At 34.2% G+C, this 144179-nt stretch overlaps 5 protein-coding genes across 6 annotated transcripts in view; all 5 read right to left on the bottom strand.

Moving 5' to 3' along the window:
* The window catches only part of LOC123524132 (uncharacterized), an 8172-nt gene extending 3954 nt beyond the window's left edge, over positions 1-4218 (bottom strand). Inside the window, exon 1 of the mRNA XM_053539189.1 lies at positions 1086-4218. Coding sequence (XP_053395164.1) covers positions 1086-1151 — 66 coding nt within the window. The 5' untranslated portion in view covers positions 1152-4218. The remainder of the gene's footprint in view (positions 1-1085) is intronic.
* Positions 4219-4350: 132 nt separating this feature from the next.
* LOC123524131 (uncharacterized) lies at positions 4351-45931 on the bottom strand. 2 transcript variants are annotated; one of them, XM_053539186.1, is made up of 34 exons: positions 45358-45931; positions 42269-42348; positions 41603-41709; positions 39058-39187; positions 38385-38587; positions 34831-34946; positions 33584-33795; positions 33148-33276; positions 32213-32344; positions 31622-31824; positions 29766-29908; positions 29016-29118; positions 28441-28653; positions 27604-27934; positions 27129-27281; positions 26773-26922; positions 26300-26516; positions 25632-25788; positions 24893-25061; positions 23157-23318; positions 22650-22838; positions 21581-21697; positions 21142-21162; positions 19714-19854; positions 18762-19032; positions 18279-18405; positions 17303-17474; positions 16471-16583; positions 15474-15651; positions 12100-12165; positions 11257-11424; positions 9485-9651; positions 8864-9011; positions 4351-7939 (listed from the first exon to the last, which is right to left on the bottom strand). In XM_053539186.1, the coding sequence occupies exons 1-34, from the start codon at positions 45657-45659 to the stop codon at positions 7824-7826; spliced, it is 5406 nt and encodes a 1801-aa protein (XP_053395161.1). In that variant the 5' UTR covers positions 45660-45931; the 3' UTR covers positions 4351-7823. The 2 variants fall into 2 exon arrangements, with proteins under 2 accessions (XP_053395161.1, XP_053395163.1); XM_053539188.1 differs by lacking the exon at positions 21142-21162 and having other exon boundaries at positions 4352-7939.
* Positions 45932-65138: 19207 nt separating this feature from the next.
* Positions 65139-77206, bottom strand: LOC123525616 (CUB and sushi domain-containing protein 3-like). The gene is made up of 9 exons (XM_053539185.1): positions 76189-77206; positions 75647-75871; positions 75208-75423; positions 72561-72773; positions 71060-71752; positions 70448-70571; positions 66884-66984; positions 66146-66346; positions 65139-65495 (listed from the first exon to the last, which is right to left on the bottom strand). The coding sequence occupies exons 1-9, from the start codon at positions 76304-76306 to the stop codon at positions 65467-65469; spliced, it is 1920 nt and encodes a 639-aa protein (XP_053395160.1). The 5' UTR covers positions 76307-77206; the 3' UTR covers positions 65139-65466.
* Positions 77207-78600: 1394 nt separating this feature from the next.
* LOC123524141 (uncharacterized) lies at positions 78601-138524 on the bottom strand. The gene is made up of 43 exons (XM_053539820.1): positions 138389-138524; positions 133059-133151; positions 126912-127154; positions 125992-126213; positions 122989-123195; positions 120404-121366; positions 119876-120064; positions 119296-119416; positions 118475-118605; positions 118004-118206; positions 117701-117788; positions 117108-117181; positions 116447-116483; positions 116136-116233; positions 115174-115293; positions 114423-114574; positions 113363-113498; positions 112809-112958; positions 112448-112547; positions 111995-112077; positions 111618-111749; positions 111155-111283; positions 110804-110949; positions 110021-110156; positions 109434-109510; positions 92240-93420; positions 91475-91595; positions 90169-90430; positions 89620-89707; positions 89333-89406; positions 89045-89081; positions 88617-88714; positions 85877-85996; positions 85555-85706; positions 85199-85334; positions 84272-84421; positions 83817-83916; positions 82772-82845; positions 82289-82420; positions 81837-81965; positions 81492-81637; positions 80928-81063; positions 78601-80727 (listed from the first exon to the last, which is right to left on the bottom strand). The coding sequence occupies exons 2-43, from the start codon at positions 133147-133149 to the stop codon at positions 80650-80652; spliced, it is 7242 nt and encodes a 2413-aa protein (XP_053395795.1). The 5' UTR covers positions 133150-133151; positions 138389-138524; the 3' UTR covers positions 78601-80649.
* Positions 91093-104185, bottom strand: LOC123523368 (CUB and sushi domain-containing protein 3-like). The gene is made up of 7 exons (XM_053539184.1): positions 103588-104185; positions 102828-103058; positions 98717-98914; positions 98056-98271; positions 95906-96121; positions 92240-93400; positions 91093-91595 (listed from the first exon to the last, which is right to left on the bottom strand). The coding sequence occupies exons 1-7, from the start codon at positions 103673-103675 to the stop codon at positions 91465-91467; spliced, it is 2241 nt and encodes a 746-aa protein (XP_053395159.1). The 5' UTR covers positions 103676-104185; the 3' UTR covers positions 91093-91464.
* Positions 138525-144179: the final 5655 nt, after the last annotated feature.

Below are 144179 nucleotides of genomic sequence, written 5' to 3'. Positions count from 1 at the left end.
TGCTTTGGCCAAACTTAGACTTTCTTCCCACTGTTTGGCAATAGAGCAAGGTAGGCACAGGAACCAGATAAGAAGTGAGCGAAAATGTGCATTATGTGATAAGAACGATATAGAGGACGAATATCATTTTGTGTGTATATGTGACTCATACAAAGAATTGCGAAAATCATACATTCCCGCCTATTACAGAAATCGACCAAATATGTTCAAGTTTGTTGAGCTTTTAAAAAGTAGTAATCATAAACTATTGTATAGACTATCAATTTTTATTATAAAAGCACTTAGAATAAGAAATGACCTGATTAATGTTGATGTTTAAAGTTTATGATATGTGCCTTCTATGTAACCTTAGATATTTTGCCATTTTCATGTGCATGCCATTGTAATATATCTTCATGTATGGACGATAAGCTGTATATGCTTAAGTCAAAATAAATATTCTGTTCTGTTCTGATCTTGTACAGAACTATATTTTACTATATAACATTATTTATAATCTCTGTTCATGTCTCATAAATCAGCAGTGGGTTTAACAAGCCTTTTTAACTAATCCGGACTAGAGAAACTTCACACGCAGTGTGAATTTATAACGCACAGTAAGGTTAGTGTACAATTACGGCAAGGCGCCTAGCTATACAGACGGACCGGTGTGTAGTGTGCCGGTCCGTCTGTATATCTAGGCGCCTTGCCATAATTGGACACAAACCTTACAGTATATAACAGTAGGCAAGTAATCAAGAACGGTCAAATGCCCCGACATAAATTATCGAAATTTGTTTTGCCTTCTATAAAAAGTTCCGTTTTACTTCCACCAGATGAAATAATTTTCCAAATTTCATTCGCTGCTAGTGACTATGTATTTAATACAAATATACTACTCGCGGTAAAATTAAACAAATCGGAGGGACCAGTGGGTTGATAGGGAAAACATCTTATAATCCAATATATATTTTATCAGAAAATAAAATTCGTGCACTATGAAAGTGAGTTAATTGAACTTCTATAATTTACATTTCACCAAACAGCCAAGCAACAGAGAAAATAAACGAGGTGTTATTCTTCGTTTCTGAATAATTTTAACATACCCGTTCGTTGCATGATGTTTTAAGGCTAAAAAGCCACGCAAAACACCCAGAGCTTTCTTTGGCCATTATTATTTCATAATGAAATATCAAAATAACAGCTGATGAAGTCCGTATCTAGATGCGATGTGGCGTTGCTAAAGGACGACGTCAAATGCTTTGGTGACGTCATGGCGTCGCCTGTGTTAGACCAATCAAGTCAGAGCATTTACGTATGTGCCGTACCAGCGGGATTCGTTGTTCTCAAACTGAATCTAGATTATAATTATAAATTATTTACAAACAGTAAAATATTTTTTACTATACTATTAATTGCGATTTTGTTTATTGAAGAAGTGTTTATGTCATCTATTTTTTTTTCTTCAAAATATTACGTCAAAAGAGATTTTGCAAAATAATCCTATATAGTGGTCCCAATTAAGACTGCTTATGACAGGCCCTGGGTCAAAGCTTTTAAAAGTGATGGGTCATTTTAAGTATTACTTATTTTTACTCGTTGAAACAATGAAGTATTTTCAGTTTTAAATTATTGGTTTATAGTCTCCCTACATAACCAGTGAAGAGATAATGTATATATGCATTTTACTATGCTGTTAGAGAACGTCCCTAGATTTCATGAGAAATTTCTAAAGCATTCTTTTTAAAATATATTGTTTCAATTGTATCTAGAAAGTTTTTTATTAAAAAAAAAACGTTTGTTTGTTTGTTTGTTTTGGGTTTAACACCGTTTTTCAACAGTATTTTTGTTATGTAACGGCGAACAGTTAACCTGTTCTTGGAATCTGCGCCAGTACAACCTGTTCTCTGCAAGTAACTGCCAACTTCTTCACATGAATCAGAGGTGGGGGACGAATGATTTCAGACGGAATGTCTTTTATCAAATCGTCAGGGAGAACATACGCTCCGCCCGGGGATCAAACTCACGACCCCGCGATTCGTAGCTCTACGCTTACATAATATAAATTTTCTAATTTTAATATATTTGTAAGACATTGTCCTCAGTTTTAGACAAGTTTATATGACGACCGCGTGTATGTAGTAACGGGCACTCCGCAATACATTCTCCGTATTACAGACGGTTCCTGCAAGAATACTGTCTACATTGTACTAAATAAAAATGATTACCTGTAGAAAGTAAAAGCTGAGAATTATATACAGATTCCATACAATGTATATAGGACCTGGGACTGTTACAGGGCATCGAGACATTGTATTGAAGTATTTTACAAGCCCCTTAAAACTGAGAAAAGAACGGGTCAACCATGCCTTTCTTTTAATATGATGATGATAATAATGATAATACTACTAATAATAAAATAGATAACTTCATTTATAAGAGGAAAAAATACTTGGCTTAAGCAAGCTTAACATACAGTAACATACAGTAGTCTTATATAAAAATGTAAAATGACAAATATGCTTCAGTCACAAATAATACGGACACCGCCCGATTTTTTTCTAACGGCGCCGATTCAAAGATTTTGAGAGTACAAGCTCCGGACGATTTTGAAGCTTTTTGTTCATGCAGTCATAAAACAGGCAGGCACCGGACGGCTTTCCTGCAAGGACATGCCGGGCAGTCAGTTTTCAGATCTGACAGGAATTGGGCAAGGTCCGGGCGGCGCCCGTGCGAAACATATAGGAAACCGGACGGACATCTATCACGTCTGTCGTTGCTGTTAACCGGGCGGTGGCTTGACTATTGTATTTAAAGGTCAGTACGGTCGCTGGACGATTTTGAAGGTAAAATTGTGATTAGAAATTGTACTGACACCGCCGGATTTAGCAAGCTAAACATAAGAAGATTTTGATCACCTGACTTCGGCTATTCCTGTCAATATTCCAGTACAAATAATTTTAGTACAACGGTTAATGGAACGTTTATGGCCAAAGTCTGGCACTCCATTTTGGCTTATATCTTCAAAATAAGAAATTCTTTTTGATTGGACATGCAAATAAAATATAAGATATATGAATTCCACAATAATTAATCGGATTTAGATTTTCATCCACCATCATGCCAAGACGACCCTCAAAGAAGTCTGCTCCTTGGTTAACAGTACACTTTGATGCACTTTTAGAAGAAAAAAGACGTACTTTTGGCATCATAACGTGTGTTACGGACTTTATTTACACTGTCTATAGTAGGAATTAAGTGTGAGGTTTGGTGCACGAGCCTGCATATCAGAGAAACTACCAGAAGACAAAATTTAAAAGCAACCACCATACCCAAGGGTTGATTTAACATTACCCAAAGTTTTAAAAGCGGGAGTATTAGAACCACCCAAGTAGAAATGTTTAAGCTGAAAAATTAAACAGTACCACTTACAAAACATGAATGCCGTGCTGATCGATCTGAAGAGATCGAAATATAACAGCTTTGATTGAAAGTGCCCCATTTGGTTCTGAGATGATCTGTGTATGAAAAGAATTGGAACCACTGCCTTACCCTTGCATGATTGTAAGAGGCGACTAATAGGGTCTTAACACTTGGTTTTGCTGTAACTCTGTGAATCCAGCAGGTATGCAAATTTTGATTCCATACCTAATGTTTTTATTTCGATGTAAATGAGATGTGAAACCAAAATTTGTAGTCCTGTTTGGCGCCATATAACCTATACTGTGTTGGTGCGCCGTAAATCCCAAATATAAATAAAATAAATTGATTGAAAGTACGGGGAGACTTTTTACAACCGCCACACGGCGGTAAAAACGCTGCTGTGATAATAAAATAACAAGAGCATCGCAATATACGCCTGTAGGTATGTCCTTTGACTCCTTAGTGTGACCTTGTATCTAGCCATCCAGAACATGCGCTCTGCACATCGTCTCGATGTAGTGAACATTTGCGGCTAGTTTGTTTGAAATCCTTTGGCTAACTAAGTGTGACATTTACCTTGAAGCAAGACATCCAGAACATGTGCTCTGCAAGTCGTCTTGATGTGGTGAACATTTATGCCAATTTTCTTTATAATCCTTCAAGCACTTCAAGAGTTACAGAGCGGACACGAAGCACACTCATGTGACTATTGGGCCTAAGTGTGACCTTGACCTTGAAGCGAGCCATCCAGAACATGCACTCTGCACGTCGTCTCGATGTTGTGAATATTTGTGTCAAGTTTCTGTGATATCCTTCAAAGAGTTCAAGGGTTACAGAGCGGACACGAAATTGCTAACGGACGGACGGACAGAGGGACACCGGGGATATAATATAAAAAGTCATAGTGAAATGTGGAGAACTTCTATGACTTTAAGATGTCCAATATGAACAAGAGATAAATGATTACCGACTATCAGATATCCTATGTAGAGATAGACTAAGAAAAAAGTATAGAAAAAAAACAGAATTAGTTTGTGTTAAGAAATAAGACAGTAAATTCGGAAGTTCAAAGAGCTGTCACATTTACCGTCCTTCCACGTTCCACGACCTAGAGCAAAGAGGTACCAGACTGTTAATCTGAACATCTGTTAAATATAATATTATCGTGGCTCAAAATACACGAGGGTCGGACGCGGTACCACAGGAATGTAAGTCACTCCGAAATCTCTTGTCTTTAGCTGAATTCTGATGTAAAATAACATCGACTACACGATCCCCGAAAAGAGACACATTTGACAGACTGTGTACATCTATTACAGACTTTGTATTTAACGTATTTTCACTTTTCGTATATAAAAGATATAACCGACTGTGCTCACATAGTTAGTAAAAGTGAAAGTCCCCGGTCCAGCACTGTTACAGAATTATATAGACCAACATTTTATTGTAAGTTTATTGCTACCTTACTTTTGACCGATACATGTTTCTTAAATAGGTTGAGGTGTAATTCAATATTTGAATAATACTTACTTAATAATAAATAATTCAAAATAAGTATAAAACAAGAGCACCGACTATGGGTGCCATCGCTCGTCTGCAAGTGCTGGACAGAATGTAAGAAGAGTTATAGTTCAGATTTTCTAAGTACAAAAAGGGCCATAATTCTGAACAAATGCAGGTTAGAGTTATGGTTCTTGACCTACATTGTTCCCTAATGTTGATAAACAAGAGTGCAAAATTTCAAAGCTTTAGCTCTTATAGTTTTTGAGAAAAGGTGGACCTAAACAAAAAAATTAACCAATAAATCAAATTTTCTAAGTACAAAAAGGACCGTAGTTCTGTCAAAATGCATATAAGAGTTATTGGTCTTGGCATAATTCCCTAATGGTGATAACCAAGTGTGCAGTTTTAAAGCTGTAGCTCTTATAGTTTTTGAGAAAAGATAGACATAAAGAAAATTTTTAATCAAGAATCTCAAATTTTCATAGTACAAAAAGGCCATTATTCGCAAAAAAAAATGCATACCAGTGTTTTGATTTTTTGCCTATATAGTTCCCTAAACATGGTAATGTGGAAAAAGTTTCAAAGCTGTGACTCTTATAATTTTTGAGAACTGTGGACCTAAACACAAAATTTAACCAAGAAAACTCAAATTTTCTAAGTACAAAAAGGGCCATAATTCTAAACAAAATGCATACCAGAGTTATGGTTCTTGGCTAACATAGTCCCCTAATGATGGTTAACAAGTGTGCAAAGTTTAAAAGCTGTACTTTTACAGTGTTTGAGAAAAGGAGGACCTAAACAAAAATTTAAACCAACGCCAACACCGACACCGACGCCGACGATCAAGTGACGACAATACCTCGTAGACATTTTTTTCAAAAATTAGACGAGCTAAAAATGAATAAATAAAACTGATATTTAAATAAGGCCTCACATGAAAACATGGCAATTATCATCAGATTCTCTTATTTTGACAACATACATTTGTGTCAATTCTTTTCTTATCTCTGGTTTCAGTTATGTGCACATGCAGGGACAATAAAGTACTGGAACAGAAAACTAGATATAATAACAAAACCGAAATAAACATGGTTAAAAAGAGCACTTACTGACATTATTCGTTTGAATTTTTAATTTAAAGAAAAATAAGAAAAAAGTAACAAAACACATCACTAAAAAAGATAACAAAAAAAAAAAGGAAAACAAAACATGAGTAATCATTTTAAGCTTGTTTCTCATCAAATGAATTTATTATACTCATCAATGGGTAATACCATTTACTGTTATATGACTTTTATATAATTGACGTTAAAAAATATGGAAAAAAATATTTCTGATGTCAAGAAGTAAAACACATTGAAATGCTTGCTAGTCAATAGTCAAAATGACATACACAAGACGGCTAGGCTGATTCTTTTTTAAATAAGGAAAACAACTTTGTAAGTTATCTATGTAGTGAAATAATAGCTACTGAATAAAACCTCGGTCTTTTGGACTTAAGGAACTATTAACCGGCAAGTCATTCAATAACTGTTTGGAAATAAATTTCAGTTCGTTATTTTCTCAGATTTTAACTTTAGTCCAATAAATCATGGGTAGTGAACATAAAATACGGACTGGTCATTTTTAGGAGGAATCAAGTAATACTGTAACATATGTTAAACGACACAAAATAGAGTTACAATTTTCGTACAATAGAAATTAATATAAACTCAGCTTATCAGTATGCCTAAAATACAACACCGAGAAATTAATGCGATAAAGGTATGTTCAGTATACTAGATTGTTTATATTTTGTATTGAAGACTAAAATAAAAGGTTATGTCAATGTCCGTGTGGAAATCCCAATTTTAACACAATAAGAAAAATGGCAAGAATTTTACAAAATTTAAATTAAAAGGACGGAAGCAAGATGTATATAAATATCAAAAATAGAATAATCTATATAAAATTTATATTAAGCATAATTAAAGGGGAATGCCTCCAGATTAATGTCATTTTGTTAATATTTCTATCCTGTAAGTAATATACTCATTGAAATATTACAACAATAACGATCAATTTTATTTATCTGAGTAGTAGTGAATTGGACGTTTGACGTCATAATTGTCGTCATCATATTATCTTCCCGGTCCGTATATCTATGGTTGTTTATTGCAGAAAATACAACGCTTGACTTCCTTCTGACAAGCTGGACGAATTATGTTATATTCGAGATTTAAACATGATTTTTTCATTATTGAAAACATGTGATTCAATGACATATATATGTTAAGATTTAACGAGCGATTCACGAAGTTAACAAATTAAAGTATTATTCAAATAGAGCAGGAATTTAGATCTAGGTATACTTTAGATGTTATTTGTAGAATATCAGCTTACATTTAACTGACTTATGATTCTAAGTACTGCACCGATATTTTCATGATTTCTGAAAATTATGATATTTTCATAATTTCTTGAAGTTATGATTTTGGCGTTAATCTGAAGGTTTCCCCTTTAAATAAATATCAGTAAAGTTGCATAGTTATCGTGCAGTGATGCTTATAAATTATAAAATACTTTTCTGTTATCACAGAGACATGCTTATGGATTTACCGACACACCGTCCATAAGCGTATGAATCACCTATCAATTATTCCAGAAAAGAACTTTCGAATTATTTTGATAAAAACTTACTGACATAATATTTCTTAAGAATCAATGTAAAAACTGTGGTCTTAATGTTGAAAACGAATTACTACCAAAATCAACATCACTTAATATTTGATACAGCCTTGCATATTTTTTGGTCATGTTCCCTTTTGCATTAATGCAAATGTCAAGCTGTGAGTCTATAATAAGTAATTCACTCAATGGCTTTTATTCGACTTATCTATAATATCTACTAAGCCTTCAAGTATCTTATTCTTCGTTTTCTACACAAAATCATCGTCGTCATCTGAACTGTTTTCTTCCATATCCTTGTCAGGGTCATTTGGGTCAACTTGAAGATCATCTTCTTCAGGAACAAGATCAAGGTAATCTTTTGTACCTGTAAAATGTTGAAAATTAATGAGAGAGAAAAAATGACCGGACACCAGTCAACCCTGCTTCACAGCAGAGTTGGTGGAGTTCAGCTCCTCTGCCTGGAAGGCATGATACAAATTAACTAGAGTTAACCATAGGCCGCGGGCTGAACTCACACAATAATAGAGGAAATACAACCAGTCGCCTGTCAACCTTGCCCCAGAGCAGAGTTGGTAGAGTTCAGCATTTCCGACGGGAAGGCGTAGAAAGTAGTAGCTAGAGCTAACCATAGCCGCTAAGCTGAACTCGCAAAACGATACAAGAAATACACCTGGGCACCAGTCATCCTTGCCTCGGGGAAAATTTGGAAGAGTTCAGCTCTTCTGAATGTACGATAAGTAGCAGCTAGATTTAACCCTAGCCGCTGAGCTGAACTCGCCCAATGCAATAGGAAATACAGTTGGGCACTAGTCAGCCCTGCATCAGAGCTAAGGTGGTACAATTCAGCTCTTCTGCTTGGAAGGTATGATAAGTAGTAACTAGAGTTAACCATAGCTTAACTCGCTCAGTGATAGTGACTGAAGACAGATCTAAAGACGAAGCTATTCTATTCTAAGAAAATGTTTTCAGTGTAACAAGCAAATCATATATATTAATTTCTTGAGGTGCCCTCCGTTTCCAAGTGGCTACGAATTACTTGAAACGCAAGCTGCGCTCGGGGTAGTCGATGTAAAACGTCCAGATTAGAATGCCAGTGGAAACCCAAGCATTTCTCCGTGTCTGATATAATGCACTTGTGAGTATCACAAAAAGTCGCCATAGGACATAACTTAATGACTAAAAATAAACACTAGCCATACTCCTGTATTAATGACCGACTATCAGCTAATTTCTCCTGTTGTTAAGAAAGTTATATTGGCCAATGTTTACATTCTAAAAATACAGTTACCTTGTCCTTTAAACATTTCTGGATAATCATTTTCCTTGACAGTAAAGTCTTGCTTAAAGTGGCTAAACTTCCAAGTTACTATTTCCGCGGGTTTTCCCATGGTTGCTAGAATGAATTTTCTGTCAGCGCTGAATCCAAGGTTTGTAATCTGAAAATAAAAGTACAGGGCCCGCTTAAAAGTCTTGAGCTTCGACGTAGACTCAAGAACGGCAAATAGCCTACTTCTATAAAGTAGTCCTTATAGTTCTTACACAGAGTGGTCATACAAATGTGTTTGAGATTAGTTTTATACAGAATGTATACTATACCACGAATGTTACATACGTTCAGACTTTGAAATCGCAACAGTGCGGTAAGTTACATGCTATGCTGAAGGCAGGTTCCTTGACGAACCGAGAGAAACGGCATCCGTTGGTTTCCGTGTGTACTATCATGTGAAGTCACATGATTCCTGTGACAAACTGAACAAAAAATGTGAGGAAATAGTACATTATGTCAGCTAAACAATTTAATAATGACATGAATAGCTAAGGGGAAGTAAATGTGATAAATTGAAACCACTAAATAGCTGTTTGCTTATCTATCGTGTGGCGGTCAAGATGAGTTTATTTACGAAATTACCGTTTTGTCTAAGGTATAAGATGCCACACAAGAGTAGTCTGATTTGTCCCACAGCCGTAACGACATTTCCTCAGACCAGCTCCCAAAACTGAGAATGTACGGATTTTCCGGTGAATATACAATCTCTGTACAAGTCGAATGACCGAAAAGTCGCTGCAAAATGTTTCCTGTGAAATAAAGCGTAAAGTGCGTAAATTGCAATAACAACAACATAGTTCAAAGCTTTTGAATAGAATAAAAATGTTCCTTGTTAAACTGCGGATGTTTTGTAACATATCGTCATTTCTGTGCAAAATCTTGACAAGTGATTATTTATGTCAATGCAGTTCTCAGGCGACGATTTATATATATTATGATAATAAAATGTGTGTTTTTCCTGCATCTGCAAAAATGTTCCCATTCTCGCATACCAGAGGTCTACCGTGGTTCCCCGGGTGAACCTCTGGCACATTTCGCCGATATTTATGGTTTGGTTACATTACAGGTAAAACGTTTCAGCCAATCAGCGTCGTTTCGCGACAAATCGTAGCGAACCAATCAAAATCGTCCGTGAAAAGCGTGACCGCGTCCTTTCCATATTATCGAGGGAATACCATGTCCATTTACGACGGATATTATTATTTCTTGATGTAAATCTCTTACCGTCGAATTACTGGAATAAATCTTTATTTATCGCAATCATGGAATACAGCCTTTATCCATCGTAAGCAAGTATCTTGTTTACATATTTTTTGAAGTTTCAATTCGGAGTTCCAAATAATGGCGAACAATGATTGGCTGAAACCACTCGCGATAGTAATTACGAGTGCGCATGCTCACCAAGTAAACGATGGAAATAAATCAGAGGTTCGTCTCGGGATTTTGACGAACCTCTGATGGATGAGAATGAAATGTTCCTAGACGGTAACATCAATTATAAATACGCCTCCAGAGAATATTTCATTATTTTGTATCAAAATAATGAATTAAACGAATCATTGCAAGAAATGTCTAGACTGCGGTATCAGTTTTACAAATATATTACGATCGTAAAAACAAAGTCCAGCCAGTACCTATTGGATTTACATAGTAAAAAATATTCCAGACGATCTTTTAAAAGTGTGGTTCACATAATTGTGGAAAACGTTATTACATATTCAATGTATGGAAATTTTTACGGAAACATTTCAAAATTCATTTTTGCTGGAATGTAATAATTATATACAATTATACCATAAATCAAACTAAAATGTTTAGATGTGTTATCGGCACTATTTTAGAATATAGTGTTGTCTTTTGGTGACACTCGCATAAACGCTACACACTTAAACGTTACGATTAATCAATTATCAAATAGTAAAAGCCTTCAAGCGGTTTGTTGCCTGTTTTAATCACGGAACAAAGTTCAGATGCGCAGGAATAAAACTGGTTAAATATCTAAGCACCGTGGTAAATTAGACGATCAACCACAAAAAAGGCAATTGTTGTTTTCGATTTTACAAGCTCAGTTGAACTAGATGATAAAAATATATCATGATCTTCATTTATTCGATTAGTAATAAACCGGACATCATGCGCCAATCCGTAACTACGTCAAACTTGACGTAATATTGTTCTCTTACCGGTCCGCGAGTTTACCGTTAGCTTTATTTTATTCTTTGTTTAACTGGCAATAAAATCGAGCCATTTTAGATTGTAGGGGTTTAAGTAATTGTCCAGTAAAAATCGACCGCACAAATACTAAGTAGTTACTTAATATTGTATTGAATTTGCTTAAAATATTAATTCCTCACCCGATCCAATGTCAAACACCCTGAGGATGAAGTCATCATGCGCAACCAGGACCGTTTTATTGTTCAAAATTTCGAATGTATCCGCAGATGATGAACTTCCGGTTTTCTCTTTCTCCGAGTGGTACTTGTTGTGATACTCAATGTCCAGTAAGTCTGATACTTTCGATCCTGTAACAAATTTAGTACGAATTTTATAATAATTATATATATTGATATGCTGCTATAGTTTTCCATTTGGGGTATGTACATTTCTGACATACCCTAGATAAGGATCGACTGATATTTACATTACCTGTCACTTAATTGTCATTAAATTGCACTTAACATCATTGTAACTGCGACCGGTAACTGTGATTGGTAACTGTGTTCTGGAGCTATTATCATATTCTAGCACAGAGCTGGCAATTGGACAGTAGGGACCGAGAACATACACTCTCATGTGCGCGCTCACATTTAGGATTAAGACAGACGAACGTATCACTTTCAATTATGATCGAAGTGACCCTCCGTGACCGTGTGGTTACGACCACTTTTCCCTAACCAATGTGGTTTGAAATCTCGCTTTAGGTGTAGAAAATTTCTGGCTTATAGAAGATCGTTAGTTCAACTAAGGTGCCCGTCAAAGCCGGAAATAATGCTTAGAGGGGCATCTGGCGTCTTCTTCCACCGTCAAAAGCTTGAAAAGTCCCCAGGTCGATGTAGTTCGAAACACACTAAAACAAAATGTAATAGTCATTTTCATTTAACATGACCTGACAAAGGACTTGAAAAATAGTTGCCATTAGGATTAAAGCTAATTAAGGAAAATATTTAGCACGATATTTTAACCATCAAATTAGTCACCTTTCTGAACGTCCCACACTTCAATATACACCTCTTCTTCACTTTTCCTTGACTTCACAGGTACTCCTATAATAAATTAGGATCGTTCCTTTACAAAACATTAACACTCGTCTTCTTTAATAATTAGGGTACTAACTATATTTGAAGGCGATCGTAAACTAACCTATTTCTCCCAAATACTAACTGTTCTACTTTTATCATACTTTGTATTTCGGCATAATAAACGCACTTTGCAAGGCAAAAACAAGACGTTTACAATACCACTTGCCTCTTCGACTGCAAATTAAAAGTAAAGTACTATCTATCTATCTATCTATCTATTTATACTGCAGCGCTCCTCTCTGCGAGTATTATGTGCAGCTGCGTTTACATGCTGAACAGAAAAAAAAGAGTATTTTTATCATATCAAATACTAACAAGCTGTATGAAAATCATGGTGCTCGTTTTCATTTCCAAGGACCTATTCCTTTGAATGCTCAGAGTCATGTTCTTATAAGTTTAGGGTAATCTTCCAATCGTTGTCGAAGGAATATTAGTGCTTGAAATTATTTTTTGTCCAACTGCATTGCAGTACTTTTCAAATTTTCAGGAAATTTATTTTAGTAAATCAGCATTAACTTGCAGTTGCTTATTAATCAGGTTAGTCATGTGTATAGAAGGGACAAGAGGTGTGTTTTTGATTTTATTCACTCTGACGTCATCTGGAAACAAAAAATAATTTCAAACACTAAGTACATGTAAGTAGGTTAGTGTTTATTAATGTGCATTTACAAAATTTAATCAGCCTCGCGGCTGCGCCGCTCATAGCTGATTAAACTTTGTAAATACACATTAATAAACACTAACCTATACAAATAACTCACTGTTTTCCTCGGTGCCAAGCCTAACAAAGATTATCAACACTAAACAGATGCATACATTTCTGAGTAGTCATAGAAATATGACCATTATGTGTGTTCATTTAAGAACTGAATGCTATTTTTGCATTTATACGGGTATAAACCACACTAGAACGTCATGAAAATCCGTGGATCGCGATCTAGTGATTTTTGGATAATTTGCAAGAAGTCCCAATGTGGTTTATACCCATGTAGCCTAAACGCACAGCAAAATAGCATTCAATTCTTATATTTTCATTTTTACCGTAGCTTACGACAAAAAAGGCGGTTTGTTTTCCATGAGGACATGTACCAGAAAAACGAAATAAATGACAGGCTATCGATCTTTTCAACATCTAAACAGAACAGCCAAAAAGACCTTACCACGTTGAATTGTAATTCGCTTTCCAATAAAAATACAGTTCCTATATAGCTGTGTCGATTCAAGTTTGATTTTTACCCTTTTGGCTACTTAATAATATTCTTTTGTAAATGGCGTCAGATTGCGCGTGCAATCGTTACGTCAATGAGGTTTATACGAAATAAAAGTTTTTGGGTTTTTTTTTCTACAAAAAATACTGAGTGAATGTAAATATATTGAACTAAGTTATTTTAGTGCGTTGAATTACTGACTTTTATTAACTAAGTGCAAAAAGTACACAACAAAAGAGAGCATTCAAGCACTTTATGAAAAAACAACATCATTCTGAAAGTTTGTCATAATTGTAATAATTCATACCATAAAATGATAGTGTTAAATTAAACAAGAAACAAAATACACCTACAGAGGGAGAGAGAGTGGTGGAAAAAAGAAAATAAGCACAGAACTAGCAAAACAGAATAAATATTTTAGGGTTGGAGCATGGCCGTGTCTCATAGTAATTATCAACTGTGATTGGACAATGCTAACTTATGACTGATTAGGTTGACACGCCTCTATTTAAATTTCGTGTATAAGGTGCATGGCCATATGCAAATATTATGAAGATTCGTGTGATTTGTTTGTTTGTTTAACAAATAATCAAGGCCTTCGCGTTGTTTATAGTCTGATTTACCACTGTTCAGAGTTCAGATGCGTAGGAATTGAACCACGAGGGCGTTAGCCCGAGTGGTTAAATACTGAAGCATCTGAACGATGAACCGTGGTAAATTAGACGATAAATCACAAGAAGGCCTTGATTGTTTTCATTCTGACATGCACGTTGATATATTTCAATAAATGTTATGCTGGAATTCATTTACGCGAGGAGTAAAGTATCGGACGTCAGGCGGCTATATGACGTCAAAATTGACGTCATAATGCTCTCTTACCGGTCCGTGCGTCAACCGTTGTTTATCGCAGGATATATTGCGTTTGATTTTCTTCTTTGTTTAACTGGAAATCAATTTGAGCCATGTTAGAATTTGGGTTTAACGCCGTTTTTCAACAGTATTACGGTGTTAAATCCAAAACAAACGAACAATTTATTTTCCAATACTCCCAGTATCTGCAAAAGAAAAGTAATATAAAACCGCAGCAAGTACCACAAGAAGGCAGTCCCACTTGTGTATGAGATTGGTTATATTCTACCACTTGTTTCTTTCTCAATTATATACTGCTTTACACAGATGTGTTGTAAAACTGAAGGCGTGTTAGTTAAGAGAACATATTACGCCTATGTGTTCATAAAAAAGAGCTATGGTTTTAGATATAGCTTCTATCGTTATCTGGCCTTTGAATTAAGTCTGTATTTATTAGCAGGGTATAACTCCTATACAAACTTTGTATAGTTATGCTCCTGTTCTTCTGAAAACACGCGAGGTGATCAGATTAATACTTGTAACAGAGCTAAAAGAGTTAGTTGAGGTAGAAAAAGCGATAAAGAGGATATGTTTAGAACAATTTAAAAAAGATTATACATTCGGTAGCCAGACAAGTTCTTTGCATACAGAACAAGTTATCTAAAATGGTAATAAGTTTTTCAAGATCTAAGGAAATTCTATATGAAAACAATTTCAATGTTTACCTTTGGAGCTTGCTAAAACAGTGTGTAAATTTAGATATAAAAATCATAAAATACCTAATTTTGCGAGAATATCGTTTGAAATTTAAGTCTTTTTTAAACCTCGTACAACAACAACGTCTTGCGTAACCAAGTTCACTATTTTTGTAAGTATTTGTACTTAAACCTAAGTGTCTGTGTAACACATGTGCACTTTAATACTTAACATTTTCAAAATTTATAAATACTATCGATTGATCACAGTCTTGCAAACAACTGTCCATAGTTTTTGAAAATCAATGGCCGATTGTGAGAATTAAAATCAAAAGTATCGTTGTTTATTGTATCTTTATAACATTACTTTAATTTATCATGCCGATTCTTTTGCTTTTTAATCAATACATACCACTGAATCCTTGTTTATAGGTATGATTTGTTTGTTGGTTTATCACCACTGACTTTCTTAAAAGATTTTGAAGACTTTTTTTATAATTTGTTCAGTCTTATATTATACCTTCAACTTTGAATAGCAAGAACTTGCTGTCTGGTGTTAGCATTATCTGGTCTTCATCAAACATGGCCGTCTTTGCTGATTTTATCTTGTGCAATAGTTTTCTCTGCTGCAGGTCGAATACAAACACTTGACTGGTGTTCTCGCACCACGCTGCCAACGACTTCCCATCTCTGCTCACCTGATAAAGTATAGATTTCCTTGTTAAGGGTATTACCTTCTGTTACATATTAACGCTCAGGATTCTCACCTGATAAAAGTACAGTTTTCCTTGTTTAGGGTATTACATTCTGTAACATATTAACGACCAGGAATTGTTCTTTTAACTGTGTCTTAATTATTTTTTGTATGCACTCAGTGAGGCGTTCACTGACAGATACATTTACAAGACTGGCAGTTGTTCCTACCCACCTAACATGTTTGAAATAAGATCCGAAGGGACACCTGCTCTTATTTATTCCCTACAATGTGAACGAGTCGCCTAGCAGTATGGCAAAAATATTCGATTTGTTAGGAATCATTAAGTCTATTTTTGCCATGTTTACAGTGCTTTAAAATAAATATGTTTAGCACTATGATAAACAGAACTCTCTGTAAGTTTACAAAAAGGTGAAGATAATCAAAGGCACATAAATGAAAAATCTGCTTTTTTGATTAAATGTTTATCCACTATACCTAACCGTCGCAATTAGTGAGCGGTAAAAGTAAAGGCACTCACTATTGAAAGTCCCACATGACAAACAGCACAGACAACACGATCTTCAAATCTATTATGTCCATTAACAGATATCTCCCCCTCTTGTACACTCCTATTAAATACTGAGTACCGAAAAAAGAGGGGGGGGGGGAGGGGCTAGCAGTACCTTTTACTACGTTTGAGGTGGTCATTCTTTAGAGGAAAGAGGCGACCGTGCTTTTAAAAGCAAACATGTGCTGACAATAATAGCGCAACAATAGATAAACTTTTTAATTACTGCATAATATATAATCTGCTTCTTACACAAAATCCGTCCAGTTTCGACTGTTGTTTGGTCTCAAGAATAGCTGATGTTTTGCCTGTGTTGCTGTTATAAACTTTCACATTATGGCGTCCGAAGCTGAGACATGCTATTTCTGAAATGATAACATACCAGTTCAAAACCAGCTGAAACTGCTTTAGCAGACACCTGTGCTGAGCAGCAATTTGACTTAACCACCTGCCTTCAGACCGTGTGACTCCCGTGGCTGCCTGCTCAATACAGGTTTCACTGTAGTATATATGTTTGACATGTTTAAATGTGCCACTGAAACAGATGACAAGTTCTACAATATGTAAGTTTAATATCGTCGAAGTCATTTTTTATCACTTTTACGAGAATTATTTTAAAATCACCTCTTAGAAAAATAAACAATCTAAATTCATAAAAAGAGCTTCCAAAACCGTTCGGATGAATTTAAAGCATGATTCTATTAAAACCGAATCCATTTAAGGTGCCAATGATACCTTGCTCAAGAAAAGGTAAAATAAGCCGCGCCATGAGAAAACCAACATAATGATAATGCATTTGCGACCAGCACGGATCTAGACCAGCCTGCGCATCCGCGCAGTCTGGTCAGGATCCATACTGTTCGCTTTCAAAGACTATTGCAATTAGAGAACCCGTTAGCGAACAGCATTGATCCTGACCAGATTGCGTGGATGCGCAGGCTGGTCTGGATCCATGCTGATCGCAAATGCACTATGTTGGTTTTCTCATGGCGCGGCTCAAATATCTTTACAGAAAGATAGTTTTGTCACGCCGTGTTTGTAACAAAACCACCTTCTATGTTATAAATTAATCAAAGTCCCCTACCGCCACGCTTTTCGATACATTTGAAAATCCATTTCCTGCTGGGAAGAAAGCCCTGAAATTCTCTGGTAACTTGTAACGTGTCTAGGTCCACCACTTTCAGTTTCTGGATTACATCATGCACTATCAACAGTTCTTTGTCGTTCAGCACTTCCATATGGAATATTGAGCTATCCTACAGAAATAACAGAATGTACAAAACGAATCGATATAACATCATGGTATGTACCTCGGTGTTAAGTGAAAACCGCCTTACGGAACTTGCGTATAGCGGCTTTCTGTTAAATACGACAATTAATCGGGAAAAAACTCTTAATTTTAAATACATGAGAAATGATCGGAACTAAGCCTTTGATTGCATTCGATGAGTTATGTCCCTTTGACAGCAGTTATTGGATACACTAGTCGTTTAGGAGAAAGTGGCAGATCAGCAGATAAGTATAAACACGTTCATTACTTAATATTAGTGAATTAATTACTTCTGAAAAAAATATTAACATATTTACTAACAGATTATTAACAGTAATGTTTGATCGAAAACAGATAATAAAAGCATGTTTATCTGTCTGTCCAAGGGCCACGTTTTCTTAAATGATTTATATGTGCATACAGGCATCACCGCTTATTCATCATAGAAATGCTTCAAACTGCTACAAATCCAAACATTTCCTTCCTTAACCCTAACCCTGCTGAATTTCTATAATGAATGTGTCCATCTTTCAATTTGGACAGTACCATTAACTGTTAAAAGGGGTGCTTACCAAAATGATATTGACTGAAAGGCGGACAGTGCAGATCTTAATCCGACTGCACAGATGTGCAAGCTGATCATGATCTACACTGGTCGCAAAGGCATAATCAATCGTGTCAAGCATGAGAAGGGTTGAATAGAAATATATATTTATTTTAATCGTTAATAATCTAGCAGTAATTTATGTAATTGTGATGTTGTAAAATAGTCTACAATACATGACGGTACCAGTGATTTTTCTCTGACTGCACAATGTTTGAAAAGGTCATAGACAAACAAAAACTGGCTGTCATTTTCTCTCGTTCTAAATCCAAACCCAACCAGGTACCGTGAATTAGGATGTGTCCGCACCAGTCTGCAAATATATTGTTGATATATGTTTGCAACTGTTATAGTTAAAAACGGTTCACAAGATGATTGTCAAGTGTAAGCAGAAATTTGAATCTGTGTAGTAAATGTAATTAATGTAGTATCAGTATTTACATGTGTACACATTTTTGGAACAGGAATATTATATACAACAATGAAGAAATACACATGTAACATATGGCAAGAAATGTTGCGGGTTTTAATTAACGGCGACAAGAAAATTTCAATCTACGCTTAGACTAACATAGGCTTTCGGTTTATAGGTTGTAAACTGAGTTATATTTTGCGATCATTTCTGCCATTGTTTACAGTTAAGTTCCTAACACTATATTAGTTCTTTACCTTATTCTGTTAGCATTTAAAGCCGGTGTTTGACTTATCTTCTGAACTTGTTTTGTTCTGTCCCACACTCGAACATTTGAGTCTTCCGCTGTGGTAACGATTGTTTTCATATCATTCGTACATACACTGATGACGTCAACGTTGTGTTCCAGCTCTTCACTCGATTTTGATGATATAGTGTCGTAGAAATTAACGTAAGCACCCTTCACAAAGTACAAAGATTTTCCATCTAAGGAACTTTTTAGACTTCGAGTGTAATCGTCCGGATTGCCTGAAAAAATATAATACAGATCAACCTGCCTTAGCAGCCAGTTGTCTTAAGCAGCCTGTCGGCTAACTTCTCAAACTAACATTTTGTTCTTCTATCTTCTTGTAATAAACATTCACCTATGATAAACAGCCAGATTCCATTGCTCTTAAGGAAAGCTGCTTAAGACAGGTCTGATCGTATTTCATCAACACCTCTAATATTCTATTATATCAAGTTATTATTAGCCCTTACCTTGTGAAGATGGTTAAACGCTTGATCCAATGATATAAAACTTACTTTTAAGACCAATATTAGAATGAGACTTTTCCTTTTATTCATTTTCAAAACTGAATATACTATCCAGATTCTGTAGATAAAAATGGTTAGAAAATAAACTTTATATAACCTCATACACCTAGTGCGGTAATCACGGATTCCAAAAATTAAAAATCACCTGTAGACTGTAACTGCTCAAAGTCAGATTCAACGGCTCAAATAATTATGTAGGTTAGTTTAATATTTAAAATACTGTTCAATAAACAAACGCTACATTGGATTCCCTCGCCAAAATATGTATTGATAGACGTTTTATCAGCTCATAGAATCTGAATCATGTACAGTCAGGTTCCTTGAAAACTTACTAAATAACTTTAAATGACTTAATTCAAACAAAAGCTGAACAGTTTCATACACTTTATCTACCTTTGATAATTTTTGTTTTCTTCTTTGCTCTGAAGTCCAGGAAGACAATATCGTTAGAATAGATATTGCTGTAGATCACGTGTTTCTCGTCTGTAGAGACTGTCATTTCATCAATCTCGTACTGACACTCCTCTCCAAGTTCTAAAACAATGGAAACATTAGGTCACTAAAGATGTTGCAATGTCTGCATCATCTTGTTATGGAGAATACTAGTATTTGTGCCATGCTATCTGAATATCAATGTATGCATTAAAGGTTATAGAGCTGAAAAAGACAAATGTGTGGTGACTGATTTCTGCCATTTCTTTCTGGCGTGTTGGTGCGTTACGACAATATGCCAAAACGATAAGTTTAAATTGTATCCAATAAAGATATGAAAACTCACAAAAGCGTTAGTTTCACCACTCTCTGAGAAACGTTAGTTTCGCCACTCACTGAGAAACGTTAGTTTCACCACTCACTGAGAAACGTTAGTTTCGCCACTCACTTTGAAACGTAAGTTTCTCCATTTGCCAAGAAGCGTTAGTTTCACCACTCTCTGAGAAACGTTAGTTTCGCCATTCCACTCACTGTGAAACGTAAGTTTCACCACTCGCTAAAAGCGTTAGTTTTGCCACTCACTCAAAAGCGTTAGTTTCACCACTCACTGAGAAATGTTAGTTTCGCCACTCACTGTGGAACGTTAGTTTCACCACTCACTAAGAAACGTAAGTTCCGCCACTCGCTAAGAAGCGTTAGTTTCACCACTCACTGAGAAATGTTAGTTTCGCCACTCATTGTGAAACGTTAGTTCACCACTCACAGAGAAGCGTAAGTTTCGCCCTCGCTAAGAAGCGTTAGTTTCGCCACTCACTCAAAAGCGTTAGTTTCGCCATTCACTGAAAAACGTTAGTTTCGCCACTCATTGTGAAACTTAAGTTTCACCACTCACAGAGAAACGTAAGTTTCGCCCCTCGTTAAGAAGCGTTAGTTTTGCTACTCACTCAAAAGCTTTAGTTTCGCCACTCACTGAGAAATGTTAGTTTTGCTACTCACTGAGAAACGTTAGTTACATCACTCACTGAGAAACGTTAGTTTCGCCAGTCTCTGAGAAACGTTAGTATTGCTACTCACTGAGAAACGTTAGTTTCATCACTCACTGAGAAACGTTAGTTTCACCACTCACTGAGAAACGTAAGTTTCGCCACTCGCTAAGAGCGTTAGTTTTGCCACTCACTGAGAAGCGTTAGCGCCACCCCTCGCCGAAAAACATTAATTTGCCACTAGCTAATTTAATTAAGATTTGCTTATGAAAGAAACATCTAACAAGCAGTATTATTTTTCAGATCGTTACATATTCTGCGACTAAAACAAATTTCTCTGTAACCTATTATTTCAAGCGACACACAAATATTCACGTTAAAACCTGTAAGAATTGTACCCACGTACCTTTCACACGTAGCCACGTTCCTTTTGCAACATAAAGATACAGCAGGTTAGTACCTAACATGTAAATCTAAGTGGGCTTGCTACAATGTATATTTATGGTTCCAATAAGGTTTACAACTTAGAAAATGTTACTTGAAATTAAGGGAATAAAATGTGGCGGGTTGGTTGAATACTCTCTGGATCCGCCAAAATGTTAGGTACTTCGGAATGCTTAGTTCCAGCAAGTTATGATGCCAACCATTCATTAAAATAAGCTGGGAAGGTTTTCTGAAAAGGTTTGTTTTTGACTGAAATGAGTTGTACCGGAGTTATTCTTAAATCCAACAAGAAAACGGGAGTAACATTTTTGACGGGAATGTTTCAGGCCAAGGCTACTCTTCCGTAATTACAAAAAAAAATCTTGAGGAACAACGAGAATTGATACCACTTCAAAATTTACCTTGGTCCTTGAAGGGCTCAAATCCTCGAAATAACGACGAAAAATCTTTCTTCTTCAGATCCAAAACCGTCAAATATATCTGATCTGATGTTGTAACTGCAGCAAAATTCTTGGAACCTTTATTAAAAGAAACAGAATATATTTTTGATGGAAACCCTCTAGATTTTTGTTGGGCAATTGTATGAAATCTAGCTAAAACCAATGTCGGAAGGGCAAATGAATACAAAATGAAAACAGTCGAGTATAGGCGGAGGCATTCAAAAACCTATAAATTTCATTTAGAGAAGAGTTTCAGATTTCTGTCTTTTTGTACTGAGTTCTTGGTTTAACTTCATTTAAATATCGACCCCGCGATCTGTAAACTTGCGTATTTATTGTGAGCTAAAGCGGATGGACAATGTTACTATATGAGCCGTGCCATGGGAAAACCAACATAGTGGGTGTGCGACCAGCATGGATCCAGACCAGCCTGCGCATCCGCGCAGTCTCGTCAGGATCCATGCTGTTCGCTAACAGTTTCTCCAATTCCAATAGGCTTTAAAAGCGAACAGCATGGAGCCTGACCAGACTGCGCGGATGCGCAGGCTGGTCTGGATCCATGCTGGTCGCACACCCACTATGTTGGTTTTCCCATGGCACGGCTCATATATCTACACATTTTTGAATACAGCGTGTACTTTATTTATGAATATAGAACCCTGTAGTCAACTCCAGACAGAAACGGAAACATATTTAATGGAGGGACTACTCGTTTAAGTTGCGACGTTCCATGCGTCATAAAGGTCATTGTTTCAAACAAATTTTCAGTCATATTTGCTTAATATATTAATCCATTTTGCTGATTTAATAGAGCAGAGAAAGGTATATTTTTAAGGGTCATTAAAGCAGTAACTTCATTTGCAGTCTTGCATGGCCTCTGGTGGATTTTGCCAGACCGAACGACACTTGGCGCATGCGCCTCATATAATCCAGGCCTAGCAAAATCCACTTGAGCAGAATAAAATATTGCATATCAAGGTACTAATACGATATCTTTAACTGATTTAAAAAAAAGTAGTTATTAACTTACCAGAAGCAAATCCTGGAAATTTAAACTCAAATTCTTCTGACAGTAGAACACTGAACTGTTGAACACCGTCCTTTAAGTCGTACACTAAACCAGAGTGTTCCTTGAACACCACAAGAAGGGTTTTGTCGTCCCCACACAAACACGACGGACAATCGTCTGTCACAGAGTTTATGTCGAATATTTTCTCTCCTGTCGAAAACAGAAAAGTGAATAGTTAATTTTAGTATAAAATTGATCGTACATAAAAATAATTATAACTTTCCCATAAAAGATCATTTTATTGTATTACCATAAAAGACATGATTATTTTGAATGGTGTTAAACTATCGAAAACGAACAAAAGTGCTTGTTCGTTAAATCTTTTTGAGAATCCCGCGTAGAGATAAAGCCTGTGTATGAGTAACGTTCAGTTTAATTAACTTGTATTGTCAACGTCAAAATTTAATGGCTTAAATCTATTTCATGTTGCTCGCTGTAGTTGCTAATATATATGAATTTAAATCACACCTGTTTTTGTAGCTCGAATAGTCAGTTTCTTATTCATATCAATGAGTATACATGTATCGTGATAACAGAAACGTGCACGTGAAACTTTGCCGAGTCCGTCATAAACATGAACCTGTTGACCTGATTCCACACTCCATAACCGAATAGAACCATCGTCAGAACCTATGGTTATTATATATATAGTGAAGACATATCGTAAAGGGAAAGAATGCTTATTGAAAAGCTCATTTTATATAAAAGCCTTTGTTAAGTGTTTCATACCAGACAGAAGAGTTTTAAAATCGGACGACAATCGAAAAAGGTATGGCAGTTTGAAAGTAATTTATTTTATTTTGTTGGGTTTAACGTCGCACCGACACAAATAGAGGTCATATGGCGACTTTCCAGCTTTGATGGTGGAGGAAGACCCCGGGGGCCCATCCGTGCATTATTTCATCACGAGTGGGCACCTGGGTAGAACCACCAACCTTCCGTAAGCCAGCTGGATGGCTTCCTCACATGAAGAATTCAACGCCCCGAGTAAGGCACGAACCCACATCGATGAGGGGTAAGTGATTTGAAGTCAGTGACCTTAACCACTCGGCCACGGAGGCACCCTTGAAAGTTAAGAGAACGGCTAACCATTTTAAATAGCGTTATTAGTCATACAGTAAATACATACAATTGAATTACATTTTAGCGAATTATACGTTTTAGCAAATAACCGTTTAAAATATTTTTTATTTATTTTGCTGAGTTTAAGATGTAATGTATGATTATTTCTGTCGAACTAAACGGAACAAAATAGAGAAATATACACTCAGAATTAAAGACAGTTGAAATAAACGTCTAACATAAATTTTATCTTCCATGTTGCAGTGGCAACAAAACGTCTGCAATTTTATCAAAGGTTGATTGCTTTTCTTTTTCTTCCTCATTCTTCGACCGATTTCGAACATTCTTTCATTGCCATAAATGATTTAATATGACATAATAGACATGATTAACATAATAAACGTTGCCGTCCCCTGATCAATAGTACGTCCATGAAACAAAATATTTAAAAAAGTACTTTTGAAACCTAATATGGAATTCGAAAAGTTCTTACTAAATTGCTATATTTCTACAAATATGAAGAAGAAGAAGAAGATTTTATTTCAGATTCAATAGGCCATAGTCCCATGTGGACATATACATGAATTACAATTACATAACAATAGCAAGTCACGTGACAAAAATTGTGTTGATATAAACCAGCTTTAAAAAGTGCATGTATAAACACAACGTTCTGCTCAAAATAAATAGAAACGGGACATTCTTAACTAGCAAAAGTAAGGAAGATTAAGGGTTCAACTGATCGTCAAGTAATTTGTTGTATGCGGAGAAAGTGTCATTTCTTATTTTGTTTTGACTGGCTGAGTATGAGATTATATCAACACAAATGTAAACGCTTGCCTTTATAAGTGTGATTTTTTGTTCGTGACCGTTTGTCGTTTGAACGCCATGCGAAAATAAGATAAAAAGCACTTGCTATGGTTTTCGCAGGAATGAAAAACTACAAGTTAACTCGTACCATTTTCATTCTGTTGTGCTTTGTTATCACAACTATATAATCTTATTGTGTGGATATTTTGTCATCGTGCTTCTCTTTGGCTAGGGGCAGGCAGAAGGAAGGTACAAAAATGACAAAAACATCACAATTCATACGGTAGATAGTTGTTGAACAAATTACTAAATCAGCCCATAAATGCACTTACAAGTGAGAGCCATTTTACTGTCTGTGGTCAAGTCCAGTGACAATACATCTCCTTTGTGTCCAGCCATAGAATGTAACAACTGTCCTCCAGGTTGGGTAAGGATTCTTTTGTCCGGCAGAATGCTTGGCACGGAAAACTGGCGACATTTTTTCAGAAACTCCTCTGTACTCTGCAAGGCGGTACAGTGTAATTAGAAACAAGTTTTGGTATACTAATATGTAGAAAATTTCCTCTCTCATGCAACAATGATCAAAAACAAAACTTGGTACGTATAAACAGACCCAAGAGTTCGCTTTAACTGCAGAAGCTTATTGGTGTTTCCTACAAAAGGTATCTAGCAAAGACGTTGTAATTCTATTCATTCATTAAAATCACACAAACTGAAAGATAATTAGCTCTCTAATGGATAACGCTGTTGGAATAAGATACATTCTTACACAAACAAGCACAGAAGCTATCAGAACAGGGCCACAGTTAAAAAGCACTTTGTACTCATTTTGCTAAAATGTATATCAAATATTTAGCAGTAGTATTTATATACATAGTAATTCATTTCGAATTTTGTTGAGTCTCACTTTCAATAACACATTTGGATGGCTTCTTCTCATGAATAATTTTACACTCAAAGAAACGTTTCGAACCAACTTCGACGAAGGAAAAATTTCGAAGTCAGCGACCTAGACCATTAAGCTACGGAGGCTCCTAATCAGAACATGATGTAAGAAACAAGGACAAAAACCTTATTATTTGGAAGTCTGCCCAGAAACTGTGGCACCATTTGATGTGGATCATACAGCAGTCCTACTTGAGCGAGACGTAGAACGTCGTTTATATTATTGAGCAATTCATCGTTCGGGAAGTACTGCTTGGCCATGTCAAAATCGTCCATCAATGTCCTAAACAGTTTCACAATAATGTGTTATCAGTTTTACTTATGAATCGTGTAATGCACTGGACTTGTAAAATTTATTTTTATTAAACTTTCCAATACATGCGAGAAGGTTTAAATAATGATAGTTTACATAACATATTAGTATTAATAATATCAATCCGACCTGCAATACTTTTGCATACCAAAAGTTAATCCATTAATGCCAGTCCGTCCTCCAACACTTCTGCATTATAAACGCAAGTCCATTAATGTCCATATAGGTTGACAATAGTTTCATATGTTCAAATTATACATGTATAAATGATAACTAAAGTGAAAATTAAAGATATAAATTAAACCGTTTTAAATGGAAGTGGATAAAGAAAGCTGTGTTCTTTTTTATCTATTTCATTGTGTATTTAATTTTCCATGACTTATTCACAACATCACTTTAAAATACATAAGCATAATTATGCATTATGCTTTCGAACGAGCAAACCCAGCCTTACTCTGTTTATTTAAAAAAAACCACTTACCACAAAGTAGTTGCTTTCAGTTTATCTAAAAGAAACTCAAAATTGCACAAAGACTCCTTCTTCAAAAGCTCGCATTGCTTTGCTTTGCATCTGTGGAAAGGTAGGTTATTCAGCTTACGTATATTGTAAGAGTTGCCGAACTTGTTTGGTTGTGACGCAACATGACGATCAGCTGATCCTTTCTCTCCTTTGGGGCTCGTGTATGGCTTTTGTTGGCCTTAAATAAAGCGATTTTTTAGCAAAACTTGTGTGATCTGTGATGACTAGTAACACTACAAAGTGACCATTAAAATAGACAATTTGATATCCTTCATAAACAGCAGTACTTATAATACGTATTAGCAACCTATAAAAGGCAAATATGGTTGCACCACAGAGTTGCGTAGGAACTAAGTCGTATCAATTTTTACCAGAGTTATTTTTTCATTTTGTTTCCAATTTTTTGTTAGAACGAATTAAGTGTAAACAAGTACCATTTGCCCATTTTCCGGAGAAGAAATCGGCAAGCGAAGCATGTAGTTTCTCATTTAATGTGACGTCATTACAATATCTATTCTGAGCAGCTTCTATAAACTGTCTGTGATACCAGTGCATCACACGTACACCGTCAGCACCACGATCAACTATAAAACATGAAAATGCATCATATACAATTAGCTGGAAGTAGTTAAGTACAATATGAAAATCGGAGTATAAAACGATCAATTTGACGGGCGCAAATTAAACAGGAATATTGTGTGTGAAAACAGGTAAGGGAAATATTTTCTATTACTAAATAAACAAGAAGATTGTTTGTGGGAACAAAAAATTCATGTCCAGAAAAACTGACCTAAATACTGATTCAAATCCGAACGTAATCGTACTAGTAACAAAGGCGGAAGGCGTCGAACTGGTGGGGTCCAGTACACGTATACGTCATTCAATACGTCATCATCACATGACAGCACGTTCTCAAGTTCGGTCTCTGTCAGACCAGCTCGTGCTGAAATAAAATTCAAAACCCGTCATATCTTTAAAAGTCAGTGAAATCCATTCAAGGTCGAATGATACAAGTATGCCTTGCTACAAGTATGTAGATTACAATTTTCTTACAGAAAGAATGTTTGACAATTGCATGTATAATAAAAATAATCGACTTAATTGCTTTGGAAGGCATAAAACTTTGACTCATTTCTCAAAATAATTCGTTCTCCCGTTACCGATAACGCTGTAAAATACACTACGACACACGGCGTGATTTCGTCTAAAAAAGTTATGAACAAAGTTATTCTCAAATAAAATGTCAACTTTTTTTAACTTATTACCTAGCGTCAAATACCCTAGAGCACGTGAGACAAATATCTGTCCGTGCATTTTCTCGAGTCGCTGAAACAACCCATCAATGCTCTGTCGTACTGTTGGCTCCAAAACCGTAACATTTTTTGAAACAAAACTGGTCCAAGTACTCGCCTTGTCGAATGCCAGTTTTAAATATAAAGGCAAAGGACACTTTGAACACATTGTTGTTACTATTTTCTTTTGCTCAGGTGTAAGTTGTCTGTGTTTGAGAGACAGCCATTTGTCTATGATTTCACTGAGGTCAGAAACTGTCATAGTTGGCACTTGAATGAAATTTTCCTTTGTTTTTACCGTTGTCTGAAAACATTATGAATATTTCATTAAACTTTAATGGCACTAAAATGAACAAGCAGTAAATAATTGATGCCGCTCCCGATACCATTCGCTTGACCGTCAGTTCAACCTCAAAGCGAGAGAAAATCAATTACTGAGGGTGTACTTGTTGAAAGAGTTTAATGAACTGACCTTGTCGGAAAGTAATAACATATAATGCCCTGTGATTTGATTTGACATTTTCTGCAATTATTTCAGAGAATAATATGCCATTTTTTCTTTATCAAAACTTATTATCATCAGAAACAAACCTAATGCGCACTATTAAAGCATGAAAAATAACCATTTTCCCGCAGCCGATTGGATTTTTTTTTATTTGGTACTGGAAACGAATAAAGCAGATTCATTTCTCTTGCTTTCTATCTAAAAAGGTGCTTCTTACAATTAGCTCACTTCGTGGAGAAATATATAACGTCAGCGGTGGCTGACAGTTCCGTATAATCGAGAATAAAATCAAGACAACTTTTTACCTGTAATACTGGGAAGGACTCAAACTGATTGTCTGGTAGCGTAGAAACCATGATTTTAACGTTTGGCCTTAGCCTTGTTGGAAGCCAGTTTAACTGCCTTGCGTTGTGAGAAGTGTCCATCATATCTAGAGAGTCAAATATAAGCACCAATGGTCTATCCGTGGAAGGCATAAACATCGTTAAGTGGAACTCATCTGTCAAGGTACGTAGGTCCTGAAAATGGTGAAACAACTCGTCAAAGTTTCATCGAAAAAGTATTCGTGTTCTCACAAAAAAGTAGCTAGACTACAGAAAGCGAGTAGTCGCCTATCTGCAAGAAACTATAGTATGTAAAATTTGACAGGGCGTTGGTTCGATCCCCTGGCGGGGTAAATGTTTTCATAATGATTTGACAGAATATTATGTAAGTCATAAATTGTTTTCCAAAAGAGAATCATAATAGAAAGTTGTCGGCAACTTACGATGTATAAGTCAGAACAAGTACATAATCAAAGATCAGAATACTGACAAGTTCAGCTGCTTTCAATGGCATAACTGAAATAACGCTAAAATCCAAGAAGTCTAATTACTTTTACCTTTGACACGGGCATTTCCATGCCATAAGCTTTCCTAATCTGTGACGTAATACTTGTTAACAGACCAATCAGGTTTGTGCTATCAGGTGTTGTTCCGATAAATCTGAATTAAATGAATATACATAAGAAATTTTCTAAGAGGCATACACGAATACAGTACGGAAAGGTCGCCGATAACATGTGTCATGCCAATTAGATACCGCAAGTGCATAAAAATTTAAGGTTAATTTATTAATTTCTACTTCTAAGTAATTGTTTACTAGTATGTCTCCTTTTATCTGAGTAAATAGGAAAGAATAATGTCAACATTAATTGTATGACATATGTACCCTAAAAATGTTTGATAGAAAAATATTTAATAAATAAACGTCATAACTCTAGAACAAATAATCAGACATGAAAGTCCCGATAATTTAGGTACGTTTACCAAGTTCCATTGAAGAAGGACTTGAAAACATGTATAATGTTCTTAATATGTCTTTTTAATATTTCAAAGTCTTAATAAGTACACATTCACTTTACACGTAAGAATTATACATTGCCTTTTATTAAACTGTATCTATCACCTATACGTAATTAGAATATTTAAAACCAAGTAGTTTACGCCAATCATTGAATAAGATTCTAACTTATACCAAATATGAGCTAAAATTTATCAATTACAAAGAGCTCCGGCACTCAATTGAAAATGAGTGTCAACCACGTGATTTTAACATCAATCAATTAATTACCAAGTTCTAGAACACATACCTGAATACCACTGCAGCTTTGTTGTTTGTCCATTCTGCACATTGTTTCGCCGCCATTGCCATAATCGATGTTTTACCGCAACCAGAAGGTCCATACAAAACTAATGGTTCATTGCTCATACCTTTCACGTAGAATTTGATTTGCTGAAAAATAAGTTGGACTCAAGTGGGACAAAGAGGTTGAAAGGTTGAGAATATCTTGACACATTTGTGCACTAATTATTCGTTGAACAAACGTATAAACTGCCAGACCAATCCATATTTTTTTTCTCCAAAAAACTATCTTGGATAAAAAGGAACATACGAACAAATAAACCAACCTTCTTTTTTTTTAGCGCAACTACATTTGTATTCGAAGAATAGGTATTGACTCGCCCATTCGTCGACGTCGCCATCGGCGTTCCGATTGATTTTTTAAAAATATATTTTAAGCTGGAATCTCAGTAATTACATGTGCGAATAAACTGACACTTCACACGATTCTTCACTGCGATGAACGGACTTAAATTGCACAGGATCCAAAACTCTATTTTGCTTTTTCGCAAAATTATGCCCCTTTTACTACAAAACAATTTTATATATAGTTAGGTTTTTGTATGAAAGCTGATATAGCTCAGTATCCCCTGATGGGAATGGATTAAAACTTCACACACTTGTTCACTGTGATAATTGGACATGCAAGACATAGGTTCCATAACAGCTGACTCTGTTTGGCATTTGTAAAAAAATATACCCCTTTTCCGACTTTTTATATTCATCTAATTAACAGGACAGAACAGTCGAGCGTTGCTGTCCTCCGACAGCTCTTGTTTCTTATACAGTACGGAATCTATATATACTTTTTTGCCTGTATTTACTGCTTTTGTAAAGATGAAAACAAGATTTCTGGGGCAAAAGTTTGAGCGGGGAGAAAGGCATATTCCATACTCCTTGGGGACCGGCCCATGCGTATACGCCTATGCAATTCTTCAAATATTTAGCTTCCCAAAAGCCTGGTACCCACACGCCTTATTGAAATATATTACAAAATGTTTCTTCTGCAACATTTCATGTCTGCTTCAAATACATTTACTGTTTTAACTTGGTAATTATTTTTTAAAAAGTGGAAATTTTCTTGGTACTGACTACGGCCAATTACTGTTACCTTGACTTAGGCACAATATTTCTTTCATAATTTAAGTCTGAGCAGACGACCGTTTGAATACGAACGTTCCGAGAAAATAATCTTTCCAGCAGTGCCAAACGTTGGATCAGTTCAATATCAGTTAAGCAGCGGTTCATATTTGTAGAGATCTGGCCTTGGCCAACTAAGAAAGTTAGTTGCATTTGTGAATGTTTTTATCTACAGGTTAAAGTTCTGAACGTATCTTAAGTTATGAACATAAAACATGTTAACTTTTTCTCAAATTCTGTTTCCAGTAATTGTTTTCTCTAATATTTGTCAAAGGTTTTCTTAAATCCTATTTCCGATAATTGTTTTCTCTAATATTTGTCAAAGGTTTTCTTAAATCCTATTTCCAATAATTGTTTTCTCTAATATTTGTCAAAGGTTTTCTTAAATCCTATTTCCAATAATTGTTTTCTCTAATATTTGTCAAAGGTTTTCTCAAATGTTTACCTCCTTTTATGGTTCTAACTGTAAAACTTCATGCACAGTATTAAAAGTTGCGATTTTCTTGCCATATCATTAATTTATGCATAACATCTATTTGGATATTTGAATAGCTGTTTCATCTGTCTTTTACAAAAAATCATGAAATTAAAATGCATTTGAGATGTTAAAATCAGATATGAACCAGTATTTTTACCACCAGGTCATCTCTATGATAAAAAGTGATCCTTGGCACATTTTCATACCTTCAACACATCGTCCCGTCCATGAAAATTTCTGCATTTCTCCTGACAAAACTGTATATGTTGCACTATTTCCTCAATAAGCGGGCCGTCTGCTCTCTTCTTTTCTTGAACAGCCGCGTGGATCATTGAACACATCTTTGCAACGAAATCGTCGCTCAACTTCGATAGATAGTTTCTATGTGCGTCAGAATTTGGATCAAGACCTAGCAGAAAAAAGACGATATATCTTATAGTAAACCAGTTTCAACATTTTCAAACAAATCAAGTAAAAATGTGTGATAATGAACTACACAGAGAACATGTGATATCAGTTCAGAGAATGCACCAATTCATCAAATATATTCAAAACAATTGGTAAAAGCATGCAAAAAAATGAAATAAAAGAAAATGTGTTTGTTTTATATGTACGATCATATCTGTAAATTGTCAACAAAAAATCTGACATTTTAACATTTTTATATGACTCGTAAACATGTTGCGCCTTGGCTTCTTTCGGTGAAAATTCTCCATACCTTATACTGAACCAAACAAATATCCTCACTGACTGAAATACAGTTATTTTAGCAGAATAACAGTAGTGGTATGGCATACCTTTATCTTTATTCCATTTAATACTGTATTTCATAACATTTCCCGAAAGTTTCTTTTCAACCTTGTCCTTTAGCTGGTCAAGCATTGCACGAATTTTCTTCACTTTTTCTTCACTGTTATTATGAGTGCATTCTAAAATAACACAAAAATAAAGTCACATGTAAGTCGCTCTGCACGTTTGATAAACATGAATCATAACGTAACATCATTTACACTCGTCTAGTATAAAAATGCTTGGACCTGACGTGCACATAAATTTTATAAAAACGGCAACATTGTTTTCTTTCTAAATGGATAAAAAATAAAAAATGAAAACAAGACTGGTGCCCCCACTTCCTGTCATTGTTTAAATGTTACTTGTAGACAATGCAATACTATATAAACTTTCATATTACTTTGGGTTGAGAGTGTGAATCCTCAGTGGGGTATGGGGCATGAACATATAAACTTATAAACATCATCAAGAAGCACAAGATAAAAGAAGTCGAAAAAACAATGCATTTCTTTTGGGTAGATTGGTGGCAGTAAACCGGGGGGGGGGGGGGGGAAGAGAACGTGTAAATCCCAAAGCAAAACCTCGTGCAAACTTCACATGCCGATAAAGTTCTTTGACTCCAGATCAAATACCTTTAAAGACACGTGCAACACAAACGCTTAGGCCTTTAATTAATATTTTTGATTTCATCATTGGCCTTAGCTCTGGTCTTGAAGCGTGACATCTCAAACAAACCGCAGGTGCACAACTTCAGTACTCTTTGAGACGCATGCGACACTAACATGCTAAACGGCAGTGCGACGGGGTTTAGACCTGCGGTAGGAACATAGTCCTCCTCGGTCCACATCTTCTGCAGACTTTAATACCCAGTACAATCCCGGGTATTATCCCTATAATGTACCGCTAATGTTCGTCAAAATACAAGGATTACAAAATGTACCTATATATCGTGACAGCTGGTAAGTGCATTCTTGATTTTCAATATCTTCTATCGTCCTTTTCAGCCAGATACTTGTATGAGCAGAGCCTTCAGTTTTAAGGATACCATTGAAAATCTCTGTTTCTGTTACTAAAATTGGAAAATGAACAAATTACAAATGAAGCAGTTGGCTATTTTATGTGGAAAGTCCGTGTTAATATTGAATACCACAGATTATTTGTGAAAATAAAGAATCGGCCTAACAATTTCTGTAAAATAATATCGCCATCAGTTGCAACATAATGGTAGTTAGTTTTATTTCGTTCTTCAACATTATTCCAGAGGACTGTCCACTAGCAATCTGAACAAACTTCAAGTACTTCTATGGTCCCGGCTAAACCGTCTTTTTGCTTTCATCGGTCTATTAGGCAGCTAACTTGAATGATGATTGAGTTACCTGAGCGTATGTATTTTCGAGCTGTTTCAGCATCGAACACTTTTTGTGCCACTTCTTCCAGCGTTGACTGTATGGTCTCGCTTTCGGACCACCACTGGTTCTTCGCCGCAGTTTTCTTCTCCTTGTCGGGATTTACAAAATCTGCTATGTGAAAGCTGATAGGGTGCACAGCATATACAGGCGGTACTGCGTTTGTGTCCTTGGTGTACCATCTGAATGAACAAGGGCGGTAAATATATATACAGGTATGATACAAAATTTGTTTTCTGCAAAAAAGTTCAGTTTAAATTTAATTTTAAACAAGATAAAATTTCGTTTTATAATAATAATATTATGATATGGTCTGAACGAGGTGCATTTAGAAAGACATTGTATTTAACCACAATTATTACAAGACTCTTAACTCGTTTATGATTTGTGCTATTAAGCGGTCTATAGTTTCAGCACAGGTTTACTGGGCTGAAGTTGAAAATTGATGAAAGCCACACTAAAAGTTATTACCGATATCATGTAATAACAAACTTCTTGACTGACTTGCCGGTCTATGGTCAAGAGTGTTAATACTATATCATTCGGACCTCTGCCAAATAGTTTTAACATTTTTGTATTTTGGACCTCGACCAAACAGTTTTGACTATTGACCGGCAATATTAAAATTTAATCCCTACCCGCTAAATTTCTATAAATTATGAACTTGTCCGTCTTTCAATTTGGACAGTACCATTAAAGGTCCATTACTAAGGGAAAGTGAGTTGGCAATTTTTTTTTCATAGCCAGTGCATAGACTTCTGCAAGACACTAAATAATGAAGATTGGCAGGTCAAAATTTACAGAAGGTCTTTGGAACTCAAAGAAATGTATATGTATTATGTTGAAACTTCAATGAATCGACAGAATGACCCTCCAGGTCTTTTTAACTTTCTTCATACTTCATAGAAAAATAATTGTACATATACTGCGATTTATTTCGAATTTCTACTTACCAACTTTCATTTTGCAATAAAATGAAATAGTTTCTGTGCTTTTAAAAAAAAATTAAAATGTTCACTTTCCTTAGTATTGGACCTTTAACTGTTAAATGGGGTGCTTACCAAAAAAGATAGTGTCTGAAATGGTGAACAGTGCAGCTCTTGATCAGACTGCACAGATGTGCAGACTGATCATGATCTACACTGGTCGCAACGGCAGAATCATTCGTGCCCAGCATAATAAGGATTAAATAAGTGTATAATGTTGAATCCACTTACTTGTTGAAAAGATTCAAAGTCTCCTTTGATTCTATATGTTTCAATATCTCCTCATATTCCTTGGCATCGATACATCTCGGGAAATCCGTGTAGCCGTATTTATGGGACATTAGTGACTGAAATGAAAACGTGATCATTTTGGACATATTATTCATTTTGTTCTATTTTATTTGAATATAAGTCACGTGATATATTCAGTTACACCAGTAGAAGCATTCCACCAGAAGACTCACTTTGATAAACGTATATCCCACCCACTTAGCTCAGAAAGGAGAGCGCAGATATACGGATTGTTGGCGGGGTTGTGAGTTCGATCTCCAGGCGGTGCACATGTCTAATGACGATTTGATAAAAGACATTGTGTCTGAAATCATTCGTCCTCCACCTCTTATTCATGTGGGGAAGATGGCAGTTACTTGCGGATAACAGGTTTGTACTGGTACAGAATCCGGGAACACTGGTTAGGCAAGTAAACTGTCCGCCGTACTGTTGTAAAACGGCCATTACCAACTTTTAGTAACATCGATCTACTGGAAAATCGATAAATTTGCCTATATAAACAAAGAAGGAAAAAAATACTTAAACTTAAATAGAAAAAGTCCTATTTGGAAATCAAAAATTCGATACCCCACAAATTAAAGTTTAATTTATTCCGGATATTATGAATATTTTTTTAAAAAATTATTTTAATATTTGGTTGGTCCTTTTTGACTTTAAACAGACCCACCTCAGTTCATATAGACTCTGTAGGAAACGGGTAAAAAGAAACTGACTTTTTCAAATATAACAGATAAAATGAGATATTGTCCGCAAAAAATCAAAAATTCGATACCCCTAAAAATGTAGAAAAATTATTCAATTTTCGTTATGTGTAATTTGTTTTAAATTTTATAATGGTTTGTTTGGTCCTTTTTGCATTTTAGTGTGTACAGTGAACATTTCTTAAAATATTCCGGCTTTTTCCGCCGTCATCCGTAAGTACTCGGAAGCTGTTACGGAAAATATTGTCGTCTGCTAGTCTGACTTTGTCGGTACAAATTGTTATAGCTCAAAGCCTATAAATTGTAAGCAACTTCACATTGACAAAAAAGAAAAGAAATTGTAATAAGACAAAGTTTAAACCCAAAACAAACAAACAAATCGGTGTTAAGAATGTATAAGGAATATATATTAGTTGTGACTATGAATTTATAATTTTAGAGCTTTAAATTTACACAAACGACAAGCATCTGAATAGTACTTGTTTACTTGAATGCACTTCAGTTTAACATCAAAATACAACAACCTCCAATTGCCGGCAGCATAAAACTGAGGAATAAATAAAGGAATAAGGTCAGCAGTTCGGTCGAAAATGTGCTTCCGTGGTGTAATCGAAAGAAGTCCATAGTAAATAGATCCTAATTTTCTCATTTCTACTGAGCGCAAATTCGTGTAGAACGAGTGCTTTAATCACACTTTTTCACTGGTAGCATACATTCTCCATGAAATGAGACGGTTTGTTTTCATGTTTATACACCCCACAGGGCAAGTTTTGCAGATCGAAACCGAAAGTAGAGGTTTATTGTGCGGACAAGAGAAAATATACGCCATTTTTAGGGTAGCAGACCAAAACTGACTGATATTTCACTAGGAACTATTTAACCCCCTATTTTCTTTTCATTTTTTTTCGGTAATTTGTGATAGAACTTTCATGAAAAATAGGTGTAGGAAAAAGTGATGTTCTATAAAGATACGTAAAGACGACCGGAAGTTGTCGTTATTTTATATGAAACAAAGAAGGGTTTGAATTACTGTTCTTCAACCTAAAGTAACGGTTTCATACTTGTACAAGTACGCGCATGCGTAGGAATTTATTCCATACATGGACAAGTGAAAGAAATATTGTTACGCAATACAAGAATAAATTATTTTAACTGTAGCATCACCTAATTATATCTATCAATGATGTATATACAATATTATGAAGTATACAAAATATATAGTTCGGCAAAATGGTTGGATTGCATTTGGATAGCTGAAAGCTTTTAAATGTCAATCAATATAAACACTACTTCTAATATGATGAAAATTCATCAATATTTGAGTTACTTGGGTCCAATATGAGGAAAAAATATGATACTCCTATCAGTTTCTTATTTTTATGTTTATGTAAAGGTATTTTCATTGCCATAAATGCAAGAAAAACTTACAGGCTAGATGAGAAAAGTAACCTTCTATCTTTATCCTTTTAGGGTCGCCTTGAGCTCTGAGCTAAGTTTCTGAGACTTGTGGGCGACACAATGTCTTGTTATGGGCAGCATTTGATACAAGTAATATTAAAATCCATTGATGTATGGAAAAGTTACGGATCGGAAACAAAACATACCCTGTTGACATAAAAATTTTGACCTCCAAGTGGAACAACAATTGAAATAGGATTTAGAGTAACTCATGATAAGTCACATAATGAGCCGCGCCATGAGAAAACCAACATAGTGCATTTGCGACCAGCATGAATTCAGACCAGTTTGCGCATCCGCCCAGTCTGGTCAGGATCCATGCTGTTCGCTTTCAAAGCCTATGGCAATTAGAGAAACGGTTAGCGATAGAACAGCATGGATCCTGACCAGACTGCGCGGATGCGTAGACTGGTCTGGATCCATGCTGGTCGCAAACGCATTATTTTGGTTTTCTCAAGGTGCGGCTCAATTATAAGTCCGTTAATTGATGTGAAGGTTATGGAGCGGACAAAACAGGAACTATAAACCTTTGGCTTCTAAATGCGATCTTAAACATGATAGGCGTCTAGATGTTGCGTTTACACATTGCTTTTGTTATGTTTAATTTTTGTGCTAAATTACCTGAAAACTAATCTTTGTATTGCAGAGAAATATTTGGTCTTGAGTTATGGGTAAAATGCACATGCCATGTTGTCTAATTCTGGGTAATATTTCTGCTAAGTAATATTAAAACCTCTGAACGGATGGCACGAGGGAGTGGGGAGGGGGGGGGGGGGGGGGGGGGCAAGAAACATACCCTGTTAATACCATGTTACCCTATGACCCCGAAATGTGATCTTGGGTTTTAAGCAAGGGGTCTTGATCTTTCGCCTGATACATCAACTCTTGATGGACTCAGTGTCGAATTATGACCGGGCTAGCCTGCTGGCATTTAACCTCTAAGTCTAAAGTTGACCTTTAAGCTAGGGGCCTGAATTTTGCAAAGGGCATCTTTTCATGTTGTTAACATTTGTGGCTTTTAATATAAAACCATCTTGATGGGCCAGATGTACGGACGGACTGTCTGGTAGAACAGCGGAAGAACGAAATGGTGGACTGAAAAGCACAGTCATACTTGTTATTTTAGGACCGGTGAGCGTCTAACAACCACCTAGGATTAAACAACCAGAACGCTGATATTATCATGATTATAACCAAACTGAACCATGTGTATATTCTTGCACCTAGAAGCATGACAGATCAACATCGATAATATCATTAATGAATTACGATGTTATGCCAAAAGTCAGCAGTTGACAGAACTGTTATTTATTGTTGAAAGAAAAAATAACGTACTACAAAGTTTGGTCCAGTTGACACTTTCTTGCACATCTCTAGCTCTTTCAAGCAGATTTCTGTGGTCATGTGATCGTCTGCGGCTTCGTCACGAACTCCCCACCTCATGTCAACCACCTGAAAGTCGTAGCCCAGCTCCTGACAGAAAGCTTTGATCTTCGGGTATGCATTCTCCATTAATTTGTTTCTTTCATGCATGGTGTCTGTGAAAATATGTATGTTGACCATGATTCATTACTGTAGTTTACAACAAATTACATGTACGCACTATTTTTCAACGCGTAAAATCAATTTGCATATTCTGTTTTCAATTTGAAATCATATCTGGCATTTACCTTCTTAAGACGCCAAATTTGTAAAGTTTTAACCCTTAACCTGCTAATTTTCTATAATAAACGTGTCCATCTTTCAATTCGGACAGTACCATTAACTGTTAAATGGGTGCTTACCAAAAAGATACTGATTGACGGGCGAACAGTAGAGTGCAGATCTATATCAGACTGCACGGATGTGCAGGCTGATCATGATCTACACTGGGCGCAAAGGCAGAACCAGCATGAAAACGGCTAAATGTCTTGAAAAAATACACAAAGCTCATAATCTTTTAAAACTAAATGCCTACACTGAATTTAAAAAAGCATGGAAAAGATAATAAAGAAATTGGTTGTTTTACCTGTGAAAGTACTACTGGTAAAGATTCGAACAACTTTAGCTGTAGACGGGCATTCAATAGTAACGTTTCCAAGATAAATTTCATCCAGTTCTGTTCTGGGTCCATCATGTTTTTTGGCACCTGATTGTACCTGATAGTATAAAACTAGACATTAAGGAAGTAAAAATAAGATGTTAGAATTGTAGCTAAGGCCTCTTCTAGGGCCTCTTAATTCTGTCAGATGTTACTACATCAACAAGACAGTAAATAAATAAAAACATAGCCGTCTGACAGATACATAATATAACTAATAATAGAAAATAATCAGTTGGAAGTATTGGATAACATTGTATTTCTCAAAATATGTTAATAAAAACATAAGGAAAACGTTGTATACATGCTACCAACTTTATGCAATTACGGTTTGATTCCCAAGAATGGGATATCCTAACAATACTGAATGGTAAAAACCTGTGTTAATATTACACATATAAATAGATAAAATTGCTTTGATGTGCGACACCTAAATATCATGATAGTAGTTTTAGTGTTATAATATTCATTGTCAGTTGGACAAACAACAGCTGCTCTCTGCTTATAGAAAGTGTTAGCAATTTGAACATTTCACGAAATGCTTTCCTAAACTCCGTGTGTTTACACACATTTTGCAGACTATTCTTCCAACAACAAATTTCAACCCTAAGGCACAATTACAGAATATGCACTGTATACTGAAAGGCTTGACGGTCAATAGTCAAATCTAATGCCCTGTGTCCGAAAGACCAACGGCAAATATATTTTGCTATTGGCCAGCAAGTCATCCAGTAGGTGTTTTATTTCTTCACATCAGAAATAAATTTTGAAGATTTATTTTCTATTTTTTAAGTTGCCTATAAAACCTGTGTTGACCACTAGACTGGTCAATAGCACAAACTATAGACCAACTATTTACATAAAGGGAAATATAATTATAGCTGATTGTTCACATTTTTCAGGTTATAGAAATCATTCCACCCGTTCTTGTTATTTGTTGACAGTAGCAGTGCACTTTTCAAACGAAAATAGTTTCGAACTCGATATAACCTTTAACTGAATTGTACTGCACTCGACTAAGACAATAGCAATCGATTTCTCAAAAGATATAGAAGTGACATAGGACGCAAATAATATTCTTTAAATGAATGCCATTATTTACCTTTTTTATACTTTCAGGAACGTATTGTAATAGAAACTATTTGTTGTTACATAAATAGTTAGCAGTCAGTAGTTGTCAATAGTCAGTTCGTACGCTGTAACAATACTATCGTAGGTCGTATCACTTGTACCGTAGGTCGTATCACTTGCATTAATCCAGAGTTATACTAATAATCTCCCTTGGCCCTTCCCATGATCCTTTGTTATGTCATCCGCCATCTTATCTTATCTTATCTTATCTTATCTTAATATTCTAACCTACCTACCTACCTACCTACCTACTTACCAATTAGTCAAACCCCTGCTGGGGACCTATAGACTTGACGCTGTCAGCCGACAAGACATTAGTAAGATTGGTTAAAAAACTGGTAAAAAACACAGCAGGTATATTATGGAGAGATATGTTCAATCTGGCTAATGGTCAGACTGAATTCAGGGCCACACATGGTGACAACGTCCGGCGGCAATACATTCCAGTGAGCAACGGTTGTAGGATAAAATGAGAATTTATGATAATCTGTTTTGGTCTGAATGTACTGGAATGCTAAGGAATGACATGAATGTGAAGATCTAGAGACAGGGACTAAGTAGTCTGGAAGAGGGTTGGCAACCTGGTTGTTCAGGATGTTACGGAACATGGCCAGGCGTTGGTCAAAACTGTGAAGGTCAAGGCGTCTCCGCTGAAGGGAAGCTAACATGTCTGAAACACTTGCCATTCGGCCGTAGTCGTATTTGACCCAGCGGGCAGCTCTGCACTGTACAGGCCTACGGCCTCCAGTTGGTCTATGAGTGTTCCAGTGTATGGGGCCCAGACTGAGCAGTACTCCAGTTATTGTATGAACACCGTTGACATGTGTGTAATGAACCCTTTGTTATGTCATCCGCCATCATTGTTATTGTATGAACAATAAACATACATTGTCATTTAATATATTATTATATGTATTTACAGCGCCCATCTCATATTAGAACTCACGTGAAACAAACAGCCCGGTGACAACTGGCGCCCAATTATGGATACGAGATCTGGAAAAAATCCTGATATTATTGTGTTTGAATATGTCAACACAGAAGGTTATATATAATGCAGCCAATCAGGTGATAATTGTAAAGATTGGACCAATCAACACAGAGTTGTAAACATAGTAACCAATCACGTATGATAAACATGGTGACGTCGCCGCTCTAGAATTCTAATCTAATGTCTCATTGTAACAGGAGCAATTTTTTTTCAAAATGACTTGTTGGCATTTTTCTTTTCTTAGAAAACATTTTAATTGTAATATATTGAAGTGTATATGGCTCATGGACCCACACTGTATCCTAGGTACGTTACTGTCACCTGTGATTACGCGTACAAGAGTTGACTTACCTTAATTGCAACCTGCTGGAATTTGCCTTTTGGTTGATTCATCTTTAGCCTCGTTTTCTCTTTCTTCAGCTGCATCTTCGTCTTCATCCTGTCCAGGCCAAGTATATCTAGTGAAAAAAGTAGGAAATCACCGTCAACATTATCGAGGTCGATTATTTCAAGGGCAGTCATGACAAAATATAGGGGAACATATGAGCCGCGCCATGGGAAAACCAACATAGTGGGTGTGCGACCAGCATGGATCCAGACCAGCCTGCGCATCCACGCAGTCTGGTCAGGCTCCATGCTGTTCGCTTTTAAAGCCTATTGGAATTGGAGAAACAGTTAGCGAACAGCATGGATCCTGTCCAGACTGCGGGGATGCGCAGGCTGGTCTGGATCCATGCTGGTCGCACACCCACTATGTTGGTTTTCCCATGGCACGGCTCATATAAACATGTATAATGTCACAATAATGTTAATAGAAAGAAAATTCCATTTCAAAATCATCGTCTATAGACCGGTGAGGCTTTTATATAGACGCACTATTTCCCTTGCGGAGGTTTGTCATATCAACATACCAACAAATTACCGCGCAGAGGTACCGATATTTTATCTAATTACCTATAAATACGACACAAGGAATAAAAAAGTCTACTTAAAAGAAATAACAATAGGTGGACGTACTGTCAACATCGTCTTCATCCTCCATTCCCATCTCCATTTTTCGGACAAGGTTCTTGGTGTCATTTCGCCGCAGATGTGCGCTGAAATAAATAATTATTTCTAAATAAATACGAAATCTGAAACACCACGACTGAAAAGAAGGTTGTGTCATTTCGCCACAATTTTGTACAGCTAGGAGGAAAGTGGTCAGATACGCCGACTATCCAATAAACCCCGATGTGTGCCAGTTTTGCGAGATAGGTAAAGCGGCAAATCATATATTTTCGCGGTAAAATATCGGGTAAATATTTGGAAATTTGGATAAATACCAGTAAAGGTAGAAAAGTACTGCAAGAAATATTTTGAAACAGCCACAATAGAAAATCATAGAAAATCACAGGCTTGTATCTATAAAGGATTTCTCTCTATCTGTTCTGGGGGCTTTATCTCACATTGTCCCTCTGGTCAGATCGCTCTGTGTCTGTACTAGTACAGGATGAATTTCACGCCCTGTGTGGTTTTGTTTGCTATATGTAAAGCGCCTTTGAACGTGTTTATCATGAAAAGGGCGCTATATAAATCTGGTATAAAAATGATAATAATATTGTTTTTATTTGTAGGCTCATGTGGCCGGCGTTCGCCGAAACATTGACTTATCAAGACACATGATACATTTTTTTTATTTATAGTCGGGTGTCAACAATTACAACATTAGCTGTAAATAGCTATTGGCCGACTCAATAAACAATAATAAAAAACCGGCAAGATGTTTTTTACTTGCCGCTCATGTGACCGGCTTGTCCGGGTTGAGTGAAACGAGTTGGCCCACTGTTGTAAGAATCAGACTACTGTTGTCAACTACGATGTTTCGTTTGGATCATCGTACCAGATCGGAACACTATAGACTGACGCAAGCACACAATGCAATTACACATGAAAGGGTAATAAAGTATATACAAACTTTCTACTGCATCATCAATGTTCTGTATCATTTCTACTTCACTTACACGACATTATATGAGCCGAACCAACATAGTGCATTTGCGACCGACATGGATCCAGACCAGCCTGAGCATCCGCGCAGTCTGATCAAGATCCATGCTGTTCGCTTTCAAAGCTTATTGAAATTAGAGAAACCGTTAGCGAACAGCATGGATCCTGGATGCGCAGGCTGGTCTGGATCCATGCTTGTCGCAAATGCACTATGTTCGTTTTCTCATGGTACGGCTCATATCATTTCTGACAAGCTTAGGAAAATATGTTGTTAAAAGATGTAAACGACACAATTCATTAATGCAGTAATATTATTTAATTCATTGCACGACCTCTCAATTTTCAAAACTGTCACAAAAATACATTTGAATGGTTTGCATAAAGGCCATTTATAAAGATACATACATGTATATATTTCTTTGGTCAAGTATCAAATCAAATTTTTATTTGGTTCTAAGATATGGCCGGACAGAGAAGTCATTTTGCTTTTGTCTTTGTAGCGAACTTTGCTCGATTTAAATTCTGCGTATTACTGTGACGCTTTAAACTTGATTGAAGTTGTTTTAGGGTACAGAATGATATCATAGCACAAGTTAATTTTGTTTATCTTTTATATGTTATTTCTTAAATATTGTTCTAATCGTGCAGATGTTTTCGCGAATGAAATATTAGTAATATGAAAGAAATTGCCAAAGATATCGATGTTATTTTTTTGTTGGGTTTAACGTGGCACCGACACAGTTATAGGTCATATGGCGACATTCCAGCTTTGATGGTGGAGGAAGACTTCATGTTAAGGTTCATGTAAAGTCTTTTGAAACCACCCTTCTGGTGAATTTTGTTTAAGTTTTTTACGCCACTTAGGCCTTGATCTATCATAAAGAATACACCAAATTGTTCATAATAAGTAGTAGAAACTTTCAAGACAGGTTATTCCCTTTTGAACAGCACATTTTGTCTTATATCACATGTACTTTGACTGTTTATGTTCTATTTTGTAGAAGATATCAAGCTTCTTTTTCAAAAGTATTTTGTCATTATTTTTATAACTATTATGTGTCTAACATATTTGTCCAGGTACTCCGGGAGTTAAAGTGTTACAAACCATGTACATTTAAAAAAAATGCAAAAACTGCAAAATGAAAGTGAAAGTAGAGCTGTCAAATTGACAAAAAAAACTTCAGTATTTCAACAAATATAAAAGTAAACTATTTTTCATTTCCCGGAGTACCTAGGTAAGTATGTAAGACACACAACAAAAACAAACTTAGAGAAAAAATATGTTTGATAAAGAAGTTTGATATTTTGTACCAAATAGAATATGGACAGTTGAAGTACATATTTTGTAAGACAAAATACATATTTCCAAACAAGGTGACCTCTATAGAAAGTATTTTCTACTTCTTCTGAACAACTCCGTATATATATGTTATGAATATTATGGGTCTGTCAGGTATTATTTCCAAAATGAAAATTTACCCAAGGGGTGGTCTCAAACGCTTTACATGAACCTTAAAAGCTCCGTTTAATATTTGATAACATTCTAATATGCTATATTAATTTAAATTTGACAACGTTTATATTCTTCAATTATATGGATTTATTGAATTGTGAAATCGGAGTAAATACTTTTATATCTAAATTAAATACATGTTTTTGTATGTTTATTTCTTTAATTGAAGGCTCATAATATTATGTTGTATCTGTAACTGTATAATCTAAACCTAACGCAAAATAATCAAAATAACACTGAAAGTAGATCTATTTCTGAAACGCTAATTTATGTATAGGTAATCCTTATACTTCTTATATTGTTTAAGTTTAAGATAATCTTAAACTTGTAATAAAAGGAAAATTTAAGTACGCATATATTAGTTAATTATTGTGACAACCCTGTCAATAGAACACTGAAAACACTGGTGAATGTGAATTGAATAGACGGCTATACAAATACGCCGGTGAAATATAAATCGAAAGGAAGTAATTGTAAAGAAATTTAAAAGGGTTGTTGGTTTTTAAAGTTGATAACCTTTTCACATACCTCTCTCATATGCAGGTTCAAAGAGTTGAGGATTTTTTAAATATTCTAATATTTTTTAAAAACCGAGTGAACTGACCTTTTGTTACGGAGGTCCGTCTTTTCTCTCTTAACTCCATTCGTGTCACCCGGTCTATTTTCCTGTGAAGAGTTTGTTGTTTTGTCATTTTTCACAGTAGCAGACGCAGACACTGACACCTTTCTATTACCCTTATTTCCGTTTTCGACTACTTTACTTCCGGCGTGTCTTTGATTTGGGAGTCCTTTTGGCGGAACGGAACTCCCTGGTAAATTCTCATGAGTCCGAGGTTTGGATTTCTCACTGCTCTCATGACTTCCGGTTTTACTTGGAGAACTTGATTTTGATGCGCCCGATCCCATTCTTCAACTTAAATATTGTCTTTAAATAAATTAAACATTATCTTTTAAATTCCACAGCTGTTTAACATTCTCCGTCATTTTATCCTGGTTTTCCAGTTACGTTGTATAATAAATCGGAAAACTTAATTATACCCGTGTGCATTTTAAAATAATCTCAATTTGACTCAAACTGAATTATTTAGTATAAACATACAAGGAAATCGTCGAATATAGTCTCAATCTATTTCAATATCTATAATGATCAATTCATGTCCTATATTTTGTTACACAGTTTAGTCAACCGCTCAACCATTTACCGGTATTGGATTTTTCTTATGCTCTATTTACTATGCGTAAGTTGTAACATACACACAAATCGATCTGTGTTTGTTATGTCCCTTTACCGATATACCCGTCTTTATTGAAAACCGATATAGCAAAAGTTTACATGCATGTGACGTAATCATACTTTGTAACAAACGCTGATCGCGTACAAACGCTATGCGACAAGAGGAGACACGCATTCGCTACGCCTCCTTACATACATGTAAAGGTTTCTTGTGGAATATTATCTTGGCAATAATGCATTTTGCTTTGTTTGATATTCATGTCGCTTTCAGACATGTAGATTATTAAGGTTTAGCAGTATATCACAAAACAACAGATTTTTTTAGTAAATGAACAGCATCTTGACAAACAACTTATCTGTCCAATACATGTTTTACTGTTCTGTCCCACAGAGTTGGATACTTAAAATATTCTTAATGAGTTGTCCCCCTTTAAATAAGAATGCCATTTGTAAGGAAATAAATGTAAACAATTGTCAAAAACGACGTTTTACCTAGTTATGTAAAGTTTAAACACTCGCACGATGTTGCAAATGCATCAAAACGAAGACATGTAACATCTTTTAAAAAATGGTGAGTTTTTAAAGCCGCTGAACTGTCCAGAAGTGTGGCCCCTTCATGCAGTCCCTTTCCGGAATTCAATACATATATCAGTAAATTGACAATGGTTTTGTAGAATAATATAAATGTTTTATACGCTGTTAAATTTTCATGTAAAACAATGCTTTCTTTCTATAATTTGATGACGTTTGAACTTTTTTCTTCGAAACATGGATCTATACCTTAATTTATTATAGATCTACCAGTATTATACCAGACTTATATATCAAGATTTATAGCTGTCTTGATTTTAAGAAATGAAATATTTCTATTCCGTACAATGCATTCAACATTATGGAATAGACTTTAATAGTAAAGATTTACTTCTGGTATTCTGATAATGCTTACATGCTGCATTCACTATTGTGAAGCGCGACAGTGCGATGGCGAAGCACGACACTACGATGGTGAAGCGCGACAGTACGATGGCGAAGCACGACAGTAGAACGGACTGTCACCATCGTACTGTCTCGCTTCGCCATCGCACTGTCGTATTGTCACCATCGTACTGTCGTGCTTCGCCATCGTCGTACCCTCGCGCTTCGCGTTCACAGGGAGCAAGCGCTGGCCCTAACGGAACACCGTACTATTATTATTGAACATTTTGCATTCTGACATCATCATGCTGTACTGTCCAGTACTTCAGTCGTCGTACTTGCTCGGCAGATGTATTCTAATATTGGTTTTTCGTATTTCTGACTTTCAAGTAAGTATAAATGAGTTGAATTATTATATCTCACAAAAATACCAAATGCAAATCCCATTGACTGAACGTGAATAATATATCATATTCCCCGGTGATTAAATAGGCCTACAGGCGGCGAACGATAATAAAAATGGGGCGAAAATGTCAGGCCAGTCAAACAAAGACATTCTCATCCATCAGATGTTCGTCAAAATCCCGGGGAACCACGGTAGACCTCTGGTATGCGAGAATGTAGCTCAGGTGGCTAACCTGTCGGTTTTCAGATGTACTGCAAAAATAGCACGAGTTCGAAACTCGCAAGAGGGGTTTATTTTCTAAGGAAATGTTTTATGTAGCCCAGCTTTTTTTTTATTTCAGTTTGTCTTCTCTTTTTTTATCCTTCTTAATACGTGTATAAGTTTTTTTCTATTTTCTTTTTCTTTTCCTTTTCGAACTGTAACCTGTCGTTTCAAGTTAGCCCAGATCAACTCAACAGCGTTTAATACGGCGCGGTAACCGAATTCAGTCATGTTAATGAATTTTAATTTTAATTTTATTTAATTTTAATTTTAAGTGTTCACGAAAAACTGCTGTATTACCGTTTTAATTTTCAAAGCCATTGGTAAAACCGGTATTGTATATATGCTGAAAAAAAGGTAAAAAAAAAAAAAGTTCATTTCAACCCAGTATCGAACTCCGGACTTCGGGACCTAGCGGCCTAACGCGTTGCGCTAATACAGTACTTTGTTCATCGAGCCTCAGTTTTCAGATACTAATCTATATCGTCTATGCGTGATTTACCTAAACTGGTAAATAATACGGTCGACTGCATTTGTTTACAAATATCAAATTATCGTTCTTAAAATTTGGCAGTAAATTTCGACAATTTCGAAGTCACACAAGAAGATAAGTCGTCTAAATGGTTCGACTATGACTGTAGAGAGGCAAAACGTTTGTATAAACATGCTCTTTCTCAATTCAATATGTCTCATACGGAGTCTAATCGACTGGAATTGGTGCAGTTAAAGAAATCATACAAAGATCTTAAAATGAGCCGTGCCATGGGAAAACCAACATAGTGGCTTTGCGACCAGCATGGATCCAGACCAGCCTGCGCATCCGCGCAGTCTGGTCAGGATCCATGCTGTTCGCTTTCAAAGCCTATTGGAATTAGAGAAACTGTTAGCTGACAGCATGGATCCTGACCAGACTGCGCGGATGCGCAGGCTGGTCTGGATCCTTGCTGGTCGCAAAGCCACTATGTTGGTTTTCCCATGGCACGGCTCTTATAAAGAAAAAACGTAGGTCTTTTAAATGGCAATTAACAAAAAAGTTTGAAAACTTAAAAAGGTACAAACCTCGGGAGTTTTGGCGTTATTTTAAAAGTCAAAAGGGGGCAAATAATAATGGAATAGCATTAGATGATTTTAAACTTTATTTTGAGAATATGTTCTCGGATGTAAATCATGCTTCTAACCAGAGTGCAGAAAATTTTATTAATAGTCACGATTTTGATGATTTTAACCCTGTTTTTTTTTCTGAATTAGATAGAAATATATCCTATCAGGAGGTATGTAAAGCAATTTCGATGCCTAACAGAAATAAAGCAGCTGGTATGGACAACCTGCTAAATGAATACTTTATTGAGGCAAGTGATATTCTTTCAGGTCATATTACTGAATTATATAATAATATTTTAGAATCCGGTATTTTCCCGAAAATATGGACAAAAGGTTGTATAATACCATTACATAAAAAAGGAAATAAAGAAGAGGTACACAATTACAGAGGTTTAACCTTACTAAGTCATCTTGGTAAACTGTTCACTAGTGTATTAAACCAACGAATTACTAAATGCTGTAATGAAAATAATGTGATATCCGATGCATCTTTCGGATTTAAAAAAAGGTTGCTCAACAATAGATGCTGTGTTCATTTTACAATCCCTGATTGAAAAATTTTTGAATGAAAATAAACGATTGCATTGTGCATTTATTGATTTACGCCGGGTTTTGATTCCATATACAGGAATGCACTATGGTATAAATTGTATAATGCTGGTTTAAATGATAAATTGCTAATAATTGTAAGAAATATGTACAACTCAGTAAAATCATGTATAAAGTCATGTGGCAGTTTTTCTGACTTTTTCGATATATCTATAGGTTTACGTCAAGGGGAGATAATTTCGCCTGTAATGTTTTCTTTGTTTATAGGGGATCTAGAACTATGTTTACAAAGTACGGATAATTCTGGTATATGTTTTCAAGATGTTTGTTTGATGATACTTTTGTTCGCAGACGATATGGTTCTTATTGGTGAAAATCCTTTTGATCTGCAATGTTCATTAGATAGATTACTCGAATATTGTAATAAATGAGGTTTGGAGGTAAATGTGGCCAAAGCTAAGATAGTTGTTTTCCGTAAGAGAGGTGGTCTAAAAGCCGATGAAAAGTGGACATACGGAGAAGATGTTATCGAGGTAGTTACGGACTTTAATTATTTAGGGGTTACACTTAATTATACTGGAATTTTTAATTTAACTAATCAAACCATGTATGGTAAAGGTTTAAAAGCTCTTAGTACCCTCATGGCTGATTTAAAGAAATATGATACAAAACCAAAACTGGCGTTACAGCTATTTGATTCCTTTGTGGCATCGATAACTTGAATTATATATGGAAGGGAAATATTGGAGTTTTCTAAGTCGAAAAAATTAGAAAATATTCATATTAGATTTTGTGAAGTTCTTCTTGGTGTAAGACAGTCTAGTTGTAATGTAGCTGTGTACGGTGAAATTGGAAGATATCCGCTATATATAAATAGATACATCCGGATCATTATATATTGGTTAAAAATAACGAATGCAAATAATATTATTATCCAGTGTATAGTTGATTTTGGTTTGAAAGATGCCCGCAAGGGATGCAGTAACTGGTTCACACAAGTACGAAACTTACTTGAAAGATATGACTTTTTAGATGTTTGGTTAAATCCTACAAATGTAAACTAGAGTGAGAGTCAGTTTTTGAGTGTTTTTAAACAGAGATTATTAGACGAGTATATACAAGAATGGAGAGCCAGTATAGATTCGAATAATGTTCTTATATTGTATAGATCTGTTAAAATTAATTTTGGATTGGAATCTTATTTAGAAAATATAGTATCGAGAAAACTAAGAATAGCATTAACAAAAATATGAATCTCAGCATATAGTCTCAGAATACAAACAGGTAGATTTTCACGTGAAAGAGTAAATCGTAACCAAAGGTTTTGTGAAATTTGTAATACAAATGATACTGAAGATGAATTCCATTTTGTTTTTAAGTGTCCAGCATATGAAAGGTTAAGATGATTGTATATTAAAAGTTATTACAGAAATAGACCAAGTATGTTTAAATTCATACAATTATTAAATAGTAGCAGAAAAATGAAATTGAAATGTTATGCAAATTTATTTATGAAGCAGTGGAACTGCGATACCAGAGCATGAATAGTTAGTCCAATAAATGTATTATATGTGGAATTATGTTCATACAAACTGAAGTTAAACAGTTCCGAACTACTTTTAGTGTTCTATAGACTGTAGCCGTTTATCGTTGTTATTAAAGCATAAATGTCATTTATATCGTGTTTCAAACTGCAACAGTTGAAAAATATTTGTACAGGGATCAAATACAGAGCTAGAACAAGAAATGTGAAATAACTTTGACAAAAAGGTTTTGGCGTCTTCCTATACCAAGCAAAGGATTCAGATATATAAAGAGACAACGTTGTTTGCTCCATTTACAACTTCACCAAAGACTTGTCATAAAAATAATCAATAGCTACATAATTAAGTATAATATCATGTACAGTATAACCAGTTGTTCCAGTGATAAGATTCTCGAAGATGTTGCATTCCCAGAGCGCCAACGGTCGTAGGAATCGTCATAGTCCTCTACACAAACAGAGAAAGTAGTTTTGTTAAAATCAGTGTCACCATTCTGCGTTTTGATGAAGTTAATCGAGAACTCGTTGTTTCCCAAGGTGACATTTTTCGATAGTATCCGCATTTCTCCGAATAGAACTTCAACAGCCTCCATTGGTAGGTTTATCTGAAATGAAAAATATGATAAAGTCAATGGATTTTTCGATAAGTTTATCGGCAATGCTGAAGCTGTCGGTATTTTGAAAATCCGTAACTATCTAAAAAGGTCGTTTGTATATAGCTCCCAAACACTAAAAGATAATGGTGTATAAACAACCGGAAATCGTATACTAGTATATTTTATTTTGAGTTGTTTTTATCCTGTGATACTGATGTTCATCAGTACGCTTTGGTGCTGAAATATTAAATATAGACGATGTGTTCTATGCAAATGATGTTCCTTTTACCGTTGATGTGGGACATGCAATATCGCCTGATAAGCCGAACATTTAGATTGAGGTTAGCATGCATCTTACTTACTTATCCTCCCATATTCCACTTGTAGAATATACTAACCATTCTTCAGCGTTTCAGCTGTAAAATATCCATACAAATTACTTTATTCCCTGCGCCCTCGTGGAATTATTACGCCAGACGTATAACCGCCCATCGTGTATAAATAGTGATAAAGCACTGTTTTGCTATAAATTATTTCTTAACTAGTGTAACGCAGCTTAGACGTCGACGACGTTTATAATATTGGAGACGTAGGTCAAATTGACTTGTCTATATAGTAATAGAAAATAGAATATTTGTTGTTTCGAGAGGTAAAGCTAACTTATGATAAAAAGAATATTACATTTGTGACTTTCCACGTTGAATTTATTAAACGAGTTGAATAAAATTAATTAAATGCTCGGCAGAGCCTGGCATTTTATTATTTTATTTAACTCGTTTAATAAATTCAATATGAAAAGGTACTCTTGTAATATCCTCTATACAATACTTATAGAGTAAACACAGAAATTTGGACAACTATATTCTCCCTATATATATATCAAAACTCTAAAAAAAGAACATCAATTTACATTTTTGTAACAGGAGAGAAGATAATGCTTATAATTTGGGAAAAACACAAACCTGGTCGCAGAAAAACGTTTTCAAAAGTATAATTTTCCGAGCAAACTTTAAAATATGTAATGAATTGGGACCTGTAGCAATTTTTCTATATAACTGGGGTCTTTTGGTAGCCTCTCTGTTGTATGTTAATTTATTGACACGGAGCAGTTTTCCGTCTTGGATATATGTTGAGTGTTTGTCTAATGTAGGGCGAAAGATGTACGCTTTCCCTAAAATTTTAATTTTCCAGTTGTACTTCAGACACTTCTGTAGCGTAGGAAGCAAGACCGATGGATCTATTCCGTCTGTTGTCAGTTTCGATAATTGAACTATAAAAGATTTAATTATCTCTCGTTTGTTTTGCACTATTTCATAAAATACTTCTATTATATGTGGTTTTACTCGACGGCAAGGTATTTTCATCCAAAGTGCTGGATTCCTGAGTTCCTCGAGAGTAAGCGCATTTAATGTAGCTACAGACAGTTCGTTTCCTACCGTACTCCACAACTTAAACTGTACATGGAAAGCAGGTATGTGCCATCGGTTTATAAAATATTTGCAACCAGCTGGTGTCATCAACATCCCATCTGGACAGTATATTGGGAGACAGTACTCCTTCTGAAACAAGCAAGGAATATTTTAGGTGCACTTTTCTTGAATTCTATTAGAGCTATTTTTGAAACTTTGTACACTGGCTTATTATTATCGTTATTTTAGTGTATAGGTCAAGAACCGTAACACTTGAATTTTGTCAGAAATATGGGCCCTTTTAACTTAAAAAATCTGTATTTCTTTGTTATTGTTTCTTGGAAACTTACTATTGCTTTAAAATTTGAAACATCTTTGCCATCAATTAAAATGGACATGAAGGCCAAGAACAATTATAATAATGCCTAGCACTTGAGACTAGTGGTGACACCCACAGGCGTTTCTCTTGGTTTTGAACTTAAATGCCGTGAAAGTAGAAGGCGTTCTGCCAAATATTATAATAATATTATGATAAACCTTATAAATAATAGACACAAAACTTCAAATGTTTAATTTTCAAATCATTTTTGTTAGGAAAGCATGATAACGCTTTACCAAAATCATTTTCCGCTTTGCGCCTGCGGGTTTTTTATTATGATTTATTATTAGATTTAAATGCATGAAAACTGTGAAAAAAATTAACGAACTGCCTTTCAAGAGTAATATTGCCGCCGCCTCGAGGGAGCATTCGCAAATGTTCAATAAAGTACGATTTTGAAGTATTGATCAATTATTAATATATTTGCAATTAAAATGACAGGTGGTGGCAGTGCTACAGATTTAAATGAGCAAGTTGTATCATGGATATACCATGGAATATATTCAGTGCTGGAAAATAAGACAGACTATCATTTTGGGTGGTTGATGCCTAGACAGAAGATATGTCTTGAACAGGGACAGCGAAATTTTATTGACTACATAAGGAGATGCTTTAGTGATGGTGTTCAACCAATTACCGTTAATTGTGATGTTTGTTGAATGAAACGATGCTGTTTTGAAATTCAAAGTATGAATGATGTATGAGTATATATTTTAAATTATAAATGAAAGTAAACGGCTTTTTTTTTAACAAAATCTATCTACGAGGGGCGTTCAATATGTAATGTTACTGCGTATGTAGTTCCGTAACCGCTTATCATTTTTAGATGCGGTTTTCGGCACATTATAAAGTAATATATTGGAAAAAAATGCTGTATAAATTATAAAAATTGGCATGTTCATAGTAAAAATATAATCATTTTAGTGAGGTGTGCTCAGGTATACTGGACCATAATTATAATTTAGGTTTGTCCTGGGCATCCAGAGTATCAGAAAAATAGAATAACTTTTGAAACCACAAAATTCTGTCATTTTTCTACGAGGTACAGCAATTTGTGATGAGTTTGCGTTTGTTTTAAACTAGTTATTGCATTTTTAATTTTACAACACAACTAAAAAAATCTAAACTCGAGGTTGATTCCATCTGGAATTGGTGTTGAGAGCGATTAATCAAAGTTGTAAGAACTAGTTTCGCAATCGAGAATTAAGATACTAGTATTAACTTAAAATACAAGAACTTTTTAAACGATGATTATCGCGCCTGACAGAATTGCAGTCTTATTATACTCAGCTTAACATTTTTCGAGTAAAAATATACAAACTCAATTAAAAACTGTTATAAACTTTTTTATTTTAGTTTTTCATATGTTTTTGTGAAGATCATGATTTGTTTTATCTGTTTAAACTGAAAAATGAACTATAGTTCTAGTTGTTGAATAGTAGAATCAAGGAATTGCATATTACAATCTCAATATTTTGAACATAAAATTGTCTAGTATACCCGAGTACACCTCACTCAAATGATTATATTTTTACTATGAATCCACCGAATTTTTTGATTTATATATCATTGTGTTGGCAATAAATTGCTCTATAATGTGCCGAAAACCGCATCTAAAAATGATTAGCGGTTACGGAACTACATGCAGAGTAACATTACATATTGAACGCCCCTCGTACTAGCAAGTAAACATTAAAATCAAGAATTTCTAAGAATTGTAGAATTATCATTTAAATATTACACATTTTGCCAACATGATATCCCATAAATATAACCGTATAGTCTAACCTATAGTTGTTTCAAACGTAAACATATTTTAACCTAATAATCATTCATTCATAAAAACGTAAGCAGTATAAGATCGAACATTATTTTTAAATAAGGACACATACCAAATCCGAGAGTACTGAAACGTCCGTCTGGGAGTCTGGTTTCAAACATCTGTTGATCATTACATTTTTGTGTAACTTTGAAGGTGCTATGACGGAATTATCAAGCAGAACAGTAAATGGTAAAGTAGTGGTCCGTCCAAATTCATTCTTGCATTCTTTTCTTAATCCCTTAAAATTTCCTTGCTCACACAAAACGCAAAAAGGGTTCCTGAAGCGTTGACCAAGATCATGAAGAAATGGCGCCTTTAAGGTGTGACATAATGTGTTCAAGGTTGAATTTGTATTGCATGTTTCCTTAAACTTACCGAAACAACGCTTCATAGACCAATTCTCTTCCTTAGGTGGAATATACACACTCGAGTCACTATGGTCACTATGATTTTCCCATACGGATGGTCCCACTTCTTTATGGGGTGTCAGGATTAAGTAGTTCCATTTTGTTAGGTTATGCACATTGTTACATATGGCGCATTTTTCGTTAACATAGATAGTTTGTGTTTCTTTTGAAGATACTGGTTCAACAAGGTATTTGCCTGTCTCATCATACAGTTCACATGGAATATTTCCGTCGGTTTGAGAACTATTTTCCGTTTCGTAATTGCATGTCTTGATCATCCAATATGCTCCAACAAAAGGAGCGATTTTTATCTTTTGTAATTGGGGTTAATGCATGCGCAATCCTCGTTCTTCTAGACGATATTTGTCCAAGTCATCAAAGCAACGTCGAGTCGTAACCACTTTTTCATCGCATTTGCGGACGAACGCATGGCACCATTCCCTTAGCGTTTAAAAGGGACTTCGATGCAGTTCTGTTGCAGATATCGAATATGGACATATTTATATTTATCTCAGGTAAGTCGAATTGGGATGTCCCAACTTTCAACATCACCGAAATATTATCAGAATATATTGAATCCATATTGACTATTGAAAAAAGGTATCGTTTGGGGGTATAAAAGGGAAGAAAGTTTATCTTTAAATATTTCTATTATAATTATTGGCTAAATTTCCCTTGTGCGCTCTTTATATATTATTAATGTTTTCTTTAAAGTATATTTGTAATGTTTTAGCAATCACTTCTTTAAACGATAAACCTGTTAATAAATATTAATTTCATACGAGTGAACGACAAGTGACAACTTTTAACGGAATAAATGTTATAAATGCAAACAACGTACCATGCATAAGGCGTAACGCGTAATATTGATACATTATTGGTTAGTAGAATCTGTACAGTTAGTTCATCCTGTAATTTCAGATAATTCCCACACGCCCCTTTTTGGCGTTTGGACGTAAGGTTAAGCTGAGTTAATCCGAAATTTATAGGGATATTTTCATATAACTTGGGCCGTAGGGAGCGAACTCAAATTGAGGGGACAGAGACTGTGGGGAGTGGTTGGGTTGGGGTGGGGGTCAGTGGCAGATGGCATTTTTTGGGGGGTGGGGATGAAGGGGGGGGGGGGATCGTAGGGGGGGGGCGGTCATCTAACCTACGCAGACTTTCCCTGAAAATTTTGACAAAAAAAAAATTTTTAAAATGTTCTCTCGTATTGGTTTTTCCCTGAATCTACCGTTATTTCTCCCTTTTGTGCGTTTTAGATTGACTGGAAAGCAATGAAATAAAACAAATTAAACAATTAGATGAATATTTTACGTATGATGAAATAAATAGAGAAATTAAAATTTACATAAAAATGTTTAATAAATATCATGGACGTACATAACTGATCTGTTTGGGTTAGCTGTTTTCAAATATACTTAATAATAGATTCGCCCGGTTTTCGGAGAAATGACTAAAACTGTTAATGGTTATTAACTTCACCTTCAAATTTATAAATGAACTTGTCCATCTTCAAATTTGGGACAGTATTTTTTAAAACTGTTTAAAGGGGTGCTTACAAAAAAGATTGATGAATAGCAAAACAGTACAGACCATGATCAGACTGCACGGATGTGCAGGCTGATCTTGGTCTGCACTGGTCGCAAAGGCAGAATCACTTGCCGCCAGCTGGCTAAGGGTTAAATAACCATAGGGCTAAAGGGTTTATCTGGAAAAAAAATGCTATATTTCTTTTTTAAGAAAGGTTTAAAACTTAATTAATGACAAACTATATGTTACGGAAACACATGAGAATTTGTAGTTTTACTATTTTTTACGAGGGAAAATCGAAAAAGCACTCCAGCAAAACTGTCTGACTATAATATCGATTTTCGAATTCTAATTCTTTAAATTTCCCTCTATAGCGTATTGGTAACGATGAAGGGAAAATGTTTTTTATTGCCGCGGCGTCCCGGGGTTCGATTCCTGACGGGGGCATGCTTCTTTTTCTTGATTTGGAATTTTTTAGAATTTTTAGCATTTTAAGAAACAAACACTCATATTCAATGTTTTAATTGAACAAACTTTTATTTTAAAGAAGATTATTTTTAGCCAAATCTGGAGGTCAGTGCCTTTTAAACCAAGCAAACAAAGTTATATGCTTTATTTGACAATCTTTCAAAGCTTTTGATCACCAGTAAGAGAATATTTATGGTATATTTTAAATAAGTTAGGACTTAGAGTTCCTTTTAAAACATCATGCAGTCTTTGAACCAATCAATGAAATAGGAGTAAAAGTACATTATGAGCCGCGCCATGAGAAACCAACGTAGTGGGTTTGCGGCAGCATTCGCTAACAGTTTCTCTATTTCCAATAGGCTTTGAAAGCGAACAGCATGGTTTCCTGACCAGACTGCGCGGATGCGCAGGTGGTCTTGGATCCATACTGGTCGCAAAACCCAATATGTTGGTTTTCTCATGGCGCGGCTCATTTTGAATAAACTAAGTGACGATTTTTTTTGTATTCTTGGCGTTACAAAGGAATGCTGATCACCTTTTCTATTCTTACTTTGTATTCTGAATGGTATTATACCGATTGTCAACATAATGAATTTATGAAGATTTTACTACATCTCATAATGTTGTCAATGGACATTTCGAAAACAAATATTTTTCGGGGTATTTGTGTAAATTCGTTCTGTTGTGATATCTAAATTTTTCTATATATTTTTTTGCAATTTCCCTTTTACCCCAGTACGTAATGTCTTAAGGTAAAACACGCCTTTTTATTCGCCAAAAATTTTTAAAACAGGGGAAACCATAGGACTTCTTCGTTAATTATTATATTGGACAAAATAACAACAGAAATACCGAAAAGTCCCCCAAAATATGTCCCGTAATAATGGCATCAAAATGTGGCCTTTTTAGCAATAATACAGCTAAAAATAACGGAAAAAAGTTTTTATGGCCATTTGTTATATCAGTAATATTTAAGTAACTTATTTTTTCATAAACGCGGCGTGTATATTTGCAAAATATAAAGTGGCGATGAACGGTTGATTTTCCTTCCGCTATGTTGCAAAAATTTTCTAGTTAACTACATTTTAAGTACATTTTTGTGTGTACATTTTGCAGAACTAAAAGTGAATGAGCCGTGCCTTTGAGAAAACCAACATAGTGGGTTTGCGACCAGCTTGGACCCAGGCCAGCCTGCGCACCCGCGCAGTCTGGTCAGGATCCTTTGCTGTTCGCTTTTAAAGCCTGCTGCAATTAGAGAAACCGTTAGCGAACAGCATGGATCCTGACCAGACTGCGCGGATGCGCAGGTGGTCTGGATCCATGCTGGTCGCAAACCCACTATGTTGGTTTTCTCATGCCGCGGGCTCAAATGTAGTTTGTTCATTCCCATATTTGTTTATTCAATGAAACTTTTTATAGGAATTATTGAGCAGTAACTCCCGACTTCGAACTTAATTTGAAATTTCTACAGTTTTTAGTCTACAGCAATTACAAACTATGCTTACAACATTTTTGTTACCCATTTTACATTTCTTCGGTCTGGTGTGATTTTTTATTTTTATCAAGATACAACATAAAATACATTTTTTTAAATTGTTTTCACCCCAACTCAAAAAGTCGATTAATTATGACATTAAGCCACAGCTTGTACATCCTTAGTTATTTCAATATTATTTCAATAATTTCGCCGGCATCATAGTACCATCTGCGACAATGCAGTATTTTAAAGTAAAAAAAAACACACACAGGAAACGATTTATTGTTCTTTGCAAAAAGGGGACAAAACGATATAGCAAAAGCAGCGGTGCCTTTTGTTGTATTAACAGCAAATCCTTATTTAGGGGAGCAATTACGTGGTGTAAGCAATCTTTTATTCTGTTTCTTTAAAATCGTTATTAATTAACTTGAAGCTTTTTGGCAAGTTTTAAATTTTTAATGGTTATTACACTATTCTGCAGGATTGGCTTGAACATTTATTATTTCCGTTAAGATATGATAAGGATTTATAACAGTACCTTGATCTACAGCGCTGTATTAGGTTCGAATAGATTTTGCTAGGTTTTGGATCCAAAGAGTCAAAATTCTCAAGAACCCGAATGCAGATCAATGCAGATCCAGATATGGTTTAAATAACCTTTTATTTTACATAAGTAGGTATTCAGTCTATGGTAGTCAGCCAAAATGACTGTAATTTTAGAAAAATAAGACCAAAATCTCGTTTGAATCTGTAAACGTTTTCACGCATGGAAGATCGAGACGACCCATTACGTCATTTTCGACCGAATATTTTCCCGTATCCGATACTTGGTTTTGTATTGGTTGTAATACATATTCTTCATTTGGATATCGAAATTTGAATTCGTAGGTACTAAAAAACAATAAAAATGATATATGCATAACGTCATACATGAAAACCAATAATCATTTAAAAATTCATTCGTTGATGTTTTTTATAAACTGGAAGACGTTCAACCTGAAAAACCATATTCAATACAATTGAATATCCTATCTCTAGAAAAACAGTAAATCGATAAAAATGCCCCACAATTGCCCGATGATGTAACCGCAAATGTGGCCGCAATTTTGGCGCAAGGTAAAATAATTTCAATTCTCAGTCAACCAAATTCATCATCATTTCTTATTTGCCCTTTTTATCTGTTGTTTTTAGTCGGATAAGTCACATGATTTGCCGTTATTAGTTACGGTACTGTTAATTACAGTTACTCAGTTATTGTTCGAACTTAGAGCAGTGATGGTCTACACTTCGTTTTTAGGTCATACTTGTTTACACGTTTTAAACCCAAAATTTCTTTACTTGCAAAATGACCTTTCTACTTTTTGATAATGTTTTGCTTTAGCTTGAGCTCCGTGTTTCTTATACAAGATACTCTGAAAATATGGCAACCCTGGTTAAGGTAACAAAACGCCAAACTTTAATGTCAACAAACATTATGTTTACGAAATCGAACTGTAGTGGGAACGACGTCGGGTGCCTCAGCTCAGACTTTAAGAGTGGGTTTTGTTTGTTATAGCCTCTTATGAAATTGAATAAATGTTGTCTTATGAACTTTTAGTATTTTGTAATTAATCGGTGAATATTGATGGTTTATCTCAGGGATTTTAAGGTCTCGATCAAAGATTCTCAAAACGAAATTATACTGTAGGGTTTTCCCGGTTCCAGTTATGAAGCGTAAACATGAAAACAATCTAGTATGTAGAGAAGTCGAAAGTTTATGGACCTTTGGATAATTTTGAAAAGAGATATTTAACTTTAAGGTGAAACCGCAAACATTTCGAACATAACTATATATCGAAAAACCCATAAGAAGGGGACAGTACGATCATTTTCGATTTTCATTTGATTTTTCTTATAAAAAAACTGCTTTTTTTAAAAGGGATGGGAAACTTGGATATGAACGAATTATTGGCCCAAAGCTGTTTCCCGGCTGATAACTAGAAAATAGGCAAACTGTGCGATTACCGTACGGTACATTAAACTGACATTTTAACTTGTTAAATGGAAATTCAATTTATAGTGGTAAAATAAGAAAATACAAAACTTAAAACATTCTTCTACAACGGGAAAGTAAATTAGAAGACAGTGTTGTCTTTCAAGTCCCTGATTGTAAATCAAAATTCAACGTAAAAAAACCCAAAGGGGAAAAAGCAAAAATGCCAAAACAGATCAAAATATACCTACATGAAGGTACAGAAACAACACATACATGTAAGCGCTCCGAAGAGCCACCGCGAATAATAAACAGTAAAATAATGGTAAATGTAGAAGAATTAAACAATAAATTAAGTTCTGTTCTAACAAAAAATACAGAAGATTTATAATAGATATCATACATGATATAATTGAGAAAATAAACGACAAGTCGGACACGGGGCAAATTTCCGGAATTTGGGTGATTTCGGAGGTCCGGATATTTTGCTTGCAACTGATGCTAGGATGGCCCTAGAATACCAAGCAGTGACCTACTTTGAAAAATTAGTACCAAGCCGGCCAGCAGCGGTACTCTCAAAAGTCGTCAATTTTCTACAGGTCGGGACCTGTGCAAAATTCCGGCATTTAGGTGATTTTGGCGGTCCAGATATTTTGCTTGCAATTGATGCTAGGAGACTCCAGAATACCAAGCCATGACCTTCTTCGAAAAATTAGTACCAATAGGGCCCCGCAACGGTACCCTCCAAAATCGTCAATTTTCTACAGGTAGGATTTTGCAGAATTCCGGAATCTGGGTGATTTTTGCGGTCCAGATATTTTTGCTTGCTATTGATGCTGGATGATCCTAGAATACCAAGCGGGTGACCTACTTTGAAAAATTAGTATAAAACCCTGTAGCAACAGTATCCTAAAAAAAATCTTTAAATTTTCTACAGGTTCAAAATACCTGTGCAAAATTCCGGAATTTTGTTGTTTTTGGCCAGTCCGGATATTTTGCTTGCAATTGATGCTAAGATGGTCCTTGAATACCAGCAGTGACCTTACTTCGAAAATTTTAGTCCCAAATTTACGGCCAGCAACGGTACCCTTAAAATCGTCAGTTTTCTACAGGTCGGGCTTTTGCAAATTCCGGAATTTATGTGATTTTGGCCGTCCGGATATTTTGCTTGCTATTGATGCTAGGATGTATTGAATACCAAGCAGTGAACTACTTTGAAAAATTAGTGCCAACACGGCCAGCAACGGTACACTAAAAAATCGTCCATTTTCTACAGGTCGGGATTTGTGCGAACTTTCGAAATTTAGATGATTTTGGCGGTCCGGATATTTTGCTTGCAATAGATGCTAGGATAGTTCCTAGAATACAAGCAGTGACCTACTTTGAAAAAACTAGTCCCAACACGGCCAGCAAAGGTACCCTATAAAATCGTCAATTTTCTAAGGTGGGGGCCCTTTTGCAAAATTCCGGAATTTAGGTGATTTTGGCGCCCGGATTTTTTGCTTGCAATTGATGCTAGGATGGTCCTAGAATATCAAGCAGTGACTTACTTTCATAAATTAGTGCCAAAACGGCCAGCAACGGTACTTTCAGAAATCGTCGATTTTCTACAGGTCGGGCTTTTGCAAAATTCCGGAATTTAGGTGATTTTGGCGTCCGGATATTTTGCTTGCAATTGATGCTAGGATGTTCCTAGAATACCAAGCAGTGACTTACTTTCATAAATTAGTGCCAAAATGACCAGCAACGGTATCCGGACATGTGTAAAATTACGGAATTTGGTAGATTTTGCGGCCCGGATATTTTGCTTGCAGTTGATCCTAGGATGGTTCTAGAATACCAAGCAGTGACCTATTTTGAAAAATTAGTACCAAAACGGCCATTAGTATCCAAAAATCGTCAATTTTCTCCAAGTCGGGACCTGTGCAAAAATTCCGGAATTTGGGTGATTTTGGCGGTCCGGATTTTTTTAATGCAATTAGGGACGGTCTAGAATACTAAGCAGTGACCTACTTTGAATAATTGTAAAATTAGTACAAAAACACCCACAACGGTACCTTGAAAAATCGTAAATTATTTTACATGTCGGGACCTGTGCTAAATTCCGGAATTTGGTAAATTTTGACGGTCAGGATATTTTGCCTGCAATTTAAAGGGGGTGGTCCTGATACCAAGCAGTGACTACTTTGAAAAATTAGTACCAAAACGGCGCAACGGCCCCTGGAAAATCGTCAATTTTCTACAGGTCGGGATCTGTGGCAATTTCCTCAGTTTGGGTTAATTTGGCGGTCCGGATAGTTTGCTTGCAATTAATGCTAGGATGGTCCTTAGAATACCAAGCAGTGACCTATTTTGAATACCATTCGTATATTAGTACCAAACCCCAGCAAGGGTTTATCCTCGAATATTGGCTATTTTCTACAGGTCGAGACCAGTGCAAAATTCCTGAGTTTGGGTGACTTTGGCGGTCAGGATATTTTGCTTGAAATTGTTGCTAGGATGGTCCTAGAATACTAAGCAGTGACCTCTTTTAAAAAAATGTGTACCAAAACGTCCGGCAACTGTACCTTAAAAATCATGAATTTTCTACAGGTCGTGACATGTGTGAAATTCCGGAATTTGGGTGATTTTCGCGGTCCGGATAATTTGCTTGTAACTTATGCTAGGATGTTTCTAGAATTATACCAATACGGCCAGCAACGGTACTCTCAACGGTACCCTGTAGAAAGGTAAACTTTTGTGATAAACGGGACTGAGAAAAAACAATACGCCTCCCAATTCAGTTAATTCTGGTAGCATAAAATACTCGTAATTTAAAATCCGCAGTCTACGAGGAATATGCGGGAATTTTTTTTAAATTTCAAAATTTCGAACGAAACCCGTAACTTCAATTAGGGATTCCACCTTAAATGGAATCAAGAAGCTTTTCCCCTATTTCAGTTATAAATAACCATTGTTTTGTTTATAAAGTCAAGAACCCCTACATATGTGTTAATAAGTTGTCATGGTTTGGAAAGTATAGTTAATTTGCCTCTAAAGTAAAGAAATTGAAAAAAATTAGTGATTTTCAGTATATGTTCAATATAAGCGTGGGGATACTTTTATAACCAAATTGGAAGCAAAGATGTTCAGTTAGAATATTTTCACATAGAATTGAGAACGCTTGGGCTAGCTCCTAGAAGTAATGGTCAGTTGACTAAAAGCTGTGTAAAAAAAAGCATTATTTCCCCAAAACAACATATTAATTAAACAGATCGCAATCGTTTTCGACACAGCTATCGCCAGCAACATGCACATATTACCACAATTTCTAAGCACAATTTATGTGAAGTGTCAACACAGGACTTTCACGGTATAAGTATATCATGGTTATTGGCAGACAATGATGATTATAATAATAACTTATATATATTTGGGTCTAATAAAAATAACTTAAAATGTTTTGGAATTATACACAATGTGATTCATACATTTCTTGTGTAAGTAATTAAACAATAGTTATTAAATTTTCATATTTTACAACGTCTGAATCATACATCAATTGTGTTAACTGACTTAATAAACACGATTTATCAATCGCGCCTGCAAGACTAAAACACATGATTACATTTGCGATCATATAAGAGTAACACAGATCTGTCATTAAGAGGGTAAATCAAGCGAAAATGTGCCTTGCGTGTTGACAAGCGGTAAAGGATATTGAAATACTAAACAATTTAAACGATACAAATCATAAATCTAAATCAACAAAAATGTTTTTTTCGGTTGTTTGAAACCTTACCATAGAGTGACCACAGTGCGGTTCTGAATTAAACTATTTCATCAACTGTCTCTTGGAGACTGTGCAAGGTGATTGCTACAAAGTCTCATTCTGATACACAAGGTTAAACATTTGTTATTACATTTTGGATCTTATAGCTGCACGGGAAAACAATATAAATATAATATAAGTGCATTTCCACTCTCTAACTCACTTTAGCTCGGCTACCAGTTACATATGCTATTAATTATAATTTCATACCACTATACTCTCTGTATATGACTGTGATACTTTTATGCATAAAATCTACCGTTTGCATAAAGGCACGTGGTGTTATCTGTTCTTCCGTCAGTCGTCAGTTCATTTGACCCTTGATAGTTTCTTTTAATTGTCAGCTCATTTGTTTGTTTGCATCCCAAAAAAGTAAAGTTTCAGTTTAAAAATTATATATTCATTGCTTTTCTCAATAAGAATATATGGCCGCACCATGAGGAAAACCAACATAGTGCATTTGCGACCAGCGTGGATCCAGACCAGCCTGCGCATCCGCGCAGTCTGGTCAGGATCCATGCTGTTCGCTTTAAGAGCCTATTGCAATTAGAGAAACCGTTAGCGAACAGCATGGATCCTGACCAGACTGGATGCTGGTCGCAAATGCACTTTGTTGATTTTCTCATGGTGCGGCTCATATAATAAATTTGGCAGATAGAAACAACTTTCTCGACTGATCTATAGAGTAATGGTCTAGGGAGTATATACTTCAAAAATGAATATTAACGTGTTAGGATATAACCAAATAGATAAAATGAACCTTAAAATGATTTGTAAACACTCTGATTCTTAGTCGTTGACTTTACAGCTTAATCAGTACAGATCGTTTGTCACACGGTACTTTGGCAACTCTGGTCTTCTGAAAAAAGAATCAAAATAGTCATTGTATGCTACAAACATTTTCACTACTGTTACACTGGCCGTGTTTTGAAAATGAAAATTGTTTCAATCTATAAAATAATATGAGCCGCGCCATGAGAAAACCAACATAGTGGGTTTGCGACCAGCATGGATCCAGACCAGCCTGCGCATCCGCGCAGTCTGGTCAGGATCCATGCTGTTCACTTTCAAAGCCTATTGCAATTATAGAAACTGTTAGCGAACAGCATGGATCCTGACCAGACTGCGCGGATGCGCAGGCTGGTATGGATCCATGCTGGTCGCAAACCCACTATGTTGGTTTTCCCATGGCGCGGCTCATATTATTAGGAAGCTACATCTTAAAACATACTCGTTACCATTATGATTTTAAGGCAATATGATCATAAATAAAGAGATGTGTAGTAATTTCTATGTGCGTGTGTACTATGGCATGTCAAACGTTGTTAAATTATATAATCTATGTTATTATTATTTTATGTCAGTTATTGTTATTTCAATCGAAAATTTAGAATATGACACGACATTGCATAACAATAACAAACATACAATAAAAATAGTATCATACATATGTAAGTTAGCAACGTTTGGCCTGCCATACTATGCAGATGTGAGTGTGTGACACATTACCTAAACTAGTATCACAATAACGATGATCCTCGTGCTCATTTTCTGGAATGAAATAGACGCCATCTGGAGGCACTTGAAGGTCATTCATTACTTCTTCTTCATTACCCAACTCAACAACCTCTTTACAAACTGATTCCCTAGCTGCCTCGTTTACGTCGTTATAAATTTCTTCATTGATATGGCCTCCGAGGACACGGTCTGCTAATAGTGTTATAAATATTAGATTTAACTGGATTATAATAAAGTTGAAAGAAAAGTAAAATAACTCACGAATATAATAGACTGTATGACATTGTTTGATATTTTGTATTTAACAAATAAATAATATTTCTTACAAAGGCGCTAAAATATTTGTACCATTCATGGCATTCATGTATTACTAAGTTTAATACACTAAAGTGTAGAACAAATACTTGATTTACATACCTTGTCAAGTTGACATTTATTTTTGCAACTAATTTCATATTTTCTGTAATAATATTAGCTTACTTCAAAAGACAAATGCAGTTATTGCTTAGTTATTTTCCACGAGAATATTCTGAGCCGTCATTAAAATCATTGAAAAAACAGCCGATATTTCATTCCTAAAAACAGGGGAAGGATAGTTTGTATCGTAGAATAATTATTTCTCAGTATCGCGCTTATATGGATTAATCTATGTTTTTAAACAGATTGTCTAAGAGCATGGATGGAACATTTTGTCGTGCAAAGCATCGCAAATACAGTATAAACTTGTACCTGTTTCTGACATGCCTAAATTGCATAATTGATCATAGTCACGATGTTCTCCTAAATGTTCGTGCAGATCTGTATAATGATCTTCATCCGATCTTGTATTTCTTGAAATATAGATGTTTAAAATGAATTTTATAAAACGTTTTATCATTTTCTATAATATTCAATAATGCCTTTTGTTGGCTTTAACATCACAGCGACACAATTACAGTTGATATGGTGACTTTGTCGATTTTGAAGATGGAAGAAGATCCCATGTGCTCCAGGCATTATTTCAAGTACAGGCGAGCAAAAAGGTAGGTCACCGACTTTCTGTAAAATTGAGGGATGGAGTCCTCACATAAAAGGATTCTAATCCATAAGTGAGAAACAAGTGTTTCAAGTCATTGACCTTGTCCAGTCTGCCACAGAAGTCCCTAAAAAGTTATTGACCGTTTCGTGCAACAACGTCAGAATTTGTATTTTGTTATGAAACGTGATGCTAAGCACAATGATGCATTACCAGTTTCGGCAATATGCATTTTATCCGTTTAATTCTAGTTGAATTGCTTCAAATAATTGGATTTATGTCATTTATGGCTGATTTCGGTTAATTACAGTGATGTCTGGATCCCAGTATCACACATTTTGACATATACAATAGTAAATGGGAACCAGCTATTTGTTGGAGCAAGTACTTGTAGTAAAGTACTATGTTCGAACTTGGACCAATCAGAAACAAGTTCTATAAATAGCAATCAAAGCTCACTACTGCTAGGGTATAAATAGGTAGCCGGATGACAGTGAATTCATTCTGTATCCAGCGACTGGTGTAAACACATTGAGGATTCAACTTATAATTTATCTCGCTACCTTGATAAGTGACCTATTACAGCTACACTGTTAGGGCAGATAAATTATATAAAAGAAAACGTCTGAGACTAAAAAAGAGTTGCAGTAATGTAACTAGCTTTCGAGCTTTATGGACAGCGCAAATTAGTTTAACCTTAAAAGTTTACGGGATAGGCGATAGCAAATACAGGCTCAGCATCGGAAAGCTGAAACTGGGACATATGGTTTGGTAATCTCCTGAGACATTAGGAGAGTTCCAGATTACAGACGAGGTTCAACGTTATTGGCGAAGTACATCCAAGCCATTGGGATCATACCTACATTGTAGTTTAAAGCTATATCTTATAGCATATAGGCGCTGGGCATCCATGAGTCAGGACACTCATATTGAGTTGCAGCTTCTATTTAAGGGGATATACGCTGAACATCTATGCGATAGGACTCGTATGTTGTTGATTCAAAGACATCGTCTGACGGGAACTTCAACGAAAGAACCAGTCAAGTACAGTATTCCCAGCTTATAGGAGTTTGAGCTGATTATCAGAAGTTGAAGGTTGCTAGTTTGAAACATCGAGAGATCCCTGAAATTATCTAGCTCATAATTGAAATCATAATCATTGGTATACGAATCATTTTTGCGAGGAAACCAGAAAAAAAAGAGTGACATATGGTCTCACCGCTCTACGTTTTAACAAAGGATTCTACACTCAAGACATTTAGCTAGTCTGAGACATAGTCAACTTAGCGATTTGACTAATTACATTGCTCAAGATACTTATGGCGTAGGCATTTCCATTGATCATATAACTCGTATCCTAACAAAATAAGTCTTGCGAAAGTATGTGACATAAATGATTTATGAACAATTTATGGTAAGAAATTTGGTTGAATGATTTACCCCCTCACCAGACGACCCTAACTTATGTTGTTTTCGATCAATAGAGAGAAGTAACTGTTGAGCTTGAGGAAGGTTCGTCCCATTCTTCACTTTACCTTAATCCTATATACATTATATATGAAATAAGAAGGAAAAATATACGGACCGGGAAAATCCACTCGAGATACCAAAAATTCGAAATAACTGAAGTCGAGATAACGGTTTTGGACTGTATGTGTAAAATATTTAAATCCCCTAGAATAGATGTATTTATTCTAGGTTTAAAAAAATCGAGATTTTACTGTATTGAAAAGTTATTGAAGAGATTGTTGCACGATTACTTCGTGCCGATTTCAGTTGGTATATAGCTGAGTTGAATAGTCAGTTAAGTCATTCGAGGTTGTCGGCATTGCTTAACACAATACACACTACTTACATGTATACAAACTGGATTCCATCCCGCTCATCCATTAAAAGTTTTTTAAATTTCAAGAAAATATTAGAGTCTTGAAAAGATATAAAAGTTAAAACAAATAAAAAAATGGACGATATACATGTTTTATGAGCGTAGCGAAATAGGAAATAATTGCAAAGTTGTTGCATATAATGGAACAAAGTAAGTACATGCCCGTCTCGAAACTACATAGTGATTTGTCTCATAATGTTTCAGGATCAAGCTGTTGAAAGCGCATTTATCTTTTTTTTTTACAAAAAAAATGATTTTCCTTCAATATTTTACATGACTTGTCGATCTCTAATTCTTATATCTGAAACATCAAAAAAAAAAAAAAAAAATAAAAAAAAAAAAAAAAATAAACAGCATGAAACATAATATATCTTTTTTTTAAAACGTGACTGATGCAGACTTGATCCAAGCCAAGTACACAAATCTATGAAATAAATCATATTTAGTAGATCGGACATATTGTCGAAAAATATTTAATCATTTCTTTTGTTATCTCAGCAAATAACGATTATATAGGTAAATCGTGCAAAGAAGAAATATCTTTTAAACGAAAAAACAACAACAAAAAAAAAAAAAAAAAAAACAAAATCCGAAGAATTTTAAATAAAATGAATTAATATAAATACTATTGTCAGTACTCCAAAAATGCGTCAAACAATTAATAAAAAAACAACTGATCAAACATCCTAAATCCTGGTTAACCGTTCTTTGCGCTGATTCAATCTTGGGTTTTATATTACGACTGCATCAGCCGCAGGCAAAACGAGTTATATCATGCTACCTGCTGTTTAATGTCTTCGGTTTTCGCGGTAAGTACTAAGAATCAATACATTCTGTTAAACAATGATTTATTACTCATCTGAACAAATTCATAGAGCAAAAACATTTGAAAAGATAATATATACTCTTCAGTTGATCATAATTTAGCCGACACAGGGGTATGCGAGAAACTGAAAGCCAAATCGCTTTGTAGTTTATTTTTGAAACTAACCTGTACTAACCTGTACTATATTGGAGGACACAGAAAACATATTCAACACAATTGTGTTGTCTGCTTTACACTTCCTCTTATTGAAGTCTTTTAATATTCACAGTTTGAATGAAATGACTTCTTTAGTAATTTCTGAGTTATGTTCTGTCGATCGTAAAACCCGTAATACATTTCCAACAAGGCATCCTACCTATGACGTGTCATTAAAAGCCCACCAATTATTCTAGACAAGTCTTCGTGTTGAAGATTCCTTTATCGTTTCGATGAATAACATCCAGACTGAGCGGTGTTCGAGAAATAGTCAGAATATTAATGTCGACACAGTCGGACATACTCAGTGGCGGATATATGCTCTGTTGAAATTTTAGGATAATATAAAAATAATATATAATGTTTACTTACAATTTCAGGCAAGAAACCTTAAAAATAATTATCGTAGTCACTCCGACAAGCAGTATAACGGATGAAGAGGCAACTCCAATGAAATAAAAGAAAACTTTGTTGCCGCTGTCTTCAGTTTCTGGTACTAAAATGAGAAATTTCGATATATTAAAAGGTATACATTTACAACTTGGTCAAATAATCATAAGATATCTTTAAAATTGCAGTAGCAATAGCTTTAAGGAATACACCATTCCAAGCGGTTCCGTGCGTATTTTGTATTTTCTATTAGGTGTGATATGGCAATTTATTTGTTCCGAACTTGTATGGTGATATTTATTGTTCTGTGGCAAGTTGCGTGGTTCGTGGTTGCGGAGTAGTATATTTTGTGATGTGCTCGATATAATCAAATATAATATATCTATAATGGCAGTTCCTGAGAATCTGTTCTTTCATCCTAAAAGTATGTATATATTGAAAAATGATGTTTATTCGTATCAAAATTGTTTAAAACGTCAATGACCTGCTGTTACTGTCATCACAGTTTAACATTATGTTTCAAAACTCGATAACCCCTGTCAGTTTTTCTGTTATTTGAACCAAAATATTACGAAATACTTTCAATGCACTTACTACAAATTTCTGGCACATTTTCCCAGATTCCGCTTTCATTACAACTTCTAGTTGTGTACTGCTTAGCGAGTCGGAAACTGCCGTTGCAGTAAGCCGTGATATTGCTGCCTAAGGGCAATCCCATGGAGACTGAATTTTGTGAGGATATGTAATATCCACCATCTAAATGTAATGGCCATTTACACGTTACTGGAATACAAACCGGGTTTTCACCGCTCCATAAGCCTGTTTTTAGGCATTCTCTTTTCTTTGAAGTAGAATTAAGGACATATCCTTTATCACATTTTGCATTTATACCAACAGAATAAGCCTGGGTTCCATTCACATACGGGTTTGTATCTTTTGCAAACACGTATGAGCCATTAGAAAAATCTCCAGGGTGATCACACAACGTGACTTTGCGACAAAAGGTGAACTCTTCATTCCTAATGCAATCTGATCTGCAGCCTCTCTCAACGTCTCCACCTACGAGATAAGCTATGTCATAAGCCGCATACACTACAGTGTCATAATTTGTTTCATTTGAATAATACGTACTTCCGTTTGGAAATAAATAGTATCCATTCCGTAATTTAACCGGGTATGGACACTGTATCTTCATACACTCACTTTCATTTCCAATGAAAGACGTCGTATCAAAACATATGCGTTGTGTGAGGCTATCATCCACTTCATATCCCTCGTCACATCCATCTTCAATAGAAATAAAGGTAAGGCTATCGGGTACTTTAAATATCAAGTATGAGCATTCTTACAGTAGTGAGATATCATTTTGTGATACAAACATTTACGACAGAAAGGCAACAATATTCATAACAATAATTTATTTACCCGATCCCAAATTTTGTATCTTTCATTTTGTAAAATTGTTCTTGTTTACCAGTATTTGAACCAAACCGACTGCTACTACTTTCCACTTAACTTTTTGTATTTATAGCGGGCCTACCTTGCATTGTACGGTTTTGTGCTGTGTTTGCTTTTGTTATACCTCCAGGAAATCTAAATATTACCTTTTAATTATTTATCAATCTAATAAGAATATTTATTTGTTAGAGATAAATGGAAGGGTTGTTATACTTGGAAAGAATGCTTTGGACTTATGACGTCATCTTGTCGTAATGTAACTGCCATGAAGTTTTTGAATTTTACGACATATATAGACAGTAAATTAAATGTAGCCCGTCAAAAATAAAGAAATATTCTCTATAGCATTATATGCATGTGCCTATGGTATGGAATCATATTTATAAAGTGTGTTTCATTAATGTTTCTAGGTAGATAAGATAACGTTATAGAATGATATGTGACAACTGCATGAACTACACATGTTCAATAACACATCTGTTGTTTTTCACAGAAAAACTGTTGGTATAGATATTATATTAGATGCTTATTATTACTAATATTTCCCACTTGTTTACTTATCAGATGCAATGTATATCCCCCTTTTACACATATTTATGAGTATCTTAAGTCATTGGATGCAATATCAATCATCTACCTGGGATGCAGATAGGTATAGAAGTATTGTAATATCCAGTATCAAGACATTCAATAGAAAAGGATCCTTTCATGTGATATCCCATTTTACAAGAAAACCATATCACTGTTCCAACAGTATTCGTATTATTGACCAGCTTGCCAGAGTTCCCATAGATACCGGCATGGAGACCTTTTCTAGCGCAAGGCCGTACAGGAGGACAAGCTCGAGGGGCTGAAACAGAAAAGTAAGGTATTCAGTATATACCACTTATTTTTTTTGTTCTCTTGTTCTCTGTGTGACAAAAGTTTCATTTTTAAGACAAGTATATCACATTATTACACAATAAACTCCGTCATAAACATTTCAACGATTTAATCAACACAACTTTTTTTTTCTTATTTCTTTAAAGCTTTTGTTTCTTCTTTTTTAAGTGATATCTATAAGCAGGTATGTGAAAACAGATGTATTAATAAGATTTTTGTTCAATACTTCAGTCTAAATTAAAGCACGTTCTAATAAGGACCCTGCTAATCTGGATGATTTCAAACTGCATACATAACCTCATAGAACAAGTAACATAAATAAATCTAACTCATTTTGTCAAAATTGCAACTTTTTATTACATAGAAATTGTGGTGAAAGTGTAAGCAGGTCTCACTAGTACTAAATGTACTGAATGCTTTCTATTTTAACATTAGTTTTATGCATCATGAAACTATGAGAAAGGCTCAATTTCTCAGACTCACGGTATACAAACACTTCTATGTAGAGAGAATGTTATAAAATATTTAGTACGTAAACCAATAAATATGGAGAGGGGTTTCAAATAGTCGATCATGCTGCTTTAATAACATATGTTTTAAATGTACTAAATGCTTTCTATTTTAACATTAGTTTTCTGCATCATGAAACTATGAGAAAGGTTCCATTTCTTAGACTTACGTTTTACAAAACAAAATTATTCTTCTATGTAGAGAGAATGTTATAAAATCTTTAGTACGTAAACCAATGAATATGGAGAGGGGTTTCAAATAGGCGAGCATGCTGCTTTAATTAAATATGTTTTTAAACATCTTTAATGACAAGTTATATAAATCGCCGATCAGTATTACTATTTTGTTGTGCAAGTCTAAATATAATTTATCAAATGAGTTTAACAAAGTCAGTATTGAAACAAAATGAATTTAATATCAGTTAAAACTCACATGCATTGTCTCTGATATGTTTAACAAGGAAGATATAACGAGCAAATTCTGCAACTTTATCTGTATCATTAAATGTATCACCTACATGAAACAAATGTCAAGTGATTCAATGTGCTTGATAAACTAAAACTGTTTGTTTTTGTGACGGTGTACGAGAACAATTGCAATGACTTGGGTCAATATTCTACTGTAAACAAGCAATTTACAGAGTTAGAAAAACGGCACATGTACGTGATAAAGTAATTAAACTTTATCTTGCGTATCCCTTACTGAGAGGTAATATCTACGGCAACGTCATTTACAGGTTTTAATCAAAGGCAAGTATTTCAGTATATTTTTTAACAGTATATTTTTTAACAATATAATGAAGGCAGATATTGGTAGATCTACTAATGTTTAAGAGAAAAGTTCTTTTAGTGTACGAGTAAATAAAATAAATTACTATTTTTGTTCAGGAACGTCCAAACATATTTCCCGAGCCAGCACATTTGCACTACAGTGGATACGAGAAAATCGCAAATCAGTAACAAATTCGCATGAAATAAAATAGCCATTAGCTGAACTGAAAAAAATAAGCTGACGTTTCCTAGCGAATAATAATTGTACTTCCCATTCAACCTTTTTGACTTCTAAATGTTTTATTCATTGTTGTGCGCTGTTGATGAAAACGTGTAATGTATATGTCACTTATTCGAAGATAACTGTATTGATCACAAAGTTTTATACAAAAGATGAAATGTGGCAGAAATATTTCAGCAGTGAGAAAATGTTATTAATAGCTTATGAAATAATTATATCCGTTCCAAGTACACATTTACATTCATCCGGCTGCTATGACAGATAAAAAATCATGTACACAACGTCATTCTTACTTAATTTTGCAGGAAACGCAAGGTTGATAATGTAACGTTATGTAACTATTCCGATTTCTTTTTAATCTGATATCTGCTCTGCGTTTTATTTATTAGAAATTCTGTTCTTCGCAAGTTTCTTGCTTATTATGAGAATCTTTCACTGGCTGAAGGTGCAGATTAAAATATCTGGTTGGGTTAACTGTTTAGGCGGTAACGAGGCTCTGCCGAGTTACCAAAAAACCGTTACCTGAGAAACAGATGTTTCAATCCACACCTTCAACTAGTGACATATTATTTCTCCGTATTCTTCAGTTAATAGAAAAAGATAAGTAAAATGAATGCTTTTCTTCTGAGCACTATTTTATTATGGTAGCGTATGAATTTACACACATTCATTCATAAATTGAAGAACGTGAGTCATCTTACACCTCAGGGTGTAAGACGAGTCTTTCTAGTACCACTCGCAAAATCACGGAAAAATCCTGTCTGGCATGCAAGAACAAACAAATACTCTCTAGGTCGCTTTTTTCTTTAATGACCATACCTTATGTATATCTTAGAACGTAGTACACGTGCAATAATGGAATAAACAAGCTGATACTTTACATGCATAGACCTGTACTTCGCATAAAGTCAAAAAAGCATATCCACCGTCAGGGTTGCCTGTATGTCCTGGTATTTGTACAGTTATTGACGAATATGAGTTTGAACCGTCTACTTCAATTCTTATAGTTTTGTTATTATATGCTTGAATTCCTGTATCGTTGTAAATAACAACGCTGTCTCCTAAAACAACAAAGTTCTGAAGCCTCTCTCTGTAGTCTGAAATACAATACGGTCTAAATTATATGATATTTCAGGATTCCATGTGGTTTTTTTTGTAAATCTTTACCCGTGAAACACAGAAACGCACACATATGTTTTTAACTCAATGAATTGATACTTATACAGATACGACTTTAGAAAGTAATTGAACAAAATGACACACAGACCAACGGACACGCTGCCTTTGGGATAAAAGTTCAATTCAAAACTAAAAAAGTACCTTGTCGGTTAAATATCACTATTCCTGTAATATTAAATTTTCTGCCAAGGTCAACTGTTAAAGAAGCCGATCCACTGATATTGCCTTTTGACGTATGGCTGCAACTGCCTGTACTAAAGTCTGTACTATTGTCTCCATCAACAGCCAGGTTTGCTGGATAAGGTATATGCTCTCTGTACGTGCCTGGCATTTGGCTCACAGGTTTGTTTAAAGCTACATTTTGTCCTGAGGGGATGTAAAATATTTTCATATCTACCTAAATTAGTATCTACTCTTGAAACGATGTCATTACACTATATGTAAGCTATTGATATTCAAAAACGTAGAAATAATTATTTAATTTAAGACATTATAAGAAATTTATAAACAGGAAAATGTGCATTTAAATTTTAACAAGAATCTGGAAAAACAGACATTAATTAAAACGAGTATATTAAATAGTAAATTCTATTTTTATCAAAGGCATTTTGCACTACCAGAAAAGAATTGTCCAGATTTTACTGACAAATTGTAATCATTAATATAAAATAAATATACCAAACCTAAAAAATGCCAGTCTGCATCAGCTACACACATGCGATTATGAGTCATTCCCAACCATACTAAAAATTGATAGATAATCTGGGTGTCCATTTCGAAAGCATATGTCAACGCAGACATATGTAGAAAGTTTTTTACAAAAACAGAAAGAACAACACGTATTCCTTATTATATAATTTTGATCTGGCAATGTCCTGCTTTCGGTGTTTTATAATTGTTTAACAGGATGTAGTTTATCAGTATTTCTTCATTTGCACGTCACACTATTTTTCCTGCTTTAACAATTTGTAAATGGCATAATGTATTACTTTATTTACAAAATGCCATTTACACGAACCATATTGATAAAATGTACATAGAGCCAGCAACATTGTCATTTATCTCGAGTTGGACGACCTGTGGTTTTCCTACTTTTCTATTTTATTCAAGGAAAATAAACGATCGTACAAAAAGCATGATCAGGATTTTCCAGTTGCGATAAATGAAATCCCGGAAAGGAATAAAACAGGAAACACCTTTTTATTAAAAAAGATAGCAAAGTCCACGGACAGGACATGCTATTACTTTGAATGCAGATAAGATAAGACACTAAAAACTTAGATTATTAGATCGGAAGGCGCGCCTGCTATCTGTTGGAGTCAATACATCATTTAATAAACCCACTGGTTCGATGCAACTTTTAATGAGCATAAAAATAATGGCAATGTATTAGCGTAACAATTTAAGAGAACATGAAATGAACATAATTCGAAGAATGTTTTATCTGATAATGGCAGTTATAACAAGAAAATTCACTACCATTTCTAAATGACTTAGAAGCTTCTATCTTAGTTTTGAGGGTAGTTTAGGGGCAAAGGAGCAATAAATGACACAGTTTTTTTGTGTTATCCTTTAGACATTTTATGTACAAAAAGAAGACTAAAACGTTTGTTCCATCGGATTTTCCAACCTATGATATGGTGTACAATAGAATTTTTCCCCCATATTTTGGCGTGCTGGATATTTTTTCGGGCGGTAAACATTTTTTTTTAACTTAAGTAAAAACGCTTTGGTATTGTTTTATGGTGTGTATATGTAATAACGAAATATGTATCAAAGAGCAGTCTTCTGAGAATCTTTTAAATATTCATTTGGCTTTTCCAACTTATCAATGAAAAAAAAATGAATCGTCTAAAAACAGGATACATCAAACTGACAATTCAGAATTTTGCGATATTTAATAAATATTGACCGTGTGAATTAATTCACTCTCCTTAACCTTTTTTATTTGTCTTAATGAGTCACATGTGTATGCTATATATTTCCACTACAGTTTCTATTTGTGGTGGGACTACTTCGCGACTTTATCTTTTAATTTATTATTAATGTACACGAGGCACTGATCCTCAACATAGACGTGACCAAATACAAGTCAAAAACGTCCTTGTGGTAATACCAAATATGTCAAGGAAATAGTTTCGTACCGGGCTACGCTTAGATATGTCACGTTAAGTCAACATTTCGTATCATTATACAAACACATAAGTCATCTTAGAAGCTGTCATATCGTTTATTTATGATAACAAAACAGGATTCTATGATATTTCACAAATAACATTGATAAATAGCTTTTATGTTCAATTTTTCCCTAAAAATAACTAAATTACCAATAAACTAGATGGAGAAAATGCAAATATAAATTATGATCTGAAACAATTCAAAATAAAACCAACTAATGGTTCGAAGTCAGTGCCCAAAATTGTTCATTTACTTGTTAGCTTCGTTTCGTTGTTTATATGTTTTACTCTGACCATATGTTGTGTCTATGTTTTCAAGAGAAACACATTCAACTATATAACGTATGGTTTGCTACTATGATTGCTTAAGCACTTAAATCAATTCAGATTTTGTTTCGTTTCAATTAACACACTAGGTAACCGGATTCGGCGCAGGATGCTATGTTCGGCGCAGGATCGAAACATTGATTTGAAAACTTTAGTTGGATTAGTATTTTCCTCATTTTGGTCTATAAAAACAAATAACCGGTAAAATCACTAGTCTTATCACGTTATAAATGAAGTTTCCAAAACCGATTTAAACTCCTGAAAATATGCCATTTTAAGGAAAAACGGTGAAGTTACATGTTAAACTTTACGCCAGTTTCGACAATTATAAAGTTTATAGCCACATTTCTTTAAAAATATTGCAATACAAAACAAATGTCTTTATGGACTATATTTATCAATCCTTTCCCTGTCATCCTTCCAAATCATAATGTCTAAATCGGTGTTTAAGTTGAATTTTTTATGTTTAAAATACATCATATACATGAAAAAAGGCGATGTTTGGCGCAGGATGAAAAACATTGGGCGATCCTTGGGAGCAGGTTATTGTAAACTTTATCACAGATAAGCGCAATGACCTATTTTTATATCGTTTGTAACGATTATATTCAGCAGGAGCCAGTTTTCAGAAATACATGTATTGCTGCCTGTACTATGAGTATTGAGCAGTTTAGTATAATGGTTCTGGTTTATTACATAAATAAAACACTTTTCGTGTCTATATTCAAATGTTCTTTTTAATAATTATAGAAATAACGAATGTCACGATTAAGTATGTTTAATATTATGAATAGCGTACCTAAATTAAGACGTCAGATAAATTAGGACAGTTTTGACCGATTAAGTTGGAGTAAAAAATAGATTATAATTTTTACACGAAAATTGCCCTTAGCTAACAATGTCAATACGCCGATAATCCTGAGTACTCCGAACACGTCATTGCCACAAAATTGTTCCAGTTCTCGTGATGTAGTCGAGTACTTACACTGCTTAGCTATAGATACTGCTATTAGAGCGAAGTGGTAGAGTGTCTTAGGAGTGCGAGGTCCTGGGTTCGAGTCCGTCCCGGTCAGAGTTTAAGTAATTGCATTATGTTACAGCATATATTAGGAGGTTATCGGACTTATTCAGATGTTCTATATTTTAGCGAACAGTATAGCGGTATATTAAGCAATCCAGATCACTTTTGAATGTAAAATGAAATACACCCTAATAGAATATATCAAATATATAGTATGTCCCTTTGATGTTTCTTCTCTACATGTTGAAGAAGTAATATTTCCTTGTTCACTAAATTTTCTTTGAAATGAAAATATCAAATGCTCATAACTATACTCTTTTGGTTGAAATATCGCGAATATATCTATTTGTGAGAAATATATGGATATTTGAATGTATTTCTTTTTCAACTTCATACATATGTTTTGAAAAAGAAAGGTACCATATCTACATTTAGATAGTAAAAAAAAAAAACAAGAAAGAATATCCAACAGGGAAAGCCATGTTCCAAAAACGCAGTCTCCCCAGAGGCACACACGATCAACACACGCACACCACACACACAAAAAATAAACACACAAGGGCAAAACAAACAAATACAGGAACTCAGTGGGGGCACTGCCTTGGAACGGTAGGTGGCAAAACCACCACTGGGGAGTTTAAACCGGTTTATGGTGCACCTAACCTCACTCTTACCCCCACCATGTTCCAAAATCACAAGACAGTGTAAATAAAAGTTATTCCCGCCAAGTGAAACCCTAACATACGTTAAACCCTAACCCTTATCATGCTAAATACGATTTATTCTGCACTTGCGGCCAGTGTAGATCATGATCAGCCTGCACATTTGTGCAGTCTGACCATGATCTTCACGGTTCCCCATTAATTTAGTATTTATTTGGTAAGCAGCCTTTTTAACAGTTAATGGTACTGTCCAATGAAAGATGGCGAGTTCATTATATAGATTGTGCAGGGTACGGGTTAAGATGATACATAAACTCTACTTCCGGGCTATGGTTTTCATGTCTTAGATGGTGACAAAATGTAAGAACTTAATGTTATGTATTTACTTTTACTATATATTTTGTATGGAACGTAAAGAAAAACATTTATGCTAGTATAGACAACATTACAACATTTGTGTAATGATATCAAGAATGACCTTTTCGGCGAGAGTGCACGCACAATCTGTGGTCATTCAGAAAAAAACTCATGAACAAAATTCAGCTAGAACTTGTTTAAAAATTCAAATTAGATATAATTGTTTTAGATATATGCACCATACATATTCTTTATCAAAAACTTATTTCAAACCGAACAATTATCGGCTTTCAATTTGTAAACAAATATCATATCTCGGTAGCTGGTAACATCTTTCTCATCATTAGTCTGACAGGTAAGATGATGAAATAAAACTGGGGATGTTTAGACTCTTGCTCACCTTAATGTTTGTCGAGAAATATCTAGCGTAGATATTTACCCGAGTGTAAACACATTATTCCGTATCAGCAATAATGGTTGTTAATTTATTGTATTGAATAATGTTTAATAAAATTAATCATTGGCGATCATCAATAATTAAGTTCGAAGTATATAAATCTACTCCATCCAGTTTATAGGAGTATTCAGGAAAACATCCATCTATTCAGAAAAGTTTGAGTACGTGTCATACTGTGTCATGAAGGCAAGAACTGCTTCGTGGCAAAACTGATATTGATCCTGAAAAGTAAAGTTATAAGTTAACATAAGTTGTAATTTATCTTTTAAGTGATCATAGCAAGCGCCATTACTTCTTCTACTGCAAACGGTATACTTGGACATAATTAGTAACACTTAGATGCTAGATTAGCTCAGGCTTTTATGAGTTTAGAATACATTAAACACTCATTGGTATTTGCAGAATACTGTTGGCAACTTACCACAGAAGGGATAATCTGTTCTCTAGAGTTCCTCATTTCTTCAACCACTTGTGAGATGGCAACATCTTGCTCAATCTTCATTCTCTCTATAACCGCCAATATAACGCAATACAGTCCGCTTTTACTCGCTCCATTCCTGAAATATCAAGTGTGCTTACTTGTACAATGCTATTCGGCAAAAAGCAACTTAACTTACCTTTATTCAGAATATCTTGATATTTCTTGGTACAATGTACTTGACTTATCAAAGAACCGACGCTACAGTAGCGGAGAAAAGTGTTTAAGTGAATGATAAGAAAAAATATAATCATTGTACGTAGTACCAAACATTGCGAAAGAAATCAAGAAAAACCCCGTATAGATTTCAATTCAAAACTGCGTGTAGTATTAAATGACGGCATATTTCATAGTTATTATAGACGTATACTATGTTAAGGACTAAGCTATTCCAAAACACCGTCATTTGACGCATAAGCTGGATATAGCATGCGCTTGTTTGATGAAATCTATTTCATACAAATCTAATATATATGTATTGAATATGCTGTTGGCAAAGATACGTACATGCAATGCACGAGAACTGTGCTGTTTCCAGTTTGTTGTTGCCAACCTTGAACTAGTTCCATCAAAGATAACATATCAACGGGAGATTCTGGAAGATTATGTTGAAGCTTCCAACCTCCAAACTGAATGTGCTTTATATGACGCGTCTAAGTGAAGAAGAGAAAATAAAAAAAGAATAAATTGATCATAAGTATATCTCAAATACTCAGACATATTATGAAAGAAGCATTTCTTTACATCCACATTGACACATGAGATTGATCACATGATATTAGGAAAATCTATACTTTATATGTATCCAATTAACTTGATCGGGCATCATTGAATGTCTAAAATGTTATTTACTATTTGCTTTTTCTTAACCGTCAAAGATAACACTTTATGACGATTTGAGTCATCAGTTACATCATGGACGATGTCAATGTTTCCATAGGTAAGTTTATCCCGTTTTGCTGGCCAATAGATCTCTGCATCCTTAAATAAAAAACATGAACATTCAAAAAAGAAACATCAACACTACACCAAAACAAAGAGAAATATATTGAAGTTTTAGTTGGTTTCTGAGTTGTTAATGTCTACTGTCGCCTCCACATTTTGCATGGCAAGGCTTTTCCTAGATTTCACTTTTATATATAAAACAGAACTATTTATTTTATACATGACAATTTCAAGGCTGATGAAAGGCATTTTAAAGTTTAAAAAAATCTTGAATATTTCTGATTTTATCGTGATAAGTAAGAACTTTGCAAACGAAAAGTACATTTCGGCCATAAAACATAAAACGTAAGTTTAACTACCATCATTTCCTCGAGGTCGTTCATCATTACAATTGTTTGAATATTGTGTTCCCAAACAAGTCGCCAAAAATCGCCCTTTGTCGTTTCAAGGGGTGTTTGCGTTATCATAAATGCTTTCTTCTCCTTATAGCTCTGCAAGCAAATGAATAAGTAATGTTTTACTTTGAATTGATATTCTTATTCAAATTTCTTTAAATTAAGTACTTGCGATTGCTCATGTTGTTATTTACATTAACGTCAATTTTACCAATTATAAATGTTTTTCATCAAATTTAGACTAATGAAATATTAGATGAATTATTATACCAAGAACTATGATTTAACTTTATGTACCTTAACACTTTCATTGAAAAAAATATCATGTAAGAAATAAGCATAAGTGTGCTTTATGCCAATGATGTGCAAACACACGTACATTGGCTCAAAGGTAATAAAATTGTTTCAAAGAAGCAATTATATCTGACAACGAGATTCATTTAATACCGGTAGGAATACAGCATTCACATAATTGCTATCTTGCCGCTCGTCTAACGTTAGTTGTGGCATGTACTCATCAACTAAAATATACACGTTTTTGGTTGCTTATCTTTATATGTGATTATATTTGTTAGAAGGTTACTAACATAATGTAGATCAATAATAAAAAGAACAGTTACATAAAGAGAGGACTGTTACGAATATCTTAATATTATCGAAAAAAATGCTTAATTTTGCTTCAACAACGCAACCGCTACAAACTGTACAAAATCAGAATTTTATTGAAAGTGGGACATGAAAATTATTAAATTAGTATTATTTAATATGTGCAAACACATAAAACAAATTAAATTTGTGTAAGACTCTTTTTCCAGTCCTTAAAACATTTTTGAAACATTTTCATAATAAAAGCTTGACGTAAAAACATCACAATACTATGCAATCAAGGAATTATTGAAAGTACAAACTGTTAACGTGTTAACAGTTTTTCTTCATCTAAAGGAAAATTATTCTACAATTATATTAATTACACTATTTTTAATAGAAATAATAACAGTATCAATATTAGTTTAGTTAGGGGAGATTTGCATTTGCATTGCAATACAGTAGTATCAAATAATTTATGTAAGAAGTTGAAATTTCTAACAGTTGACTTAAATTCAGAACACAACTCTGCTGGTTTGCGTGCAGAGGCCGCCAAAGTGCCAAAGTTTTTTCAAATAGTTGTATTAGCTTCATAATAATTTCATTGCGTAAATTTATTTGACACTATTTCAACTTAGGTTTTCATTACTATTAAAATAATAAGTAGATACGACAAGGAAATTATTTTTCATACGTCTTAAATGTTGAGTTCTGCTCATCCCGGGGCTAGAGGGCGTGGACGGTAGCATGCATTTCCACTACCGTCCATGAACAGGCTCAATCAAACCGAGCCTGAAACATTTTCGTGTTGAGTGACCTGTGAAGTTTCCACTTTTTTCTATTTTAAACTTTAACCTGCATGAAAGTATTTTGTTCCGATACGTAACATAAAGAAGAAATGACTAACTAGGCAGAATGTCCAAGTATCTGTTTTTCTGCCTATTCCTTACAACATTTGCTGACACGTACTGACTTTCCTCCGAAACGGGTGACATTGTTCTCAAAATCTGCGAATATTAAATATTACACTAAATGTATGTAATGTAAATACGTGCGTATTACAGACGTTTGATTAACAACGAAATCAAATATTGAAATAATATGCTGTGTTTCGCTTGAGACTATGAATTTAATATGCATTACCGGTTTATAGACCATCAAAAAATTACTGACCGAAATTTATGTTTCATTAATTATTCAAGACACGTTATGTCCAATACATTTTTGAAAAAAAGGAGAATTTCACGGAGATACTTGACATTTGAGACCATCTTCAGAATCAAAAAGTTATCAAAACTAAAATCAATATCGATTTTCATTGTTACAGAATGCAAATTAGTCTATCAAATGATTTCCTGGTACCGCAAATTCAAGATCTATTTTCCGTCGTTGGATTTTTTCGTCTATTTCTAGTAGATCTTTGTAAGTTGTAGGGAACCTAGAAGCTGGCAAAGCTGATGTTGGCAGCATCAGTGTTTCCACTAGTGCATGGTGAACAAATATGTATTGTTCCTGAAAATGGAGATACTCATGACGATACTGACGGCTGTATCATAAAGTTGCCAGGTTACGGTACATACACAAGTAATGTTCAGTTATTAAAGTGAATAACAATTCATATGAAATGAAGAAAATTTGTATCGCTAAATGATTAATTCCTCTTCTATTTTCAATAACTGTTTCTGGAAAATATCCTCTAGATATACTCAAAATTTAAGCACCTTTGTTGCTCTTTGTACACCAGTATGTATGCATTTTTCAAGGGACTATTTTGTTGATTAGAATATATTATTTACTGGCACATGTCTGTCGAGATGATCGACTTAAACGGTGTAGCATAAGATTGAACATGACTTTTAGGGGTTTTGAGCTAGATATGTGCCTTCCATATAAGACATATATATATTGCAGTGTTAGACTCTGTGTGTACAAGTGTCTTCTAGCCCGCCAGCTTAGCTCAATAGGGAGAGCTTAGATCTATGGATCGCGGGGTCTCTAGATCAATCCGCGGGCGGGCTGTTTGTCCTTCGTGACGATTTGATAACATACATCGTGTCTGAAATCATTCGTCCTCCACCTTTGATTCATTTGGGGTAGTAAGCAGTTACGTGCGGAGAACAGGTTTGTACAGGTTCAGAATCCAGGAAAACTGGTTAGGTTAACTGCCCACCGTTACGTAACTGACATACTGTTGAAAAACGGCGTTAAACCAAAAACAAACAAAACAAGTGTCTTCTCCTTAGGTTTCTCATTCGACTCCAACCCCCTTTACAATTATTATCCATTTACAAATGTTTGGACCATGTTCACTCTTTGTTCCCTCAGTGCCTGCACTGTCCCTGCTACATCTATATAGTTCAAAGCCATTGCTTGGTCTGTTAAGTAATCCAAAGCGATAAATGTACCTGTTCTTCCTATGCCAGCACTGCCAAAACAAAACGTAAAATAAATGGAAACGTATAACTTCAATACATAAATTGAAAAAGTAACGCAAATGCTGAAATACCAAATGTTTTAAATATCTGGCAGGTCAGTCAGTCTAGAATATATAAATGTATACAAAGTCAATTTAGTTTAACACTATCATGACTGGATTGATTACCGCATATACTAAGGAGAAATTAGTTTTAGCTCCATGTACTGACCTGCAATGGACAACAGTCGGACCTGTTTCAAAACAAGGTGCGTACTTAACTTTATTGCGGAATTTGACAAGAGAAGATGCATATTTTGGAACACCTTTGTCAGGCCATGCTGTGAAATGAAACTGTGTAACTCTTTTCTCTGCACTATCGTCCTGTTTTGAAGGAAAATAAAACATATTATTAAAAGAACACTTTTTTTGGTTTTGTATCATCAAACTGAAAGAACGATAGGTAACAAATTTACAGTCAATATTTGAAAATTTGATTTGTGTTCGGACAACAATGATCAAACTCCGGTACAATATAGATATCATGGACAAACCTTTTTCATTGAAAGATCCCGAATTACAAATTCCGAAAATAATTCTGATTTCTTCATTGATACTTTTATATCTCCGTAAGTCTTGCTCCCAGATCCTGGCCAGTACTGTTCACACTTTTTCTGAAATAGGATATTTAAAATGGATTGGTTGTTTTCTTTTCAAAAGCATAGCGCCATTGAAATTCTTCAGGTATGTATTCAAAAGCTATATAGGGTATATTATATTAGTATAGTTTCAGTATTTCATTTAATGAGCGAGTTGAATAAAATGAAATAAATCGAAGCTATAGGGATAACCATATCGTTTTACTTAACAAAATCAATACCTTTTTGAATTTTCTATTCCATTTATCATTAGAAAAAAATATCATCCAATACTGACTCCACTGCTATAAAAAACAAGACATAAGAATAATTAGGCAACTTAATCCTTTGGTTAATAAAAATACTTTTGATTCCAGATTTCTTTAATATTGAATTCTGTGTTGAATCAATTATTATTTTACAGTTTGTAGTCTAATGTCATAGAGTGTACAAGCGCATCACTGAGAAAATAAATAAAAATAACCCAAGACGCCTAATTGAACAGGAACAGTACATGCAAATGTCAATAACATTGTACGACATGTTTTACTTCGTGGAATGAAATAAAGCCATTACATAACACTTGTATTACAGTAGTGTAGTACAGGTTTGACGTTGGCGTCGTTTTAAGTATTTGATACGTTGGTCAAATGGAATTAGTCAATAACAGGTAAGAAAGAAAAATATTTCATGTTTCAATAGAAAAAACTTACATGTGACGAAAAGGGATATTATATTTTTGCCTTTTCACATGGAATTTATTAAACGCATTGAATAAAATTGATGAAACGCTCAGCAGAGCCTTGCATTTTATTGTTTTTATTCAACTAGGTAAAACAATTTGATATGAATAGACACACATGTTATATCCTCTATCAATTATATCACCCAGCCTCTCATGTGACAGTTAATTACATATTCAAGAAATAGATTCCATCAAGCTAATTGTGCCTTGGAAGTCGTTTTATTGTTTTTATTATGTAAAGTAACATCGCGAATGAGAGTTTCTGTAAATGTGCATTCTTCCCGCGCATATAACGTAGCAAAGCACACCTCTGATGTGCTTAGTTTGTGATATTTCGTGATGGGATGTATCCTTTGAAACTGGCCGCCAATTGTTTTTGCCATAAATGTAAAAAGAAGCAAGTAGTTCTGTACACTTAAACATCAAATTCCCATGGGAAACAATTTTAACAAAATATGAAAAACAAGCAGTACTCAATATCTTTATCATGTTTATACCAAAACAAAATTTTCTGATAGCAATTCTACATTTTAGCAGGTTGTAAAATTTTACCCATTGGAAAATGTTTCCCCGTGAATTCAAACATTTTCCAATGGTAGACAGTTCCCTATGGAAACATGTTAAATAGTTTCCAATGGGCATTGACGTTAGTTTGTCGTTGATTATGTATAACTAGTAAAACTCGGTTCATAAGTGTACTATATGCATGGCCATGAAACATCATTTAACGGAATCAGAATATCCACACATGTATATTATAAAATCATTATTCTTCACGTGAGAAAATAAATGTCTTATATTGGTAAAATTAAAATTTGTAAGAAGTTGCCATAAACGACGGTTTAAGCGAACTTGCAAGCATACACTTCAAGGGAGTTACATTTTACCTTGTAGAGATAGTACCTAAGTTTTTCAAATCATAGGTTTGAAGTTAAAAAGCTTTGAAATGAAGACAAATGTCCATATATTTCTTAAAAACAGAAATATAGACAATATTTTAACCAGAAGTGCGGAGTTATGAGCATTTAATATTTTCATGTTAACGAAAATTCTGTGATCAAGGAAATGTAACTCTTCTTGAACATGGAGAGCATAAACATCAAAGGGACATAATATAGTCAATATTTTCTAATTGGGTGCATTTGATTTAACATTCAGCTTTGATCTGGATTGCTAAATACTGATCCATCATACTGTGTGCTAAAAATTTAGAACATCGGGAACAGTCTATTAACAGCAAAACTATGCTTTAGCAGAATCTAAATAGTTAAGCTCTGACTGGGACTCGAACCCAGGACCTCTCACACCTAAGGCAGACACTTTACCACTTCCCTATAACAGCAGTAGCTAATAGCTATGCAGTTTAATTGCTGGATTACATTGCGTGAACTGGAACAATAATCAGTGAACTCCGGATTATCGGCGTATTCGCTTTGTTACCTAACGGCAATTTTTGTGTAAAGAAAAAATATAATCTAATGCTGCCAACGTCATAATCGGTCAAATCTGCCCAAATTTCTCTGACGTGTTGTTCAGAGTATGAACTTACTAACTGGTAGTACCAGTGAAATATTACTTACATTGAATCTTTTATAATTGCCCTTTTTGCAGCTGTCTAACGGCAAAGACGGTGAGTTTTGGCCAAATATAAGTAATTATTTTACCAGTTCTGAGAGGATTTCAATTGATGGGAAATTACAGTTACAAACTAAATACCTTTCTGCAACACATGGAGTCATTAGCATTCACTGTCAATCAGTATTATGACAAAGATCGACTGTCATTCATTCATTTCAAAGTTTCATAGACAGAGTCCGTTGTTTACATTTTTATCGTAACCGGTGCACCTGTAAAAATCACTTTAGTTTGAAAAATCAAAGTATGCGAAGAGCTATGTTACGGTCTCTATACCTTGCTTTCCTCGATGAGGTTTGTGAGCATTACTATCTTGCTGCATTTCTCTTGCCAAATCATTCTCCAGAAGTCTTCTATTGTCTCCTTTGTCGGACCTAAAATTATAGTTAAACTTCTTAAATAACATTTTTCATGACGCATACTTTCAAAATGTGTTGAGTTTCCGTATTGATATTGTGAAAGGGCAAAAAGTAATTCAGCAAACCCTGATGTTACAAACGATAAACTAAAAGGATGGAAACAAGTCATTGTGAAATCATACAAGAACGCAAACTGTGGTAACAAGATATGTAACTTAACTTAACACGTTATATGTTCTAGCTGTGACAATTGTTAAACTAAAAACTGCTAGAAAACGATAACTACTCTGTTATAGATATACGGAAACGTTTAAACCATTTACAATATATGTACATTATATATACCTTGTGATGCTATGTATGCTTTGACTTCACTGAAACCCTGTCAATAAAATCATTTTGCAATTATCTCTACGTTGAGATATCATTAAAAGATAAATAGTTATTGGAAGAACTGTAAGCACTGCAAGGCTCACATTGCATTTTATAAACCAACTGCAAAATTTATTTAAGTTCATACATTTCCGTCATTTTAGCACGTTTAATCAAAACAGAACCAAACACCAGAAAGCATCTGGCACGGTAACACATTATTTTTATCTAAAACCAAGAAATTAATATTCTTGTACTTACATGGACAAAACTTGCATTAATGTAATCCGAATTATGTCTGGAATTTTTCTTTAAAACAACTCTAGTTTCATCATCTGAAAAAATGTCTAATTAATGAGTTTTTGTTTAGAGTACACTTGTGCATGTAAATTACTGTAGTAATTATCTAGGAATTGATCTAACGCACTTTTTTTATTGTATACATTAATTTACAAATACTTTAGGTTGCTTTGTTGGAGTTGTCTGCATAGTATTATTAGTATTTCAAATTAGATCATGCTTTTTCTCAACTGGATTTAAGTACGTACATGCATACAGATTTTTATACTTATTTTTCCCTCTGTTTTGCAACTTCATTGCCTCTGAATGTTTCTTCGTCATACCTCGTGGAAGGTTCTGCAATAATCATTTAAGAAACAATGTATCCCAAACAAGGAGTTATCGTTGAAAAAGTCGTTGTTTGGTGTTCAGATACGAGAGTGTTATATCACGAGGCCGCAGAAATAATTACTTTCTTTTATAACCTAGATGTAAGTTTGCATGGATAGATAATACAATTAAGCTGAAGAAATAAACAACTGGAACAAAAAATACAAGTACACTGCGGTTAGGGAAAACTGATTTGAAAATAATCTATGACAGGAAAACCAAATCTTTCTGTTCTATTTCTTAATAATAAATAATAATATTGAAACAGACTAAATCAGATTTTCAATAAATAAGGCTTTATGTAAAAAGATTGAAACCTTTAAAAAAACAGCATCAACCTCCTTTAGCTTCCAAATGCAATGAAACGTTTTACCCTCTGATATAATGATATCAAATGCATGTATGTAGATTATATTTAGTACTCGTACCTCAAATTCTTTCCTAAACCTTTCTCTTTCCACATCTCCTGGTAAAACTAAATCTGACAACAATGGCACCATTATTGCAGTTTTAGGAATACTTTTTGTCGCATCAAAGCTGTAATAAGCTTGGCCTGGTTGTTCAACAGATGTATTTGAATAAATGCCATTGCTCTTTGGGATTTTCACATTGTCTCCATTTCCAGCATTCCTTTCGCAATTTGCTAAAATAAACAACGAGGTGACAAAATAAAGGGTAACATTTCGAAATCTAGATTATTACTGGCCTTTGGATTAGGAGCATTCCCTAGAACATTTCTCTACGGACAGATGTTTCAAAAGATTTACATATATGTACTTCAATGCTTAATCGTTAAATTTCAGCGATCATTGGTGTATGTCACCAAGGTATAGACAGGATAAATGTGTGGCCAATTTAAAACTGGTATTAAAGTAAGGCAACAAAGAACTGAATTAAACTACGAAATAAATTTCGTGACAAATAAAACTTGCTCAAAATATTTCATAACGTTTTACTTTTGTACATATGATATTAAAACACTGATACCAATATTTACGTAAATTCCAAAAATAATCATAAAATATCAAAAAATATTTCAAATAACATTTCTGACATAACATAAATAATGAAACGAAAATTGCACATTTTCATTCATAGCTGTTTTACAACGTAAAAAAATATTATTGTATAAAAAGCTTACATCACATGAAACAGGCTATCAACGAAAATACCCTCTTCCAAATGTTTTAAAATTCAAGACCAAAATAAACATAGGTTAATACCTGAAGAATTAAAGGTAGTTTCTTGTACCTCGGCATATATCCTGGTATTTTCTCTGGATTCTTGAAACTCGGAGCACACTTTAGGCATCTCAGTTTTATGTTGTTCAGTAAAGCATTTCTACAGGGGTAATCAATTTGTACTAATAATTCACGATAATTTGTATTTCATAAATTTATAAATCTGTAAAATCAGTAATTATTATCTAACATATCTTTTATTTTATAATATAAGAGATTTTAATCAATAAACACGAAAGATATAGCAAAAGATTTTATTTGATCATGGGCAGGCACCTGGGTATAACCACCGACCTTCCGTAAGCCTGCTGGATGGTTTCCTCACATAAAGAATTCAGCGCCCCGAGTAAGGCTCGAATCCACATCGATGAGGGGCAAGTAACTTGAAGTCAGCAGCCTTAATCACTAGGCCACGGAGGCCCCAATGTAACAAAAAAGATATAATGTTAAGCTACAAGTATTTAATTTTGTTTTGTCAAGAATTCAGGCATACCTTTTCCGATATACAAGAAGAGCGATTACCAAACCTGTTAGCAGTAACACAGCCACTGTTCCAGACGCTGCTCCTATAACAGGTCCGTTAGATGATGTGTGTATTTCGGATTCTAAGGTTTCTGAATAATTATATAGGAAAGACGTTTCGACATTTATTGATATGCCCAAAAATATATCAAGATGCAAAGGTAAATCCGTTTCAAACTGATATTTAATAAGGTTGTTTAGTATAAGATGTATCAGGATTTTTAATTGACAGCTATAATTTCACGACCTGGCAACTACATGGACCATCTAAATGTGAATGGATCAAAATACTAGAAGGATGCTTTGATTTATTTTTGATAAAGCACATGAACAAACTTAAACTTTTCACTCCATGTGTGACAAGGAATTGGAAAAGATGAGAATTATTTATGAAGACATTGCAATACGAAAATATTAATGTTGAAATTATCACTCTGAGCAACGCACAGAAAATATTTGCAATTGAATTAACTTCACATTTGTAAAAAGATGTTGCGCCTATGCCATCAAGAACGTTTCCGTAAGATGTAACGACTGTGACATAAAAAAGTAGAATAAACATAAAGAAAAACAGTGGAAGCCATTTTGACCCGCATTATTGTGTTACATGCAAATGACATATACAATTGCTGTTGCTTATTTGCAGCAAATATAATTCAGAATTAATTTCGCTATTGTTACATAAATGAAACAGTATTACACTAGGCGTTGTTTTAACTATAATATTTATACTAACCGCAAACTGGCATATCACCATCCCATTTTCCTTGTTCGTTGCACCTTTGAATTGCTTGGCCCCTTAAAATTCCTCTGTGGCATAGAACACGAATTGTTGAGTTATATGGTTTATTAAATGAGGTTAAGTTTGTAACATCACCGCTTTGTTTTGGAATAGGGCACGTAACAGCACTACATTCTATATCCTGATCGCTCCAAGTTCCATTAGATAAACATGTTCGTGTACTAGACCCAGATGATAAGGTGAAACCTGTTCTACAGACAACTGTTATGGATTCAGAAATATTGGCATTTCCATATGTAAAATTATCACCTGTTTTAAGGATATAAAACACATTTTTAACAGTCTCATCCTCAGGATGTTCACATTTTATCACGGTACAAGATGCAGGTCCACCACTCCATGTCATGTTTGAGGTACATGTTTGATATCGCGGGCCTGTATTTCTATATCCATTATTACACTTAATGAATACAGAAACACCATATTCAATTGCTTTCACATCACTAACTCGTGACAGATTTTGGAAAATATAGTTACCATTCGTAATATTTCTTGGGAGACTGCATGTAATGATTGTACATGCTGGTGCATTGCCACTCCAGTTACCATCGATTCCGCATGTTCTAGATTTTGGCCCAGAGTATGAGTATCCAATATCACAGTTTACTGATATCTTAGTTCCATATTTGACACGCTTAATCAAAGCAGCATATCTTTGGAAGAATGTGTAGTTCCCATGAGGAAAAGGTCCAGGATATTGACATTGTATTTCATCACATGTTGGTTTCGGTAAGCTCCAGACGCCAGTATCGTCACAATACATAGTTTTGGAATCTCTTAAAACATACCCTGTGTTACAATGAGCTATTATTTCACATGGGTAGTGCAAGTTTTCTAAACTACTGTTTTCGCAAGGGGCCGTTGTATTGACTGTATAATATCCGTTAACAAAGTCCACAGGTCTCTCACATTTTACCGGATCACATCGTGGTGGCTTTGTATTCCATTGCCGATTATTTAGGCAAGTGATGTTTCTTGACCCAAACATTTTATAGCCTCGATCACACGTGAATAGGATTATACTACCTATATAGTTTCCATCCGACAAAGAGGTTATTTTGCTGTTACTAGATGCCTTTGGATACTTGTCACATTCTATATGAAACGAAATGTAGCTGTTTTGGTATATAAATCATGTTTCTGGAAATGTGCTTAAGACTGTTATGTGTTTGGATAAATTTGTTTTATTGGTATTTGATATTGTTTATATGGCAATATGGCATTCTAGCTTATCTTGTCGTTTCAAGATAGAAATACATAATTAATCTTTGTGATACTTTAACAAAAGCAGTGTATCAATAAAAAAGCTGAAATAATATTCTGGCGGTCTGTGCTTTACCAGTTTCCTATACTATTATGTTCGTTACTAGGAGTTAACTTCTAGATGACTATTATATAAAATGCAAAATGGCACTTGTGCATAGAAAATATCACTGATATTATTCTATATTATATGAATTTGCTTCTTAATCATTCGAATATACATTCATCAGCCTGCATGGTGACAAAGTTAACTTACTCAAAGTAATGCATATATACTTAGCAAAATTTCAAATAGGTCACCTCGTATTTACATATATCTTTTATATCATGTTCGGTATATCAAAGAATTGCTATTTTGTAAAAGCTGCTCATTGTATTATTCGAAATGTTAGAAGAGTTAAAAACGCTTTACAAATGAGACACCTTAAAACAAGAATAAATCGTAGAATATTAACTTAAGGTTAATAGATATTTAAGTAACATTCTGGCATGCATATGCATACGCATCATTAAAGCTTTTATTATCTGTTAGTAAGGAACGTTTACCACTCGTTGCGTTTGAATACATTTCGATGCATCAACTGAAAATTAAATCTTATTTTATATAAACGAGAGATAAAGCATATCAAAATGCCCGAGTTAAATGTATTGGAGTAATGTTTAAGTAACTTTTATTTTTTGTCCAGTATGATATGTGGTGGTATTTATATTTGCATAATTATATACAAGGTATACTGTTTTATGGACTATTTACAGTTTTATTAATATGAAAGGCGTTAATTCTGACAGGATTTCCTTTTCAGCTGCAAACAATACGACTGTTGCCTCCACCAATAGTCTCAAATACAAAATGCAATATAGATTTGTATATTTGGGAAATGAACGTAATACCTGAAAGTGACCTATTAGAAATTTTTACTAAGTATCTTAAATTTTCACACATAAGCCCGTGGTTATATCATAAAGTTACAGAGTCCTGTTCGTACCACTTCAATTCTTGTCTCACCAATCCGCGACAACGCTAAAATTATCGCATATTCGCCTTGTAAAAAAAAACATATATACATGGGACATTAAATAATTCTCGCGAGGTCTTGAGTCGATAATTATCGTGTACATTTCCGCATGTCTTTTTTAATTCTCGTATCGGAAAATTGAATTTCCACTTCCCCTCTACTTTCCTGTTCCACGGCTATTCAAATTCTATTTGGTGTATGCAACCTATGATTACAATAGGTATCATTACTTAAGCGGAATTTTAATTTCCAGATGCGAGAATAAAGAAAGACATGCGAAATGAAGACGATAATTATCGCCCTGGACCTCGCGAGGATTGTTAAATCTCGCATGTATATATATATGTTTTGGGACAAGGTGACAGTGCGACAATTATCGCATTGTCGTGTGTCGGTGAGGCGAGAAGTGGCAAGAACAGGATTCTGTATAAAGTTACTAGGTCCTGACATTTGATAGACGGTGATTATTTTTTTACAGGAGAATCGCGTTTTACATAGCAAACACGGGAAGATACTGCACTTGATGCATTTGTGAGGAGAAACGTGACTGCAGAAGTAATCGGCGAACGGACTTTAGGAAGATATAGTGTAATACATATATATAACCAGGTCCAATTGACCATAATGTTTTTCATGTTATTCTCATTAGTTTTAAACAGATGGGTACAATTTAAAGGTGCTGATCTGTTTTTGAAATTAAGTTGTGAACCATTTTACAATAAAATTATTCCTTGGATGAGTTTCTTATTACAGTTATTCAAACCAGTGTATAATAAACGCATCAATTTGTTACACTTCTACTAAGCACAGTTTTTCCAGATTTATACTTCTAACGATACTACAGAAATGGTGGTGGCTTTATGTCACAAACAGGATTAGTACGCAAGACAAAACAACAACAACAAAAAACCAACATAATTATTAAGCTTTTTATGACTGGTAAAGTTTAAAGATAAAAGTTAATTATATATATTTTGTATTAAGTAGCATTGAGCACAGGCAAATATTTCATCGTATTCCCTATTCTTGTCAAAAACGTAAGAGACTTTACACTATTTAAGAGAATGAACACATTTTCAAATGATTGTTATCTCTAAGAATAATAAACTAGCCTTCAGCAGATAAAAACACTAAAAATGAAAAATGTGATGTACTTAGCTGTTAAGAAAACATGCCGACGCTTAGATTTTGTAGCGATGATGTTTTTACTCTCAGATTTTTTTTATTGCTCATAAGGGTATGAGGATTTAATTACACCACAAAGCACCAGACAAAGAAGTTTTGTCGCTAAAACAATTAGTAATTTAATGCATTTTCTTACCTGCTCTTGTATAGGTTGGAGCAGAAGAATTGTACACTCCGGTGGATAAACACTTGATGAATTCAGGACCATTTAGAACAAAGCCTATGTCACACACAAACTGTATGATTGTTCCGGCAGTATTGTTCGGATGCTTATTAATGCCGTATGTACGACCACTATTATTATAAATCATTGCATTTCCATTTGAAGGTTTCGATATTGCCATACAACCGGCTACGAAGGATAAGAACAAATTGCAGATTAATAGAGATTTAAACATTTAAGAATTTTTGTGTTAACTATATTAATTGCTTAATTTCAAGTTCACCTTGATGAACGTAGAAGTAATTACACTATCGTGCATGTAGAGTAATTAGAATCAATTTAACATATAACATTTTTTTAAAGAAAAAAAAAGACATGATTCAAGGATGGGTACCTGTGCGAAAAGATTACATTTATTATTTGATAGATGTTTTGAATGTTTTCAATGGAACAATGCATTTAAATACGGTGGTATGTTTAGGACATGCAATTATTTTTTTTAGATAAAACTATCTCGTGCACACGACATATTATCTCGAGCGCACGACATCTTATCTCGATTGATCAACATCTTATCTCGTGCGCACGACATCTTATCTCGAGCGATCAACATCTTATCTCGTGCGCACAACATCTTATCTCGAGCGATCAACGTCTTATTTCGTGCGCACGACATCTTACCTTGATCGATCAACATCTTATCTTGTGCAAACGACATCTTATTTCGAGCGATCAACATCTTATTTCGTGCGCACGACATCTTATCTCGAGCGATCAACATCTTATCTCGAGCGCACGACATCTTATCTCGAGCGATCGACATCTTATCTCGAGCGCACGACATATTATCTATATATATTCAGGCCCTTTTTGTGTATTTAGGTCATCAGTAAAACATACGGACAAATTGATAATTAGGGTCCCGCCTTTTCCGACGTTATTTAAACTTCCCACAAGTACATGTACAAGTTTATCACATCATTTGGGAGAGCAGTGCACATAATTGGTCATCCTATCTTCAAAATTAAATGAACATAATCAATGATGCTTTCTGCGTGTTAGAATAGCGACAAATCGCAGTTCGACTGATAAATTCGCGCAGAAAAGTTATAAAATTGCATGCATGAATTAAGGGAAAACAAGGAAATTCTTTAATATATGGGCGAGGCCTACGTACTAAATCTTTTTTTTTTATAAAGGACTTAAATTTATTTCTTTGCGTCATCACTGAATTTTTGCTGCCTTTTTTTATCAGTTTGCTTATTTAAATTATAACCCTGAAAACACGTGAAATGGTTATAAGCATAATCGAAACAAAAGCAAAAGCGGTGGCAGTCGTATGTCTCTTCTGATGATCTGAATTCACACAAAGGGCCTAAATATATATTGATAAGATGTCGTGCGCTCGAAGATAAGATGTCGTGCGCACGAGATCAGATGTTGATCGCTCGAGATAAGATGTCGTGCGCTCGAGATAAGATGTTGATCGCTCGAGAGAAGATGTCGTGCGCACGAGGTAAGATGTTGATCGCTCGAGATAAGATGTCGTGCGCACGAGATAAGATGTTGATCGCTCGAGATAAGATGTCGATCGCTCGAGATAAGATGTCGTGCTCACGAGATAAGGTGTTGATCGCTCGAGATAAGATGTCGTGCGCACGAGATAAGATGTTGATCGCTCAAAATAAGATGTCGTGCGCACGAGATAAAATGTTGATCGCTCAAGATAAGATGTCGTGCACACGAGATAAGATGTTGATCGCTCAAGATAAGATGTCGATCGCTCGAGATAAGATGTCGTGCGCACGAGATAAGATGTCGTGCGCACGAGATAAGATGTTGATCGCTCAAGATAAGATGTCATGCGCTCGAGATAAGATGTCGTGAGCACGAGATAATTTAATCTTTAAAAAAACAAATGCATGTCCTAAACATACCACCGTATTTATAATACCAATTTTTGTCTTTATTCTTACTCGTACCAAAGCATAAGCCAGGTTTTGAACGGTGATTAGAAAGTTCTGAATCATGTCAAAACCGCATACAAGTAACACAATAACAATGACATTACAAACATGATAATAATACCATTAAATTGACATACATAAAACATCGTGACCTACTTTGTCTGTTACAGCTTGGTTGTTTCGAACTGTAGTTTCCAGATGGCAGACATTTCACGTATTCTTGTCCGTTGATGACATACCCGTTATTACAATGAAATTTAATAATCATGCCTGCACTGTTGAATATATTTTCTCCATTTCCGTATGGAAACCCAGTATTATTAAAAAGTGTTGCTGTTCCATGCACTGGTGTATGTATCGCAGGACAATAAGCTGAAATAAGTGCCGAAACATCTCCATACACAGTCAACATAATTTCAAACAAAGGTTTAGCTACGTAAAGAGTTGTCATCGAATACCTATTGCTTTGCCTCAGATAAACTTTTCAGATTTGAACAAAGGACAAACATATATCCCTAGAGTTTTACCTTTTATGTACTGACTACATCAAAAGAAATATTGACGAGTCGACAATAAAAATGTTTAACAAAAAGTAAAATATTATACCACAAGGAGATGGAACAATACAAGATTTAACAAAACCGTATATATTATATATTGCAAAAGGTTGTGGAAGTCTGGCTAACAAAACCTCCGAGACCAAGTGGTTAAAGACTCAGACAAATTACACATTATAAGACCCCAGATTAGATTGAAAACAACTAATACAACTGTTTGCATGCCACCATGACATTTTTGGTAAAAAATGAACAATTACCTGAAAATATTTGCACTTCACAAAGAGTCAGCATAGTTTTCGTATTTCCCTTTAGAGGTATTGCAACGGTTAGTGAAGAAAAAGACAGATTTCCAGCAATTTCAATCTGTATTTGTTTTAAGTATTGGCGATGTGACGTGCCATCGTAGATAATAACAGGCTTTTGACTGTCTTTAAAAGCAAACACTTTAAAGTCGTCTGAAAGTGAATAGGTGCAGCCAGTTACAGCTTAGGTATTAGCTTACAAAAAACGTTCTACAAAGTGAATATCGCAACATTTTCAACTAAAAAATAACTGTCGAGTAAAAATAAACCAGCATGAGTTTGTTTTATAACTTTTTATCTTTTGATATAAGTGCGGAAACGTCTAATTACTGTCCACTAAGATTTTCAGATCAGGATTACAAGATCATTCTAGAGGAGGAATGATACAAAGTGACTATATTTAAAATGAAACATTAAGATTAATCTCTTAACAGAAACTTAAAAAAGTATTTAGGGGTTTGCTTGCTAAAAAGTGAAGTATAAGAACAAGGATGCACATTATAGAATAAAGACTCTCTTATACAGGGAATTGTTTTGCAGTTTACTATTGCTTAGGTGAAAAAAACACTGTTCTTTGCGATTCAAAATTGCGACTCTTGTTTATTTTTCTTTGACATGACACAAGATACATATGTTGATATTTCACGAAAATTTATGATGATGGCCAGTTGGTGGCCACGTAAATCATCTTCACTCGGTTTTTGGTCTACCACGTTTATCTTTGTTTGTAAAATGCTACATTGAATGAAAATGAGGTCGTTTACAAAAGGAACAATTTAAGGGATATTTATGATTTTGGTTGGGTACGTAACAATATATAATAGAAAGTGTATGTATGTTACTTCTAAAATCTCGCCCTGCAGAAATATTATGGTACACTCAATATGTTGTTGTTTTATGATAGCCACACGACATGTTTGTCGTACGATGTTGGTAATACTGAGTTCTATGCATAGAACTATTAAATCTATTGTGGTATGAAACAATACTACTAGATAGAGTAAAATGAATAGTATGTTGTATGTTGATCTAGCTTGTAGACGTAAAAAGAAATATTCCAAATTTAAATTTAAGAAAAAGTGGAACTCAAAATGTTCGCTGATAAGCAAAAGTTAAACATTATTCTAAATATATATTTGTCTTGCGAAAATAAAATCTTATTTTTAGCAGGTATGCACAGCACATCAGTAAGACTTAGCCCCGTGAAGTTAAATAACTGAACAATTAATTTATTATTATATCCCTTGTCGTTGTTTGCCCACTACAACTTAGCATAAGCTTTTACACTGCCATTAGATTATGATTTTAACCCATGAAAAAATTTCATTCTTATTTTGTTTTGCGCAAGGTGTCTGTTAAAAACACTACAGATGGTTGTTAATAATATATGATAATTTAATCCAAAAGCTACCGGACAACAATAGACGGATTTACACCTCGATTGGTTGCCATGACATTTTATCGGAGGTTTTGATTTTAATGCGCATGCGCTCTTTACGTGTGGCAAAAACTGCTTATCAATAAGTAAACCTGCATAAAATCATTATTATATGACGAAGTGTTTTGCCACAATAAAGGAAATTTTGATCACACAATTTATGGTACAGAATGCCGTGATTAAAGATAGATATGCTATTAATCATATCTTACCTGAGAAGCCGGTTTTAATCTTATTTTCGTCAGAAAAGAACAAGCATTCCAAAGTCTAGATCCACTCACAAAACAAATATAAAACTTGTTCCTTACATTTGAAAATGTCATATTTTCTTTCACTTTATCTGTCAAAGATTTTTTTTTCAAAATTCAAATAGTTGTTGTATATATTTTCTCTGGATGACATTTATTATAAATTCTTAGGGGATGCACTGAAGTTGCTGTTTTAAGTAAAATACGTGAAATTACTAACGTAACTATTATGCAACTGACATGATAAAACATAGTTCACCTTGGTGATCAAGACCATAACATTGGACTCGTTTTTAATTTCGAGGATGTCACTTAACTAGGCCGGATCATAAAAGTTACTGAAGCATATGTCTTTGTTGTAACTTATTTTAATGCCTTTCGGTCATCAATGCCGTAATTAGTACGCACTCGGATTAATATATCACGTGGAGCAGTTTTGTAAATAAAAAATAAACATATCATACGATATCTAAAATTTTAAATAAAATCTATTAAAATATACTTTGGAACTTTGATGGACATTTCCTTTTAAAACGATGTTCATACAGATATAAAATTCTTAATTCGTAAGATATGGATCATATCAAGGACTTAAATTACAGTTAAAATTTATTCACTTAAGGAAAATACCTAATAAATCTTTTATGTTTATATTCTGGATCATTTTCATATTTCTAATACATTGTATCATCGGAAATGTACTATGCGCAGAAATCATTGATCTTCAAATAATACAATAATTATGATAAATTTGAATTCCGCAAAAAAGATCATGGTCTAACAAAAGATAAAAATGTGAGTGTAAAACACACATCCCCGCTACCTGTCGTTTTCAAAGGAAATGTCCATCAAAGTTCCTAAGGATATTTTCATAGATTTTATTTTAAATAACAATTTTAAGATGAAAATTATCTATTTGAAAAAGAAATGAATTTAATCCCATTTGGGTATAGTTGGATATAAAATCAAAGAAAGGATTGTGACCGTCTTTAGTATGGGGACTTTAGGGGACTTTATAGGTGTGCGTGTGGGGATGGGGGGTACACCAGTTGGAATAAATGTGTAACCCCATTGAAAATCTTTAGTTTTTAAATTTTTAAAATCCATACTTCAACTTCTCTTAACTAAACTTTTAATTCTTAAGTTCGACTTTTAATAATATTATCATTTAAACTAATTGTGACAGGTTGTAAGTTCTGTCAGATTATGTTCAATAATATTTTAAATGTCCATACAAACATAAGCTTTTTAAATTGATGGAAAGTATCAATTTCTCATTTTTTAACCTAAAGTTGTCGAGATGAAAGATCAGTATTGCTGAAAAATAGTGTATTGCCTGTTCATTATGAATCCCTTATCATCATAAGTTGAAGTATTTCATTTTAAGCAAGGAAGTTGTTGATATGCAAAGATTTACATATATTTTCCTTAGTCCTGCAGTGGTATTTCATTATAATACAGATTCATATTCATCGAACACATTGAAATGTGGTATAACATTTAAACGTAGTTTATTATTTGTTGTCATGTCTTTTTGCCCTACGCAGAGTGCGCATGCGCGAAAGTTTACTTTCATGGCTAAGGATCTCGCCAGGTGTAAATCCCTCTTTACATAATTATAGTATAAATAGCCTTTATTTCATAACCTGTAAAAACTGTTTTGCACTTAAATAAGTTTATTATTTAATTATGTTTATCAAAATGTTCAATAATTCATTTTGTTTTATTCTTTCTACTCCTCTGTCTGTTCATTGCTTTTATTACTTCTAAAATTTTATTCTAAAATTTTATTCCTTTCCAACTTTAATAGTTACAGCTTAAATTTCCCTTGCTTCATTTTAGAATCGTTCGATACAATTTTAGAATTGCTGGACATTATTTGAATTCTTAAAATGAACAAGACTGTTCTAGAACGGTCCGTATTCGCATACTGTGCAGAGCATATATATGTAAATATTAATATATATTATATGTACTCAGCTGAAATTATAAATGTCTCGTAAATTGCTCGTTTTGTAAGGAACTCGCGTTTCCTACATTGCTATGATTTTCTTTCTTGAGTTTGGACTGACACTGTACATTCTATAACTTACTGACAAACAAAGAAACACATCGCAGAACACATATCGAGTAGAGGTAATTTATACAGCCGCCATCGACCGCCATCATTTGGAAAATCATAAAATATCAACAAACTTACCTCATCTGGTGTGTCAAAAGCTTAACAAATGCGATATCGCCATTTCTTACTGCAAAGAGCATTTTTCATACATAAGCAGCAGCAAAACATGTCCACCCACTGTGAAACAGTATACACAGTCAATACATTTAGTTACCCGTAGTAGCGTCCGGGAACATATTGTTTGATAAAACCACTTACTTGACGGGAATATATTATATATTTTCATTCCCGTTATATAGTATTTTCTATCAAATTTCACTGTCCATGAAGCTGTTACATGTCTCGTGGGCCTGGTACGTGAACAATGCCCATGGCTGAAATGTCCGTCCGTGTTGTTATCTATTGCTAGAGAGGGCCCGTAGCATGTATTCCCTGAACAGCATTTTCCTGGTGACTGAAATACTGCTCCGTTTAAAGCTATATTTGGTCCTGAAACGACATTCGGTAGGTAGGACCAATAATGTCATCAGAGCCATTTGTTACATTATTACATTACTGTGACATAACTTGCGATGTTCTAGTCAGTTTCATGGACATACTAAACGTTAACAAATGTATGACAATGCTGACTGATGACCTCACAACTTCGATGAATTTGAGAGAAAGTGAAAACTTCATAAACGACAGATTTTTAAAATATTATTAGATACATCTTATGATTCAATTTCAACGGACTTTAGATGTCTAGCGTAATATATATAGACCATTGGAATCTGTTACACATTACTCGACGCGACAGTAGTAACAATATCGATACTGGTTGTTCATGAAAACTTTTATTAACCAACACCATCCAGCTTTCATATACCATGTGCGTTACACCAATTGGTTAGTCTCAACACAAACTGAATAACTGAAAAACGTAATCCTTCTAAAGAAAACGACACTTTTTAAATCATTTAACTTAGCAAAGCATAATTTTGAAATATAGTTTTAACTATATAATTTTCATAGTTACCTTGAAAATGCAAGTTTTCACTGGAGCTGCAAGAAGACACCAGCAGCATCACACATAGGAAGCACTTGATGATAGCGAGTGAATACATTACAGTTGCTTAAAATATTATTTCATGAACACTTTTTTCCGTAAGTGAATATCTCACAAAAACAAGTTATCAGTAAGATGTAATCGAAACCTTTATTCCAATATTTCAAGCACCATTTAACTTCCTATCACCGTTAAATGTCAACATAAAAGATAACTAGTAAGATAACTGCGTTTATTTAAAATTGGACAATGACAGATAAAAGCACGGTCAAAACATTATGAAATAAAGCAGATTGACAGCCATATCACATACAAGTATTTTGATAAAAGCCTTGTCGGTAAAATGATGATACAAAAACAATATATGTGTTATATATCGCGAGTTTCAACTATTCACATTTTACTTATTAATATATAAATTGTTGTCAAAACGATAACACAAGAGGCACAAAATAGTTATTACATAGCCAAGAGAAAAAAACAACAGGAAAAAAAAACAGTGGACTCGGGATGACTGAGTCTGTTCAGAGAACTACGATATGCTCAAAATTTCTTAAAATTTTCACCTTCCCCACTAGCACATTTGCAGTACACTATTGTATAACAATCAAGTAATATTAATTACCTGCTCAGTTTCCATGTTCTAGGCGTACAAACACGCGGGCTTTTTAACGCGTGTTCCTGTATGAAGAAACATTAATACAATAGGTTATTATCGAAAGACTGACATCTAAACCTTTGAACACACACTATTTTATTCCTTGTTCACCTAGCAGTCTGTCATTTCGTTATCCCCTGCCTTGGCGGGGTATATAATTTTGGCGTTGTCCGTCCGAAACTATGGTTGGGTACGTAACTATGGCATGGTGTGAAGTATTAAAATAAAACATGATGGAAATGTATACTGCTGTAGTGAAATGCCACCCTGCAATTTCCATTCCGATTGCATGAGTAACACAAGATTAATGGTCCTTAGTATATTACATTTACTGTTTTGTACGATTTTTGACCGTCCGGAGTCATATCTCGGAACTGGCTTGAACGACTTCAAAAAATATGGAAGAAATGTTAACTGCTGTTAAAAATGTGGCCCTGCAAGTTTTAGTTGGAGTACTTGGGGAAGACAAGATTTATGACCTTTGCGCTTATATCGACAGTATATATTAATAAGTAATGCATTTATTGTCTATTCGGAGTCATCTCTCAGACATAATTAAAAGGACTTCAATAAAACATGACAGAAATGTCAATGCGGCCATTGAAATTTCATTAAGATTGGTAAAACAAGAAAATATTTATAGCCCTTTACAATTATATATATTAATAGTGTTATTCGATTTTTTGTCAGTCCGGAGTCATATCTCAGAACTGGTTTGTAGGATTTTAATAACACATGGTAGAAATCTTAAATGATATAAAGCAATGCGGTCCTTCAAGTTTTAGTTGCATTGCTTGACAAGATTTATGGCCCTTTGTATTTATATATATAGTTCATAAATATTCCACTTTCTATCCGTCAGGGCGTTGTTAATAGGATATCAAGGAAACATAAAAGACATGTTAGCTACTATAGGGAAATATGGCTCTGCAAGTTTCAGACAGATTGCTTAAAGAAAACGAGATTTATAACCCTTTCTTCTTATACGTAATTAATTACACAAATAACGTTATTATCCCATTTCCTATCCGTCCGAAGTCATATCTCAGACATGGTTAGAAGGATTTCAATAAAAACAATCTACTAATGTCAATTATAATTGGGGAATATGCCCCTGCAAGATTCAGCGAAAATGCTTTAGGAACAGATTAGTTATGGTCCTTTGTACTTATTTAACGCTCACTATTTATGCCATGCCTTTGCAATTTTAATGTCATTTTAAGGTCCATTCTTGCTGTGGGATATAGTGACCAAGCTTAATACATATATAGCTTTCGTTGAAACTGATGTACAGTATGCGTTCTTATCACTGGGGTTAAATGCTTTTTAGACAGAGAATGTTTCTATAAGGTTGAAACCTTTATCCTTTCAACTCATTGAATTTGCTTGTTCATACTAAAATGATGCCCTTGATTTAAGTTTTCAAAACATACACAAAAATATTAACAGAGTGTTTACGTACGGGCGAGCTATGTTAAATGGTAAAATGGTAATCATGTTTTCGTTATCCTGCCATATTTAAAAAAATCAATTTAGCTTTATATGGTACTTAATGTTTTTATTGCAAATTTCAAGCGATTGGCACATCATTGCATAGCAATATCTGCACAAATTGCGGACACGTATTCAAGACGACACGTGGTTTGTAAAAACGCAATGTTAGAATGCTCAACGTTACTAACTGAAATTCAAGTGCGGATTATGCGAAAATGCATTCATTGACAACAGTGAACTGACTCCGCATAAGAGGTCAAATCATGGTGATCCTGAGGTTAGATATGATTTCTGCTGCAAGGTTCCCACCAGGTTGTGATTTCAAGAGGACTAATAAACAAGTGCAAGGTATACGGAATCTCTTTCAGCCGAAAATATGTTGGAAAGCCATAGCCAAAGTATGTGTGTGAGGTACAGAAATGTGACCGATATAAGCGGAGAGGCAACCTATTTAAACACGGGATTAGAATACATTCGATATGAATTTTATTCATAAAGCTGACGGTTTAGATCACAAGCTACATGATTCAATGGAGGCTACAACCATGAACGTTTCATGTTTGTTGAAAACTATTAAGAATGTACCTTTACAATAAGTAACTGGCTTTGAAACATGGAGGTTTTCAATTTCTCATGATTGTGACATTTTTATTTCGCCCAAGTTTTGACAAAAACCTAGGAGGTATTGTCTTCATTTGATCGTCGACGTTGGAAAAGATTTTTGTTAAAGTGCATTGTTTCTGAAAACCGCTATAAGAGCTATAGATTTTTAACTTTTCACTCAAAATCAACATCATTAAATCCGTAATCTACGAAAAATCATTCATACGTGCATTTTGTCAGAATGATGACTCAATTTGTACTTAGATAATTAAAATGTTTTGTTTAACTCTAATGTTTAGGTCCACTTTTCTAGAATATGATAAGGCCTAAAAGATATACATTTCTTTATTTCTTTACCTATGAGTATTTGGGCAAGATAGCCAATAACTGTAACTCTTTTGTTATAACAAATTTCCTAATGATAATGATTAACAGACGACCATAAGCACTAGAAGACAATGCTGCTGTTTCTGTCACTATATATGTAAAAATATTACTTCGATATATATCCTTTTCAAACTTTCGCAGCTGAACTATTTAGCACATTATGCGATAGTTTTACTTTAGACATTCTTTTTATACTTCCATTTTGGAAAAACGGACATATCATGTCTTTCCGTCTGTATCTCCGTCCGTCAAATTTCGTGTCCGGAGCATAACTTAATAACCCTTCAAGATATTGACTTTAATTTTGGAATATAGGCAGGCGGTGAAATAACAATGTGTAGATGGCATAAACCGGGCCTGTTTACAGTCACAGTGAGCTCAGATATAAAATCTGTTCTTCATATTTCGTGTTCAGAGCCCGACGCGAAACCCATTCAAGATGTTGACTTGGAGTGTGTGTAAGTAATGGTGACATTCTGTGCAGAGTGCAACACTTCAAATAACTTACAATGCTATATTCAATGGCGTTGTACATAATAATACTAATAATTATAACAATATTAATAATGACAATAATGATAATAACATATAAACCATTTTGTTTACGATAGGTACAAAATTAAGAACACCTACAAGCATTTGAGCTACAGTCTCGGATTTCAATTAAAGATGAACAAAGACGTATTTGAGAAAGTAAAATACCGAAAAGTCTAGAAAACACGTCAAATGCAAACTAATTGTCTTAACGAGTAAATTTCATATGGTTAACATCTTAATTAATTACTCAATATTCAGACAAATAGAGTACTAAAATTTAATATTTCTCTTATCGCACTTATTTAAATTAATATAATTAAGACTTGCTATTTCGCTTATCTTCTGTCAAAATATCACCTACGCCTTCTGTCCGTTTGTAAGAATTTCTGGCACTCATCATATATGAAGTCATCTACATGTTAATTGGGTAGGGTGAAATTACTTAGTATATACGTAGGAGCTACATTCACTCTTCTGAGTCTTGCGAACGGATTTCTTGTGCTATTGCTGTTGTGATAGTGATCATGATAGTGAAGGGTTATGTGCCTTTGGGTCATTTTTTAAAGTAAATATTTTCGTAAACGTAAGCAAATATTGCTCCCGGATTATAAAGTTCCTTGTCCGAATACTGTGTTTACCCGTGTTTACGAGTTTGGGAGAGACTTTCTAACTTCAGCAATTTTGAGTACATTCAGTCGGCCCCTATCACTACTTGGACTTCCTAGTCCATGGATAGTTATATAACCGCCAAAGAAAACTACATCAACATGGATTGGGAAATTAAATCATATGTGTTCTTCACCAAGCAATATTGGTGACCACTTGACGCATAAACTGAAAGACTTTGTATCTGAGTTCAGGTTCAGTCCTAACATGTTTGATGCACGACACATGGAATGTGCCGGGGCAAAGTGCGAGGACTGGTTTGATCTATGACCAAATATTCGATATTTTGTTTCATAATTTAGAATCTAAAATAATAACGAAACCAAATAGGCTTTATCGTTGACATCCCATATTATAACTTAAAAACTGTTTTATGTCTCCTTCAATTGCAACCAAAATACAGATTTGTATTAATATGTGAATATGAATACTATTCTTTAGATCATTGCTATGCTCTAGATACAATGTAGAATGACAATGCTGGCCTCAGTTTATCAGGTACAGGTCAGACATCAATAACATAATCTATATATTTGTTTACATGGACGTTACAATTAGGAAAAAATAACGAAACACAAATAGTTGCAAAGGTGGTTAATCAGATTTCGGTCAACCAATGTATTTATTAGAAACTTTAAACAACTGTTTATTTACACTTATTTGTGTTCACCGAGTACTTAATACACGTCAGATTTTCTCTCGAAGTATTTTCAAACTTTGATTTCCCTTTACTGATGCCAACCAGATAGCATTTTAAACATAGTATTTCAATTAATTAAAACATTTTGCATCAGAATGATTGAATATAAGCACTATTGTAATAAAGTTGTCAAAGATTTGCATTGGCATCTACATAGTTTGCCAGATATCATTAGAAATGCAAGTCTATAAAATTATAATTACCTCCCTTTGTACATCTAAAAATGAAAATAAAAATACAAATCAAAGTGCAAATAATGCTTACACATTGGTAATACATTGGTGTAAAACATTCCATTGTTTGAAGCTTAGTGATATTGACATGCACTGAACAAAAAGATTTTAGTTACCTTAAGATAAGACTTTATTTAATATGATTTTAGAAAATCAAGCAAAAGCATTAAACTAGCTTTCTGTAATTAAGGATGACCCCAGGTGCCCCTCCGAGTATTATTTCATCACGAGCGAGCATCTGGGTAGAACCACCGACCTTCCGTTAGCCAGCTGGATGGCTTCTTTACATGACGAATTCAAGCTCGAAGGAGTAAGTTGTTTGAAAACAGCGACTTCAACCACTTGGTCACGGAAGCCCGGGCAAATAGATTGGTATGCCTTTGCACTCATAACTCATAATTAAAAGTCAACTTTATGCACTGTCTAATTATTTACAAGACATTCTGAATCAGCATTCCACTCGCGATAAAACAGACGAACTTGCGGTTGTTCGTAACAGCAAAATCTTGACTGATAAGTTTTCGGAAGAACGTATCACATTGCTGAAAAATTTGAGTACGTTTCATACTGATTCATGAAGGCGAGAACTGCTTCATGGCAAAACTTGTACTGTTCCTGAAATATGAAAGTAAATAATAATTTTAAAATAATAATTTTCAATTTACATTTTACATACATGTAACTGCCAGCATTTTATTCTAGAAATAAAGGTTGAATCCTGTTACATATAGTAAAATAGAAAAAGTGGAGACACCATATCTACTAGATGATTCTTTGAAAACATAGATTTATTTAATCATCTTGCTGGTTGTTTAGTCCCATTAGCATAGTACAGGCCACAGGACGGATTGTTCAGCTTTTGTTGGTGGAGGAAATTACTAGGTGCAACCCTAGGCGGCATTGCTCTAGGTATAAGCAGGCACCTGCCTATAGGTAGAACCAGCTAGCTGGATGGCTTCTTTACATAAAAGAGTATACATCCCATATGAGGTTTCGGACTCGAATCGGTGATAGGCAAGTTACTGAACGCCAGAGACAATAACCACTCTGCCATAGAGGTCCCTATACAATATAAAAAACATAGGAGTAGATTTAAAGGTACAGAATACAACACTAGATGCTTACTACTGAAGGTATAATCTGTTCTCGTGCATTTCTCATTTCTTCAATCACCTGTGTGATGGCAACATCTTGCTCAATCTTCATCCGCTCTATAACCGCAGATATAACACAATACAGTCCACTCTTGTCCGCGCCATTCCTGGTGAAAATGTTACCTTAAGAGTTATCGATGTTCAATGTTAACTAACTGATTGAATAAGAAATCAAGGTTTAGTATGAAATATTTTTCTTCTTTTAAACTGTTTGGCCTTAGTTGATTGACGTTTTAACCTGCACTAAGCTGCCCAAGCAACAATATAACCACAGTCTTTATTTTATGCTTAGTAGGTAAAGAAACATGCCTGAATGTCATCAAATTGCAAATCACAACCATAATACAAAAGATAAACTTGAAAATATTATAACACAAATTCAGACGAAATGTAAAACATTCTAGCTTCTGTGCGAAACGCTCTGATTGGCTCTAAATTGGACAATGTTCTAGAAATATAGGTATATGCAAAAATGTGCAGTGTTTTTCGAAATATGATATGATCGTCTTTATATATTTGTTTTTATATTGTTGACCTCGATTTACCCTAAATCTACAAAATGTGGAGTGTTTTCCGAAATATGCTATGATCGTCTTTATATTGTATTTGTTTTCTACAAGAACAGTTTGATTTAACTATTAAGCAAAATGCAAAACAATTCAATCGTAAAAAATATTGTATTGTAACAAATATTATATTTTAAGTGTAGAGCCATTTTTATCCATTTTTGTACAGACTTAAGAGACAACCTTACAGGCAATGCACAAGGATAGTGTGGTTTCCAGATTGCTGTTGCCATACTTGAACAATTTCCATCAGAGAAAGGATAACCTCTTGTGAATCTGGAATGCTTTTTCGTGGCTGCCAACCAACGCATTGCATTATCTTGATATATCGCGTCTGAAAAAAATAAACACTGGAATTTTAATTCTATGTTTCTTTTGAAAACCTACCAATATCTACGTATCCATTCCTAATATATCAAATACAAATGTTTTTAACAGTCTTTTAACAGTATTGTTTTTTTATTTTTCAAATTTAAGTCTAAGTTGTGGCTTGTCAATAAATTACAGGTATTTCATATAGACATTAAACATTCTCTTACCACTAGATGTTTTGTGATTGTTAGAGACAGCATATGATGTTGACTTATCTCTTCACAGCCATCGTTCAAAACGACAATGTTACCAAATGTAGCTCTTTTGTTCTCATTTGGCCAATACACTTCCGTTTCCTGTTAAATAGAATTAGGTTACCTAGTGTACGTCCTTTGATTTCAACGATGATAGTTTTCAGTTCTTTGATAGTATTTGGTGGAATATGAAATAAGTACATGTTTAAATGTTATGACTTATTTCAGATTGGGAGATACATATACTATATATTATACAGAACGTCAATGATTAACCGAACGATTTTGGCGTCTAGGCCAATATTCATCAAGATTTAGACTTCAATGCATAATTTTCGTTTTTGCTCTATCATTGTTTAAATGGAATAGCGGTATTAAAACTTTGCATAATATTGCCAAAAACGCAATTAATTTTGTTTGACACATTTGTAATTACCATTATTTCCTGTTTGTTGTTCATCATGACTATGGTATGTATGTCATGTTCCCAGACAAGCCTCCAGAAATCTTCTTTGGTTGACTCCAGTGGTGCTTGAGTTATGATGAACGCTTTTTGTTCTTTGTAACTCTGTCAGAACAGTTATCGTACAAAATATATTTTAACGTGAAGACAACTGGCAATGTGATATGGGACATTCGCAACATAATTGATATCAGAAAAATGTGACTCAAGTCTACTCATTGAACTTTTTTTTCCAAAAAAAAAATACCATACTTTTGAAAGTCGCGTATATTTACCTATAAAGACTACAAAATTCAAAGTGGTGTAGACTTAACACACCTCAAGTATTTAAAACGAAAACGGAAAGTTACCGGTATGAAAACAGCATTGATATAATTAGCATCCTTTGGTCGATCAGACGAAGTAGAAGAAAGTGCCGGCATGAACTCTTCAACTATGAAAAGCAATAGCAGGAGAAATAGGAGTTTTGAAACAAAATTAACATCTGTTACGGATCAATCATTCTGGATGAATTTCATCAGGAATCAACAATGTCGTTCCGTTCGTAAAATAGGTATTTTGTAACGTTTTAACTTTAATAAATGTATAACAATTAATTGTTTATCAAAACATCCATATATTAAAGTAATTACACAAATTGTTACGTTTAAACACAGTCAGCATGAATTGTTTCATGTCATGTTCCGAATTCTCTTTAGCAAAAGTTATTTTTCAGGTATTTGAACAGTTGCATATTTATTTCCTGTGCAAAAGAATGATATATTTTTAAAACATTCCTGCATTTTATGCGTCAAAACAAATACCTGGAAGCACGTTAGAATATCTGTTTTTCTGCTTGTTTCGAACCTGTTTGGACAAAACATACTGATATTCCTCTGCCACCGGTGACATCTTCTTCAGGGTCTTAAATAATCTTATATCTATTATCACTTCATCAACAAAATATTCATAATAATACATGATTACCAATGACGTCTGTATACGCTATAAAGAAGTTAATCAAAAGTACAAATGACTTAATGTTCTCGTTGTTCTTGTCATGTAATGAAGGTTAAAGAAGCTATTTACTGTAACGAAAAGAAGAAAATGTTTGGTATTTTGACAACAAACAGTCATATTCTAATTCAAAATGACGACATTATCCCCTGTAAACAAACGTCAAACCTCAAATTCAATACAAAGCTTCGTTTGCTTCCTTTCACTGTCCATCTGGAGTAGCTCGTTGAAGGCTTCAGGGAATTGTGATGCCGGAAGTGCTGATGTTGATAACATCAAAGACTCAACCAATGCATGATGCAGGAATAAATACTGTTCCTGCAATCATAATTACATTGCTTTGGTAAACACATATAACATAGTTTGGAATATGAAACTGAAACTGTATTCAATCAATACCTGAAGACACACATTATTTAAAAACTATTTGCGATGTCGAACTCCGAGACACTTTCCGTTCAGAGAAATGCAATGTAAACATCTGTTGTTAGTACTTGTTTGTGAAAGACAAGGCGAATATTTTCCTAGAATGGCAATCAATAAAAGTGACTACTAGCACAAGTGTTTATTTACTTGGTAGAAGACGGTTGTAAAACAGTTCCCTGTTTTTAATAAGACTTTAAAATTCATCTTTTTGAACCCGCTCAAAAACATAATATACTTCCGGTAAATGTTTGTATCTGTCAGACAATTACAAAGTATTGAGTTTAAATACAGTGTACCATTGTTTGTACAAGACAAACTCTTTGCGTTCTAAGAGAAGCTACCATGCCTGCAACATCAACATAGCCCAAGTTTTTGCCCTGGTCAGTCAGATTGTCAAGTGCAATGAATGTACCTGTTCTTCCTACTCCAGCACTGAAATAAATAAAAAGATAAACGGTTATTTTGTCACTAAAACAATCCATAGGTTATATTGTATGATTTTTCCTTAAGATTTCATTAAACTTTTATTTAACAACGAAATTGTTTAATTGTGATCAGTTACGCTGTTGTACTGCAGTTTTATTTTTTGTCATGAACAATAATTATATTTTACAGACAAAGATTAATTGTATATTTAAGTTAAAATCACATATCATCCTTATAGATAGGGAAGAGATATATTATGTACCAAATACTTAGATGCACTATAAGCAAAGTTATAAAATACGAATATACTGTTTGCAAGCATATCGCATTTGTTTGTATGTATGTAACAATTTCTTATTCAGGCATCTACCCTATTTTGATTTGACTGAAATACTGTTGAAAAACGGCGTTATATCCAAAACAAACAAACAAACAAACAAACAATTTTAATTTGATCACATCAATAGCACGTAAGCAAATTATAAAAACACAGTATGTTGGTAGAATATACTCCAAAAAGAATACACTCCATTTCCATGCAAGACAATGTGAAGTCAATGAAAGTACAGTTTCGATCTAATCTGTATAATAAGTGACTACTCCAAACTGATCATATGCCTAAATTTCTGACTAGAAATGTAAAATCGCCACAAATAAACAAAGTCAATGTCCATTCATTCAGACTTTAAATGCCGTCACCGTGCCATTCTGTATTGACGTATACTAGGATAGAAAAGCATAAGTTTTATTTTTTACGTGGCTGTTCTCATAAAGAGATGAAACATTTGAGCTTCAATACCTTTGAACTGTTTTAAAATTGTGTTAATTTAAATTATATCCGAAAGTGAAGATTTGCATTACTGTCTAAGAGTCAGTACTCGATTACCTGGAAAAGCTCACTCTAACTAGTCTCATATTCTTTAGTAATACCTGCAGTGCACAATGACAGGCCCTGTTCCTTCAACTGATGCATATTTTACTTTGGTCAGAAAATGTACTAAGGATGAAGCATATTTTGGTACACCTTTATCCGGCCATGCTGTGAAATGGAACTGTGTAATTGTCTTCGAATGCAAGTTATCCTATGTAAATACAAATAAAACTATATCACTAACCATTCCTTATCCGAGAAATTATTATATCTTTATTTAATTCAGTAAAACAAGGTTAATGGAATATGTAATATTAGATACTATGTAAAGAGTTATTGCCTATTTAGATATTGTCTCTTCATTTGGAGCATCCTTTCCGCTGTCGAAACACATTTAGTGTAGTACTTGTATGTATTGATTTCATTTAGTACATGAAGCAAATTATTCACGTTGAAAGACAAATTGTTTAAAAACAAAATGTAGATAAAAACGTAGCTTTATGATGTTATATATATTTAATTGTAAAATTCATTAAGCACTAGGTTGAGTTCACATCTATGATTGGAGCATTACATTTGTAATCAGTTTTATTTTAATGTTTAACAACAAGCGAAGCAAAAAATATATGAAAGTGTGATTTTAATGAGTTTTATGTATCATTACGTGTTGTCTGTATTTGTTATAATTGCTTTAGGCAGAGAAATTGTTAATTCTTTGTGATCACAAAGCTTATGCTTGAAAAGTGATGTTTCTCCCAGTTAATTTACTATGTCGAATGTTGTTTGCAGTAAATATATTCCATATAATACCTTTTTTATCAGCAATGTTCGTATCACAAACTGAGAAAAACTTTCTGTTGACTTCAGTGTCACAGTTATTCGGCCGTAGGTGAAACTTCCCTCAGCTGGCCAATACCGTACACATTTTCTCTGCAAGTGTGTATTATCATATAACTCGTTGTTATTTCGAATAATATTAGGACAGATGAGAAACATTTTAGGCTGAGATCATAACATGCATGAGCTTCACAAAGACGAGGAAAATAATATACACCACAATGACACGGTCAAGAAAAACACTCAAATTGCAACATGTACGAGAGGCAGTCACAAAATCATGATCAACATACAGTCTAACAAGGCTCGATGCGAATGCAAGTTAAACAAAGAAGATCAAGATATGTATATTCTCTCATAAACACTGGACCGGTAAGACAGCATTATAGCGTCAAATATACAAATAAAAGTGAGAAAGGTCGTTATGTGGGTTATCATAAAAAATCCTTGCGGTTGAATTCCTGCACATCTGAACTTTGAACTATGATGAGCAAGGCGTAAAAAAGAGTCAAAGGTTTTATTTTTATTTGATTAAAATAGGTCTACAAATTATAAAATTCCAGAAAATAAAAAATCTCTCGAATGACAATTAACAAAGTTTTACATATTACATGAAGCTTAATACGTACAATTTTTTTTCATTAGTAAATCTGTCAAATCAGATTTTACATCGCATAATGGTGCTCACATTGTTACACAAATGCTTACAAAATAATACAAGGTCCAATAAAGAATATGACATGAAAACATGAAACTCTGACAAAATGTGCCTGTCAACTTGATATTAATTCAATGACGTACCGATTTTTATTAGAATCAGTAGAAGGAGTTGAGTACCGGAAGTAAAAATCACGATGGCAAGGGTTAATGCATTCTTTCGAGCCTTTGCAATATTGAAAGTATCTTTAAAACATATCATTTCAGGTAACTTCTACCTTTTCATCCTCAATCAAATTAGTAAGCATAACAATCTTGGAACAGGTTTCTTGCCATATCATCTTCCAGAAATCATCCAGTGTCTCTAAAGTTGGTCCTGCGAAAATATTAAGCTTTTGAATTATGGTAAGTGCAATATTACGAATGTAGGAATTTTATCGATTATTTGTCCAATTGAGTTCTAAACAAGACCTAGAAATGACATCGACATCGCTAAGCAGTCACACATTCTAGAAGTTAAACGTCAGACATATATCACACTTACATTACGTATGCGTATTCATAAAGAGTAAAATGTTTCGAAACAAACCTTGCGATGCTATATACTTCCGAGTTTTGTTGAAACCCTGAAAAATAAGAATAGTTTTATGTTGTTTTATTTTATCCAACAGTTGTATTCACATGTACACGTCATCCATATTTATTCAATGAGACCTGATAAACTGCTGTTGAAAGTCTTTTTTGTACATGTAAAGCGATGTTCAAGCTGAATCTTTGTATTTTCATATGATATATATGTAAGTTAGGGCTTTTGTACAGATAAGTATACAATTACTATGTTAAGACTGGCCTCAATCTATGATTAAGTCTTATAGAAAAATGTACTGCATTACAGCTTGTGTTCAAAATATTTGGCATAAACCGTTTGTATATGCACGTAATTTGCATTTGTACCGTTTTAGAAGTTTTTGATATCAATGTGTAATAATAGACAAATCTATGTTTCACATCAACATCAATTTTTCTACTTCTGAATGCTTCATAAATATCTAATAAAAAAACTGCATAAGTGGAAGATTCTGCTTCAATGGAGTGGTATGTTTATCAGTTTTAACCATAATGTCTACTTAATTGTAACTTATTGAATTCGTTTGGCCTGGCTTGTTTAGGAATCTATTTTTGAAAACTGAAAATACCCAAACATATATTGTGTGCACTCAGACCCTTAATGTATCAAGCAAGTTACTTACGTGCACATAACATGCGTTAATATAATCAGACTGTGATTCCTCTTCCTTTTCAAGAATAACACGAGTGTCGTCATCTGTTTTGAATAGAATGATAATTTATTATTCAATAAACAACAAAACAAATCAGCTACTATATTTCCAGCAAATTTGAAAACCTCAAATCTCGCGAGAGATAAATATGAAAGCTAGAAAATCAATTATATTAGAAGCACCACGCCGAATCAAGATATTATTTTAGTTGAAATTTCTATATAATAATGGTATCATCTATTAAATTAACGTTGTTTTTACATCGCAATTTATCGTATAATATTCTGATGGACAGTTGACATAATAAGAGGTTTAAAAGTAGACTCACATTAAGTCTATCATTATCAATACAACATACACTGCTCTTCCTCTTCATGTCATCTGTCATTAAGTGGAAGTTCAACAAAATCGTACAGGTGGTTTTTGCGTTATGCTTAGGATGAAAGTGTTACAAAAACATGTACAAGTGAATTTAACGAAAAGCAGGTAATTGAAAAGGTATGCTATTTTAGTCTTCCTCAATATAATCTAGGTATAAAGTATGTTTAAACCGTGAAACTTACATGCATACAGATTTTTGTATCGATTCTTTCCTTTGTTTTGTAGTTTAAGAGCCACAGAGTGAGGTGCTGTCATTCCTTGTGGAAGATTCTGAAAAATAATCTTCAGGTTATTTATTTTTTCACTGTGAAAGTCAGAGTTAAAAATATTATCCTTATTATGTGAAAATCAAACCGGAATATTCTTAAATACGATTCATCTTGTTAACAAATAATTTACTGCTATAATCGAAGTGAATAAACAGCAACAATATGGCTGAAATAATATATATTACAAATCAAGATATTTTTTATTTAAGCTTGCACCTTGAAATGCTTTTCAATATCTTTCTTCAGTCGGTCACCGGTAAAAACCAGATCCGAAAGATCCTTTACTCTTATAGCAGTCTTCGGTAATCTATTTTCATCCGTGAATGTGTAGTATGCCCTGTCTGAATGCAACGACACCGAGCTATCAACACATGACATTGCAGTTTGTCCCACCTCTGTGTTATTGTATACATGACTAGCTGAAGCGGTAGAGGTGTATGGAATTAATTATCTTAGCTATTAAAAGATATTGTAATACATTTAAGAAAGTACCTAGTCGTATATTATTTTACTAAAAACAACCACGTTTATTTGATACACTTAGCTTAGGCTAAAGTATAGAAACATACCTTTTCTGACACATTTAATATTTTACTAGTCGATTTAAATACAGCATACATTGTAATACAACGGCCTAATGTCTAGTTATGTTTTATGAAATGAATCGTAGACAGTGTATGTTATTACCTATTGTTTCCTGAATAAAGTTACTATCGTTATCAAAAGTGTTCATTTGTTCATAGTCGTGTTCTGCACTACTGTCTATAACTCCTGCATACCGCGAAGGCGTCTGTGATTTCCTTTGTAGTCTGCTTTGCCTTTCGTAAAGAAAATTGTGTGGCAGTCGAATTGTTGTTCTTGTATGAATTCAAAAGCTTGGTTAAATCTTTTGCATATTTATCCCTGTTTGTAATTGTTTTTCGTGTATGATAAGCGTGACCGGTGTTTGTCTTTTATTACAGAATTGTACCAGAAAACAATGCTCCTAAAGTGGCAAAATATGCCATTGAGAAATAATTTATTAAATCTATTTCACGTTAATTTTGGAAGACAAGCTTTCTCATATAAATGTTTTTTCATAAAACTTAAATTTGTTTAAATACAAGACAATCATTCATATGCATTTCTGGACGGTGAGGATCACTTACTGTTTGTGATAAGGTACAACTGATAGAAAAGTGTTTAAATACAAGACAATTATTCATATGCATTTCTGGACAGTGAGGATCACTTACTGTTTCTGATAAGGTACAACTGATAGAAAAGTGTTTACGGTAGATAAATTAATAATACACCAAATAGACAAATTATCGGCCAAACTTGTTATTTTCATATGTGCATATACCCATTAGGAAGATCTTTCGAAGCAAAGAACGCCAAAATACAAAGTAAAAATTTATTTGAATTTGTTCATTAAATGCAAATCAAAGTGCGATACGCCTATCGCCTCATGTCTTTATATTAACTGATAAATATTAGGATAATGTTACTAAAGCAGCAATATATACCTCCTGCGATACAAAAATACTGCAAATACACAAATTACTAAAAGCGCAAGCACGACTGTAGAAGTTACTCCACCAATGACTGCACTGTCATTTGAGCTTTGTTCTTCTGCTTCTGATAACGCTAAAGAAACGTAAATATGAAATATATTCGCAAATACATTTTAATTGATAGATTTTCATTGTATATCATTATTGATACCTAATTTTGTATATATACAATACACAGATACTTTACACAAATATTTTTGGCGTAGATAGAAATCATCGTAAACATAGATCTTCTTAGCTTTGAGGATCATGTCAGTTTGACAAACAGCACACTTCAATATCTACTATAATCTAAAGAAATTTATAATATATTTCCTGCAGTACCTAAAGTGTTGCTGAATTATTTCATAGTATTTCCGTTTCAACCCAGTGTAAATTTAGTCAATTTCGGTGAAATAATGTACTTTATGACACGGCAGTAAGTACCAAGCCTAGACTGATAATTTGATATATGGATACCAACCGAATACGCAAACATTACTCGTGATATTTATGAGATATAATCACTTGGATGCATGATAGTAGTACATACCGATGCAACTAGGCTGACCATCCCATGTGTGGTTCTTTAAACAAGTAAAAGATATTTGCGTACCCTTAGCTTGGAAACCGTAATTACAATATAAATATAAAGATGCTCCCTCCTGGTATTGCTGTAGAAGTGTCTCATTTCCGTTCTGTAGTTTTCCATTTTCTACACTTGGCGTGTCACAAAGTGATGCTATAACGATGAAAATAAAGAATAATATTATTCCATTGTTACTTTCAGAAAATAATAGCGTGTCAGTTTTATTTTCTAATGTTTTATTTGCTTGAAGAAAAACAATGATGTCTTTAAATACGGATTGACGTTTGATGACAAAGGAACATCCGAAGTATACGTTTACTTGTTTAAGACATAAAATAATCCAGCGGATCCTGAAAAAAATAAATGAGTATAAACATTTACGTTAACGAAACACATACAAATGTGCTAGTTTGCTACCTCTTATATAATTAAATGAACGTAATGTCTGCAAAAATAGTTGATTTTCTAGAGTTTGTAACCAATGTTGCTCACCACATATAACTGGATCGCCTTGCCATAAACCAGACTCATTGCATCGTTTGTAACGTGAGCCTTTCACTATAATTCCTTTTTCGCAAGAAACTGTTACTGTAGTGTTATAGTCTACACGGGATACAACACCAAATGACGGATCATACTTTATAAACTGATCAGAACTCAAAGCAGTACATGTAATTACTTTGCACACCGCATGCCTTCCATTGAATATACCATCCGCTGTACATATTCGGTACCTTAAGCCGGATGAAACATTATAGCCTTTTTTACACACCACATGCACTTTTTCAGAATATATGACAGAACCTGATGTAAAACTTTCTCCATTTTCCCGAATATAAAATCCATTTAACACCGGCTGAAGGTCGTTGTATTTACATATAACTTCGATACACATAGGGTTGACTCCACTTAGATATGCACCAGACAGACATGTTCTGTTATATATTTGCTTTGGGCGGTATCCATTATTACAGTTAAATGTAATGGTTTCTCCATAGTAAATCTGGTTGTGTTCAATTTTCGACTGGTTTAGAAAAATATAATTCCCATTGGGTAAGTCGGACAAAGTGCATTTCTTTTTCTTACATTCCGATTTGAGTTGACTCCACATTCCACTGGCTTGGCAAGTTCGAATTTCATATGACGCTAGGGCATAATCTTTATTGCATCGCGGTTCAACTTGGCATGAAGTATAGAGCTTGTGTATGTCCTTTGCGGAGCACAAATGCGACATTTTTATGTCAAATTGCCCGTTATCTAGATCGTTTGGAAAAGGACATCTCTTTGCACAATGTGGTATATCAGCACTCCAGGTTTGATTACGAAGACATGTTATTATTTCGGGACCTTGCAGTATAAAACCGTTCCCACAAGAAAAGGAGATACGATTTCCTATAGTATATCTTTCTAATGTAGATATTGTTAAAGGGTTTGTAACAACAAAATGGGGACATTCTGAAATCGAAAAGTTATCATATTTAGAATTTTATAATTGTTCGTAGGTTAATAAAATACACGTTACAAAGGTATACTTTACCCGATTTTAAAACCATTTTGATGACGTTATTCTATCGAAGTTAACGTCGATTCTTTTAACGAATTCACAGTTGATTTAAGAATCCATAGTTACTTTACGGAGCGTTTGTTATCAAATTGTCGTACACATCGAACCCGAGGGTCGACCGTGTTACAGGCCGGTTACAGAAAAGTGTTTATGAATCTAATATTTGTACTGTATATTAGTCAAATTTCGATAACTTGGTTTTATCACGAATTTCAATACGATTCGCTGCAGTTGTTATATAAACATATAGTAAACTAATCCCAAGGTGTGACTCTTGTCATATTTGTTTTTGTACCTTTTTCTTTACCTCTCAAATTTTAACTGAATCAAATGCCTCATTTGATTTGTTTGTTTGTTTTGGGTTTACCGCTGTTTTTCAACGGTATTTCAGTTTTGTAACGGCATGCAGTTAACCTAACCAGTGTTCCTGGATTATGTGCCAGTACAAAGTAACTGCCAACTTTCCTATATGAAACAGACATGAAACGCTATAGAGCTAATGCCTTACTTGAATCAGAGAATTGTCACGGCCTTTAGAACCAAATGCTCAAACGTAGTTCAAGATTTAATGCAACATTTGGCGTGGTTAGAATCAAAATAATGAATGTGTTCCTATATAAACACCAAGGTTTACTAGTAGCTATTAGTAATTAGATTAGAAAGATCTGACAAATTATATTTTTTGTTTAGATATTTAGTACAGTACGCTTACACGTACACGTAGAAATCTCTGCCTCTCTATTTATTTGATTTTCGCTTGAATTTTGGAAGATGCTTGGTTCGTCAAATAAAAATCGGAAGTAAATTGCTATATTATAATTGTAAGTGTCTGCTATAAACTAACCGTTTCAGACCAAAAACAAGATATAATCTTAAATGATTTTGAAACGTTTACGGCTATTTTCGGGTTTTGAATCTTAACACCTAATATAAAACAAAAAGGCATATCCTTACAAGCCTTCGTATGAAATATTAACCTCTATATGGTTATTTGAAAAAATTATTATAGTTATGAATTCTTTTGTAACTAGGGCACCAAAGGTTAGATTTTTAAGCAAAAAGAGCAGCATCATGATGTCTGTATGTAATACTGTTTAAGTAAAGATATGACTTAAACAGACTTGTTCTCAGATTATTCCAAAACTAAAATTGATGATTCTTTTACAAATGATTTATTTGTAATGAGTGCATACTTTAGAACGTTATGAATATTTAATTTATTTTTAATTTATTCATAGTTGTATATCTTTGATCGCCCAGCTACTGGAAATCAAAAAAACAACCTGCATAACATGCTTAATATTCTGTTAGAACATTTGATAAGAAGCAAAATCACATTTCCAATTTCCAATGTGCATGTAAACGTATTTTTATTTCGAGGATCTGTTAAAAACACAGACTAGAAAATCCTTGATTAATGGATAATAGTCAGTTATATACAGAATAAATAAATATTATAAAAAGTGATCAATGCAATAACCATTATCACTGTTAGGACTTCTGTATTTCTTACCTGTCTGGATGCATGTAGGTCTGTCAGTGGTATTATAGTTACCAGAATGCAAACATTGAATGGAAGCTGGTCCATTTAATGTGTAACCTTCGTTACAAACGAACTGTATGACAGTTCCTGCTGTGTTCCGTTGACCATCACTTTTACCAGTATTTGAAACGATATAGCCACTGCCGTTAACTGGAATATCTACAGCTTGACAGGATGCTGGAACGTGTATTTACACTGAATTATACTAATATTTACACGGAATGTTATATATTATGTGGCCCAATAAGCGTTAAAAATAACGTATCGCTTTGTTAAACATTATATTGATTACAGTTGTCAACTTGATCAACTTGAGGTTTTTAAAAAGAAATAAGAAAGTTTCCTGTGAACACATGCTTTTAATTCTCCCTCAGACGAAGTATGGAAAGGATATGTGTTTGTGTCAGTGTAAGAGATATACCTTTCATCGAAATAGCACCACTTGCAACATGCAATGAGTGTAAATGTAAAATCTGGTATTCACTGTTGTGAGGGTCTACAACACTTCATATGAATAGTTGAAATATTGATTTACGCGTAAAAATAAAGAGAAATAATTTGTACAGTCCGACACAAGGTACACTGACTCTACAGTTACAACCAGCCACAACTCATTCATCCATAAGTGAGGTACGCAACGGGGGAAGAAGTTTACTTTCGATTTCTCTAGCGGTGATAAATTACTAAAACCTTTAAATTAGAATATATCATTTTAGTTTAGGGTAACAATATGTTCCATTTAATATGTGCCTTCTGATAATCAATGTCATTTAAGATTTAATAAAAGGTTTATCTTCTCAGCGCGCACCTGTTCCGTGTCCCGATTACTACAGAATCTAGGTCAAAATCCATGTTATTCAGCTTACGCCGAAAAAATGAATGCTAGTTTCAAGAAAGTTCTCGCCGACTCAAGTTTTGACCTTAGCCATAAGCCTACAGACTGGTTGAGAGCTCTTTATGTCATCATTTGAGGTTCATGACTGATTGTTGTTTCAAAAAATCCTTCAATCCGTTTAAAAGATATGATGTGGATAGGAATAAATCTTTTTAAATTTTCACCTTGAGCTTGACCTTGAACCTAGCGAAGTGGTTATACAACTGGGGCATCAGATGAGGTTAACAATTGATGTTAGTTACCAGTGGTTTAAAAAAATATGATGCGGACTTTAAGCTCTAAACACGATCTTGACCTTTGACCTAGTTGCCCAAGTCATACCTGTATCTTGTCGTATTATGATATTGTATAGTTATTGTTTGTAATTTCAACTGCTTTTTATACATGCTTTCGTGGGAGAAGACACGAAAACACAACAAATACAGGGCGACGACACGACGTTTAATACCCACCGACACAACAGTTTGCAAAAAATGATATTTCATGTGTTTGCCCATAAAGTTCGTTATTTCGTCTTAAAGGCCTAGATCCAGTACTAAATAAGTGTCCCCCGCCCCCACCCCCCCCCCCACCAATCCAATATACAACTCCCATCTTATCTGCTGCTTATCAACGATTATGTAACTGTAACTGATTAGAGGGCAATTAGCAAAGCAGGGGTCCCAACTAGACCATGAAGATGTGCGCAGTGGAGTTGAAAGAAAATAATTTTCCTTCAGTGAATGTGGAATAATGATAAAAAATTATTATTATTTTGATATTATATAGATAATAATAATTATTATTTTAATGTTATATTTATAATAATAATAATAATAATAATAATAATTATTATTATTATTATTATTATTATTATTACATATAAAATATTAAAAGATACAGTAATAACATTAAAAATAATAATGATAATAAAACACAGGTATAGTGAAAACTCAATTATTTCTTTGTGTTGACAAACAATATTTTCCGATATCATAATTATTATGAAAAGGGTCATATTGATAAAGGTGATCCTTCCATTATATTTATATATAGAATTGTTACAAAAAGAATGGGAAAAGGATTTTCTCGTATTCATCCAATCACCATTATTTGAATATAAAACTGCTGGGTAAAATCAAATTATTGTGTTCCATCTATTCTGAATTTTCAATTTCAGTTAGTTGCCAAAAGTGTACTTTTTTCATGCTTTACTTTGTAACACTAAAATGTACATTTGGTTTTCAATTTTAGACAAATGTTACAGATATTTTTCTTTACATAGAAATGCCAAAAATTGGTATATCAATAATTACACTGTTTCCCCTTCTCACTAATAATATTGATACACTTGGAGGGTAGACTGGCTTTCCAATAAACAATAACCTATGTTTATTGGAAACATACTGTGATAGTCATTAGTCCTCAACTGTGCTGGTGAAGACAGAAATCCCTTGGCCCATTGCCAAGATCTAGGCCTTTAAATGTTTCTTGTTCTCATGTCTTCTCCCCGACAAGTGAGGACACGAACACAGAACAAGTCAACCGCTTTACGTCACGTTCTGTTTTATTTGTGCCGTCGCGACATCATAGAAGAAATCAGCTACCATAATAACGACACATATTACTGTGTAATTATCAAGCCAGTATCTTGACGTAAAGCCGTCACAGAAATATTTGAAAACACCATAATACCCAATATTCGGTAATAGAATGTTCAAATCATATCAGTCCAGACTAGTACAAACTTCTTGGCAATCTTATGATTATGTTGCTATCTTTTAAAATTAAGCGTTGTTCTGAAAATAATACGAGATTCCACTTAAAATATGTGTAAGCCCTATACGAATGTTACAAACACAACTTCAAATTTTCAAAAATCACATTCCAAAATTGTAAAGCCCTGCGTTTGTAGCACTGTTTCAATTATATTTACAATAAAATGCATTTTTACGCAAGGAACCTTTATTACATTAATATTAACCATGCCTAAATGCCAACGGATTGTTTACTATGTCTTAAAAATCTATATTAAAGAGAAAATCATACACATATTATATTACAGTTCTTTTTGGATCTTAGCATATTAATGTAATTACCTGAAAATATTTGTACTTCACAAAGCGTAAGTATTACATTGTCGCGTCTTGGTACTGCTATGACAACAGACGAAAACATTTCGACACCATCCCACTGTATTCGTATTATATGTTGATTATATTGCTGGCGTTGTTGCAAACTATCATCGTAAATGGTAACTTGTTCATTATTATCAGTATAACCAATTACTTTGAATCTGTACAGTCTTTCGGCAAAATATGCTGAAAGAAGAAAGATAAATAGAGATCTATTTGTAGATGTTTCACTCGGCTCAGTCAGTACGTTGCAACCAAATAAATCTAAACATAGTTTAGCACTTCTACAAATAATTGTGTTTGATAAATTTTCCGTTGTGAAAAGTACAATGTCAAGTACATGTCAAGTACATGTACATGTGTTCGAAATCCTACTACATTTATACATTTATCTAGTCAGGAAAACTATAACCTCATACAGTAAACATATCAAGTTATTTATCAGTCGAATTAAAGCCTACTTTTAATTTTGTTTTGTTTTGTTTATAAGGCAGTATTGTCGAAAACATGTTCCCTACTATCATAAGTACTGTAGGAGCCAAATTTGATTTTCCAGATTACTTTGTCGTTACTTTGTCATTCACTGAGCATTTACATTACACTGGATTTCCATTTATGCCGCAAAGTTATGAATTGTGAAACACCTACCTTCTGTATATTAATATTTCAAAGATGACAATGTTAGAATGGACAGTTGATATAAATGATAATACGCAACTATATGTTATTGAACAGTAATACATGTTTTATTAAATCCTGTTTCCTCTGTGTTGGCACTTATTGTACTTACTGAAAATGAGCAGTTACTACCCGATCAAAATAATACAGAATAAAATGTCTATTTGAGTTAATCCGTATATGTTTTACAGATCCTTTTTTCATACCTGGAGGTATTCTATTGAATATCTTTATTCCTGTTATATAGTACTGTCCGTTAAACTTGATCTTCAAAGAAGCATTTTGTGACGATTGTGGTTTGGTATGGGAACAGCTTCCATGATCAAAATTGCTGTTATCATCGCCGTCAATTGCTAATTCTGCACCGTAGCATTTCCGAGGAAATACTCTCCATTCGCAATAGTCCTCAGGCAGTTGCGAAGCACTGGCATCAAGTGCTATGTTTGGACCTGAAATAATTAATGCAATATATATTATTAGGATTTTAAATCACATGAACAGTTGCACCTACGGAGGTTGAAGCTGGGAAAATCTTAATTGCGGATAAAAAATGACATATTATACCCTTGAAAGTGTGAGCTATATTTTATTTAGTACTAAGTACATTTACTAAATTCCGTCTATATTTTCAGTCTAGGACTAAGGACAACTTATGATCATAAGATTGGGTTCTAGCTGTAAGAATTACACTGAAAAATGCCTAACTAGTTACAGAGAGTTTTCAGAGAAAGTACAGATGTGTAATTTACAGGTTTCAGAAGACAAAAAGATTTAAAATGCATAATACCGATAACTGCAAGGAAATTTGGTTCCTTTTGGATGTTATATCACACCAATACCAAAAATAAAATGTAAGTGTTTCACGGAAGCATAGAACACAACACTTTACTCGTTTGTGTATGTGCGCTCATGATAAACAGTTGTGTGCTCAGGATGAAGTCTCTCGAAGAACCTAGATTCCACAGTTCAAACAGATATAAAACACATATAGAATCATGTCTCGCTCACTAACGCATGATGGCTGATTTAGGACATTTCGTTATTTTGCAGTGGCGTGCACACGGTTTATGTAGTATATTTCGTTGTGTCTTCCTGGCGCACGCGCCAACGCGACATACCGAAATTTTAAAAGATTTGAGGTGTCGACCGTCATGGGCGTGCCTGCGCGACTAAACGAAATCATAAACGGGCCATGAAATCTCTATACACAACAGAACGATTTTTTTTTCACCGGCGTGCGCTCCAATAATATTAAAAACCTTGTTGGTATTTTAGCTTGCCACCAAGACGAAATAAAATATTTTGTTGTCTAGCGTTTGTGTGTCTGCCAGGATGACACAACGAAATGTGTTACATAGCCGCATGCACATCAACGCAACATAACGAAACATTTTATTTCTTCTTGGCACGTTGACGAGCGAAATTATTTTATTTCGTAGATTGATTAAACAAACTCCACAAAATTTAGCGCCCTACCACAATTAATAATTCTAACAGTATAAGTAGCTCGCCGCAAGTGTATGGGTTTGTTAGCAAATTTCTTTTTAATCGTGATTGAGCTTTAAAGCTAGGGTCATCATGGTCCCCGTGTTTTACGATTAAATTATCCCGAGCGTTTGACTTATTATCTAGAGGACATGACATAATATTTCAATCGTTTGACGTCTAATCTCGACCGCACTCGACATCTTTCTTCCTACGCTCGAGATAAAATGAAAATCCAAAAACAAAGTATCCATAATGGTCCTAGATCGATCACATGATTTTCAAAGCTGAAACATGTGTAAGAAACATATGGAAAGAAGTTGCACCCACCATGGGCGATATGTTTAACAAATCATATAAAGTTTACAATCTTAGAACAAAAGTCCAGTAAAGAGTTAGGAGAGTCATATTGTTTTGACGAGGCGAAATGAAGGTTCTTGCACATACAGACAGTATACGAGTATATTATGTATATACAAGTGAAATGATTCACGTAAAGGGTCCTTCAAAAAACCGATTGTTTTACTTCATTTCCTGATATGTTAGTTATGTGTTTGAGCTGTAATTGGTCTAGGACGGCCAAGAACCTTTTGCTTTAAGATAAAATTACTTCGGAAACACGACAACATATCTCGGCCGCTCGACATTTTACTGATCATTTAAAAATATTTTGTAAACACTAAATCTCCTTACAGAGATGCAGATAGCACACCCGACTTTGATTGACACGTTCATGAGAGGTAATGGAACATGCACTCCTAAAGCTCCCGATCACCAGTTTAAGTGGTACATGTACTCTATAATCCAGAACTATTGAATGGACTCGATAATACATCGGATCTGAATCTATCTTTAAGCCCCGACGTTTTGTAACTTTGAGGGAGGGTTGATATTTTGTACAAAAATATTGTAAAAGTATTGTTATTAAGCAGCAGCGAAGATATGTCACAATTTCATTGCGTCAGGGACTTTAGAATTGTGTAAGAAATAACATTTGTCTGCGTTACAAGACTTAGCAGAAAACGAATGTCTTAACACGACTGGTGTTCATAATAGGTAATAAAAACACGTTTTGTATGCTCTCTTGTCGAATAGATCTCGTTTAACAGATGAGAGTTTGTGTTTTCGTACAGCGCTATAGTATTACACTAACATTAAAGTTTTCATAATTGATTTTTGTTATTGTATTCTTTTTTTAATTAATTATTTTCCAGAGATTAATTGATAAAAGTGAGTAGGAGATATGTTAGAGATGTATACGTGTTCTACAGTTCATCCAAAAACACTTCGTTTATCTTGGATTAAAACACATGACTAGGACACGGAATTCATGACATCCATCAAGAGCCAACGGGTCTACGGCGACAGATATTTAGGACATTTACTACGTACAATTAAGGTGGAATGCGCCCCAAATTTTTTTGTCGAATTTCGTCCTGAAATTTATACTGTATAAAATTCAAGATATATGCGATTGAGCTCCGGTTTTACTTTGTCGCCATATGGTTCGTGTTTTTTGCTATTGTGTCACAAACATGGCCCCTGACGTCACTTTTCGTGCAACGCCCAGTTCCGGGTGCTTTCGGTATTTTTCCTTTCATGCGCTCTGAATGTCATATCAATGAAAAATACAAAATATTTGTCATTTTGCATACAGAAAATGCTACTTAATGGTATAAAATTCAGTGAATTAAGATTTACGCCTAGGACGTCAGAGACGATATTGTGACGTCAGAACGGAAAAACTCACATCAAGTTTTGTTACAAATTTTGCCTTAAAATCCAGTTTATAAAAAATCGACTCGATAAAAAACCGTAAAATTTTGGTATGTTGTTTCGCAGTGTATGTACGTCTAGTAGACACATACATACTTAGGGGTCACCGACTTTAATTTTTCAATATTTGACGATATTTTACCCCTACCCCATTAAGACATGACACGTTTAATCGTCATTTTTTAAACAAAAAAATCTAAAGAATATGCGAAGCTGCATGTATTAACGGTAAATTCGGAATGAATTGATAAAATGAATTGACATGAAAGTATTGAGAGACATATGGTGAGATTTGCTAAGAAAATGTTAAAGAAAAAAGTCGATTTTTTTTTTAAACATGTAATAACATTCAAGTGATTACGGACCTGAAATATCTTAATGAGATATTTGGTAAAGGGTATAAATTATGTAAATGACGTTTCGCATCTAAGGATATTATCGAAAAAGACTTTTGATCATTGGTTAATCAACATGTATTATGTGTGTTGATGACTTGAAATGACTTATAATTATTTAGATTTAAGTGTTCAGATTGTGAACACGAAACTACAGTTTCTACATCTATATCCAGGGCATCCGGAGAAACAGAAATGGCTTTTACTTTTCCCGTACTTCTTAAATCTGAAAGCTGCAACTGGTGAGGGTTTTATGAAATATTTTCTAGCATTCATTATTAAGAGCTTGTAACTGCACTTGATCAGAAGGTTCCCGCCAAGAAATAAATTATTTGCATCGGACCAGCATTTGTGCTTGATTGTAATAAAAAGACATCGTCTCAAGAATAAATTCTCTGCGTCTGACCAGCTGCAATACTTTATAGTCATTTGAGGATCTTTTTTTAAGAATAAAGTCTGTTTGCTGGACTAACTACTCTGCCTTACTATGACCTCACTGTCTTTGTCTCTTTGTCTCTCTCGTGCGGAAGGTCGGGGCTTTGATCGCTAGTCGTTTACCAAGGATATAAAAAATGATACCAGTTGCTCAGCATTATGCGTATAGAACAGACTCTTCTCTCAACTCGTAATCTCGTGGAGATTGGTGTCTAAATTGGTAGAATTTGTTTCATGATTTACAATAAATTAATCCGTGTAAAAAATAGTAATTTCGTATCAGATATAGGATCTGGTATACTGTTTTCGTGCTGATAATACATGTGAAATGGAGCAACAGTCCGACATGCGTCGATGAATATTTCTGGTAAAATCAGGCAAACCCTCATATTATAATATTACATAAGAATGAAAATTCTAAATGTTTAAAACATATTTAAGTACATATTTTCACGAAATTAAATCATCAACTGACCGCATACTAGCTTTTTTACAAAGCGAAGTTAGCATTTTGCTTTAAACTGAGAAGATTAGTAACATCTATTCTTCAAGCTTTGAATCTGCATTTTGAAACCATCAATAGGAATAACAAATGGATGATAAAAGTGGATATAGTGTCCATAAGTATTGACCTGGCCCTCAATAGAGAAATAACTACTGCGTAAGTATTCTTTATAGGATTTAAAAAATATCGCATGTGCAAGTAGCTGCGGGGACAAAACGATTAGCCATCAATCTCGGAGTTGTGGGTTGTAGTCCTCAGTCTAACATCTTTTTCTCTTTTTTTTCCAAATTTTATCTCCAAATTTTACAGGACGGAAAATGAATACACTTATCTATTTCTTATTTTATGGTTCATTTATTGAAAGAAATATACTTGTATTCAAGATATTTTGTAGTAAGCGTCGAGTAAAATCTTTAAAGGTATCTAAGATAAAAAGACAAATTACTCCCAAAAATAGAAACTACAAGAGAAATCAATTAGAATTCGTGAAAATCGTCGCAAAAGATATTTTAAGAATAAAAGCAAATACGGTAACACTTCATTATATTGAATTTAAAATATGGTCTGCGGTAATTTCGCACCCGTGGTAACCTGCGTGGAAGTCAGACGGTTAACTATAAAGGTTATTTGTGTAATTTTAGATCTTTTGAGGATACAATATTGCGTAAAGGAACGAAAACGTCCGAAAATATTAACGAAGATTGATGAGTGTCAGGTCAAATACTTACGGACAATTGTACAAGATATACATTTTGTCAAAGGTGTTTCCTTTCACTAGTACATTGCAACTGAAGTTAAGATCGAATATATCGTGAAAATTTCTTATAATAAATACATCTCGTTTTTAACACGAACATGAGGGGTGTAAGTTGAAACACATTCTTTTTTACTCTAACGTCATATAGCCGCAAACCATGTGGGGTGAGGGTGAAGTTATGTTATATTGCAAAATATTAAAGTCGGTGACCCCTAAGTATTTATGTGTCTACTAGACGTACACACATTGCGAAACAACATACCAAAATTATACGTTTTTTTATCGAGCCGATTTTTTATAAACTGAATTTTAAGGCAAATTTTTTAGCAAAACTTAATTTGATTTTTTCCGTTCTGACGTCACAAAATCGTCACTGACATTCTAAGCGTCAATTTCATTTCACTGAATTTTATACTATTGAGTAGTATTTTCTGTTTGCAAAATGAACATTATTTTGTATTTTTCATTTATATGACATTCAGAGCGCGGGAAAGGAAGAATGCCGAAAACACTCGGAACTCGGCGTTGCACGAAAAGTGACGTCAGGGGCCATGTTTGTGACACAATAGCAAAAAACACGAACCATATGGCGAAAAAGTAAAACCGGAACTCAATCGCATATATCCTGAATTTTGTACAGTATAAATTTCAGGACAATATTCGGCAAAAAAAATTGGGGCGCATTCCACCTTAAGGCTAAATACATTACCGGTACAACCTAAAAAGAAATGATTTTTATGGTGTTTGTACAGTGACATGGTTAGCTGGTACAGCAGACTTCGTGAGTATAGTATACGTATTCGTCCATGGCGGGAGAACGGTTAGCAGATGTAGTCACTCAAAGAACCGTAAATAGCACATATTTATTCCTTATATTCATGGCAAAATACAAAATTTTCCACACTAATACATCATACATGTATAATGTCTATGATATATGCTAAGTTTTACCCTTTGGACATAAATTGATTTGATGATAGTAATATTGCAAATGTATTACCTGAAAAATACTTCTCGTCCTGAGTTGTGCCATAACATGTCGTATATGCAATGAATGGAACCAACAGCACAATTCCAGAGTGTCTAAGCATTTCTGTAGAAAATAAATCATTCTCATTTTAATCATGAAATTAACATAACCAAATATACTGAAAAAAGGTAAAATCCGTACAACTTTTAGCTGGAGTTTCCTTTACGAGGATTTGTTGCTCTTGGAACTGTCGAGAGGTTTAACTATCTTGCTGAAAGTGTACGTAATGCAGCAGACGTTAGAAAAAACATTTCTTGAACGACATTAAGCGTCTATGCAAGCAGTTGACAAAGTATTCCTCAGTACAATAAGTTATTTTTGTAATTGAAAGGTAGGTAATTTTAAAAGTAACAAAGTCTGACTTTATCTGCATCAGTAACCATTAGTCATTATTAACATTTAAGCTGATTTTTCTGACAAAAGGCATATACAGTTTTGCAATTCACACACATAATGTTCAGATGCACAGAAAACTGCTTTAAAAAGAGCTAACACATTTGCATACAGCAATCTGGGGTTGCATTCTATCTAATTATCTAAAGATGTGGACAGTAAAATATATATATGGTACGATTATGTGGTTATTACTTTCATGACCTTAATGCAATATATGTTGATTCAGAGAATACCAACAAGCTCATGAATTAGTTTGAATCGGGAATAGAGGATGTCCTTAATAAGCACGCTCCTGTAAAATAGAAAGCTGTAACTCAGGGAGAACCAAAACCGTGGTTCAATGAAAATTTGCAGCAACTAAAACAAGAAGTTCGAAAGTCTAAGCGTAGATGGAGGCGTTGCGGTAAAACAAATCAGTTTGAGTTGCTTAAAACAGTAAGAAACGGGTACAATTTTGAGATCAAACGTCAATACAGAAACATACTCAATGAAAAGATAGAGAACGCAAGCGATCGGCAAGGTTGGAGATCGTCAGAAAATTCTGAATGTCGTTACAAGGGGAATACATTTTATGACAGAAGTTTCTGTACTATTGGTCCAAAACTGTGGAATGAACTGCCGATAGCATTACGCAAAAGTAAATCACTTGAAATGTTATTTAAAAAAAGATCATTCTTAAGACGATGTATGTTACATGTAGAGACTTCATGGTATTGTTTTAAACTTACTGATAATTGTTTTATATGCAATAAAAGCAGGTGTTAATTTTTAACTTTTTGTGAATGTTTACATTTTAAAGTTAATATTTAAGGTTTGAACAACGCCAATGAATATGTCATTGTATAGAAATAGACGTTTAATCAAATTACTCAGTTTCAGTTTCAGTATCCAATCGTTTGTCATTTATGTTATCGGAGGAAATTCTTTCTGAAATCTTTTAAAGTAAACTGTGTACTTCAACTCGAAACGACTTCCTGGATTTATCAAAATGAATGCCGCATTTGATTAGATAAAAATATTTGTTTTGCAAGTTTAATTCATCGCTTGATAAAGATAAACAGTGAAGTACAGGTACTTGTATAGTGCGGAAGTATGGAAAGCAGTATTAAGAAGTGAAATTGTTATTCCGGGTCGTCCAGACTTGGCATGGATTTTGTTTGAAACCAGCAAGAACGAACGAAGCATTCAAATAAGTTGAATATTTAACACTTTACTCTCTGCAATAAGCAACTAACTGGCCTATCGCAATGTGCCCAATGATGCTCTTTTAATTGGTTTTAACGTTGTTTATAGGCCTGGTATGCCTCAGTATAGGAAATATATTAGTTACAAAACAGAGGTTAAATCATTTTAGATCTGTTAAAATATAGGTAAGATACCTGAAAAACAATGTTATCTTAATACAAAAAACGGACGATTCCATCCTTAATTGGTTAAACATCTAGGGTTTCTTTTTATTTAGTTGGCCCAGGAGTATATTTATGCTGTGCATTTTTCTTGTCTTTGAAGTGTGTTCTGCAATAATTCATACCCAGAGATATTTCAGTCTAGGTTTTAAATAAAACATTAGCACGAAAACGGCTTGATGAACAGCTTTTATAAAAAGCTTATATATCTTGAACAATACATTACAAATTTGCAGTGTTGCTTATGCACATATCATGCAGATACATACAACGAATGTTGTAAATGTTGCTTGTCTTTAAACAAGTAAGTCACTTTTTTACAGCTAATGTGTTTGATACCAAGGCGATGTCATTTCAGACGCATTTGAAGTAAGTAAGATGTATTGACTATTCCCATACATACGTAGAATACTTTTTAAAGTATCGGATATTTATTCTATTTCAGCAGAATTCGAGATGAGATGGAATGTTAAGGCAGGCGACCGATACTACGATATCAAGATTACATGATATATAAGGTAAAAGGTCACCAGATATAATCCTTCTTTGTAACACAAAAAGAATTACCATTTTAGAAATGATTTACTCATCTTAAAGGAAAATCACTTTTTCCTAAACCTGTAGCCTTGTATGAAAGTTCTCCTACAGCTTGACAAAAAATGAGAAAACAGAAGGTATTTTGTAGCTCCTAGTGACAAGTCAGTCTCTGGTGGTCCAACAATATTGGAGTTTTAGCTATTTATTCGCAAAGTTTTGAAATAACTAAAATTATGATGAAAAGGGGATTATTTTTATTGCAACAGGCGTTGTCAATAATTAGCAAGAATAAAATCAAAAATAAGTTATTAAAAGCCCCGAAAATAGCTAAATCGAATATAGAATGGTCATTTTAGAATTTTGGCGGTCCTCTTGGCCGCCATCTTGGATATTCTTGGATCACACTTTGATGCGACATCATCATCCATAATTTTCCTGTACATAAGATGTTCCTCTGGTCATTTCTAGAGAATTTATCTGGACCTGTCGTGCACACAAGCAACCCCTCATGAACTGTATTAAGATTTTGACCCAAAGGACTGATATTTCTGAGAATAACAGTTACTGTAGATAAACAGAAAAAAAAATGAGAGAGCACTTAGATATACAGATAAGGACTTGATGTCAATTGTCAATAAGGGGTGACAAGAAAGTATGAGATATAAGATTCTGCATTTCATCCTATAATTATAACATTACAGAACATATTCTATTTGGAAGCATAGAATGAAAATAAACAAAATAAAACCACAATTGTTTTATTCGAGCCTATTCATGAGAGGTAACAAACATCCCTTTTATCGTCAAGCAATTATATTTTTATCAAAAACTTGAATGCATCCATTGGGCCAAACTGACCAGATATGAAATAAACACTTATTGTTCATACAAGTTTACCTTAAATTATTTTTTAAGCTTAACGGCCTGCTGTAACAGTTTAAAGATAGTTCTGCACGTTTGAATCAAATTTATTTCTGCGATGTAGAATTTGATTAACCCTCATTATTTAAAACCTCATAATATACTAAGACAATTCAGCAAATAAAAAGGATAGGGTCGTTTCCTCGATTTTTTTTGCTAGACTGATTTGAAAAATTTGGACCTTACACAAGTTTTCAAAATGGACGTCTACCGGAAAATCAAAATTTTGATAACATTTTCGCGAATAATAATAATAATTTAACCTGTCAAACGCTTTCATATCATATTTAACCTTTAGAAAGATTGTCACGTTGCCGATTTTATTAACTTTACTCACGGGTTGCCACTAATTCATAAAACGATTTTCATTTCCGTATACTAGGTCCAGGTTTTATTCTACGTTATCCAGATAAATGACGTTACGCCATCACTTCCGCTTTATCAAACGTGCAGAAAAACCTTAATTAAATGTTCATTAACTGAATTCGAAGCTCTGTTCGAAGAATATAACTCAAATGAACCAAAAGAAAACTTAGCAAGCGTGGTTTAATTGTGTCTATTTGTGAGTGGTAATGACATTTGCAGCTAACCTTTGATCACTAATTGTTCGAAAATGTAATTGTTTTATTACCAAAAAAAAAAAAAAGTTATTCATTCTGCTATAACTGTTGATATTTACTTTATGCTTTTTAACGCCGTTTTTGAATTCAGAAATGGAATTGTATATGTTGTTCTTCAAGATTAAATAATAAAAAAGAAACTGTTGCTCTTTTATGGAAAGCAAACCGGTATAGCTTTAACGAACACCGTGTTATATCATTTTCTTTTATAAGACAAACTTGTTTCTCTGACATTGTGCCAGCTTCATTTGGAATCTACAAACAACCTAAATGCATACCAAATACAAGGTTTTAGCTTGATATCAACAGTTTCTGAGGTTCTATGGCGTTTTAAGCAACATAAGACAATTTTGCCAAAAATAGCTGTCGCGACATAATTTTCAAGCAGTTACCCTAAGTGTAGCCTTGTTTTGCCCTGTTATGTCATTTTCTACTCTAATCTGCATACAAATTACACATCTATACTGTTGAATAAATTCATGTTTACCTCTGATTGCCAGAAATAAGCAATCTTTAGGCTATAAATGTGCAGTTTTTGAAGAATAAAACAACACCCGAAACAGTGAAAATGTGATAATTTTGGGGTTTATCCTCATTTACAACAAAATTGCAATGCATTTGTCATTTTCTATCAAATCTAATCAAAGTAGCCCATTTCCACCCTCATCTGGCCAGATTTCAATCTTTACCAACGTCACCTTATAGGTTACAACACACAAGATAGCTGTTCTTCTTTATTCTATAAAATGGCATATTTCCAATGGACGCAGCGCACACCAGGACCCATTTTAAATGTCTGTAACTCAAATTTTCTTGAAGAATATTGTCAGTGCTGAATAAAAATCAAATTAAAAGAAAAGTGGGGGTCATGTTTGATGCAAGAAAAATATTTTCAGTCAAACACACACACTGTAAATAAGCTAAAAATGAGACCCTATGTTTAAATGAAAAAATCTATCATATTGTTATTTCATTATGAAAATGCTACCTACATGTCAAGCATAGATCTGTCATGTGATTTTAGCAAACAAAATGTAAAGAAAATAAGGAAAATAGCTCTACAGAGCAAACAAACAGAACTATTTGTATCCGCCATTATGCGACTACAATTTCTTTTTCGCCATTTTCCTATTTAGTGTCTGTATGCCTTTATATGAACACTTAAGTACCGCACTTCTTTTCGCGGATTATTTTTCAAAATTCACGAGTTTATATTATTTACTACATTATATTGACATTCGTTTTCCATTTTTGTTTTACAGTTCAATTAATTGTATTTCAGAAATGTTATGATTTATACCCTGACTAGAGGTATCGAATAATGAAAAAATTATGACGGACAGTTCAAAAGATGTTTCCTTTATCAAATATTCATTCTTAACATTTATTGTAAATAAGAAATATTTATGAAGATAAATACCTTATTTTCAGACGCAAAATATCCAAATGAGTTAGGTTCATTCCTCTGTAGTGTAAAAGCTACTGTAATTAGATTTAAACTTAAATCAAACATTGCAGTAGGGACCTAAGGGCTTCCTTGTTTTATCTACCCAAACTGATAAACAAACTCAAAAACTGAAACTGTTTCAGTCATTTATCATTTCAAGTTTGCCATGCTAACTTGTGAAATCAAACAGAATGAGATAACAGGACCCAGATACACCAAATCATATAAATAACTCAGACCTGTATCGTCCGAAGAAACACAATAATATTTTTGTAATTTGCTTTGCAAAGGCAATAGTCTTTAAAAAAAATGTAATTATGTATTGGGCTAAGTTAATAGTAAGAATTGTTCAGTGAAAACATTGTTATTCGTCCGTGCAACAAATAAAAGGCGCATCAGGTCGCCAGTTCAATTTATGCTACTAGACCATTGTCTGTTTATAACTTCATCAAAATAAAGGGAAATACATTTGAATTGTAATATAAAACCGCGCGTCTTTAATTACGGTAGGTCTGCACGTTTGATATACCATTTTATCATTTTGTGAATTAATGGCAACCTTTGAGTAAATCTATTATAATAATTGTACTATTACTATCTTTCGAAAGTTAAAATATGATATTATAACATCTGACATGTTTAGGTATTTCCGCAAATTGAAATTAGAAATTCATGTGAAAATTCAGAATTCTCGAAACAGCTTTCGAAAAGCAAGGACACAAAAAATATATGATAAAAGTTGAAAAGATATATCTCTAGGTAAACTTGGGAGCATGAAAGCTACGCTGAACCCTATCTCCACAGTGCTTTGGAAGAAAATGACTACATTTTTGGTGCAAAATTTCGGTATCTTATGCAGCCTAAATTGGTATAAAATATTTATTTTCAAATCAAAGAAGTGCCAAAATAGTGTATACGAGCGTTACTTTTACAAGAAAATGTCATTAAACATTCATATGGCTTGCGCAATACATGTGCACAGTTTTTCTAAAATATTTCGCCGCCATGTTTATTTCAAGGAATTAAATATATGATTGTTCTTTTACCTCAGATTTCCTTACTGAAACATATATGTCTCCTTATTCGTGGTTAGAGATATCCATTTAGTATAGTTCTGCACTGTCCGATCTCCTTAATCTGTTACCGATCCTTTACATTAAAAGAATAAACGCAATGTGTAATGATAGTTTTTCGCTTTACACACCTCTCTTGGACAGGAAAGCCGTTTCACTTAAAATTTGTAAGCATCCGCTGGCAAAATATTAATGAAAGATCGGAACTTTATCTAAAATAAAGTTCAATTTCAATCATTTTCAAAGAGTGGAAATATTGCACATTGTGTTGAATTTATAAATAAAACAAAAATCCCAAAAATAAACCATTTTAGAACTTTTTCGGGAACTATACGTTTCAGCCGAACAACGCATTTCAAAATGACAAAAAAAAACTGATTTCTGTTTGAAAACAATGTCAAAGTTCACCTGAGGGAAATTGCTTAAAAAGTTAAAGTGCTTACTTGTTTCAGTTTTACGTCCTGTAGAAAACAGTCATTTTGAAATGCATATATTATGTTCTATAATTATTCCAATATCAAAAACCGTCCGACCTTTTCCGTGAGAAATAAAATGAAGCAATTTTAACTATTTGTTTACACTTAAACCATGTGAAATTAGGCATGTACTATCACGAGACTCCCGTGCATTTTGAACCGCTTGGTGAATAAACTGAATTTACTTTAAAGTATGTCTCAGCTGAGCCAGTTATTTGTTAATTTCAGAGAACATACATTAAAGAAGTGTTTATAAGATTATGTGCACGAATATTTCAAAGTCTACTTTATATTAACGACGATAGAAAACAAGTGTGAACTCGGCAAATAGCAAGTCTATTATTTTCAGATGTATACTGGACACTGATCCCAATGTTCGTAATTTTCTCTGATGAAGAACCCGTTATCCCTGGTTTCGTAGTCTTAGTACTGGACCGCTGCTTCCGCTGTCAACACCGCAGTAATGTAAGGTCAGTGCCCATTACTATGCCGGAATTGCAATATACATTTATTATCTGTTTAAATCTATAAAATTGTGAAACATATCATTCTTTAACGAAGAACCAAGATACAAAATGTTTACTTTTGAGATATTTCTGATTTTAATCATCAGGTTTTCGCGCGAAAAATTCAACCGGTTGCATTTTGTTTGTTTCGTAGTTATCTACAATTGTATACAAATTGTATTACCTCCTAACATATTTTGCTGTACATTTTTCTGCGATTTATTCTCATTGTGTTTTTAAAAACATCCTGCATAAATTCTCACATTGTATAAAACATCGATAGATTAAAATTGGTTAGTTTACGACGCTTGAAACTTCTAATAAAGAATCACTATACACATCTAACTTGTCCCGGACCAGTATGCGGAAATACTGTTGATTGTCTAAAAATATTTGCATATATCGTGATAAAGGAAATATTTAGGTTGTTTATAGAATTTGTAAATATACAATTACGTGTGTAAGAGAAAGTTAAGTTAAGTAATTTCGATAGTTACCGCTGGAAGTGCCGAAAATGCTATTTCCACCAAATTTACCGAGAGATAAGCAACGCGTAAGTACATAAATTCCAGTATAATAATAAATTAAAACTTTCCTAAACTTGCACAATCCTTGAAACGAATTTTGGATCGTTGCCTAATCTTTTCCACATTAAGTTTGAGACTTGTCTTACAATTTTAGGCAGTTTGGTACACCATACATAGAAAACACCTTGTACACACATTGCAATACCTTTATGTATGCTGAAAATAGCAACATGTACAAATGTATTTTCGTTTTAATACATGAAGTGGCCAGATTTGAAAACAGATTTTGTATTAGGTTTAGTTTTATTCAGTAAGACAATTCTCCTATGCATTAATTGAAACTTTGAACTAACTTTCCATTCATGAATTTTTAATAAAGTATTTGGAAAGGATTTATAAATGTAACAAAAAATTAGGAAAAAAAACAACAGGTAAAATATCTGCCTGTTTATTTCCAAATTGTAGTATTACTTTTTATACAGCTACTTTCAGTTCAGGTCTTGCAAACTGAGCTGTTTCTGTGCTATGGCACAGCTGCATTTGAAAGCTTTGGTTCACTATATGTTCACACCGCAAATGAAGGTCCATCTACATTCAAGATTTTGGAAGTACCTTAAATAATTCAAAGTACTGTCTTAAAATTAACGCGAAATGTGCGGTTTTCTCTGGGAAGAACACAAAACTAACAGGCATATAAAACGTATAGTCAACGACTGTCCTGGAAGATCTTGATCCCCAAATGATCCTGTAAATTATCCGGACTTTGTGTATCTTTTCTTCTTTTTACAGAATTTAGCTCTTTTCCATTTGCAATGTTAAGGTATTAGAGCACTAATAGTAATGTTTACAAAATGGCCTTTGCTTGGTATATTCTGAAAGGTAACCATGTTTTGAACTATTTTGCAATTTTTAAACAACTTTTACCGTGCTGTTTTTTTTTTATAAATGTTGTATTACTTATGGTATCTCCTCAAGCTCAAGTAGAGACAAATTTCAAAGTGATAGCCACTATCCAAAACGTTTGCAGAGAACTCATCTGACCATTAATTTTAATAAAAGAATCATCAAACTATTAGTTAACAATTATAAAATACAAAATAAAAATGTCAATATCATTTTTTTCTATGGTGCCTCAAGTAAACGGATTTAATTGGACAGAATTCATACTTCAACATTGAAAAAATAAGGTCGAATGCTGTGTTTTTGTTTTGAATTTTGCTTACTCCAGTTAAACATAACCTTAGGGCAGACATAAAACCTACCTAAATTTCTTCCACAATATATAATCTAAGAGTGAAAGCAAAATAGAGTACTTTCACCGCGTGTAACTCAATATTTTTAAAGAGGTGTAACTCTACCTCTTCTGTTTAAGTAGTAAATTCACTTTGAGCACCAAGAAATCGCTTATAAGATTCATCTTTTTTCCATTTTTGTACAAGAAATCAATAATAAGTCTTGAAAGAAGTAAAAACTTACTAGAAAAAAGGAAAATAAGGAAAAAAAAATTGGTCCCAGTAGGGCTTGAACCTACGCCCCCTAAGAATTGCAGTAAAAGTAGGTTTATGGTAGGAATTGAATACTCTTCAAAAAGGAGGTTCTCTGTTAGTGATCTAATACCTTAAGTTCTACTTGCAGTAGAACGATTCTACTTGCAGTAGAACGATTAAATTGTTGAACAAAACCCCATACACATTGCCGTTCATAAGTAAATACTTAACATGTGATTTTTATATGTTAGGTTTTCGACTATATTTTACTGACGTACATATCTGTCCATACATATTAAATGCCTTTTTGTTAGAACCGTTTTGAACAAAAGACAAAAGCTAATCATAAACTGATTATTTTATATAGAGCTATATCTCTTTAAAAGAACAGTTAGTTCTAGCTTCCTGATAATATAGATATCAATTGCACTGACACATTTTGTTAAGACGTATTTTAAATATTCAGCCATGACCGCTTTGAAAAAAAAACAACAGCAACTGTGTTTGCAAGTGCCTTTCTTTTGGCAGAAAAAGCCCCCTTTTTCCTCAAAGGATCAGCATAACATTTAGTTAGTATAAGGGGCGTTAGAGGTATACAGTCACCATATCGTACACTTTTGGTTTGGGGCGATCATGCATTTTGGTATAAAACAGAATACTAATTAACGAGTTAAAATATTTTCAAATATCTGAAACGACTTTAAAAGCTACACAGACACGGTTTTGCAAGGATAAATATCAAACAGGGAAAGCCACTTTTCAAACACGCATCCTCCCCCCACACTTAAAGATAACAACATTAAAGATAAAGAGATACATGTAGTTTTGATTTTAAAATTTGCAACCATTATGATGACGTCATAAACTGGTCCAAACGAGGAATTCAGATTGGCGACTTGGCTTAAAATAAAATTTAAACATTATGTCACATATTGGTATGTGTCGTCATGAATCTTTTTTCAAGTAGAAACAATTATAGAGGACAGCATGACCAGATGATAAAGTTTTGTACTCTATTTAGACGATGAATAAGCTTACGATTTATTTTATTTTATGGTACATTTCATTTCGACTTTCTTTAAACTTAGAATTCATCTAAAAGAATATTCATATGATAAGTAATCATGCGTTTAAATATTAAATTCATCATAAAATGAATATCACAAAGAAGCCTAAGCATAAACGTTTCTTTTTTTTTCTTCTGTAAGGTATGTGTTGTAATTGTTCTTGTGATGATGGTGAGCATCTTAAAAAGACCGGAAGAACCCGTCCAAATCTATTTTGCCCCATTTAGGCCTACCCGTAACAAACATAAGCATTCACGTAAACATGCATATTTAAGGAAATGACCTACTTCCCTCTCTCTTCCGGAGTTGTCATATATTCACAACTATTTCTTTTTATCTCTTTAACAAAGTGAATCATTTTTTCGAAGTTTACAGAAGATACTAGGTAAGGGTAGACTAAATAGATAATTCAAGATCAAGCACCGGTACCTATGGTTTTTAGTACATATTTCCGTTTTAAACTTGATTCTCAGTCAGTACACAAAGTTTAAAGAAATTCTGTCCGTATGAAATATTTTGCCTTTATACATAATAGGAAACTGTCAGATGTGTCTTTAACTGTCATTTGATTTTAAATGCAATTTCGGGATGCATAGGTTTTTCGTATTTATTTAGAGTATGTATACGA

The sequence above is a fragment of the Mercenaria mercenaria genome, chromosome 3 (assembly GCF_021730395.1).
Source record: "Mercenaria mercenaria strain notata chromosome 3, MADL_Memer_1, whole genome shotgun sequence".
Classification (NCBI taxonomy): domain Eukaryota; kingdom Metazoa; phylum Mollusca; class Bivalvia; order Venerida; family Veneridae; genus Mercenaria; species Mercenaria mercenaria.
This window is presented reverse-complemented; position numbering and strand designations above follow the sequence as displayed.

Coding starts and splice junctions, on each gene's coding strand:
- LOC123525616 (XM_053539185.1), bottom strand. CDS start 76,306: ATGTCTGCGTTGACATATGCTTTCGAAATGGACACCCAGATTATCTAT. Junction 70,572..71,059: donor AAATGTGCCAGAAATTTGTA/GTAAGTGCATTG, acceptor TTCTCATTTTAG/TACCAGAAACTGAAGACAGC. Junction 66,347..66,883: donor TTTAGGCATGTCAGAAACAG/GTACAAGTTTAT, acceptor TAACACTATTAG/CAGACCGTGTCCTCGGAGGC.
- LOC123524131 (XM_053539186.1), bottom strand. CDS start 45,659: ATGGGATCGGGCGCATCAAAATCAAGTTCTCCAAGTAAAACCGGAAGT. Junction 27,282..27,603: donor TCTAGGGTATTTGACGCTAG/GTAATAAGTTAA, acceptor ATTTTATTTCAG/CACGAGCTGGTCTGACAGAG. Junction 26,923..27,128: donor GGATTTGAATCAGTATTTAG/GTCAGTTTTTCT, acceptor CATGTTTTATAG/TTGATCGTGGTGCTGACGGT.
- LOC123523368 (XM_053539184.1), bottom strand. CDS start 103,675: ATGTATTCACTCGCTATCATCAAGTGCTTCCTATGTGTGATGCTGCTG. Junction 103,059..103,587: donor TGAAAACTTGCATTTTCAAG/GTAACTATGAAA, acceptor ATGTCGTTTCAG/GACCAAATATAGCTTTAAAC. Junction 98,915..102,827: donor ATATAATATATTCCCGTCAA/GTAAGTGGTTTT, acceptor ATTCACTTTCAG/ACGACTTTAAAGTGTTTGCT.
- LOC123524141 (XM_053539820.1), bottom strand. CDS start 133,149: ATGCTTAGACACTCTGGAATTGTGCTGTTGGTTCCATTCATTGCATAT. Junction 112,548..112,808: donor AGCTTTGTATTGAATTTGAG/GTTTGACGTTTG, acceptor AGATTATTTAAG/ACCCTGAAGAAGATGTCACC. Junction 85,997..88,616: donor ACCTCATCGAGGAAAGCAAG/GTATAGAGACCG, acceptor ATCCTATTTCAG/AAAAAGTGTGAACAGTACTG.